Source organism: Rhinatrema bivittatum, chromosome 3 (genome assembly GCF_901001135.1).
Source record: "Rhinatrema bivittatum chromosome 3, aRhiBiv1.1, whole genome shotgun sequence".
NCBI lineage: Eukaryota > Metazoa > Chordata > Amphibia > Gymnophiona > Rhinatrematidae > Rhinatrema > Rhinatrema bivittatum.
In genome coordinates this window covers 574,878,745-575,022,923 of record NC_042617.1, presented here as the reverse complement: position 1 = coordinate 575,022,923, position 144,179 = coordinate 574,878,745, and positions in this window count along the sequence as shown.

The window sequence follows — 144,179 nt, the reverse complement described above, 5'->3', positions numbered from 1 at the left end:
GTCGATTATGGTGTGTTGGTGAATGATTTCTTATATCAAGGTGATGGATTTGTAAATGACTCTGAACTGAATTGGTAACCAGTGGAGGTCTTTTAGGACTGGGGAAATGTGGCCTCCTTTCCTAGTGTTTGTTAGTAGACGGGCTGCTGCGTTTTCAACCATTTGGAGTGGTTTTGTGTATGAGGAAGGGAGTCCAAGTAATGTAGAGTTGCAGTAGTAGAAAATGAGGGCTTGGAGGATGGTTCTGAAGTGTTTGGCGTGGAAGAGTGGTCTTATCCTTTTTTAAACTTGCAGTTTATAGAAGCAGTCTTTGGTGGTTTTATTGATATGGGATTTCAAGTTTAGTTAATTGTCAATTAGCACACCTAGATCCCTCACATGAGTAGTTTGTAGGTTGGTTGGGAGACAAGCTGTGAGATTGTTGTCAGGAGTTATGAGTAATACTTCAGTTTTAGAGGAGTTTAGTACCAGATTTAGGTTTTTGAGGAGGCTTTTGATTTCTAGGTGACAGGAATCCCAGTATTCGAGGGTTTTTGTGTATGATTCTTTGATGGGGATCAGGATCTGGATGTCGTCAGCATAGAGAAAGTGTATTAAATTGAGGTTGGTAAGGAGTCGGCAGAGTGGTAGGAGGTAAATATTAAAGAGTTTAGGGGATAAAGAGGAACCTTGTGGGACTCCGATGGCCGAGTCGTGGCGTGGTGATTCTTTGTTCTGGATTTTTACCTTATAACCTCTGTTGGTTAGCAACAATTTGAACCAGGCGAGCGCCAATCCAGAGATTCCGATTGCTACTAGCTGTTTCATCGGTCTCGTGCCAGTATTCAGCCTTACACGGAGTTTACCACCCGCTTTGGGCTGATTTCCCAAAGAACCCGACTCAGAGAAGACCCGGTCCCGGCGCGCCGGGGGCCACTACCGGCCTAACACCGTCCGCGGGCTGATCCTCCATCAGAAGGACTTGGGCCCCCGAGCGGCGTTGGGGAGGCGGTCTTCCGTATGCCACATTTCCCGCGCCCGCCGGACAGGCGGGGATTCGGCGCTGGGCTCTTCCCTCTTCACTCGCCGTTACTGAGGGAATCCTGGTTAGTTTTTTTTCCTCCTCAGCTTGTGTCCCTAGGTGGTCCCTGCGGGTCGGTACGGCAAGAGCGGTATTCAAACAGCAAGCACTGGGGTATGAAAATACAGACCCCTGTGTACTTACTTGGTAGAGGTTTTGCTAGGAGTAAGAATTTGTTGAGGATAATGTCAGTTTCTTAATAAGATCTCATGCTTTGACTGTTGAGGAGATTAGTGATGGCTTGTAAGCTGTTGTTCCAAAGTGCGATGGCTTTGTTAATAGATTCTGTTATGGGAATAAGAATCTGAACATCGTCTGCATAGATGTAGTGAATGAGGTTAAGACTAGTTAACAGTTGGCAAAGGGGAAGGAGGAAACGGCGGGGGAAACGGCGAAGCTGCTGCCAGGGGGGGCTATAACACGCGCCGCCGGAGCGGCGGGCCACCTGTATATACAATATATACAGCTTCTGAGCAGAGAATTTATTGATGGTGCGTGTTAGGTGGAGTTCGGGAAGGCTTGCCTGAAAAGCCATGTCTTGAGTCTTTCCAGAAAGGTTAGGAGGCGAGGTTCATTTCTGAGATCTCCCCGTGTACAACATTTTGAATTAAACATGCCACTTTATATTGTATGCGATATTGGATGGACATGGACAGCATTCCAGGTCAAACCCTTTTAGAGACGTCAAGCCTCGACAGACAAAGTAAAGAGTAAGAAATTGTTGAACTTGGAGGTGGACCCTTGTCCGGGGGAAACGGCGAAGCTGCTGCCGGGGGGGGGGGGGGGGCAATAACACGCGCCGGAGCCGGTATTTACCCTTAGATGGAGTTTACCACCCACTTTGGCCTGCATTCCCAAACAAACAGACTACGAGAAAACCCGGTCCCGGAGCACCGGGGGCCGCTACCGGCCTAACACTGTCCGCGGGCTGAGGCTTGATGAGAAGGACTTGGGCCCCTGAGCGGCGCCAGAGAGGCGATCTTCCGTACGCCACATTTCCCGCGCCCGCCGGACGAGCGGGGATTCGGCGCTGGGCTCTTCCCTCTTCACTCGCCGTTACGGAGGGAATCCTGGTTAGTTTCTTTTCCTCCGCGGCTTGTGTCCATAGGTGGGATTGACCTCTGTCCTAGAATGATGTGCCTCTTCATCCAGGCCTAGTGTTCCTACTGGTGTTTTAAGTCCATTGCTGTGCCTGCCTGTTCATCCAGACCTTGTGTTCCCACACGTATTATTATTTCTGAGAGATCTTCCAATTCCTTTGTCATTTTCTGAAGTGCATAAGTAGGGTAGCTAAATGAGGAGAATATTGGAGGGGCGAAGTTCCATATTCAAAGCTGAGTAGCTGTACTTACTACTTATCTAGTGAAAGTTTGAAGGATCAGGGAAGGCTTGTAAGAATAGCCAAGTTTGTTAATAGATTCTGTTATGGGAATAAGAATCTGAACATCGTCTGCATAGATGTAGTGAATGAGGTTAAGACAAGTTAACAGTTGCCAAAGGGGAAGGAGGAAACGCCGGGAGGGGGGGCTATAACACGCGCCGCCGGAGCAGCGGGCCACCTGCCCCCCCTGGGCCTTCCCAGCCGACCCGTTGCCGGTCGCGGCGCACCGCCGCGGAGGAAATGCGCCCTGCGGGGGCCGGGGCCGTCCGGGAGGGTTCCCCGCCCCTCCCCCACCCCCCGCGAAAGGGGTGGGGGTGGGGGATCCGCCGAAACCCCGGTCCGACCGAACCCGCCGGGTTGAATCCTGCGGGCGGACTGCACGGACCCCACCCATTTACCTCTTTACAATTTCACGCCCTCTTGAACTCCCTCTTCAAAGTTGTTTTCAACTTTCCCTTGCGGTACTTACTTATTTATTTTATTTATTTAAGGTTTTTTTATACCGGCATTCATGAAATCGTTCACATGATGTCGCTTTACAGAAAACAGGGGTGCAAAGAAAACAACCTATAACATAAATGCACGTGGTGAAGAGATGCAGTTACAATTAACTGGGGCTATGAACTGGGAGTGTAAGAAATAAAGAGGGATAGAGGAGGTTAATTATATACATGTGTAGAATATAAAAATATACAAGAGTACATTACAAATATGGCGTCCAATATATACAGCTTCTGAGCTGAGAATTTATTGATGGTGTGTGTTAGGTGCAGTTCGGGAAGGCTTGCCTGAAAAGCCATGTCTTGAGTCTTTTCCGAAAGGTTAGGAGGCAAGGTTCATTTCTGAGATCTGGGGGGATGGAGTTCCATAACGGTGGACCTGCTGTGGAAAGGGCTCAATCTCTAAAGGTGCTGTGATAAGTGGTTTTGGAGGGTGGAACAAGGAGGCATCCTCTGTAGGCTTCCCTGGTCGGTCTTGTGCATTTGTATAAACGGAGAGGAATTTGTAGGTCGATTATGGTGTGTTGGTGAAAGATTTTGTATATCAAGGTGATGGATTTGTAAATGACTCTGAACTGAATTGGTAACCAGTGGAGGTCTTTTAGGACTGGGGAAATGTGGTCTCTTTTCCTAGTGTTTGTTAGTAGACGGGCTGCTGCGTTTTGAACCATTTGGAGTGGTTTTGGGGTAGATTTTCAGAGCCCTGCTCGCCTAAATCCGCCCAAAACCGGGCGGATTTAGGCGAGCAGGGCCCTGCGCGCCGGGAAGCCTATTTTACATAGGCCTCCCGGCGCGCGCAGAGCCCCGGGACTCGCGTAAGTCCCGGGGTTTTCGGAGTGGGCGTGTCGGGAGGCGTGTCGGGGGCCGGGGCCGGATTGCGCGGCGTTTCGGGGGCGTGCCGGCAGCGTTTTGGGGGCGGGTACGGGGGCGTGGCTACGCCCCGGGGCGGTCCGGGGGCGTGGCCTCGCCCTCCGTACCCGCCCCCAGGTCGCGGCCCGGCGCGCAGGGGTCCCGCTCGCGCGCGGGGATTTACGCCTCCCTCTGGGAGGCGTAAATCCCCCGACAAAGGTAGGATCGGGGTTTAGACAGGGCCGGGCGGGTGGGTTAGGTAGGGGAAGGGAGGGGAAGGTGAGGGGAGGGCAAAGGAAAGTTCCCTTCTAGGCCGCTCCGATTTCGGAGCGGCCTAGGAGGGAACGGGGGTAGGCTGCGCGGCTCGGCGCGCGCAGGCTATACGAAATCGATAGCCTTGCGCGCGCCGATCCAGGATTTTAGCCGATACGCGCGACTATGCGCGTATCTACTAAAATCCAGCGTACTTTTGTTTGCGCCTGGAGCGCAAACAAAAGTAGGCTGTTCGCGCTCGTTTGAAAATCTACCCCTTTGTGTATGAGGAAGGGAGTCCAAGAAATGTAGAGTTGCAGTAGTCTAATTTGGAGAAAATGAGGGCTTGGAGGATCCTGGTTAGTGTCTTTTCCTCCGCGGCTTGTGTCCCTAGCTGTGATTGAACTCTGTCCTCGAATGATGTGCCTCTTCATCCAGGCCTTGTGTCCCTAGCTGGGATCGACCTCTGTGCTCGACTGCTGCGCCTCTTCATCCCGGCCTTGTGTTCCCACAAGTGTTTTAACTCCGTTGCTGTGCCCGTTCCTGCAGGCCTTGTGTTCCTCTGGGGATAGGGAAATACATACAGTAACTGAGTGTAAGCAAGTATGATTTGCATTGAATACAAGAATGTCAGTATATAAAAATGACAAATAAATATAAAAATAAATGAAGTGCTATAAACTTTTTAAAAAAAGAATATAAATCCATAAAAAAAAAATTGTACTATCCGAGTATCAGTGTTCATCCATGTTCCTACTGGTGTTTTAACTCCATTGCTGTGCCTGCCTGTTCATCCAGGCCTTGTGTTCCCGCAGGTGTTTTAACTCAGTGGCGGTGCCTGTTCATCCAGGCCTTGTGTTCCTCTGGGGATAGGGAAATACCTACAGTACCTGAGTGTAATCAAGTATGACGTGCTAGAAACGTTTTCGAATAAGAATATAAATACATTAAAAAAACACATAATTACTATCCGAGTATCCGTGTTCATCCAGGCCTTGTGTTCCCACAGGTGTTTTAACTCAGTTGCTGTGCCCATTCTTCCGGGCCTTGTGTTCCCACAGGTGTTTTAACTCAGTGGCGGTGCCTGTTCATCCAGGCCTTGTGTTCCCACAGGTGTTTTAACTCAGTGGCTGTGCCTGTTCATCCAGGCCTTGTGTTCCCACAAGTGTTTTAACCTGGTTGCTGTGCCTGTTCATGCAGGCCTTGTGTCCCTAGCTGGAATTGACCTCTGTCCTCGAATGATGTACCTGTTCATCCAGGCCTTGTGTTCCCACACGTATTCTTATTTGTGAGAGATCCTAGGCTCCAATTCGTTTGTCATCAGCTGAAGTGCGTAAGTACAGTCTGAATTCACTAGACGCCAACGGAATTCACTAGACGCCAACGATATTCACTGGACGCCAATGTAAACACCGGGTACACACAACTCTAGGGGTGGACCCGTTCCAGGGAGTCCTTCCCTGAACAAGCATGAGGGTGGAGGTGGGCTTTACTGCACACCCACCTGACGGACCATGCCCACACCGCTGCCAATATTCTAGCATGCATCAGAAAGATGCTGGCGAGCTACCAGTGTTTTAACCTAGTTCCTGTGCCTGTTCATGCAGGCCTTGTGTCCCTAGCTGGGATTGACCTCTGTCCTTGAAGGAAGTGCCTGTTCATCCAGGCCTTGTGTTCCTACTGCTGTTTTAACTCCATTGCTGTGCCTGCCTGTTCATCCAGACCTTGTGTTCCCACACGTATTCTTATTTCTGAGAGATCCTCCAATTCCTTTGTCATCTGCTGAAGTGCGTAAGTACCGTCTGAATTCACTAGACGCCAACGGAATTCACTAGACGCCAACGATATTCACTGGACGCCAATGTAAACACCGGGTACACACAACTCTAGGGGTGGACCCTTTCCAGGGAGTACTTCCCTGCACAAAGGAAAGGGAACTCTCTCCTGGGCCAATTGATAAGAAAACCACAATTCTGCAGCCAAAAATAGGCTGGAAATCCTTCCCCCATTGACTTTAATGGGCGACATATGTACATATACCCAACTCATTAGATTTTTTTTATGTCCATATTGGCCGCAAGTGGGACCCCCTTTCGGACATAAGAAATATGAACATAAAATTTTGCTCTGCACATCCCTACTAGAAAGGTCCCTGCCCTGGAGGTGAGGCAGGTAAGGGACTTGGAAGTTGCCGAGACAGCCGCCCTCGGGATTTCAACAATATATGCACATCTGTTATAAAATGGCCGTGTCCTTTAGCACAAGATGGCTAATACGGAATGGGGTGAGTGCACCAAGATTACAGGATTTTTGACATCCTTATTTTTAGGTAAAGGTTGAGTAATTCTCCATGCCAAATAAGGGAAGGAAGGGAATGGTGAATAAATGGAGAACGTAATAATGCCTTTGTCTCACTCAAATGTGAGACTACATCTTGAATACTATGTGCAGTTCTGGTTGCTGGATCTCAGAAAAGATATAGTTGCACTGGAGAAAGTACAGAGAAGGGCAACCAAAATGATAAAGGGAATGGAACAATTTCCCTATGAGGAAAAGCTAAAGAGAATATGGCTGTTCAGCTTGGAGAAGAGACACCTGAAAAAGGGGGGGGGGGGGGGTATGATAGAGGTCTACAAAATTATGAAAGAACTTAAACAGGCTAATGTAAATTGGTTATTTACTCTTTCAGATAATACAAGGACTAGGGGTTATTCCATGAAGTTATCAAGTAGCACATTTAAAACAAATCTGAGAAAACTCTTTTTTACTCAATGCCCAATTAAGTTCTGGAATTCATTGCCAGAGAATGTGGTTAAGGCAGTTAATATAGCCGGGCTTAAAAAAGATTTGAATGCGTTCCTGGAGAAGTCTATAAATTGTTCTTACTCAAATTGACTTAGGGAATAGCCACTGCTTATTTCTGGCCTTAGTAGCATGAGATCTATTTAATGTTTAGGTACTTGCCAGGTACCTGTAGCCTGGATTGGCCACTGTTGGTAACAGGATGCTGGGCTTGATGGACTCTCGGTCTGACCCAGTATGGCAACTTCTTATGTTCTTATGTTCATATGTATGTACGTGTGCCTGTGCACTGTTCAAATGTTATGTTTAAGGTTTTATGGAGTTGAGCTGAAGAGTCATGGTGTATATAGCACATATAGGACCATTATGTGCTTCAAATGATTGTGTACTATTTAAAACCTTATATTACATAACTTCCAGACTATAGGCATTCAGTGCAAATTATATTAAAATCAAGTAACATAAATACAATAATAGTCACATATAATGTTTAACATAAAATCCATAAAAACAAACCGTAAAACATTACAAATAGTAAAAGTATTCCTGTACATAATAGGATTCGTGGGTTTTGTAGACCCTTGTCCCGAGGTGGAGGTTGTTGCTACCTGAGTGGGATGGGCCCCACAGGTCCTCACCGTCCGGAGGTGAGGTCAGCTGCAGCAGGGACACGACTATAGTTCAGTAAACAGAGAATGTCCTGTGTCACTGCCACATGATCGCAGGTACCTGCCCTGAGAGATACTGTGAGGCGCCCCGAGAAGCGGGGTGGAGAGACACAGTCCAAGGGAGTCATAGTACTTAGGTAGGACTGAAGATACGATGTACCAGAGAAGAAAGCTCCAAGGCAGAGGTGTGCTGGGCAGGTCTCGAGGAGTGGGGATCGCAGAGACAGGATCTCTGAAGGAGTAATGCGGAGACTGTCCCGAGGGGAGGGACAGAGCAGTAACAGAGTCTCTGGTGTGATGACTGTTGCAACCGTCCCTTTCCGACGGCTTCACGCCGCCTTCCTCTCTTTGTTTGCTCCTCCTCATGCTGCGGATGGACGCCTGGCTGCCGCGGCATCTGTCTGCCGTCTTCTCCGGTGTCCCTGGACTGGCTTGGGCGCTGCCTCCCGTCATGCTCCGCTTGTACCATAGGGTGCGCCCGCCACGCCGTCCTTCCTCTTATTTCCTACTTGGCGCGAACCTCCGGGGCGTCCCCCCGCAATGACGTCATGATGACCGGATATTTAAAGCCTACAATGTTTGCTAGCCTTTGAGTTAGCAAGGGTTATCCTACGGGAATCCTATGGATGGGATTCGCTCTCCGTACCCAGCTACTCTGTCTTTCCAATCTCTATTGGACTCTCTAACGCTAACGGGGTACCCGCTCCTTGGGGGCCTCACTTGCTTTCCAGGTCACTATCAGGAAACCGGTACTCGCTCCTCAAGGGCCCACGTTCCCTGACTTGCTGCCTGCTCCTACCTTCTCTTCTGCCTGGAAGGATTCGCTAATCTTCATCATCATTCATAAAATCCTAAATGATGATCTTCATGGACTAAAAGGCTTAAACATAACCCCCAAAACCCACAAAGAAACCTACGCTCTAACAACGCAAGATTCTTAAACATCCCCACCTTAAGAGACGCTCATCTTTCAACTACACGAGAAAGAGCATTTTCCATTGCTTCCCCCAAAATTTGGAACACCCTACCCAAAGAACTGAGGACCCAGCACATCTTGAAAACATTTACAAAAGACCTAAAAACATTTTTATTCCGCAAACTCTATTCTAACTATCTGACACCTGATCATCCCAGCCCTCAACAGAACTCACAAGCATAATCCTCCTCTTCATGCTCTCCTGATGTACCCTCCTTTTTCACCCCTCCCTGCTCTCTCACTTGATTCATTAAGTTCATTGAAAATGTTCTCCTCACTATTCTGTTATTCAACTACTAAGAAAAAATGTTTCCTGTTCACAATACTCTACTGTTCCCAACTACCATGTTAACTCCATTTGATTGTATGCTAATTGCATATTTTGTATGCTAATTGCATATTTTGTAAACCGTTATGATGGCTCTACTGAATAACGGTATATAAAACTCTACAAATAAATAAATCAGTGAGTACTACCATCTTCACCTCAGAGCTGTTCCCTGGAACCAGGCACTCGCTCCTCGAGGGCCTGCCTCTCTTCCAGCCCCAGTGCCATCTCCGTGGAACTGCTGCAAGAGTACATCATCTGCAAGCCTCCCAGCTCTCAGGGTCAGATACCCGCTCCTCAAGGGTCTGCTCTCCCTACCCTGGGGATCTCCATACTGGGGTCTTGTATATTCTCCATTGTACTCATTCTCTCAGTTCTTTCCACTACAGCACAGCTACCGGAGGAGTCGCTGTTCCAGCGCCTGAGGGATACCAGTTCTGCCGGGCTACTCCAGCTGCTCACTACTGCCATGTCTGGTGGCTTCCTTACACAGTCTAATAAAAGATCAAACTCTGTGTTTATGTGTCCTGAGCTAAGCCTGACCTGTGGCCCCTCACGGGACATCCCCCCATGGGCATGGTCAGCTGCCACAGTGTCCAAGGGTTCACCCAAACCTCACAGTTTACAACAATGATGTAGGGGCTGCCCCGAGGAGCGGGGAAGTGCAGAATCAAGTCTCTGACGTGGTGACCTAAGCTGCCATGAGGAGCAGGGAGAATAGAGTAAAGCCACTGGTGGAGACTGCCCCAAGGAGCGGGGAAGTGTAGAGTCAAGGTCTGTGATGAAGTGATGTAGAGACTGCACCAAGGAGCAGGGCAGCATAGAGATGGGATCTCTGAAAGGCAGTGCTGAGGCAACCCGGAGGAGCAGAGAAGCGAGTCAGCAGGATTTCTGGTGAGGAGAAGGGAAGCCTGGAGACCAGGTCTCTCAAAAGAAACACAAGCAGGCCCCCTAGGAGCGGGTACCCGAGCCAGAGTCCAGATCAGCAGGTACAGATCCAAGGCAGGAACCACGGGTCCGGAGAGACAGGAACAAGCACCAGTGAGGCGAAGGAACTCGTTTCCAAGTCAGTTTGCATAGGCCAAAGGAGGTGCTTAAATATCCCAAGGTGGTGATGTCATCAGTCGGGGACAGCCCAGAGATTCCCACCAATGGTCCTTTAAATACAGAAGAGATGGCACGCGCGTGCACCTAGGAAGGCCCGGAGTCGGAGCGTGGGCTGGCAATGTCCCAGCCACCATGTGGAGCAAGGAGGACCAGGAACAGTACAGCGACAATGGCTGGCCAGAGCCGCGAGTTCCCCTGGAGTGTGTGTATGGGTAGAGCTATGAACATATCAGATGTACCATCCCATGCACGTGACATAAGGGTTGATAAATCTCTTTGTGTAGGGAAGTTATGCCGTAAAACTCCCCAGACATTATGGCGAAAGTGATTAAAAGGATTACCATCATATTCTGAATTAGCTAGTGGAGGGCCAGGCATGGCAGGATGTAACTTGGGTTGGCTTCGGCCGCCCGCAGCCGATGGGCATAACAGTATATCTATGATATTATATTTGAAATGTCAAGCGTATGGTATAACAAAGCTAAAAAAAATATTTATGTTGTAGAACAAGTTAGTTTTATTTGTCCTATTGCAGATAAATCATAAGCTTCTCACCCAACATTTGCCAACTTTAAACAGCCCAAAATTGCATCAGCAGTCATACTTTTTCTCATTAAAAATAACTCTAGCTTTTTCTCACTTGACCTAAACTGATCTAATCGGGTTGTATTTTTTCTTTATTTTCTCAAATCCATCAAGTTTAAATTGGATGTGCCTACGTTTATATGTTATATATTTTTTTTCTGTAAACTAAGACATCTTACTATGGAGCCAATCAATAACTGCACAAAATTTTCTAGCCAACAAAATCAAACAGTTTTGCCCACTGCATGGGATCCTTATACTAGATGAAATTTGCTTTTCCCAAACTTTTAGTACAACATGAAATCAATATTTTATTAACGTCATGCCAGCAATGCATTACCACCTAAAATGGACCACTCTGCTGGGGTTCTTTACAATGATGAGGACTCTTCTGGCCCATTTTTATTTATTCTTATTTTCTCTTAAAAGAACAAGCTTTTCACATCTTGTAATTCAATGAGATTCAAAGCAGTTGGCAATTTTATATAAAACTGTTGAATTTATGTATTGTTGATTTTATTGTTGCATATTTTATGTTTTTTACATCTCTTTGGAAACTTTTATTGTAAAATTTGGAAAGCGATTCATACATTTTATAAAGAAAGAAAAAAAATAAGAAAGTGATATATTAATGACTACTGACATTTCCAGTTTTGCAAGGAACAGTAAGCTCTAAGGCCCTGGTTTTCAAACTTTTTTCCTAGGGAAAATCGAGAGAGGGAAAATTGTTCACTCTTACTCTTTTCCCCCAGCTCCTTGCTCATTCACACCCCCTTTCCCAGCCTCTCTGGCCATTCTCATTTCCTAGGGGTGTGCATTCGTTTTCGCCGTATTGGCGATCCGCAACGTATATTGCACTATTCGTAGTATTCGTGAGGAAGCGAAACATATTGCGATTCCCCACGAATACACGAATCTTCGCCGAATTATACGGCCACCTAAATAAAAATTTAAACAACCCCCCACCTTTCTGAACCCCCCAAGACTTACCAAAACTCCCTGGTGGTCCAGTGGGGGGTCCGGGAGCCATCCCCTGCACTAGGGGTGTGCATTCGTTTTCGTCGTATTGGCGATCTGCAACGTATGTTGCACTATTCGTTGTATTCGTGGGGAAAGCGAAACGTATCGCGATTCCCAACGAATATTCGCCAAATTGCTCAGCCGCCAATTTAAACAACCCTCCCCCACTCTCCTGACCCCCCCCAAGACTTACCAAAACTCCCTGGTGGTCCAGCGGGGGTCCGGGAACCATACCCTGCACTCACACACCCTCGGTACCAGTATCAAAATGGTGCCGATAGCCTTTGACCTACTATGTCACAGGGGCTACCGGTGCCATTGGTCAGCCCCTGACACATGGCCATCGGCGCCATCTTGTGCTCCTACCATGTGACAGGGGCTGACCAATGGCACCGGTAGCCCCTGTGACATAGTAAGGGCAAGGCTATTGGCGCCATTTTGATTCCTGGCATCCGACGTCACGAGTGCAGGAAATCGCCATTGGTCAGCCCCTGTCACATGGTAGGAGCACAAGATGGCACCGATGACCATGTGACAGGGGCTGACCAATGGCACCGGTAGCCCCTGTGACAAAGGCTATCGGCGCCATGATGAAACCGGCACCGAGGGTGTGAGAGTGCAGGGGATGGCTCCCGGACTCCCCGCTGGACCACCAGGGAGTTTTGGTAAGTCTTGAGGGGGTCAGGAGGGTGGGGGGTTGTAGTTAATTTTAATTTTAGCTGGAACATGAATAGAAATCACCATATTAATTCATCTGGGCGCCATACGGCCGAATGCAACGTATCTGCTCCCCGACGAATCCGAATCACGAATGCAACATATGGCGTCCCTCTGCACATCCCTATCATTTCCCTTGTCTCAGACCCCTTGGTCATTCTCACATCCCAATTTCATAACTCCACTTACGCATTCTCACCCTCAATTCCCCAGCCCCACCTTGCTCCCTCGTACTCCTATCACCACCCCAGTCCCCACTGCTTTCCCTCCCTTCTCCCAACAACTCAGTCTACCATCTGTAATGTACCAGTTGGCTCCTCACTGACCCCATGTAGCTGGCCAGTGTCCATAATTACCAGGAAAAGTCTGCCACATTTGCTCCCTTCTCCCCAAAACAGTCAGAATTTGAAAACTACTGCCCTATAAAAGTTATGTTAACTGCAAGGATTTTATGCCAGTTTTTGTTGAAGTCATTCAGTCAAAAACTTTTTAAAACATATACCTCTTCATTCTGGATGCCAGGTCACCCAGGGGCCTCAGATTCAGTATCTTGTAGCTGGTGCCCAGGACTAGGAGCTACCTTGTCAGTCATGGTCAAAAAGCTTCCTCCAAGTCCAGGGAGCTGCCTCTGCCAGGTCACATTAAGGGAGAGGCTGGAGGGTCAGAAGAGAGGCTGGAAGTAGGGGTTAATGAAATGAAGAAGAAAATCCTGGACAGGAGGGGAAAGAGAGAAAAATATTAAAATTGGAAAAAAAAAACAAGTGAAATTTATCCAGCTAAGATTTATCTAGTTAATTACTTGGTCAAATAAATCAGAGGACTTCAGCAAGTGATTGTTTTTAAATTACAGCTTTTGACTAGCTATGGCCCAAATTTAGCTGGACAAATGCATTGAATATTGTTCCCACTGTTTTATTGACTATGATTGTGTGATATGTGTGATCTTCAGTATGCCTGCTAATGAAGGTCCAGTTAGTTAATACTTGAGATATTTTTTTGTTAATATACTGTAGACATGATATAATGTGGCTTGATATATCACAAAATCGCTTACAACACAGTCAAAGATTGGTTTCCAGTTTTTTCAGTGTTAGAATGCATATCTTATTTCATCATATTTTAATTGATAATAACAGAGTGTGTTCTTAGCATTTTTGATCTGAGCAATAAAATATTTATTTCCATCAAATCTTTATTTCCAGCATCCAAAAGTTTGTACAAGATTTAAGATTTTCAAATCTTTCTTATCGATTACAGCAAAATATATAAACTTGATACAACGTGAGCTCACTTACAGCAAAATATTTAAAGGCGCATGACCCATAATCATGCATATTGGCTTGCTAGCAGAGAAACGCTGTAATTAAGAACATAAGAACATACCATAATGGATCAGACCAAGGGTCCATCAAGCTCAGCATCCTGTTTCCAACAGTGGCCAATTCAGGCCATAAGAACCTGGCAAGTACCCAAAAACTAAGTCTATTTCATGTTACCGTTGCTAGTAATAGCAGTGGCTATTTTCTAAGTCAACTTAATTAATAGCAGGTAATGGACTTCTCCTCCAAGAACTTTTCCAAACATTTTTTGAACCCAGCTACACTAACTGCACTAACCACATCCTCTGGTAACAGTTCCAGAGCTTTATTGAAACATAGAAACATAGAAACATAGATATGACGGCAGAAGAATACAAACGGCCCATCCAGTCTGCCCAGCAAGCTTCACACTTCTTTTTTTTCTCATATTTATATGTTTCTCTTGGCTCTTAGTAACCTTTGGTTCTATTTCCCTTCCACCCCCACCATTAATGTAGAGAGCAGTGATGGAGTTGCATCCAAGAGAACTATCAAGCTTGATTAGTTAGGGGGGTAGTAACCGCTGCAATAAGCAAGCTACACCCATACTTATATGTTTACCCAGACTATGTTATTCAGCCCTTATTGGTTATTTTTCTTCTCCTCTGCCGTTGAAGCAGAGATCTATGCTGGATAAGCGTGAAGTATTAATTTTACTTCTCCCCTGCCGTTGAAGCAGAGAGCTATGCTGGATATGCATTGAAAGTGAAGTATGCATTGAAAGCCACATTAACTATCAACAAATATTGAACAAGCCTAATAATTGGTAATACCTATAGCCTATGAACTCACCGTAAATTTTACATACACTTACCCACTCCTGTTTTTTTTGTTTTGTTTTGTTTTTATAATTTGGAGATGGCAGCCCTCGATCCTTCCGCTCCATGAAGGTGGAACACCAACCACTGGCCACTAGCATCCATCCCCTTTATCATTTTGGTTGCCCTTCTCTGTACCTTCTCCATCACAACAAATTCCAGAGTTTAATTGTGCGTTGAGTGAAAAAGAATTTTCTCCGATTAGTCTTAAATGTGCTACTTGCTAACTTCATGGAATGCCCCCTAGTCCTTCTATTATTCGAAAGTGTAAATAACTGAGTCACATCTACTCGTTCAAGACCTCTCATGATCTTAAAGACCTCAATCATATCCCCCTTCAGCCGTCTCTTCTCTAAGCTGAACAGCCCTAACCTATTCAGCCTTTCCTCATAGGGGAGCTGTTCCATCCCCTTTATCATTTTGGTTGCCCTTCTCTATACCTTCTCCATCGCAACAAATTCCAGAGATTAATTGTGCATTGAGTGAAGAAGAACTTTCTCCGATTAGTTTTAAATGTGTACATGCTAACTTCATGGAGTGCCCCCTAGTCTTTCTATTATTTGAAAGACTAAATAACCAATTCACATCTACCCGTTCTAGACCTCTCATGATTTTAAACACCTCTATCTTATCCCCCCCTCAACCGTCTCTTCTCCAAGCTGAAAAGTCCTAACCTCTTTAGTCTTTCCTCATAGGGGAGCTGTTCCATTCCCCTTATCATTTTGGTCGCCCTTCTCTGTACCTTCTCCATCGCAGTTATATCTTTTTTGAGATGCAGCGACCAGAATTGTACACATTATTCAAGGTGGGATCTCTACATGTAGCGATACAGAGACATTATGACATTTTCCATTTTATTCACAATTCCCTTCCTAATAATTCCCAACATTCTGTTTGCTTTTTTGACTGCCGCGGCACACTGAACCGACGATTTCAATGTGTTATCCACTATGACGCCTAGATCTTTTTCTTGGGTGGTAGCACCTAATATGGAACCTAACATTGTGTAACTAACTCATAGTAGTAACACTAAAAGAGGCATGTGAGTTGGTGAATGACTACCAACACAGATTTCATAGTTTGGCAGCTATCATCGTCTGGCTTGCCAGCCATCCCCTGCGGACCCCATCCTAGCACTCATAATTGGATGAGATAGTGCCACAAGTGCGATGCCAGCCCAGCTGGTCCTCGAGCATGGAGAGCTACAGTTCTAGAAATGCTGTAAATATCAAATAGCTCTGAAGCTTAAAGGCACAGTCTAAAGGTACAGGTAGACAGTTAAAGGTTTCAATGACAGTTCCCATTTTACTGCCTCATTCCATAGCTGACAAACATATGCATGTGAACTTATACACTTGTACTGGGCTGGCTTATTGTCACATGCGCGTGCCAAGACACAGCTAACACCACTGCATCACAAGTTTTAAAGCCACTGCTGACTCAGTTTTCCAACTGGATTCAGATTTTCTCGATATGTTGATCCAGTGCTGGTCTTAATCCCATGCATGCAGGTATTGATAGTCTTGGTTTTCCTTGAAAAAGATATAGGGAAATCGGATGAAATCCCTGCTTGTAATGTGTTCCAAACCAGGACAGGTTTTACCTGTCCTGAAAATTGGAGCCAGATGGCAACCCTTTTGCTGACATCAGAGTGCTCTAGTAGCACGGGTCTTCCCTTACAGCCTTGGGTAAACGACCTGTGCTATGTTGTGCCATTCCCACAATTTACACAGGTCCTTTCAAGCTAGCATACCTCCTGGTGGTTACATGCACTGTACTACACCTACCTATGCAATTTGTAAATGATAATGTGCAGAAGGTGAGGGCCTTGGCCATTGTGATGTCATGGAGGTTTGGTTAGCTTCTCGCAAGCCTTTACCAGGATGCACTTCTGACTCTGTGCAGGCAGGATAGAGAATCAGATGGTGTCCTGCATTCACTTGTATATTCCTATGAGCTCGGAGATGTCACATTCACCATATAGTATCTAATGACTCTAAGAGCACACCCATCTTTTCTTAGCAAAACTTGACATCATAGAAGCCACCGGTTAGGTGTGTTTGAACCTCCTGTCTTCAAATCAACCATCACAGCTAGACTTACAGAGATATTGAGATGTCTAGATGCTGTAAGGCCCTTGACCATTATGGCTCACTGATAGTCATGTGGTGCAGCTGTATGCACGTATGTATGCACCCCGAAAATATGCAGAGTATTTTGCTTTGAGCAGTCGCTAGTATCTCTTACAGTCCTTGGTGCGATCTGTTACCACCCTTAAAGCACATAGGCTGAGCACTCCTTTCGCCAAACAGTTTTCAGATAATTCCGTCACTCCATGCATTTCCATGGTTTAATAGTCGCAGGTCCTTGCTCATCCACATGCCTGTCATAACAAAAGATAAGTGGGTCAGTGTGCGACTCGGTAAGTGATGTACTGTGTTACCCTCCGTCAGTCTCTGTCTCTGGGGGTGCTGATGTAGTATGAGGTCCCTCCCTTATGACAGCAATCCATAGCCCAGAGCAGGCAGTGTGTGTGAATTCATTTTGCTCATCCTGCTTTTGAGCAACGGGGATCGAGTGCTTCCACTCTTGAGAAGGGGGCGCCTCTGAGAGTTACCGTATGGGCTGCATTATGCATGGCCTCAGGCCTTGTACTCTAAACTTTCCCCTCTTCTGCTCATTGTTTGTACCTAGCATTGAGAGAGGGGTGTAGGTGTGAAACTTGACAGCGAAACACATCATATATGCAGTCTTACAGGTGTGGGTATGAATTGACATTTGCCTGTAACATGCACCATGCAACCCCCGCCATGGAGGCTTTTTCCACCTAGTACTTGGAGTGGACCTAATAGTCCAGTTATTTGGGGGTGTGCAGGCTACCCAGAGTTTAAGCTGTCACTGAGGAGGGAGGAAGTGGGTGTTAAGAAGCTGTCCTCTGAAAGTGGGGATGCTGGCATGGCAGGAACGTGGAGTGGCAAGGACCACCTAATGCCATCGATGTAGGGCTGAAGCAGATGAATGGTTTGGATGAGGGTTTAGTGGCAGCATGTAGTGAGATACCCAGTGCAGGGGTTTGTGTGTGTGGGGGGGGGCGGGCGAGGGGGTTTGGTCGGCGGGTGCCTGAGGCCTGGTGGCAGTCCTATTTAAGAGGTCTCTTTTTCTAGCCAGAGGTCTCCTTAGCCTCCTCTCAGTTGATCATATCAAGCCCAGTAGACATAGAAGATGCCACCCTAGGCTGCATCACTGGGCACTCACTCTGTCCTCTGTATACACTGGCAGGACTGGGGGGTCCCAGATATTTTTTGACTTAATAAGGGGGGGGGGGTGCTTGAGAAGAGAAGGAGCTACTTCTGGCTCAATTACAATTTATTATTTTTAGATTTTGGTTGCATAATCCTGTGGTGGGGAGTGGGAGATGGGTGTCTCAATAGATTTTTCACTGATTTTTACACTCCAAAAGAGGGGTGTCTGGGGGCAGTCCTGGGATGTGGGGCCCCCATCGTGTGGTGTTCCCTTATGGCTGCTTCAGCATGGCAATTTTCCCTGTGGTATTTTATTACCAGGAAAATTCTGCAGGATTCACAAACCTGAAGTATTGAGTAAGACAAGTTAATGAATCCCGAGGTATATTGTTCTCTTGTGGGAAAATACCACAGCTTAGTAAATAATAGGGATGTGAATCGTGTTTTGACGATTTAAAATATCGTCCGATATATTTTAAATCGTCAAAAATCGTTAGAGGCGATATATAATAGGAATTCCCCCGATTTATCGTCAAAAATCGTAAATCGGGGGAAGGGGGAAAACTGGCACACTAAAACAACCCTAAAACCCACCCCAACCCTTTAAAATAAATCCCCCACCCTCCCGAACCCCCCCAAAATGTCTTAAATTACCTGGGGTCCAGTGGGGGGGGGGGGTCCCGGTGTGATCTTCCACTCTCGGGCCACGGTTGCGTTGATAGAAATGGTGCCATTTTGGTTCCTGTCCCCCGCCGTCCCCCACCGTCCCCCGCCATCACGAGCATAGGAGATCCTGTCCCCCGACATCACGAGCATAGGAGATCGCTCCTGGACCCCCACTGGACCCCCAGGGACTTTTGGCCAGCTTGGGGGGCCTCCTGACCCCCACAAGACTTGCCAAAAGTTCAGCGGGGGTCCGGGAACGACCTCCTGCACTCGAATCGTGTTGCCGTATTGCAAAATGGCGCCGGCCATACGGCCATACGGCCGGCGCCATTTTGCAATACTCGGGCCGTATTGCAAAATGGCGCCGGCCGTATGGCCATATTGCCATTTTGTCATATGACAGGGCAAAGGTAGCGCCGGCACCATTTCTATCAACGCACCCGTGGCCCGAGAGTGGAAGATCACACCGGGCCCCCCCCCACTGGACCCCAGGTAATTTAAGACATTTTGGGGGGGTTCAGGAGGGTGGGGGATTTATTTTAAAGGGTCGGGTGGGTTTTAGGGTTGTTTTAGTGTGCCGGTTTTCCCGCCCTCCCCCGATTTACGATTTACACGATATTTACAAAAACAAAACCGCGACGATCCGATTCCCTCCCCCCCCCCAGCCAAAATCGATCGTTAAGACAATCGATCACACAATTCACATCTCTAGTAAATAATAGACCCTCTTAAACTGTAAGCCATCTGTGGACAAGGAAATATCTACGGTGTTTGAATGTAATGCACTTTTGAAGTGGCTGACAAGTCATTAAAGACAGAATATAGATCAATAAATTAAGTACCTCTTCCAATCTACCAGCAGGCTCACTCTTATGCACATACGCAGGCTCTCTCTCTTTCATGCACACATGCAGGTGCTCTCTCTCATGCACATACTCAGGCTCTCTCTCTTTCATGCACACATGCAGGTGCTCTCTCTCATGCACATACGCAGGCTCTCTCTCTTTCATGCACACATGCAGGTGCTCTCTCTCATGCACATACTCAGGCTCTCTCTCTTTCATGCACACATGCAGGTGCTCTCTCTCATGCACATACGCAGGCTCTCTCTCTTTCATGCACACATGCAGGTGCTCTCTCTCATGCACATACGCAGGCTCTCTCTCTTTCATGTACACATGCAGGTGCTCTCTCTCATGCACATACGCAGGCTCTCTCTCTTTCATGCACACATGCAGGTGCTCTCTCATGCACATATTCAGGCTCTCTCTCTTTCATGCACACATGCAGGTGCTATCTCTCATGCACCTACGCAGGTTCTCTCTCTTTCATGCACACATGCAGGTGCTATCTCTCATGCACATATTCAGGTTCTCTCTCTTTCATGCACACATGCAGGTGCTATCTCTCATGCACATACGCAGGTTCTTTCTCTTTCATGCACACATGCAGGTGCTCTCTCTCATGCACATATTCAGGCTCTCTCTCTTTCACGCACACATGCAGGTGCTCTCTCTCATGCACATATTCAGGTTCTCTCTCTTTCATGTACACATGCAGGTGCTCTCTCTCATGCACATACGCAGGTTCTCTCTCTTTCATACACACATGCAGGTGTGCTCTCTCAAGCACATACGCAAGTTCTCTCTCTTTCATACACACATGCAGGTGCTCTCTCTCATGCACATATTCAGGTTCTCTCTCTTTCATACACACATGCTGGCACTTTCTCTCATACACACACACCCACGCCTCTCAGGCGTCCTCCTTTGTTCTGGGCCTTGGCCGAGCCCATGCTGTTCATTTACCGCCGGAGGGGCAAGTTGGAGGAAACGGTGCTGCAACTACCAGATGCTTCCTGATGCTGAGCCTGTAGGCCTTTTTTCGGGCCGAGACCTCCCTCGGGCCATGCTGACACCTCCCTCAGGCTGCGCAGCCCTGCTGAGACCTCTCCCGGGCCATGCGGACATTTTCCTCAGCCCACGACAGGTTGGGCTCCTGCGCAGCCCTGCCGATACCTCCCTTGAGCCGCGTGGCTGCTCTGGCACTTCCCTTGGGCCATGACGGGTTGGGCTCCATCGCAACCTCACCGACACCTCCCTCAGGCTGTGTTGAGCTCCACGGCAATCCCTCAGCAGGAGCTGAGATTACAATGTAACCATGGCAACTGGCCCACCAGAAAATGCCTGATCCCCCAGTAGTTCAATCCGCCCCTGGTTATGTGATACAGAAAACATGTGTGTATCCCTCTCTCTCTGTTTCTCTCCTCCCTCACACTGCCGCCAATGTCTCGAACACCAACCATGCAAGCATACTGTGACCGTAATTGTGATTGTTGATAAAAATTAAAATAAACAATTTTTGAAAAAGGGTCACCCCTCCCACTTCCGGCACCCTAGGCCAGTGGTCCCCAACCCTGTCCCGGGGGCCCACCAGCCAGTCTGGTTTTCAGGATATCCACAATGAATATGCATGAGAGAACATTTGCATGCACTGCCTCCATAACATGCACATTTTCTCTCATGCATATTCATTGTGGATATCCTGAAAACCAGACTGGCTGGTGGGCCCCCAGCACAGGGGTGGGGACTACTGCCCTAGGCGATCGCTCAGTAAGCCTATTTCTCCCACTGGCCCCGAGTATGTGTATATATGAGAAAGAAAAATGTTTCCCTCCCCTCCCCCATCCCATATGTTCGTTTTTCAGATTACTATGATGGCATCAACACCTAAAAGGCTTCGCTCCAGGAAGTACCACCTTACCAGAGAGGATATGGACCACCTCACTTTACCCGCCGTTCCCTCAGGTGCAAATTTAGATTGTGAGCCCTCCGGGGACAGAGAAATAACTACAGTACCTGAATGTAACCCGCTTTGAAGTGCGGAAAGTAAATAAATAAATACATATTCCTTGTGGAGGAAAGAAGTTGTTTACTCTTCCAAGCTGCTGACCCAATCTGGAAGAAAAGAATGCCACCTGGAAGAAGCTCCGGGAGGAATTTAAATCCCGCTCACACCCTCTACCCTTGTAAGCTGGAGGACATTAGAAAAATGGCAAGGGACCTCCAGCCCTGGGAGGATGAGTGGCTGCAGAAGGTCAGATACACTCTGCATCCTCCCATCCCCGGTAAGTTGGCTGACTTGTCTCAGTCTTCTATTTTTCATTTGCTAAATGAATGAAAAAAATGAAATTGCATGGATTCTTCTCCCCTTTGCCACAGAATATGTTATCTTATTTTTGTTTCTAAAATGTAATGAATAAAAATGAAATAATTTTACTCCCTCCATGAGCCTGCCTGCACCCCTAAACCGATCTTAACTTTTCCTACCAACATGAGATGATGAACAGTTGGGCCCTTCATATCTGGGGCAGAGCCAGAGAGGAGCCAGGTGAATCTCCAACTTAGGAGGGCAACTGTGAGCTTTTCATGCCAGTTAGCTGGAAGCTATTACCTCACATGAGGATTGTGGAGGGGAAATGGGGAAGACAAGAATTCACAAAGTGTAAGCGAGAGGAAGGAGAGAGAGAGAGAGATGATTGGGCAGGGTGCAGAGGGTGAGGTAGAAATGAGAATCAGTCAGGGCATAGGGAAGGGGTTACAGGGAGAGGATCATAATAATTGGATGTCCCCTGAAGCCCTCAGGCTGCAGCTAATCTTGCAGCCATGGAGTCTATTCCCCTGTTCTCTCTTGTTGCCATGGTCACAGTCCGTCCATCAAATAAGCAGTAGCATATGAGCCCTACAGTTTTATATTGTGCAATGATACCCTAAGGGTGATGCAGCACAGTTATTGAAAAGGACCATGGCCTTTCTGTGCTCGTTTGGCACGACTGAAAATACATCATGGGGTACATTTCCAAAGATTGGGTCAGCTATGGGTCCAGCTATGGGGATCTTTAGTTTCCTAGAAGTCCGCAAACACTTGCGTGATCCAACATACTTTTGGTGGGGTGTGTGCATTTTGGAAGTGGGCTAGGAAACTGTACAAGTACATTGAAGTTCTCAAAAAATACAGCCATTGTAAGCATGCTACTAACACAGCTATCATTTATCAACATATACAAAATAGAATATTGGCCACATCATAAACCGATATTCAAACACAGTCTACACTGGTAATGTGCCTTTGAAAATCAGCTTGTCATATGCCGGCTTAAAGTATACGACGCTGTACCTTTGCAGTTAGGCGCTCCTTTGAAAATGTACCCCAAGGTGCTCATTTCTCACAGTGAACGGCAGCTGATGTAAAAGGGGTAGGGAGTTGCATGGCAGCGGACGCTTCTTTTTGGCTTTGAATGTCAAGGTCTTTCTGAAAGTTTCCGTATGCCATCATCGCCTATGTGCCTTCCTCAAAAACAGGGGGTGGCTAATGACATAGTGACAACACTAATATCATACGAAAGTAATATGGTCTGTCAAAATAAAAGATTATGAGTTGTCTGCCTAACTTTAGCCGGATAACTTTTAAACCTAACAGGTAATATTCGAGTATAGCGAGTTCAGTTTAAAAGTTATTCGGCCGCGTGTGCCCAGATAACTCTTAACTGGTTATGTTCAAAGGAAAATAGCCGATAAAGTGGCAGAGGCTGTTTTTTGTTTTTTTTGTTAAGAAAGAGTACTGCAGGCCTGTGTCCTGGTTTTCTGCCCGCCCCCCCCCCCCCCCCCCCATGTAAGACTTGCAAATCTGCCCTGCGGGCCAAACTTCCCCAACTCCATATCCCTCTGAAATGAGTTAAGAGCTTGGGGATCTGGGATCCGGGATTAGCATTCCCACCTGCACTCGCCTGCTCCCCGGTTCTTCACATGTGCCAAAATCACCCCCCTTCACTGCCTTGCTACTTCACCTCTGCTACCCTATCTCATCTGTACCCCCTCCCACCCTCATTTCAAATTGCTCAAAGCAGGTTATAGCTTCAAAACATGCATAATTATAAAAACAAACAGACAGACATTAAATAAAAAGCGTTATCTGGTATGAGTGGAAGTGAGATCAGAAAAAAAGATGATGCTTTCAGCTGTTCAACAGCCTAAGCTAATTGCAGTCAGGCCCCATGCTGTGAATATCAATGCTGGAAGCCTATTCTCCCAGCTTTGCTGACATAGCAACACAGGATGCGTAGGGCCCGATCTCTGTAAAAGCCTACCATGATACATGCAGAAGATTAGCTTTTGACAAGGTACCAGGAGGATGGGAGGGTGTGGTTTGGGGGAGAGAGAGAGAGGGAGAGAAGCAGAGAAGGGGTGATCTTTGCAGCCAGGGAGGGAAGGGAAACTGACCCCCGACCCCTAGCGCTTAACTTATTTCAGAGGGGTGGAGAAGCTCTGCAGAGTAAGGCCAGTGTCCTGTGTGCGCGATCCAGTAAATAAAAATATGCTAATTAGGGCCTGCGGTAAAAGGAGGCGCTAGGGACACTAGCGCGTCCCTAGCGCCTCCTTTTTGACAGGAGCGGCAGCTGTCAGCGTGTTTGACAGCCGACGCTCAATTTTGCCGGTGTCGGTTCTCGGACCCGCTGACAGCCACGGGTTTGGAAACCGGACGCCCGGCAAAATTGAGCATCCGTCTTCCGACCCGCGAGCCGCGGGCAGAATTTTAATTTTTTAATTTTTAATTATTTTTTACTTTTGGGACCTCCAACTTAATATCGCCATGATATTAAGTCGGAGGGTGTACAGAAAAGCAGTTTTTACTGCTTTTCTGTACACTTTTCTGGTGCCAGGAGAAATTAGCACCTACCTTTGAGTAGGCGCTAATTTCTGAAAGTAAAATGTGCAGCAAAGCTGCACATTTTACTTAGTGAATCACACGGGAATAACTAATAGGGCCAGCAACATGCATTTCGGGGGGGTTGGGCGCGCATTTTCGACGCGCTATTACCCCTTACTGAATAAGGGGTAAAGCAAGCTAGCGCGTCGAAAATGCGTGTTCAACTGCGGGTTAACAGTGCGCTCCTCCGCCGGAGCGCACTGTACTGTATCGGCCTGTTACTTAGGAGGACAGGGATTCAGGCTGCAGTACTCCTTTTTTTTTTTTAACTCTCTGCCAATTAACCATTTATATTCTTTTTGAATATCTGGTCGCATTTTAGACTTGCTCTGAGGCAGCTGGATACAGTTGAAAATTGAATAAGTTAGCTGAGAAACAGGGTCAGCCTGGAATGCTTCTTTTTTTCACCAACTAGATTTTATCCAGATACTGACTTATCTAATTTGTGTGCACATAATTTTGGGGAAAATGCATACTCATGAAGATGAATTTTCAAAGAATTAAATGCGTAAAAATGAGCAGATGTGCACACAAGAAGCACATTTTTGTATAAATAAGAACATAAGAAGTTGCCATACTGGGTCAGATTGAGGGACCATGAAGCCCAGCATCCTGTTTCCAACAGTGAACAATTCAGGTTATATTTAAACAGTAAATACATCTCAGGCTACTAATGCCAATAATAAGTAGTGGCTATTCCCTAAGTTTACTTGGTTAATTAATAACAGTTTATGGGCTTCTTCACCAGGGACTTACCCAAACCTTTTTTAAACCCAGCTAGGCTAACTGACTAAACCAAATCCTCTGGCAATGAATTCCAGAGGCTAACTGTTCATTGTATGAAAAATGTTTTCTCCAATTTGTTTTAAATGTGCTACTTGCTAAATTCATGGAGTGCCCTCTAGCCCTTTTATTATCTGAAAGAGTAAATAACTGATACCCGTTTACCCATTTTAGTCCTTTTGTGATTTTATAGACCTCTATCATATCCCCCCTCAGCCGTCTCTTCTCCAAGCTGAACAGCCCTAACCTCTTCAGCCTTTCCTCATAGAGGAGTTGATCCATCCCCTTTATCATTTTGGTCACCCTTCTCTCTACTTTCCCTAGTGCAATTATATCTTTTTTTGAGATGCGGTGACCAGAATTGTACACAGTATTCAAGGTACGGTCTCACCATGGAGCGATACAGAGAAATTAAGACATTTTCCGTTTTATTAACCATTCCCTTCCTAATAATTCCTTACATTCTGTTTGCTTTTTTGACTGCTGCAGCACACTGAGCAGATGATGTCAATGCATTATCCACTATGATCCTAGATTTTTTTCCTGGGAGATAACTCAGATTATGGAACCTAACATCGTGTAACATCAGCGTGGGTGTATTTACCCTATGTGCATCACCTTGCACTTATGCACATTGAATTTCATCTGCCGTTTGAATGCCCAGTCTTCCAGTCTCGCAAATTCATCCTGCAATTTATTACAATCCACTTGTGATTTAAAAATTCTGAATACTCCACTGTTAAACTTTCTCCACTGGGAAAACTGGCCATTTAATCCCATTCACTATTTCCTATCTTTTAACCAGTTTCCCATCCACAAAAAGACATTGCCTCCTATCCCATGACTTTTTAATTTTTTTAGGAGTCATATGCCTTCTGAAAATACAAATACACAGCTAGCGGCTCACCTTTTATTCACATGTTTATTTACCCCTATAAACATGCCCTGGATGCATGTAGTGCTGCTGGATGGATCTTGCTGAGTTGGAACCTTTACATGGGGTAGATGAGGATCCCTATCCCACAGCCTGTATCTTTGATGTCCTGTGTTGAGAGGCATAGAGTAGTGTTGTAACCTGTCAGACCATTAAAGTATTGCATGAGTTAACTACTGGTTTCCTAATATGTAGACAGATGGGCTCAGGACCAGTGGGTTATGCACCTCTGCCAGCAGATGGAGACAGAGCAAACTGATGTCATAGTATATATACTCCTGCAGTGACATTAGCCTGCCAGTATTCTCTGTCTCCAGAAGATTGTGGATGTGCAACTCCCTACCGGGGATTGCTTCAGATTTTAGAAAGAAAATTTTGTTAAGAAAAGAAAAAAAAAAGCCCCGCTCTCCTGCGGTGATACCAAATGGTCCCTCCCCCAAAGAGAATTCCTGTGGTGATTTCCGTGGTCCCTCAGATGTGTGCCTTGGTCCGGTAGCTGGCGTGGACTTAGCTGATTGTACAGCTTAAAGGCAGCGGGTATAGGAAGCCGAGCGTGGTGGTGTCGGCAGATGCCCTCTCCCCTCATAGCCAGAGTCCGCCTCTGTACACAGCCAGGAAGGGCTGAGGTCAGGTAATTAAAAAAAAAAAATTAAAGAAAGTTAGTGACAGAGTAGAGAGGTTGTGTGGGACTTCTTCCAGTCTCCATGCTAGATGCACAATTCTGATATTCGTTCCCGCTCCTGTTGGGATTAAGAGAACTGGGCAGCCTGGGGAGTTGAACAGCCCGGGTGAGCTAGGCCCCGCTGTTAGGCTTTTTCCTGTGCGCTGTGGGGTAGCCTGCAGTGGCATTTTTGTGCGCTTTTCTGCGTGTTCGGCTGCCCTAAACAGGACCTTCGGTTTGCACAGTGCATTCAGCTGTGTGTCCGAATTGTGCGCCCAGGTTCTTTGGGCATGCTACCTGTGCACACATTCCAAAACGTATCAGTTGTGTACCCAGGTTTGGCGTGATATCAGTGCTTTTAGTTTTGGGGCGCCTAACTTAAATGTGCATACATTTTGTGCACTTAAAATATTTCAGCGCAAATCGGCTGGATGTACATCCTCAGTCGCCTCTTAAGTGTACTGATGAACTAATGGCACCGGTGACCAAGTAACCTAAGCACCTTTCTTTCCGTGTTGCCTGTCATATTCAGACATTTCAGCCTCAAGTATCCTCTAACATGTGTCAGTGCTACTGTTGTGGAGGGAGACTGGTGGTGGACCCTTGGGCCGGCCGATGGAGTGACGGCTCCGAGGATGGTACAGAGGCTGGGAGGCGGAGCACAGCTGGAGCGGAGGAAGTGGAGCTATGCCCTGGAAACCCGAGACCCCCCCAGGTGGAGCCCGTAGGGGTCCGGGTCGCTGGGACTTAGGAGCGTGGCTACGGAGAGACGTATGAGCGATCCGGTGGTCGAGGCTGGCTGAAGACAAGGAGAGTCGAGGAGAGCCGTGGTCAGCAGCCGAAGAGGCTAGCCGAGGGAGCTGGAACTGGAGCGGAGCAGGACCAACAAGAAAAGGAGCGGATCCGGGTCAGCGGGATCAGGAGCGAGGCAGGAACAACTGGATCTGGAGCAAGGCAGGAACATCAGGATCTGGAGCAAGGCAGGAACATCAGGAACAGCAACTAACACTCTCAAGGAGTGACCTCGTTGCAAGGCAAGGCAGAGGAGGCAATTGCCGGCTTAAATACCCTGCCGGCGTCTGACATCAGCCAGAGGGCGGTTCAGCACTTCCGGGTGCTGGACCTACAAAGTCTCGGGCCTCACGCGCGCACGCATTCCCCAGCAGGGGGAGGAGTCAGCTTCGGGCCTCGGCGGCGTCTCCCTCGTGGAGACGCCGCTGCCATGTGGCCAGGCAGGCCTCGGGGTTCGCGGCTCGCGGCACGGCAGAAAGGCCCAGGGAGCAGGTAAGGACCCGGTCGCTAGCTTAGCGACCGGGACCGCAACAGCTGCTTAGAGGCTCAGGAAGAATTATCTTCCTGATTTTGCTTAGCCTGGTCCTTCCAAACCTGATGATGGCCTGGTTACAGACTTGGCCAGAGGGACGCTTGACCTTGGATCTCCCTTGACTGGTTCCTCCGCAGGGGGTGGCAGCTCAGTGGGCCCCACAAAAGTGCCTTCTGGTTTTGGCATGGATCCTTCTGCCTTTTCTTGGGTAGAAGTTTTTCAAGGATCGCAATCCTTTCTTCAGGCGCAGTGCTCGGCCCCGCCCAATCCTGTCAGGTCAGATCCTCTGATGGTGGCCCCGCCCTCTTCCAATCCTATGTTTAAATGTCGAAGCACACCACGGTTAGGTGCGGGTAATCTGGAATCCAGATGGCACTGATGATGAGGCGGATCCTGACTCTCTGTAAGACGGGGAAATTCCTCCGGGACTGGACCCGTATAGGACTAATTTGCAGTTCTTTCACAGAGATGAACTGCAAGCCCTGATTTCCCAGACTTTGAAGATGCTGGGAGGGCCTGAGGCAGATTCCATGTCTGAGCCAAAGAAAACTCCCATTTTGATTTCCTTGGGTAAAGCCTCTTGTTTTTTTTCCCTGTTAGGGAAGCCATTCAAGAATTAATTGATCTTGAGTGGGACGCTCCGGAGGCAAATTTCAAAGGGGGTCGGACATTGGAAGGATTGTACCCCCTGGATCCAGTGGTGAGAGAGCGTCTGCATTTTCCGAAAGTGGATGTTCTTGTCTGTGCCGTCTCTAAGCGGACGACTGGCTGAGCGTCCTTGAAGGATGTGCATGTCATGAGAGGAGAATTGAGGCCATCCTTAAGCAAGCATTTGAAGTAGTCGCAGTGACATTGCACATAGATTCCTGTTGTGCCCTGGTGGCTTGCTCTTATCTGCTTCGCTCTCAGGAGGTTGATGATTCTGGAGTGAATTCCAGAACAGTTATGAAACCCGCCATTGCCTTTTTAGCAGATGCGGGCTGTGATTTGGTCTGTATCTCGGCTAGACAATCCAAGTTAACCAGAAAATTAGTAATCTTGGAATCCTTACTGACCCTGCTCTATCAATGCATGATCATGTTAAAGCTCTGACACAATCTTCTTTTCACAAGCTTAGACTTCTCTGACACTTAAAACCCCCTTCTAAACAAAATTTATTTCTGTTCCATCTTGCAGTCTCTTCTTATATTGAGTATTGATTATTGCAACTCACTCTTAATTGGATTGCCTGCCCATACCATTTGACCATTACAGATTATTCAGAATTCAGCTGTTAGGCTGTTGACAGGAACATCAATTTGTGAACATGTTACACCCGTACTGGAATCTCTGCATTGGCTTCCCATATCATACTGAATTCAATATAAGTTAGCTATAATTATACATTCTGTTACCCACAATATTCACTCTCCCTGGATCACATCCATCCTTAAAATTCAAACTCCTATTACATCATTAAGATCCTCCTCTCAATCACTTCTTGACATTCCCTCTCCTAGAGCTACCACTTAGAAGAAACCCGAGAATGCACATTCTCATCTGCAGGTTACTTTTATGGAATTTCCTCTCAAATGAGTTAAGAAACCTCACTGAAAAATTGTTTTTTAGGAAAGCCTTAAAAACATATTTGTTTAAGAAAGCCTTTCCGAATCAGGCAGACATGATATAATCTCCACAAGCCTTTCCTAAACTATATTTTCAGACAGGTTTTTTTGTTTTTTATGGGGGCAGCCATGGCCCCAGACATAGCAAACATTTTTGTAGCTTCCTTTGAAGCCCAGTACATCCAAGATTGCCAATGGAAGGAGCACATGGTTTGCTGGAAGAGGTACATAGACGATGTTCTCGTGATATGGCAGGGTTCTGAATTGGCTCTGCTGGAATTTTTTGATTGGTTAAACACATTGGATTCATGTTTAAAATTTACCATGAACTATCATACTCAACAAATAGCTTATTTAGACATTCTCATTATTAAGCAGGATACCCGGCTATATACTAGTATCTATCGCAAGAAAAATGAAAGAAAAAATTTATTGAGATTTGATAGCTTCCATCCAATAATTTTCAAAAGAAACCTCCCGGTGGGTCAATTCATAAGACTTCGGCGATTGTGTGCAGATAAACTCGATTTGAAAAACCAAGCCAGAAAAATGGCGGGATACCCAGTCACCGATGTTAAGCATGCATATAAACATGCTTTATATGCTAATAGGGAATATTTATTTCTCAAAGGTACACCAGCAAAATCCACCACCCGGCAGACAATGGTTTTAAGACATACCATGAAATCCACCGGCATCAGTCAGGTTATTCATCAACACTGGAAGATACTTCAACAAATACATCCCATTTTCACGGACCCTATCAGATTTGCTTACAGAAGGGGTCCGAATGTAAAAAATGAAATTGTGCGCACTAGTAATTATCATCTATCTCCTTCATCTAGGCTTCCTGAATGTGTAGGGTTTAGCCTCTGTGCCAAGAAATCTTCTAAAAGTCTAATTACTCTAACCAGCGGACGTCAAGTCACATTGCTGGATAAAGTCTCCTGTCAGGTCAGCTTTGTGGTTTATGTGATTTTTTTGCCCTTGCGATCTGATGTACATCGGAATGACAAAGCGTTTGTTGAAAACTAGACTGACAGAGCATAAAAGTTGTCTAATAACGGGGAAAATGGAAGCACCCTTGGTATCGCACTTTTTGGAATATCAACATCGCTTTGAGGACCTAAGCTGGTCAGTTTTAGAACATATACCTGCACATTGGCATGGTGGGGACCAGATTAAACAACTGAGAATACATGAACAGCAATGGATTTTTCAATTAAATACCGTCCATCCACATGGACTAAATCGGGAATTTGAATGGATTCAGTGTGTGTGAAAGTGGGCTCGCTTGAAGTTTTCTCATCTAGAATCAGTAGGCTTCTTGATTAAGTATTCCAGGTTCCCTTTTGAAGCACAACGCATGCGCATATGAAGTAAAATCAGGGTGATTTGAATCAAGTCACCTTAGTGCAATTGTGAATAATCAGCTGAATCTAAATGACATGCATGCGTTTAAAAGCAGCCTTACAGAGCCGCCTCTTAGTAGGAGATACCTCCCGTATCGCGATGATGCAATGTATACGTTCGTGATGTTGTAAGTATACTCTGAAAACCACGTAAGGCAAGTGCAATCCCAAGCGAAATGGTTGTAATAATACTTTGTCCTTTCAGAAATTAAAGCGTAACCGAAGATATTTTGGCTTGCAAATGCGGAAATAATACACAGTCAGAGGAGTTCCTGAAGTAGCATTGGATGCAAAACGTGCATGTCGAACTGCACTCTGATATCATTGGAAGGGTAGCACCCTCCATGGACTGTGCTCCGTTCATCCCCAAAAGGGAAGTATTCTTGAGCTAATTCACTCAAGGAATATTTTATTTAAATGAAAATTAAGAAAAATCGGTAAAACAAAAAGGGGCGGATTTTCAGAGCCCTGCTCGCCGGTGAGCCTATTTTACATAGGCCTACCGGCACGCGCAGAGCCCCGGGACTCGCGTAAGTCCCGGGGTTCTCCGAGGGGCGCGTGCCGGGGGCGTGTCGGGGGGCGGGCCCGGTCGTTGCGGCGTTTCGGGGGCATGTCGGCAGCGTTTTGGGGGCGGGTATGGGGGCGTGGCTACGGCCCGGGGCGTCCGGGGGCGTGGCCGCGCCCTCCGTACCCACCCCCAGGTCGCGGCCCGGCGCGCAGGAGGCCCGCTGGCGCGCGGGGATTTACTTCTCCCTCCAGGAGGCGTAAATCCCCGGAGAAAGGTAAGGGGGGGGTGTAGACAGGGCCGGGCGGGTGGCTTAGGTAGAGGAAGGGAGGGGAAGGTGAGGGGAGGGCGTTAGAGGATTCCCTCCAAGGCCGCTCCGATTTCGGAGCGGCCTTGGAGGGAATAGGGGTAGGCTGCGCGGCTCGGCGCGCGCCGGCTATACAGAATTCATAGCCTTGCGCGTGCCGATCCAGGATTTTAGTGGATACGTGCGGCTCCGCGCGTATCTACTAAAATCCAGCATACTTTTGCTTGCGCCTGATGCGCCAGCAAAAGTACGCCTATTCGCGTTTTTTGAAAATCTACCCCAAAATGAACAAAAAGTGTCTTACACACAAGTGAATTTATGACCTATGATTAAAGATGATCCCTTATGCGGCTTGACAAAGAGCAGAAATGCCTAAAGAGACCGCAGGCTGTTATGAGGGTCAACAAATCACTTGTATGAATATTACATAGTTTGAATTCGGTACCGACTATCCTGCTACTAGAAGTAATTTGAAGAGAAACTGACGTATAATCTATTATTTGTTGTGATCCTCGTTGGTTTGGAAATAAGCTCGGAGTCTTTCTTACAATAGGTTCCCATACATGCCAGCATACCCTTGACCCATCCTAACTGTGGCTCTTCACGGTCCCTTGTGACATGTAGGTATGCAGTAAGATTCACTCTTCCCTGTCTCCCTCCAGCTTCTCACACCAAATTAAATTTGCTGCTAACAGTTGTAGTCTTGGCTGCCCTTTGCCCAATGTCAACACTCCCCAGAGTTGTCCTTGTGCCATAAGGGCATTGGTTATGTCCTCTAAACTTCCTTCCAAGGCTTTCTTGCTCCCACAGCTATGAATACAGTATTTCTGATGGCCTCAGGGTGTCCATGTAAGGAAGTTCTTTTTTACTTGAACATTTTCCCTGGCTTCTGTGCAAAACTCTAAACTGAGTACAAGAACCTCCATGTACCTGTAGAACATGAAATTCAGCGCATGCACCCAGGCTGCCCTCTTATTATTTTAATCTTTACCACCTGCTTCCTTCTAGGCACTTATCTCCCTAGGGTAAGAGGCTCTGTGATTAAATTCTAAGGGGCGTAGATTTGTGTGCGCAACCCGGAGCGCACAAATCTATGCCCGATTTTATAACATCCGCGCGCAGCCACGCACATGTTATAAAATCCAGGGTCGGCGCGTGCAAGGGGGTGCACACTTATGCACCTTGCGCGCACCGAGCCCTAGGGGAGCCCTGATGGCTTTCCCTCTTCCCTCCGAGGCCGCTCTGAAATCGGAAATCCGAAATTGAAGCAGCCTCAGAGGGAACTTTCCTTCTGCCCCCCACCTTCCCCTACCTTCCCCTACCTAACCCGCCCCCCAGCCCTACCTTTGTTTTTAAAGTTGCGCCTGCCTCTGGGCAGGCATAGGTTGCTTGCACCAGCCAAGTGCCGGCGCGCGATCCCCCGGCCTAGAGGCCCTACGGAGGCCTCTGGTCAGGCCCCCGCCCCGGACCGCCCATTCCCGCCCCTTTTTTCAAGTCCCGGGACATATGCGCGTCCCAGGACTTGCACGTGTTGCTGGGCCTATGTAAAATAGGCCCGGCGCGCATAGGGCTTTTAAAATCTGCCCCTAATTGCAGGACCTGCCAGGCCTGGCTCATCCAGAAGACATTGTACCTTACCCCTAGGATGAAGAAAAGCAGGTCCTCATTTTGCACCACCATCTATGCCAGCCTAGCCACAGCCCTGGCAGAGAAATGTGACTTCCTCATGGGGGCTTCCATTCTTGAATGAATCTGAACCTGCATAGCTGAAATTGTATGCACATGCAAACTTGGGATCCCAGAGTACATCCACATTAGTGCACACAAAACAATGCAGGCATACTTTGGGGATGGAGATATGCATATTTTAATATCTGTGTGGATGATTTTAAAATAAGTGGACAAATCTCCACAAACCCACGCAAATAGGCTCCATGCAGATTTTGGTTCCTTGTGGTTATGTGCACCCAGTTCAGTCCCTGTTCAGACTGAATAACAAATATTTGTATTTGACGGCAATCTTGAATAATTATTTGCCATGAACTTCTTCCCTGCATTGAAATGGGTGAATGAATCCTTTTAGCCTTACGTTTAATGATTGAGTTAAACTGTTCAATGAATCCACTTTGTTTTTCATACATTGCACATTTTGTTGATGCTGCTGTCTCTTGTATCTTATTTCTTCTAGGAAGTCCTTATTAGTGTTAATTATCTCTGTGTCGCCCTCAATTAAGTCCACATGTAGTCTCTCTCTCAGAGGTCATTTAACACAAACATCATTGGTCTCATTGGCATCACCTGAAAGATTTTTATTTTCTTCAGATAAAGCATCATGTCTGATTATCTTTTCCTCATACCTTATTTCCAGTGTAGGACTAATTACCTTACGTTGGGTCAGCAAAAGTGCGCACTTTTTGCTTGCTCAGTGGAGCCATCCGTGAAATTTGTGCCATCTGCACCGTGTGGATAGCGTTCCAAATTAGTCTCAGCAGGGGCTACTCCAAAAAATCCTGAAAGATTTATATTGTTATACAATATTAAAATTTAATAAGTAAAAAATGTTTGTGTACAACTTACTATTTTAACTGGTAAGTATCAGAATAGCAAAGTAGTATAATAGGTTTTTCCAGTGTCTTATGTATTTTAGATGTCTATTATTTTGGTAAATTCTATTTATTGATTTACTATTGAAACTGACTTTTTTTCCTTCTGATAAGCTCTGAAGTTTGTGGCCTTTTTTGCCACAAGGCTGCCTTTCCTTTATTTTGTTCCTTATATTCAAATAACAGTTTAGGTCCTGAGAAGCTGGGATTCCTTACTACATTTCTTTTTACATGAAATCAAACTCAACTGAGATGGCAAGGCAAGTCTACAATTGCACATATGCATCTCTTTTGAAATGCAGAAAGGAGCATAATTTATTAAATTATAGGCCATGTAATTTTTTTCTTCACTGAACAAGTATTATGCGTTACTTCACTGCAAGTATTAGGAGTTACCACCCAGGAAAAAGATCTAGGCGTCATAGAGGCTAATACATTGAATTTGTCAGCTCAATGTGCTGCGGCAGTCAAAAAAAGCAAACAGAACATTAGGAATTATTAGGAAGAGAATGGTGAATAAAACGGAGAATGGTATAATGTCTCTGTATTGCTCCATGCTGAGACCGCACCTTGAATACTGTGTGCAGTTCTGGTCACTGCATATCAAAAAGTATAGAGTTGCACTGGAGAAGGTACAAAGAATTGCTACCAAAATGATAAAGGGGATGGAAATGCTTCCCTAAGAAGAAAAGTTAAAGAGATTAGGACTGTTCAGCTTGGAGAAGAGACAGCTGAGGTTGAATATGATAGAGGTCTATAAAATCATGAAAGGCTTCAATGGGTAAATATGACTCAGTTATTTCCTCTTTCAGATAATAAAAGCCTAGGACTAGGGGGCACTCCATGAAGTTAGAAAGTAGCACATTTAAAACAAATTGGAGAAAGTTCTTTTTCACTCAATACACAATTAAGATCTAGAATTCTTTGCCAGAGGATATGGTTAAGAAAGTCAGTATAACTGGGTTTAAAAAAGGTTTGGTTAAGTTCCTGGGGAAGATGTCAATAAACTGCTATAAATCATGTTGACTTAGGGTATAGCCAATGCTTATTACCAGTATCAGTAGCATGGGATCTATTTAATGTTTGGGTTCTTGCCAGGTACTTGCAACCTGGCTCGGCCACTGTTGGAAATAGGATGCTGGGCTTGATGGACCCTTGGTCTCACCCAGTAAGGACATTATGTGCATCAACTCTTCACAAGAGTGGGAACAGAGAGGAGGCTGGTAACTACAGACCGGTTAGCCTCACTTCAGTGGTGGGAAAAGTAATGGAGTCGCTGTTGAAAGAGAGAATAGTGAACTATCTACAGTCCGGAGAATTGCTGGACCAGAGGCAGCATGGATTCACCAGGGGAAGATCCTGTCAGACAAATCTGATTGACTTTTTTGACTGGGTAACCAAGGAATTGGATCAAGGAAGAGCACTCGATGTCATCTACTTAGATTTCAGCAAAGCTTTTGATACGGTTCCGCACAGGAGACTGGTGAATAAAAAGAGAAGCTTAGGAGTGAATGCCGAGTGGTGACCTGGATTGCAAACTGGTTGACGGACAGAAGACAATGTGTGATGATAAATGGAACTCTCTCTGAAGAGAGAGCGGTTTTAAGCGGTGTACCGCAAGGATCGGTGTTGGGACTGGTCCTGTTCAATATCTTTGTGAGCGACATTGCGGACGGGATAGAAGGTAAGATTTGTCTTTTTGCGGATGACACTAAGATCTGCAACAGAGTGGACACGCCGGAAGGAGTGGAGAGAATGAGATGGGATTTAAGGAAACTGGAAGAGTGGTCGAAGATATGGCAGCTGAGATTCAATGCCAAGAAGTGCAAAGTCATGCATATGGGGAGTGGAAATCCGAATGAACTGTATTCAATGCGGGGGGGGGGGGGGGGAAGGTTGATGTGCACGGAGCAGGAGAGGGTCCTAGGGGTTATAGTGTCTAATGATATGAAGTCTGCAAAACAATGCGACAAGGCGATAGCAAAAGCCAGAAGAATGCTGGGCTGCATAGAGAGAGGAATATCGAGTAAGAAAAGGGAAGTGATTATCCCCTTGTACAGGTCCTTGGTGAGGCCTCACCTGGAGTACTGTGTTCAGTGTGGAGACCGTATCTACAAAGAGACAGAGACAAGATGGAAGCGGTACAGAGAAGAGCGACCAAAAAGGTGGAGGGTCTTCATCGGATGTCATACGAAGAGAGATTGAAGAATCTAAATATGTACACCCTGGAGGAAAGGAGGAGCAGGGGTGATATGATTCAGACCTTCAGATACTTGAAAAACTTTAACGATCCAAAGACAACGACAAACCTTTTCCGTCAGAAAAAAATCAGCAGAACCAGAGGTCACGAGCTGAGGCTCCAGGGAGGAAGACTAAGAACCAATGTCAGGAAATATTTCTTCACGGAGAGAGTGGTGGATACCTGGAATGCCCTTCCGGAGGAAGTGGTGAAGTCCAAAACTGTGAAGGACTTCAAAGGGGCGTGGGATAAACACTGTGGATCCATCAGGTCTAGAGGAAGTGTATAAAGAGGAGGCAGCAAAACACTGCACGGAGCGGCAGTAGCCACAGAGGCATTCACGGAGCAGGATGCCAGTGGTTGGTGTTCCACCTTCACAGAGTGGAAGGATGGAGGCCTGCCATCTCCATATTTAAAAAAAACCAAAAAAAAAAACAGGGGTGGGCAAGAGTATGTAAAATTAACGAAGAGTTCATAAGCTATTGGTATTACCAATTATTAGGCTTATTCAATATTTGTTGATAGATAATGTGGCTTTCAATGCATACTTCACTTTCAATACATATCCAACATAGCTCTCTGCTTCAACAGCAGGGGAGAAGAAAAACTAATACTTCAGGCATATCCAGCATAGCTCTCTGCTTCAATGGCAGGGGAGAAGTAAAACTAATACTTCACGCATATCCAGCATAGCTATCTGTTTCAACGGCAGAGGAGAAGTAAAACTAATAGTTCACGCATATCCAACATAGCTCTCTGCTTCAACAGCAGGGGAGAAGTAAAACTAATACTTCATGCATATCCAGCATAGCTCTCTGCTACAACGGCAGGGAAGAAGTAAAACTAATACTTCACGCATATCCAGCATAGCTCTCTGCTTCAACAGCAGGGGAGAAGAAAAACTGATACTTCACGCATATCCAGCATAGCTCTCTGCTACAACGGCAGGGGAGAAGAAAAACAACCAATAAGGGCTGAATAACATAGTCTGGGTAAACAAATAAGTATGTGTGTAGCTTGCTTATTGTGGCGGTTACTACCCCTAACTAATCAAGCTTGATATTTCACTTGGATGCAACTCCATCACTGCTCTCTACATTAATGGTGGGGGTGAAATGGAAATAGAACCAAAGGTTACTAGGAGCCAAGAGAAACAGATGAGAAAAAAAGAAGTGTGAAGCTTGCTGGGCAGACTGGATGGGCCGATTGGTCTTCTTCTGCCGTCATTTCTATGTTTCTATGTTTCTATATAATTCATCCTCATTTCTGTGAGCAGCTAACAATAATCATATCTTCACTTTATAAAATGCTGTCAAGCGGTCCCATACATCTTGGAAACATTGTCTAAACCTACTTTACATTGTTTTATAAGCTTGTCCCAACTTTCAAATGCATATAGATTAGCACCTACTTTACAATATAAATGCTACTCATTATTCCTTTGCTGACAAGCAACACGGTTCTGCTCACATCATTATGATTCCCCCATCATGGCATTATGAGATTTGATGTTTTTATTTGAAAACAGTATTTGTATTTAGGTGTTGTGGTATATGAGAATGCCTGTTAACATTTGCATAAGTTTATACATACTGAGTCAAGCACCATGACTAGCATAACACATTAACAGCATTTTAAGAGCTGTATTTGTGCTACCTAGGCAAAGCTTGACAGATATTTTTTGCTCTTTGGTAATCATAAATAAAGATCTTTTTAGAAAAACAGGAGGAAAGAGTTGCAATAAGAACATGAGAAGATAAGAAATTGCCATGCTGGGTCAGACCAAGGGTCCATCAAGCCCAGCATCCTGTTTCCAAAGGTGGCCAATCCAGGCCACAAGAACCTGGCAATTACCCAAACACCAAGAAGATCCCATGCTACTGATGCAATTAATATCAGTGGCTATTCCATAATAAACTTGATTAATAGCAGTTAATGGAGTTCTCCTGCAAGAACTTATCCAAACCTTTTTTGAATCCTGCTACACTAACTGCACTAACCACGTTTTCTGGCAACAAATTCAGAGCTTACTTGTGCATTGAGTGAAAAAGAATTTTCTCCGATTAGTCTTAAATGTGCTACTTGCTAATTTCATGGAATGCCCCTTGGTCCTTCTATTATCTGAAAGCTTAAATAACTGATTCACATCTACTTGTTCAAGACCTCTCATGATCAATAAACATTTGATCTCATGGTCAAAACCTCAAGACCTCTCATGATCAATAAACATTTGATCTCATGATCAAAAAACATTAAAAAACCTTGCCACAATGCTCACCCCCTCTCCAAAGCTGTCCAAACTTAAATCCACCAGGGGACGTGCCATCTCCCTAGCCGGACCCACCCTCTGGAACAGAATGCCTCCAAACCTTCGCCTAGAATCTTGTCATAAAAGATTCAAACAGAACCTAAAGACCTGGCTCTTTAAACAGGCTTTCACCTAAGGCCCCCGCACAATCTCCCTATTACCACCTATAATAGCCCGATTTTCCTGTGTCGCCTGTTACATTCATGTTAACTTCCTTAACTCACACGCAACAATATGTTCACTGCAATACTCATTCTGATACCTATTCCAATCAGTCATGATGACCTCATTTTAATGTACACTTTGTAAATAGCTCGTTACAAAACCTGTTGTGTTACCTGTTTGCATTTCTTTGTTACCTTTATTATTAACCTTCACTCTATTCCTTGTTCTTTGTAAAGCTTGTTGCTATTTTTAAGTTATCTGTGAACCGAGATGATGTTCCCAACGTATCACGGTATACAAAAACATTCAAATAAATAAATAAATAAATTAAACAAACAAACAAAAAAAAAGACCTCTCATGATCTTAAAGACCTCTATCATATATCCCCTCAGCCGTCTCTTCTCTAAGCTGAACAGCCCCAACTTCTTCAGCCTTTCGTCATAGGGGAGCTGTTCCATCCCCTTTATAATTTTCGTTGCCCTTCTCTGTACTTTCTCCATCACAACTATATCTTTTTTGAGATGCAGCGACCAGAATTGTACACAGTATTCAAGGAGCGGTCACACCATGGAGTGATACAGAGGCATTATGACATTTTCCGTTTTATTAACCATTCCCTTCCTAATAATTCCTAACATTCTATTTGCTTTTTTGACTGCTGCAGAACACTGAGCCAACAATTTCAAAGTATTATCCACTATGATGCCTAGATCTCTTTCCTGGGTGGTAGCTCCTAATATGGAACCTAATATTGTGTAACTACAGCATGGGTTATTTTTCCCTATATACAACACCTTGCACTTGTCCACATTACATTTCATCTGCCATTTGGATGCCCAATCTTCCAGTCTTGCAAGGTCCTCCTGTAATGTATCCAATCCGCTTGTGATTTAACTACTCTGAATAATTTTATATCATCCACAAATTTGATAACCTCACTCATCGTATTCCTTTCCAGATCATTTATAAATATTAGGGATGTGAATCGTTTTCCATATCGTCTTAACGATAGAAATCGTGTGGCAGGGCAAGAAAATCGTCTTAGGCACGATTTTTTAGTTAAAAAATCGTTAATAAAATCGTTTTTTTCCGATTAGTGCGCACTAACTCGAGTTAGTGCGCACTAACGGGAGTTAGTGCGCACTAACTGGGAGTTAGTGCGCACTAACTGAAAATGATACAATTTGACACTTTTCAGGTCAGTTAAGGTCAGTTTAGGAATGAATATGTATTCCTATTGGCTGCCCTCTTATTTATTCATGTTACCAAGTTTCCTACTGACAGTATATGGGGGATGGGAAATGGAAACAGTTGGTAGCTTGACAAAACAAGTAATGTGATCAGTCAATGTGACTAGAACTTGTGCCCTAACCCTGATACCAGGGGTATTGTGATCTTCCTGCACACAGTGCCCTATCCCTATTAATACCAGGAGTGTTGTGATCTTCCTGCACACAGTGCCCTATCCCTAATACCAGGGGTGTTGTGATCTTCCTGCACACAGTGCCCTATTCCTGATACTGGGGGTGTTGTGATCTTCCTGCACACAGTGCCCTATTCCTGATACCGGGGGTGTTGTGGTCTTCTTGCACACATCCCGATATCAGGGATAGGGCACTGCATGCAGGAAGATCACAACACTCCTGGTATTAATAGGGATAGGGCACTGCATGCAGGAAGATCACAACACTCCTGGTATTAATAGGGATAGGGCACTGCATGCAGGAAGATCACAACACCCCTGGTATCAGGGATAGGGCACTGTGTGCAGGAAGATCACAATACCCCGGAGGAGTGAGGGTCAGGCAGCTCCCCCCTGTCTGTGAAGCCAGCCTCTCACTAGTAATGCAGGGAGGGAGCTGTCTCAGACTTCACCATCCTCCCCCCCCCCCCTCACCCACACACCATTCACTAGCTGGGACATGGGGGAAGTCAGGAGTGAGGGTCAGGCAGCTCCCCCCTGTCTGTGAAGCCAGCCTCTCACTAGTAATGCAGGGAGGGAGCTGTCTCAGACTGGTATCAGGGTTAGGGCACTGTGTGCAGGAAGATCACAACACTCCTGGTATTAATAGGGATAGGGCACTGTAAGAGATGACTGTAGTAGATTGAATAAAGATCTGATGTTTCTGCTCTCCTCACACCAAACAAAAACAACACACAAGCAGAGAAGCCCTTCTTACAAAGCTGAGCTAGTGAGTTAAGTAGGAGGAAAAGTAAACATACTGGTGCCAGTGTGGCTACTTAAAAAATACACTTACCAACAATCAATTACATATATTTGAACTGTGTACAGTTCCAGCCAGGACCACCTTTCTAAAATGCACAGTGATTGGCAAATTCAACATGCACTAGCATTTCAGGTGCCTGCTAACAAAAATAATAAACAAACAAGTTCTAGTCACGTGAGTGCTGATCATTACATTACTTTTTTTGTCAAGCTTCCAACTGTTTCCATTTCACATCCCCCCAACCATATTGGTAACATCAATAGATAAGAGCACAGCCAGCCAATAGGAATACATACATACATATTCATTCCTAAGTGACCTTTACTGACCTGGGAAGTGTGAACACTTTGTTTCATTTTCTGTTGGTGTTCGTTAGTTTCCAGTTCCATTTCCCATCCCCCCAACCATCACCTCAGTGGTAACCTTGGTAACATCAATAGATAAGAGGGCAGCCAGCCAATAGGAACACATATTCATTCCTAACTGACCTTCAGTGACCTGGAAAGTGTTTATTTGTATCATTTTCAGTTAGTGCGCACTAACTCGATTTAGTGCGCACTAACACGATTTAACGATTTTTAACGATAAATCGTTAGAATTTCTATTGTATCGTGTTCTATAACGATTTAAGACGATATAAACATTATCGGACGATAATTTTAATCGTTGAAAAACGATTCACATCCCTAATAAATATATTGAAAATCACCAGTCCAAGTATAGATCCCTGAGGCACTCCACTATTTACCCTTTTCCACTGAGAAGATTGACCATTTAATCCTACTCTCTCTGTTTCCTGTCTTTTAACCAGTTTGTAATCCACAAAAGGACATCACCTCCTATCCCATGATTTTTTAGTTTTCTTAGAAGCCTCTCTTGAGGGATTTTGTCAAATGCCTTCTGAAAATACAAATACACTACATCTACCGGTTCACCTTTATCCACATGTTTATTAACCCCTTCAAAAACATGAAGCAGATTTGTTAGGCAAGACATCCCATGAGTAAATAGATACTCCCCAGGCTATAGATATGTACATTTATTTGTCTATATATAATATAGTTATCCCCACCTTTTTCTTTTTTTTAACTTTATTGAAAAATGAAAGGAGATTACAAAGTACAATCAAAAACTTAAGAGCGGGGCAAACATGCATAACAAGGTCCATGAGCAATAATCCTTCATAGATCTGAATTCAAAAGCCTGACAAGCTTAAATTCTCCCCATTAGGATAATAATTACTCAATACGATACAAGAGACGGATGTCAGTACTTATAAGATGAGCAGTTAGTGCCCACAACAATGACTACCAAAGTCCCATTTAATCTGTAGGATTATAATCTAATTGCCCTCCTTTGTCAAGATCAACAATAGCCCCTTTGTCCTGACCCACAAACTTCAAAAAAGGGTCACCGATTTGTAGAAAATTCTGATAATTGTCTCTCACATAGAAGGTGACAAGTTCCATTATTTACCTATTTATTTACCTCATTTTAATGCCGCCCATGCACTACTCTGAGCAACTCACAATAAAACATTCATAATAAAAGATCATCCGATGAAGGATTATTCAGTTTCTTCCATTGTCCAGCGACATTGTGCTTCACTGCAACTAATAGATGAATCATTGAAGAAATGCCCCTTCCATGTGGGGCAAGACCCAACATAGGCAGTCCCCAACAGTACTACAGAGGGGTCAAATGGAAGATAAATCTCAGTGACATCATGAATCCAGTATATCACTTCTTTCCAATACATCACAATCAGAGGACAAGTTCACCACCTATGGAACATAGAGCTCCAGCACCTATTTGAGTTAACGAGCCCCATTTTAGAGTAGAATTTCAAAGCCCTACACATGTAAATCCCAGGGTTTAACACAACTGCCGGGCCTCTTCAAAGGGGTGGGCTGGGGGGCGGGGTCTGGGCAAAGAGGGGTGGGGCGGAGTCTAGCTGGGACAGTGCCATGGATCGCTGGCCCGAAGACTCGTGCGCCAGCAGCTGGCCGGCACGCGCAGCCTACTTCAGCCTGGGGACCTGAAGTAAGTTTTGCAACAAACCTAAAAACAAATATAGGTAGGGTTTAGGCAGTGGAGAGGAGAGGGGAAGGGGAAAGTGGAAAGGGAGGTTAGGCAGGGGTTAGGGAACTGGGGAAGGCCCGAATGCTTCACCGCGCGGAAATTGTGAAAGTCCTCCCCTTGTGCATGCCGCCTGCACATACGTGCACGGATTATAAAATCTGATCGCATGTGTGCGGCCCTTGGATTTTATAACATGCGTGCACCAGGGCACGCATGTTATAAAATCATCACATGGATGTGTGCACACATTATAAAATCTACCCCTTTGTGCAGCCTTGCAGGAGTGTTACACCAGTGATACACCTTATAACCATTCTCTTTAATTGACATTCAAAGAGTTATCCTGTTTAAATCTTAGTATTATTTGTTCCCATTCCTCTTGCACAATCTCCCTTCAATATCTTTAGCCCATATTTCTTTGTATTTATCTGTCAAGTCAGGTGGTTTGGTCATTAATATCTGATACAGCATAGAAGCTAGCCCTTTGTTACAAAACATCCCTGTAAGCAGATTTTCTAATGGTTTAGTCAGTCTGCTAAAATGAGCTTTATTATTACCCTGCTTAAGACCTCCAGAATACAGGAACCAAATTGCTTTACAGTTTATCCCTGATTTGCTGAAGGGAGAGAAATCAACCTTCCTTAAACAATTGCCCAGCATAATTTCTATTACGCTTAACTAACCCGTGAAAAGCTTTTTGGTTTAGATGATCAGGAAAAAATGAGTTATTCCTCAAGGGAGTTAAAGTGTTGCGCTGGAGGTGGATTCTTGGGCTGAGGTGGGGTTGACGCAACCTGTAGGCAAGGACCAATGGGTCCCCACCGTCAGCAGGTGGAGTGGGCTGAAGCTAGAGGCCACTGGAGTTTCACCTATACTAGCCCACGTTTCCCTTGGGTTGAGCCTTTGGGTGCCAGGGCCGGCAGGAATTAGGCGGGCCTCGAGATAGGTTATTGAAGGTGGATGGTTCAGCCCAGAGATAGCAGCCAGCAGGTGGCGTAAGTCTATACAAGACTGGTTACGGAACTGGAACTCAAGCACTAAGGAACAAGGAGAGACTGAGGGTGCTTGAGCAAAGGAAGGCCGAAGCCTTTTAAGTCCACGTCCAGAGGATAGAGGCAGAGGAGTCACTGTTAGACTCAGATAGAAACTGGCGGCCAGGAGATGGTAGCAAGCAACATGAAACTCTGGACAAGAGAGAGTCTATAGCAAGGTTATCCATAGCAATGGTCAAGCCACGGAGAAGGCAGACGTGGTCAGGCGTAGCAATAGTCAAGACATGGGGAAGGCAGGCTTGGTCAGGTGTACCAGAGGTCAGGCTTGGAGAAGGCAGGCGAGGTCAGATGTACCGGAGGTCAGGCTTGGAGAAGGCGGGCGAGGTCAGACATAGCAGTTGTCAGGCTTGAAGAAGGCAGGCGAGGTCATACATAGCAGTGGTCAGGCTTGGAGAAGGCAGGTAAGGTCAGACGTACCGGAGGTCAGACTTGGAGAAGGCAGGCGAGGTCGGACATAGCAGTGGTCAGGCTTGGAGAAAGCAGGCGAGGTCAGACGTACCAGAGGTTAGGCTTGGAGATAGTCACAAGGCAGAGTCAGGCAAAGCAAGGTCAAAGTCCGTGAAGTCAATCCGAGGCAAGGAGCAGGGTAGGAACGAGGAGCCAGGAACAACGAGGAATCAGGAACACAAGGCTGAGACGAATCTCGAAAGGCAACGAGCACTCGATCAACAGGAAACCAAGGAGACCTGTTGCAAAGGCAACGCTTAGGAGTGCTGCCTGAGCTTAAGTACGCTGAGAGTGGTGATGTCAGCATCCGGGTCCATGGCCAGGTTCCCGCCGTGGGCCCTTTAAAATGATCAAGGATGCGCGTGCGTGCGCCTAGGAGGGGGCGCGGCGCATTCGGCGGCATCTCTCCGTGGAGCGGCCTGTCCAGAGGAGGAATCCTGGCTGGAGGTTCCAGGCAGCACGGCAGGACCAGGGACATTGGCAGGGGCCCGAGGTTGGAGCCAACGGCCGACTGCCGCCAACGACGGAGAAGAGAGCACTGATGTCCGTCTGGGAAGGTGAGAGGGCCGCGCTGCGGGCCTCCCGCGGGTGGCAAGCGTAACACTTTGGAAACCAAAGCATGGCATGTTCTAATGATGCTATCTAATGGAAGATGATCAACAACCAATTTTTTCCTGTACCTTGTACGGCAAGCACAAAAGGATCTGACAGGATATATTTGGGGGGAGGCATAATTTTTCCATTTCAGTTCAGTTCTCACTAACAGGTGCTTTCATCCATAATAACGATGCTTTTCAAATGAACAGCTCTCTAACGCATTCTGAAATCTGACAAGCTTAATCCCCCTGCCTTCCTGAGCCCTGCAAATCCTTCGTGCCAGACTCGTGATCTCTTTTCCTCCATATAAATTGAGACACGCTGGATTGTAGCTCGGTTAACAAATGAAGAGGAAGTTTAATTGGGAGCATTAAAAAACAAACAAACCAGAACCAGAGGAAGTATATTCATTTCAACCATAGATCACAGAGTAAGGCAACCAGTTTTGCAGAGAAAATTTAAGGGCCATTAATAGAGGAGAGGAATGTAAAGAATATAACTTGTCTAACTGACAGAGAATCTTAACCCCCAGTGATTTCAGATGTCCCAAAGCCCACGTGAATGGAAACTTCTCCCGCATTAAAGTTCTCCGCTCGCATGACATTCCGAGATCCAGCAATTCTGCTTTATTTAAATTTACCTTATAACCAAAATCTCACTAAACTCTGATATCAGGCTAATTAGGCATGTCAGAGGTTGGAACGGAGGGCCAAGGAAGAGGAGGACATCGTTTGCAAACAAGGCTACTTCATGCTCTTCCATTCAGTCCTTTTATGATCGGGCGTCCTCTTATTGTGCAAGCCAAGGCTCTAGAAATAATACAAAAAAAAACAAACCCCAAAAAGAGAAAGAGGACACTCCTATCTAATGCTTCTTCCAAGGATTTTTTTCTACCTTTTCTATATGGAATCAATGTCACTTAAGGGGACAGTCTTCATCCAGGTAAAAGTGCAGAACAATACGTGGCTTCAGATTTAGCCCTGTATCTGTGCGTGGCTGATCATGTTGTTACCTGGCTAAAAAGGCTGCTCTGAAAATGCCCTACCCCTTTTCCTACCAGCCACATTTATACAGGTAGCAGTTTTTTCCCTATTTACTAAAAACTTTCCCTCATTTTGCATCTATGGCAAGAATCCATAGTAAATTCTGAAGGGCTCTCAGCCTGGTAAAGAGGGATGATTTTTAAGGGGTAAGATTTACCTGGCTAGAAATGATTTTCGTGGCTTTGCATTGTCTGGAAAGGGATAATTAGGCTCAGGTATATATAGTATAGCAGATCTGATAATGCAATCCATTGATCTGAGGTGGATGGGCCCCAAATGTTTCATGATAATGCTTATTATCTCCCAGTTTGCCACTATTCACCATCCCATTAGGGGTGTGCATTCGTTTTGAACTTATATGTAAAACGCTACTTTTTTTTTTTTTTTAACTTAAAAAAGTGATGAGGCGAAAACGATCGGATTTCCAACTTATTCAACATAGCTATGTTGAATACGTTGGAAATTGCGATCGTTGATCCTAAATAAAAATTTAAACCCCTCACCCTCCTTAATCCCCCCCAAGACTTACCAAAATTCCCTGGTGGTCCAGCGGGGAGTCAGGAAGCCATTCCTCTATTCCTTTGCGAGGACCACGTGACGGCCACGTCATCCCGACGTGACGTGGCCGTCACGTGGTCCACCCCGGTTCCGCTCCCGGACCCCTCGTTGGACACAAACGGAACTTTTGGCCAGCTTGGGGAGGTCAGGAGGCCCCCCCAAGCTGGCCAAAAGTTCCGTTTGTGTCCAACGAGGGGTCCGGGAGCGGAACCACGGTGGACCACGTGACGGCCGCGTCACTCCGACGTGACGCGGACGTCACGTGCTCCTCGCAAAGGAATAGAGGAATGGCTTCCTGACTCCTCGCTGGACCACCAGGGAATTTTGGTAAGTCTTGGGGGGGGGGGGATTAAGGAGGATGAGGGGTTTAAATTTTTATTTAGGGAACCAGTGCACATATGGACATAGACTCAACTTATGGAATTCTCCATAAGTCCATATTGACCGAAATTGACCCCCCCTTTTCGACTTATGGACTTATGAACATAAACTTTTTGTCTACACATCCCTACATCCCATATACTTTCTGCTCAAGTTTGGAATAGCATTTTTTTTTTTTTTTAATTCTAAGACCTTCGTGAATAGCTGTTTGCCACGGCCATGGACTTTGCTCTAGTTCTCCAAGAGGAAGTATGAGCACCCTGCCTAGGGTAAAAGCACCTGCAGAGATTTGCACCTGCCTTGAAAACGGGTACGTTTTCCCTGCAAAATAATGCGTAGAGTTTTGAAAAGCAAATACTTTGCATGCCATTTCCTCCCTCAATCTAAGCAGACATCATAAACCTTTTCAAAATCACCTCCATAGTTTTTTAATTTTAAAAAGTATAAAGTCCATATTCAAAAGCATTTAACTGGATAACGGAGACGTTATCCGACTAAATTCTAGCCGGATAACATTATCCGGGCGTTGAAGGGTCAAAACCGGGAGGGGTTGAGTTGGCTCAATGAGTTATCCAGTTAACTCCGATATTCAGAGATAGCCATCTGACTTATCCAGATAACTTTAAGATAGACAGGTATATTCAGTGGCTAGACTGCACCGCTGAATATACAGTTAGTCAGATAAACTTATCTGACTAACTAACCAAGCCACACAGAAGCTGAATATGGACCTCTAACTGTGTAAGTAAATCCACACAAGTTACACCCTTGATAGAGCATGTGTAAATGTTTGCGGATGAGTTTATGTATGTACTATACCACTCATGCAGGAATTTTCTAAGCAAACTTATGCACATACTTTTATTTTGGAAATTTGGGTTAAAGTCTGTATATAATGAACACGCACAATACTTGCACAGTTATAAAATTGCCCTCAAGGGGGTAGATTTTAAAACGCCATTTGCCGATGTGCCGGGGGATCGCGTGCTGGCAAGGTGCCTGCGAGCGCAGCCTGTGCCTTCCCAAAGGCAGGCGCAAATGGTAAGTTAAAGGAATGGGGGGGGGGGGTTAGAATAGGGCTAGGGGGGGGCGGGAAGGTTAGGGGAAGGAATAGGAAGGATAGAGTAGGGGGGGGGGGAACGGGTGAAGGCTGCGTGCTCCGGCGCGTGCAAGATGCACTAGCGTGCACCCCCTTACATGCGCCGACCCCCGATTTTATAACATGCGTGGACCTGCGCGTGCATGTTATAAATTTGGGTGTCCATGTGTGCGCGGCAGGTAGCGCGCGCACATGGACGCCCACGGGTAGGTTTTTAAAATCTACCCCAATATGTACAGCAATTTACTTGAATCCATAACTTTGCACTTATTGGGTACATGTTATTTCATAAGCAGTGAAGTACTGTATGCAACAGTTTGCACTTATATAGTCCTGGAAGCATAAAGTTTACTTGCCAAATTCTTGTACTGCTCACTGCAACCCCAGTGGCTAGGTTTTCTGATTATAGCTGTTTATCCTACAACTCTGTTGAGGATAAACAGCTGATGGTCGAAATGCATTTTTAAGGATGAACGAGAAGGATAAGATTTCAGACCTTCTTCACATCTGGAGAAGGAGCCTGTGAAATCGTAAAAGTTAATGTAAACATAGCTTTTGTTGGTCCTTTAGGAGTAAATTCTCAAATACTTTAGGAGTAAATTCTCAAATACTTATAACTATTTTGCACATTGAAAGCAAGTATTAACCTGCTTAAATCATCTTTATCTGGCTAAGAGGTTTTATAGCGAAGTGAAAGTAAATGTGAATTTTTACAATCTACATACTTTTGCTGCAAATGAAAGAGGCTTTGGAAGGGTTGGAGAAGGTGGTGTTTTGGAAGTGTAGTTGGAAGCTGCATGCCTACAGATAATATTAAAAAATGTACCCACATAAGCTAATGCACATGCATTGCACCATCATTTTAGTTGCTGTGGCTACTTTTAACACCAAAAGAAGCCAATATCAAGTGTGTGTAGATAATTTGTGTTTGAAAATCGACTGGATTTGTGTGGGCCAAAATGTACAAGCATACGGTACCAGCTAGGCTTCAAGCTGAAAATTGACCTCTTAAGCAGTATCACAACCCACAAAGCTTGCAGTCTTCCTAAGGACCAATTTGTCTAGTAGAACCCTGCTCTTGGATTTTAAAATATGCAATCAGTGGCAAGATAGTAGTATGCGGTGCTATATCGTTATCCACAACATAATATTTATGCAATAATAAAAGCAGAAAAACATATGACAGAAAAAGATTTCATTAAGAGGGAAGGCAGTCAGAGAAAGCATGGAACTGTATTTTACACATGTATTTTTTATATAGCTAATTATGACAGAGGAATGTATTGCTGATTTACTACCTATTATTAATCATGTTGGATTTTCTAATTTATTATATTTAATAACATTTTACAATAAATCACAATCATGTGAGCACACCACTTTTACTTCATCTACCCTAAAATACTTTAAGATTTTTTAGAATAGAGAAATATTTCTGCTTTGCAAAAGTGAATAGTAAATGTTTAATTAGAAAGAAAGGCAGGTGGAGGATGTTGCGGTCTCCACCGCTTCCCTCCGCCTACGGCTCAAACCTGCCTACCTCCGCCTTAGGAATCACCGCATTCTGCCCGCTCTGGACCCCGGGGGCTTCTCTCACTCCACGTGGCGGCCGCCATTACGTGCCTGCTTCTCATCAGTCTCGCTCGCGCGCGCGCGCGTGAGGACGCCCGTCTTGAGCGCTCAACTCCCGGAAGCCTGGCCCCGCCCGTGCGGCTGACGTCACGCCCAAGCCCCGATATAACTGGCGCTCAAACTCTCTCTCATCGCCTTGCAACGAGGTTCACAACTCCATAGTTGTTCTTAGTTACGTTCCTGGTGATCTCCTCGTTTCCTGGTTTTGACTCCGGTCTGCTTCCGACTCCGCTTCAGCCTGCTGCCTGCCTTTGACTCCGGTTTGCCTCTGACTCCGCTTCAGCCTGCTGCCTGCCTCTGACTCCGGTTTGCCTCTGACTCCACTTCTGCCTGCTGCCTGCCTCCGACTCCGGTTTGCCTCAGACTCCGCTTCAGCCTGCAGCCAGCCTCTGATCCCGGCCTGCTTCCGCTTCAGTCTACAGCCTGCTTCAGCCTCTGGTTTGCTACCGACTCCGCTTCAGCCTACAGCCTGCTTCAGCCTCCGGGTTGCCACCGACTCCGCTTCAGTCTACAGCCTGCTTCAGTCTCCGGGTTGCTACAGACTCCGCTGCCACCCGCTGCCCTGTCTTCAGCCGGCCCTTGGCCCTGTACAGCCTGTCCCCTACTTCCCGGGTACCTTTGGACTTCCATTCCCCCTGTTTGCTCTGGTCCCGGTCTAGCCTTTCTCAGTCCCTGGACTTTCTGCCTGTATTCCCAAGTCCCGAGGTCCCAGGGCCCTACAGGCTCCTCCCGGGGGGCTCCTGGTTCCCGGGTGAACACCTCCTGCCTGTGGCTCCGCCTCCCGGCCTACCCTGTCACTCTAGGTAGGCCGGCCCAAGGGTCCACTATCTCGCCAGCAGTGTCCGACTGCAACAGAGGATGGTTGAAATATCATAAGAACATAAGAATATGCCATACTGGCTCAAACCAAGGGTCCAACAAGCCCAGCATCCAACAGTGTCCAATGTTTCTCCGATTAGTCTTGAATGTGCTACTTGCTAACTTCATGGAATGCCCCCTAGTCCTTCTATTATTCGAAAGTGAAAATAACCGAGTCACATCTACTCATTCAAGACCTCTCATGATCGTAAAGGCCTCTATCATATCCCCCCTCAGCCATCTCTTCTCCAAGCTGAACAGCCCTAATCTCTTCAGCCTATCCTCATAGGGAAGCTGTTCTATCCCCTTTATCATTTTGGTTGCCCTTCTCTGTAGCTTCTCCATCGCAACTATATGTTTTTAGGTAAATCCTAAAAGAACCATGCAGGTAGGTGATTTGAGGACCTAGATAAAATGGTTTCAGAGTGCCACACACTTACTAGAAGATTCAGGTCCACTCTCACTCTTTGCTCTCCTCTTTGATTCAAGGGCCAGACATCAATGGTGATAATGGATGGCCCGCACCATTTTTTAAAATGGTGCCAGCTGTCCATTGCTCCTACCTTGTGACAGAGGCCGGCCAATGGCATCGATAGCCCTTGTCACATGGTAAAAGCAAAGGGCCACCGGTGCCATTTTGTTTACTGGCAGCTGACAGCCCAAGAGTGGGAGATCACTCCTGGGACCCCCGCTGGACCACCAGGGACTTTAGACAAGTTTTGGGGGGTGGGGAGATTGTAATTAATTAAATCTGAAGGACTGGGGTGATTGGGGTTTTTTTCGGATCAGGACAGACGAAAAAAAATCGGCCAAAACCGCGGGAAATGAAATTTCCTGTGGTGGGCCAATAACAAAGGCCGAACCAAAAGGTTCGGCCGAAACACATCTCTATTATTTACTCTTTCAGATAATAGAAAAACTAGGGGGCACTCCATGAAGTTAGCATGTGGCACATTTAAAACTAATCGGAGAAAGTTCTTTTTCACTCAACATACAATTAAACTCTGGAATTTGTTGCCAGAGGATGTGGTTAGTGCAGTTAGTGTAGCTGTGTTTAAAAAAGGATTGGATACGTTCTTGGAGGAGAAGTCCATTAATGGCTCTTAAGCAATTTTACTTAGGGAATAGCCACTGCTATTAATTGCATCAGTAGCATGGGATCTTCTTAGTGTTTGGGTAATTGTCAGGTTCTTGTGGCCTGGTTTTGGCCTCTGTTGGAAACAGGATGCTGGGCTTGATGGACCCTTGGTCTGACCCAGCATGGCAATTTCTTATGTTCTTATGTTCTTATGATTATCAAGGCTTCAGTTAAATAACCCACTCATTGATTGGCATTCTGGACATATTGTCTCTTGGTCTCCTTCATATTTCTTTTCTTGTGTTTTAGACCCAGAATCTCTGGATTTCAGTCTTGTGGCTTCTGTTGTGGAAATAACCCTGGACCTTCTAACACTGTACCATGCTTTTGCAGATATTTTTATCAAAAAGCAAGCAGAGATGCTCCCTAGCCGGGAGTGGAGGGTCCTGTTGCACCAATGAATTGCTTCCTGGAGCCATGGCACTATGCACCCAGATATGTCCCTTGCTGGGTCCAGAAACTAAGGCCATCTCCAAATATATTCAAGAAATTATGGCTCGAGACTTCATTCAACCATCAAGTCCCCTGCTGTAAAGGATTTTTTATATGAGATAAGGATAGATCCCTTAGACCCTGCATCATTTACGAGGTCCTCAATAAGATCACAGTTGAGGATTGTTATCTCCTGCTTCTGATCTGGGAATTCTTTGATAGACTTCAGTGTGCCCAGATTTTTACCAAGAAGTATTTGCAGGAGGCCTTTAACCTCATTTGGATCTGATAAGTTGACGAATGGAAGACTGCTTTCAATAGCAGGGACGAGCACTATGAGTATAAGGTTATGCCCTTTGGATTGTGTCATGCTTCTGCTGTATTTTAAGCTTTTATCAATGATGTTTTTTGAGATCTTCTCTCTCAATAGTGGTCTACCTTGATGATCTCCCCAAACCTGGACATCCATAGGTAGCATGTAGTGGAAGTCCTTTTTCATCTTTGTCAGTGTTACGGTTGCTGCTCGCAGGGCCCAACCTGAGAGCAGCCCCTCTCACCTCTGCTGCCTGCTGCGCCGGTTGGGCTGGTGCCTGACCACCTTTCCTCCTCCTTGTGGCAGCACCATGGCTTCCCTCCAAGGCATGCAGCTGATGCCGATGCCACCGTCCGCAGCAGGAAGGGCCACCAGAGTCTTCACTCTTTGTGGCATGGAGCCACTGCCGGGATGCTCCTGTTCACGGCCCTGGTGCCACCGCCACTCTGCACCACTTCATGGCAGGAATGCTGCAATCATTGCTGTTCTGTTCCTGCCTGTCCCAGGCTCTGTGTAGGTGCGTGTGCGCACTTCATCTTAACATTTAAAGGGCCAGTGGCAGGAAAAGCCCCATGGCCCCAACAGCTGTGGTCTTCTTCCTGTGCCATGACCAGCCCTATAAAAAGGCTCTGCTTGTACTCCTTGGAGCCTTCACATTGGATCTTCACAGTTGCCTGTGGTCTGTCTCTGGTCAAGGTCCTCCGTGGTCTCCTCGTGGTTATATGGCTCTTCGTTGGATGTTCCTGATGTTCCTGGTCTTGTTCCTCATCGGAGCTCCTTTGTTGCCTGTTCCATGTACCTGATGTTTCATGTTCCTGCTGTTCCAGTCCTGGTTCTGATGTTTCTGTTTCCGGCTCTTTGTTCCGCTTCCAGATTTCCCTCTCATCCACCTTTCCTGGCATGCCACTGTCATGGTCCATGACCCACCCATGGGGAGCTGTGTAGGGTGCTTCGTGGCACAAGGCCTGTCTTCATGTCTGCAGCACAAGTCTCTGGAAGGCCCTTACTTTCAACACTGAGGTCTGTTTCTGAATCCTGAGTCTTGAATCCTGTTCCCGGTCTTCGGAGTTCCTTGTTCCTACTTCCGTCCATGCCCTAGACTCAAGCCAGAGCCTGCTCTGCTTCAGCATGGTCTGCGACCAGCCACAGGTGGATGTGTAGGGTTCAGCTCGGTGCAGGCCTCTCCTGAATTTTCGTCATGTTTCCAGCTCAAGTCTTCATCTCCTAATCTGGAGTCTGCTTTGCTTCTGGCATAGGCAGTGACCAGCCACGGGCGGCTGTGTAGGGCGCGCTGTGGTGCAGTACTCACCCTGTACTAGTGCCTGAATCCTGAATCCTCATCTGAGTCTTCCAAGTTCCTCAAATCCTTGTCTGAGTCTTCCAAGCTTCTCGAATCCTTGTCCGAGTCTTCCAAGTTCCTCGAGTCTTCTCTGAGTCTTCCAAGCTCCTTAGTTCCATGTCTCATCATGTTACTGCCCTCAGTCTCCGTCTGGCCTCACGCACTCGTCGTTCCCAAGCGGCGGGTCCGGAAGGGCTACCAAGTGGCCGGAGGGCTACTCTTGAGACCAGCATTGCGTTGCTGGGTCTCAGCTGTGCTTGCAGGTCCAGTGGAGGTCTGAGCCTGCCTTGTTCCAGTTCCTCGATGTCCACATCTCGATCCTGGTCCAGCCTTGTTCAAGCTCCTGCCCATGTTTGGACACTCTTACCTTCCATGGTATGTGTCTTGGGGCTCTTCCCTTTGCCGTGCCATGGTCCAAGGGCTCACATCCCTCTAGAGCACGCAACCACACCCATGCATTCACAACAGGATGCGAAGGCGGTCACAACAGTCAGAACCAGCTTTTTGCCAAGTTTGAGAAGAAAGTTTGAACAGAATCAAGTTCACTTCTTGGAATATGTAATCTTGGCTAGAGGGTTTGAGATGGACTCAGATAAAGTAACTGCAGTACTTAATTGACTGGATCTCAAGGTACTCCAACTTTTTCTGGGCTTTGCTATTATTTGTGTTTCATTCTAAACTTCTTTAAAGTAGGGACTCCATTACTGCCTTTACATGTAAAGGCACAACAAAAGGTTCTTAGAATTCCCAGCTCAGCGGGCCTTCAAAGAACTGAAGCAATTCTTTGCATCATCTCCAATCCTGTATCACCCTGATCTAGCCAAGCCTTTTGTCTTAGAAGTAGATGCTTTTGAAGTTGGCACAGGTGCAGTCTTGTCTCAAACACCTAATCCAGTTTCTTGGCTCCAGCTAGCTATGTGATTATCTTTTCTGTAAGTTATCTCCTGCAGAATGCAACTATGATTTGGGAAACCGAGAACTCCTTGCTATTAAGTGGGCCTTGGAAGAGTGCAATACCTTTCTGATTACAATCCTTAAGGATCTAAATATTTAGTTTATATTGAGACTATGAATTGTTTGAACCCCCAGCAAGCTCGGTGAGCCATATTCTCTGCTACTTTACAGTTTGTTACCATCCTGGCTCAAAGAATGTTAAGGCCAATATGTTGTCACAACAGATTTCCTCTAAGAAGACTCTTGTACCATGTAATAAAGGCCCTAATATACTAGTCTCCAGGATTGTCACAAACATAGTCAAGATTGATCTGATGGAGAAAATTCATCTGGAATCTTTGGTTCAGGAGTCTCCTGTAGGAATTCCAATCGGATGTACTTTTCTTCCAGACCCTTGCCACCCATTTGTTTTCAAACTAGGGCATGATTCTAAATTATCTGGACATCTAGGGATTAAGAAAAATTTTGATCTGATTTCCAGGTTTTTTTAGTCATCTTCCCTGCACAAGGAATGTTAAGACTGATGTCTTGGCCTGTCCAATACATGCAAGAACCAAGGAACCTTGTGCTAAACCTTCAAGTGAATTGCACCCACTCCTGATTCCTTCTGTGCTGTGTTCTCGCCTCTCCACAGACATCATCATGGACCTTCCAATTTCTACTGACTGTACTGCCATCTTAGTGATAATGGGACATTTTTACCAAATGGTACACTTCATTCCCAACTCTAAGCTACCTTTGGCCCCTCAACTGGCCATCATTTTCAATGGGGAGGTGGTCCATTTACATGGAATCCCAACCAATATTGTATCAGATTGTGGTCATTTAATTTGTTGCCAGATGCCGAAGGGCCTTTTTTTTAAGATTTGGGTACCAGTTTGCAATTTTCATTAGGATACCATCTTGAGCATTTCTTTAGATGTTTCATCTCTATACTTCAGAACGACTGGACCAGATTGCTCCCTTGGACTGAGTTTGGTCCAATCATGTTAGCAAATTTACAGGGGTTTCCCCATTCTTCACAGTTTATGGCTGACACTAGGTCTGTGTATCTCTTGCTACTCTAGCTACTGAAATTTCTGCAGCCAACAACTTGGTTCAACACTTCCAGAAAACCTGGGTACAAGTTGGAGAATAAGGCAGAGCAGCAACAGTGATACAAGAGCACATCAAGGAGCTGAATCAGGAAAGAAGACGGGTGTGAGCACTCAGTGGAGCAGGCAAAAACACAGCAACATGCGGAGAGAAAAAAAACTGTGGACATTGGTCCACCATACGTCTGCACTCAGTTCTCCTGCCACTTGCATTGAAATTTAGGGAAACTAAGCAGAGGGAAGTTTAATTTAATGAAGGCCAGTAAGAAGAAAGGAGAATCTAGTCTCTAACATTACCATTTAAAAAAATCAAAGTGGAGCGGAAATTATCAAACTTAATTCAGCATGCACACATTTACAAGTTAAAATATTGGCATCAAAGGGAGGATTCCGGCTGTTTATGCTGGGGAAAACAACTTGTCTTCACTCGCCAGTCCTTGAAAAAAAACTTTTTTTTTATATTTTTTTTTTTTTTTGTAATCGCTTCATGCGATTCAAACATTTTTGTAGTTACAAATGTCAATGTCAGTCACATTTAATCCAGCCATATACTGTAACCTTACGAGATTTATCTTAAAAAAAAAAAAAAAGAATACTGCAATATGTAGCTTCATCTCCAAAACTCTGATACAACGGGTCCATCGCCTGGGTATGCAGCACAGCCCATCTCTATCCTGTTGATCTGCCTGCACTAGAGCCTGCTGCCTGTATCTACTTAGTCCAGCTGCAACCAGCGTGCCATCAGGAAGAGGTAAGCATACGTACTGTTCAGGCTGGTCTAGATATCATTGGTGAAATGGATGCTCCCCTATACACACACTCGCACACACACACACAGACTTTTATTTCAGGCCTGTCATGTTTGCACCAGAGTTTCCCACACCATTGTGGAAAGCTCTGGCTCAAGGGGCCATAACCCGTGACGCCCGTGATAGGCTCTGTATCCTTGGGCCTGAAAGTTCCATGCCAGATGAACATCTTATATGCACCACCAATCAAACTACAGGCCTGCCCAGGTCACTTCTGTCAACCAATGGGGGGGACGGACAATGAATCATTTTCCAAACTAGCGCCAGTTCTTAATTCTGTTTGTGGGGGGATTTTTTGCATTCTGGCTTTAACGCCAGTTTTGGCGCACTTGTTGGGATTACTGTGAATTTTTAGCGCCGGTTTGATTTGCGTACCATTAGTTTATCCTATCAAGCAGAGCTGTGTGATTTTCATGTTTGTGCTGTTAAATATCGGTGCAGGTTTTATTACATTGGCCTTTCTATTTGCAATTTTAGCATGAAATGCAGATTGCAAATTTGTTTTCACTACACTAGTAGTAACTTTTTTGTGTGTGGTATTGTTGCCAGCTTTCTGAGGAGAATTAGCTGCAATAGTGGTAACTGTGCCAAAATATGCAATCATACTTGCAAATGAAACCAAATAGGGCTTGACTACCATAAAACCACCGAAATAAACTTCTATTTTATTATAAGAACTACAAATATAAATTAGAGCACTAATCAGATTACAACATATGATTATACAGAAATGTATGTATTTTCTGTTTGCAAGGAATCTTTATAGAAAGCATAGTTAAACAAAGAGCAAGGCTGTGCTACTTATTTTTGCAAGAAACACATTAGAACTTACTGGCAGTTGGCGAAAGGCCTCTTGTAAATCAGAAGGGTGATCAGTCTGCACTCATACTTACTTCACGTTAGTAAAGATGGAACCTCCTCTGACGTTACTCTGTCTTGTTTCGTGCCTTATACTTTTTATGTCCGTATGTCTGTAATTGTCACGTTTGATGTCATGCTTGGCACTCACACTACGTGTCATGTACAATCTGGACAGAGACACTGTAACTTTACATCCAGGAGCTGGGTTGGCTTCCTGAAGAGATTTGACTCCTGTTTTTTCTGATTAAGCAAAAGAACCGAACTGAACACAAAATACTGAATGAGCTATAAAACCCCCCCCCAAAAAAACCTCCTACTCCAAAATGAAAAAAAAAATGAAATGAAATTAAAATGTTGGCCCTGCACATCGCTGCTCCCAAAATTTTAGAAAGACAGCCCAATTATGTGTCTTTCCAATATCATCGTAGGTTAAACCTACATTCTTCAAAATGCAAATCCAGGTGCTAAAGGTCCAACCCAATGACCCATGATGTATTTCCTATCAGTAAATATTTTTAATCAACAGACCGGCATATTGTATTTGTTATGGTATTTGGTTCAAAGCAGAATGCACATTTAAATAGATACTTTGAGATTGCAGCTGGCTTTCTTATTTGTATCTTTCACTATAATTCTCCAAAATCTGGAAATCATTGTGAAGCTCATAAACAGTGAAGGTATGTGATTTTTCCTGTAATACACCTACAGCCTGTCATAAAGTTAGCAATGACAGCTCTAAATGCATTAACTGGATGAAAGTACATCTGGCTGGTGAATAATTTTGAGCTATACTTCCCTCAAGGGAACATTCTCAGTGAGACATTTAATTTCCTTAAAACTGCTCTTAATCAGTTCTTCAGAAAAAATGCCTTTGATCTCCATTTGCTGTTTGAAAAAAAAGGTTCAGACCAGTTCAGAATTCTAATGGACATACATAATTAGGTTGGAGGCATCTTTGTCAAGGCAGAAGAGATAAGTAGGTTAATCAATATTTCTGATTGAAAGGCATTTTTGTACATCATAAATATGGTACAGTAATAGACTCAGCCATACCAATATGCAAACAGGTCACTGTCAGATAGATGAAATTATGTTTTCAATGGCTATGAGTAATTTATTAATTTATTGGTCATGAATAATGGACTGGAGTGGTCAATGAGTTCATTCTGTGCTCATCTCTGGTAGATGGTTCTGTGAAGCTCCAGTAGAAAGTCAGCATTACCCCTAATGAGAAAACAAGCCTGTCATTTTATTTTTTTGTTTTTATACATTTGATGTTTCAGCTTTTTCTTGGGGGAATGCACAAAGTGGATTGCACAGAAGCAAGATATATTGTACACATGGATTTCGCATAAACATAAGTAGATGTTACGTTATCACACACTTCAAAGAGAATTAAGGAGAGAGTTTGGTTGGATTTTTGGTGGAAGAAACAGATTTTGCATGCATGAGAGCAGCTGAACTCTGAATTTTAATTTCTAGATCATTATATTCAGATGATCATGTCAGTTAGTCTAAGACAATTCTAAATAAGTGAACTGAAATGCTGTTTGGGGGTTTTTTGTTTTTTTTTCCAAACCTTCCTCAGTGCTAGTCTTACACATCTCTCATGCCAAATAAAATAATTTATTAAAAAATAATTAATCTTTTCAAGTTCACATTTCTCTGGATTATAAGGGATATTTGTAGCCATACTACAATGAGGTAGCACAATTTATCTTAGTCCCTGAGCTAGACAAGGAAATACAAAACCATAGTTTGTGAGTAAACTAGATGTAATAAAAGCTAATATGGCTTCTATAGGGATTATAATACTCAGTACCCATACTGCCTTGCAGTCAGGGTGAAAGAGACAGAGCAAGGAACAAAGGAGCCACAGTGGTTCATCAGAATGATAGCAACCGGCTGTCGGCTGCTTACAAGAGGAGTGGTTCAGACAGAAGAGGAGGTTGTTGGAGATGGAGGTACAGAAGCAAAACACCTGAGTCCCACCCCCAAGCCAAGGCATGGAAGAAGCCCCTGAAGGAGAGAAGACAGAACCAGCTTTATAACAGCTTCAGCACCAAAGTTAAGACCTCTTCCTTTTGAAAAGCAGTTAAGTGATTTAGAAAATTAATCATGGGTCAGAGACGATTTCAGTAGGCCTAGGTCCCTGTGAGACCTCTGTTTGCAGCTATATGTGTGTGGCTGAAAGGTTGCTGCATTTTGTGTCTGTATTTGTTGTTTTTTCTTTTACCGAGGCATTGCTGTAAGTGTGAGGGCTAGAGTTCAAAGTGATTGTAACGCAGAAAGCTATTGTGTTAGTAGAGCTGGAGCCTAATTCAAGGAATTTGTTTTTTTTTTAGAAAGTCACTAGTGTTTTAATTAAAAGGAGAAGCTGGAGTAGCCAGCTGCTTTGGCTTCTGTGTATTTTTTTCCCAAATATATTCTGCTTCTTAGTTAAAAGGCAATGGTCCTGTTTGATGAGTAACTGAAGTGATAGCGAAAATGGATTAAGGAAATCTAAGAGAGCAAAAGTTATTCAAATAGAAGTTACACATTTTGAAATGTCTGTCTGCCAGAAGGCTAAGAAGTAAGATGGGAGAGTCAGGGGGCCGGATTTTAAAACCTACGTGCCCGGTGTACATTTGCGCACGCTACCCGGCGCGCTCAAATGTACACCCGATTTTATAGCATGCACACGTGCTGAGCCCTCGGGGAGACCAGCTGGCTTTCCCCATTTCCTCCCCCCACCTTCCCCTCCCTTTCCCTACCTGTCCCGCCTCCCAGCCCAATCCCCCCTGTACCTTAGTTGAAGATGTTACGCCTGCCAACTCCCAGCTCGCAATCCCCTGGCCCAGCGGCCTTGCAGAGGCCTCTGGCCACACCCCACCCCACCCCTGGACCGCCCGTTTTTTCAAGCCCCGGGACTTACATGCGTCCCGGGGCTTTATGCGCGCCGCCGGGCCTTTTGAAAATAGGCCCGGCGCACGTAACCCTTTGAAAATCTGCCCCAGTGTGTATAGCAGTGAATGATGAAAGAGACATAATTATCATCTCAGAGACCTAGTGGAAGGAGGATAACCAATGGGGCAATGCAATACCTGGGAACAAATTATATCACAATGACAGAGAGGATTAGCTTGGTTGGGGGAGTAGCACTTTATGTCTGGGATGGCACTGAGCCCAACAGGATAAAGATCCTGCTAATTTTTAAATCCCCTGTGTGCGGAGAAAATGGGGGTGACGCATGCGGCCGGGCCTTGCGTATGCCGCGCGCATCTTCAAAGGGGTCCAGCCATGCGCGTAACTCCCATTATGTGCAGAAGTGCCAGGCCCAAGAAGAGGCGGGGAGAGGGGCAGGGAGGGGAGGGGCTGGAGGCGACTGGTACAGCGGCCATTTGCCACTGTGCCAGGGGATCGCGTGACAGCAGCCTGCTGGCATGCACGACTTACGCCAGCTCAGGAGCTGGCGTACGTTCTACAGCAAGGAAACAAAAATAAGGTAGGGCCTTCTAAGGGGTTGGGGAGGAGAGGGGAAGAGGGAGGGAGGGTAGGTAGGGAGGTAGGAAAGTTCCCTCCCAGTCCGCTCCTTAATTGGAGCAGATTGGGAGGGAACTGGGGGAGGCCCGATCTCATTGCCGCGTGAAACATGCAAATGTCTACCCCCCCTTGTGCGCGCTGCCCCGGATGTTATAACATGTGTGCACTGGTGCACGCATGTTATAAAATCTTGTGTCCATGTGCGCGTGCCGGGTAGCGCGCGCACATGGACACATGCAAGTATTTTTTTTAAATCTACCCTTAAATGCACAGTAGAATCTTTCTAGGTAGAAAATCATGTGTGTTGGGGGAAGAGTATAGGAGTATCCTACTGTCCACCAAGCCAAAATGACAAGATGAATTATGAAATGCTAAGAAAAATTAGGGATGCTAACCAATTTGGCACTGTAGTAAAAATGGGAGATTTCAATTACCCCAGTATTGACTGGGTAAATGTAATATCAGGACATGCGAAAGAGGGGAAGTTCCTGGATGGAATAAATTCATGGATCGATTGGTTCAGGAACCGATGAGAGAGGAAGTTATTTTAGATCTAATTCTTAGTAGAATTTGGAGAGACAGGTAATGACAGTAGGGCTACTTGGCAATAGCACACCTAACATGATCAAATTTGAATTAATGACTGGAAGGAGGACAATAAGTATATCTACAGCTCTAGCACTAAACTTTCAAAAGAGAAGAAAATAGAAAAAAAGCTGAAAGGTACAGCTACAAAGGTTAAAATGTAAACAGGCATGGACATTGTTTAAAAATGTCATCTTAGAAGTGCAATCCAGATGTATTCCATGTATTAAGAAAGATGGAAGGAAGGCTAAACGATTGCCAGCATGGTTAAAAGACAAGGTGACAGAGGCTATTTTATCCATAATAACTTCCTACAAAAACTGGAAGATGGATCCATTTGAAAATTCATTTTTTATTTATTTATTTATTGATTTAGGTTTTTTATATATAGGGAAAAGCAAAAATATTGCCCAGTTAAATATAAACATTGATAAGACAAGCTAAGAAAGAATAGAAAAGAAATTGGCCATAGAGGCAAAAAATCACAAAAACTTTAAAATATATCAGAAGTAGGAAATCTGCAAGGGAATAGGTTGGACTATTGAATGATTGAGGTGTTAAAGATGCACTTAAGGAAGATAAGACCACCCTGGAAAGATTAAATTAATTCTTTGCTTCGGTATTTACTAATGATGATGATGATGGCTCCCCATCTCACACAGATCTCAATACAAAACCCTCACCATATTACACAAACCCATCAACAACCAAAAAACCAAATGGTCTAAAAACCCTCCCCAACTTCATCAAAGCCAGAAATGCTTACGCTCCCAAAACACAGGCCTCCTGGGCATTCCACACACAAAATTTGCTCACCTGTCTTCCACTAGACTACGCTCCTTCTCAGTAGCCGGTCCAACCCTCTGGAACCAGCTACCCTCTCACCTCAGACTGGAACCCTCTCTCCAAACATTCAAAAAACATCTGAAAACATGGCTGTTCCAGAAAGCCTACCAACTAGCGACGTAACTCCTCTTCCCCTCCCACCCTCTCCTCTGTCCTCTCTTATGCCACAAGAAAGCCTCACCGTAAGTAAGACATAAAAATCACCATGTATAAAGTTCACCATGTATAAAGTTCTACTCAGTTGTTACAATGTACAAATTACTGTCCCTGATTTCACTGTGTTTCACTGTTAAACTGTTCCTACGCATGCATTAATGTTACAATGTAAAAATGGAACGACCTCCGTCATGCTATTATCCTGTTATAATGTGAACCGATGTGATGTACCCCAACGAATGTCGGTATATAAAAGCAAATAAATAAAATAAATAAATGATGTTGGGGAGATACCCATTCCAAAGATGGTTTTCAAGGGTGAAGATTCAGATGAACTGAACCAAATCACTGTGAACTTGAAAGATGTAGTAGGCTAGATTGACAAACTGAAGAGTAGGCAAATCACTTAGATCAGATGGTATACACCCCAGAGTTCTGAAATAACTAAAAAAATGAACTTTCAGATTTATTACTAGTTGTTAGAGATGTGAATCGTGTGATCGATCGTCTTAACGATCAATTTCGGCTGGGAGGGGGAGGCAATCGGATCGTCGCTGTTTGGGTTTTTTAAATATCGTGAAAATCGTGAAAATCGAAAACCGGCACACTAAAACATCCCTAAAACCCACCCCGACCCTTTAAAATAAATCCCCCACCCTCCCGAACCCCCCCCAAAATGCCTTAAATTACCTGGGGTCCAGTGGGGGGGAGGGCAGAAAATGGCGCCGGGGTCCAGAGGAAGGGTCCCGCTGTGATCTTCCACTCTCGGACCTCCGGTGCTTGTAGAAATGGCGCCGGCGCTACCTTTGGTTTTTCCGTACGGAAAACGATTCGCCGCAGGAGATCGCTCCCAGACCCCCGCTGGACTCCCAGGGACTTTTGGCCAGCTTGGGGGGCATCCTGACCCCCACAAGACTTGCCAAAAGTCCAGCGGGGGTCCGGAACGACCTCCTGCAGTCGAATCATGTTGTCTACGGCCGGCGCCATTTTGCGCCGCCATTTTGTGCAAAATGGCGCCGGCCGTAGTCAACACGATTCGACTGCACGAGGTCGTTCCGGACCCCCGCTGGACTTTTGGCAAGTCTTGTGGGGGTCAGGAGGCCCCCCCAAGCTGGCCAAAAGTCCCTGGGGGTCCAGCGGGGGTCCGGGAGCGATCTCCTGCCGTGAATCGTTTTTCCGTACGGAAAAACCAAAGGTAGCGCCCGCGCCATTTCTACAAGCACCGGAGGTCCGAGAGTGGAAGATCACAGCGGGACCCTTCCTCTGGACCCCAGGTAATTTAAGGTATTTTGGGGGGGTTCGGGAGGGTGGGGGATTTATTTTAAAGGGTCGGGGTGGGTTTTAGGGTTGTTTTAGTGTGCCGGTTTTCCTGCCCTCCCCTTTCCCCTCCCCCTTCCCCCGATTTACGATTTTTGACGATAAATCGGGGGAATTGTTATTGTATCGCGGCTCTAACGATTTTTGACGATTTAAAATATATCGGACGATATTTTAAATCATCAAAAAACGATTCACATCCCTACTAGTTGTAACCTATCATTAAAATTCTCCATTGTACCTGAAGACTGGAGGGTGGCCAATGTAACCCCAATATTTAAAAGGGCTCCAGGGGTGATCTGGAAACTATAGACTTCCGTGATTTTGTTCTTTAGAATAGTTTCCATGATTTTTCCCGGCACTGAACATATATAGTAGATAGATATGGTTTAATGCGACACAGCCATCATACTCACAGTCTCTTCTATCCTATTCATTAAACTAGATTACTTGGAGACTAGCAAATGAATGAATTTGAGGTGACTGCCTGACAGCCCTTGCAGCCCATTGGAATTTTTGAGCACCATACTATTATCTGATGCTTGTTTATTATAGATTTTACAGGTAAAAGGGTAGTCGCTCTTTTGTGATAAAAATATCACAACATAAATATTACTTTTTTACATGCATTGCTGTATGCCAACCAGAAAACCTTGCAAAAAAATTATACTTAGAATCCATATGGTTGGTTGCTCATATAGTAGGGGAGGGAGGGCATTGGGAGGGGGAGGGCTGGGATAAGGGTAAACTATGGGGAAATACTGTGTATGTCCTGTGCTGTTGTATAAGAACATAAAAACATAAGAACATGCCATACTGGGTCAGACTAAGGGTCCATCAAGCCCCGCAACCTGTTTCCAACAATGGCCAATCCAGACCATAAGAGCCTGGCAAGTACCCAAAAACTAAGTCTATTCCATGTAACCATTGCTAATGGCAGTGGCTATTCTCTAAGTGAACTTGATTAATAGCAGGTAATGGACTTTTCCAAGAAGAAAAGGGGTGGGGCGAGCAGGGTAAGAGGCCCCGGGCACAGCGTCCATTTGCGCTGTGCTGGAGGATAGCGTGCCGGCAGGCTGCCGGCGTGCACAACCTGCACCTGCCCCAAGGCAGGCGCATCAGGTAGAACAAAGGTCGGGGAGGGGGATTCTAGGTTAGGGCTAGGGGGCGAGTACATTAGGGGACGGGGAAGGGAGGTTAGTTTAGGGGGGTTGGGAAGTTCCTTCCCAGGCCGCTCTGAAATCGGAGCAAATGGGAGGGAACGGGGGAAGGCCGCGGGCATCGGCGCGCACAGGTTGCACTAATGTGCACCCCTCTTGCTCGCTGGCATGCACATGTTATAAAATCATGTGTAGGTCTTAAAATCTACCCCAAAATGTTTTAAATATACTTTTAATTTGTTCCTTTAAGAACTAAAGAAATTGCCATACTGGGTCAGACCAAGGATCCATCAAGCCCAGCATCCTGTTTCCAACAGAGGCCAAACCAGGCCACAAGAACCTGGCAAGTACCCAAACACTAAGTAGATCCCATGCTACTGATGCAATTAATAGCAGTGGCTATTTTCTAAGTCAACATGATTAATAGCAGGTAATGGATTTCTCCTCCAAGAACTTATCCAATCCTTTTTTAAACCCAGCTACACTAACTGCACTAACCACATCCACTGGCTACAAATTCCAGAGTTTAATTGTACGTTGAGTAAAAAAGAATTTTCTCTGATTAATTTTAAATGTGCTTCATGCTAGCTTCATGAAGTGTCCCCTAGTCCTTCAATTATCCGAAAGAGTAAAAAACCGATTCATATCTACCCGTTCTAGAGAATTAGAGTATATAGTACTGAAAGAAGAGGTACACATTATTGGTATCTCAAGAGACCTGGTGGAAAAAAAGATAACCAGGATACAAATTATACTGCAGTGATAGGGAGGATCCACTTGATGGGAAAGTGGCACATTTTATTTGGGATGGAACAGAGACCAAAAGGATAAAGATCCGGAAAAAGGCTACATGCACAGTAGAATCTAGGGATGTGCAGCATGGACAGATTCGTCCCATTCAGGATTTGGATTCATAGGAGCCCAAATCCATTGCATCCGTTCTTGGGGACCCCCGCTCCGTTCATAAGTCAAAAATACATTTGTTCACCCCAAAAACCCCCAACCCAACAATTTAAAGTTATTTATCTACAACCCCCACCCTCCTGACCCCTCCCCCCCCCCAAGACTTGCCAAAAGTACCTGGTGGTCCAGCGGGGTTCCTGGAGCAATCTCTCCTGCACTCGGGCTGTCGCATGTCGTTATTCAAAATGGCGCCGATAACCCCTGTGACAAAGTAAGGGCAAAGGCTATCGGTGCCATTTTGAATACTGGCAGTCGATGACCCGCGTGCAGGAGATCGCTCCAGGACGCCTGCTGGACCACCAGGGACTTTTGGCAAGTCTTAGGGGGGATTCGGCTGCCAGTATTCAAAATGGCGCCGATAGCCATTTTATAAGATACGGCTACGAACGTATCTTATAAAATCCAGCGTACTTTTGTTCGTGCGTGGTGCATAAACAAAAGTACGCGCACGCACTGTTTTTGAAAATGTACCCCTAAGTCAACTTAATTAATAGCAGTAATGGACTTCTCCAAGAACTTATCCAATCCTTTTTTAAACACAGCTACACTAACTGCACTAACCACATCCTCTGGCAACAAATTCCAGAGTTTAATTGTGCGTTGAGTGAAAAAGAACTTTCTCTGTTTAGTTTTAAATGTGCCACATGCTAATTTCATGGAGTACCCCCTAGTCTTTCGGTTATCCGAAAGAGTAAATAACCGATTCACATCTACCCGTTCTAGACCTCTCATGATTTTAAACACCTCTAGCATATCCCCCCTCAGCCGTCTCTTCTCCAAGCTGAAAAGTCCTAACCTCTTTAGTCTTTCCTCATAGGGGAGCTGTTCCATTCCCTTTATCATTTTGGTCACCCTTCTCTGTACCTTCTCCATCACAACTATATCTTTTTTGAGATGTAGCGACCAGAATTGTACACAGTATTCAAGGTGCGGTCTCACCATGAAGCGATAACGGCATTATGACATTTTCCGTTTTATTCACCATTACCTTTCTAATAATTCCCAACATTCTGTTTGCTTTTTTGACTGCTGCAGCACACTGAACTGACAATTTCAATGTGTTATCCACTATGATGCCTAGATCTCTTTCTTGGGTGGTAGCTCCTAATATGGAACCTAACATTGTGTAACTATAACATGGCGCCGATGGCCCGATAAAAAAACAACCCACCCGACCCTTTAAAAACGACCCCTTAGCTTCCCGCACCCTCCCGAGCCCCCCAAAACATTTTAAAATTACCTGGTGCTCTAGTGGTGGTCCTGGGAGCAATCTCCTGTTCTCAGGCCGTCGGCTGCCACTCATAAAGATGGCGCCGATGGCCCTTTGCCCTTACCATGTGACAGGGTATCCGTGCCATTGGCCGGCTCCTGTCACATGGTAGGAGCACTGGATGGCGGTGGCCATCTTTATGATGGCGGCGGCCATCTTTAAAGATGGTGCTGGCCAGCCAGTGCTCCTACCATGTGACAGGAGCCAGCCAATGGCACGGATACCCTGTCACATGGTAAGGGCAAAGGGCCATCGGCGCCATCTTTATGAGTGGCAGCCGACGGCCTGAGAACGGGAGATCGCTTCCGGCACCACCACTAGACCACCAGGTAATTTTAAAATGCTTTGGGGGGATCGGGACGGTGGGGGAAGCTAAGGGGTCGTTCTCAAAGGGTCGGGTGGGTTTTTTTTTATCGGGCCATCTGCGCTATTTTTGAGTGGCAGCCAAAATGGTGCCGATGGACCGAGAGCAGGAGATCGGTCCCCGCGCCCCCACTGGACCACCAGGTACTCGTAAAAAGTTTGGGGGGGGGGGGGGTTTGGGAGGGTGGGGGAAGTTAAGGGATTTGTTTTATAGGGTCGGGGTGGGTTTAGGGTTTTTTTTGGTGTGCCGGTTTTCCCCGCCCTTCCCCCTCTCCCGATTTACGATTTTTCACGATAAATCGGGGGAATTTCTATTGTATCGCGACTCTTAACGATTTTTGATGATTTAAAATATATCTGACGATTGTTTTAAATCGTCAAAAAACGATTCACATCCCTAGTGCTCATCTCTGTCATTGCGATATAATTTGTAGCCCGGTATAGCACTGTCCCATTGGTTATCCTCCTTCCACCATGTCTCTGAGATGCCAATTAAGTCTATGTCATCATTCACTACTATACATTCTAATTTTCCCATCTTACTTCTTAGACTTCTGGCATTAGCATACAAACATTTCAAAGTTTGTTTTTGTGTGTATTTTCATTCTGCTTTTTAATTGATAGGGATAAGTTAGAATTTTTGAGCTCAGGTGAGTTTTTTATTACACGCACTTGGACTACTTTTCTTATTTTTTGAACCTCACTGTCAGGATGCCCTAATTCTAATGCATCATTAGAATCCTTTGAAGATACCTCCCTCCGAACCATGTGCTGCTGAGCGTTTATCGGCTTTCCCCTTTGTTCTAGTTTAAAAGCTGCTCTATCTCCTTTTTAAAGGTTAGCGCCAGCAGTCTGGTTCCACTCTGGTTAAGGTGGAGCCCATCTCTTCAGAAGAGACTCCCTCTTCCCCAAAAGGTTCCCCAGTTCCTTACAAAACTGAATCCCTCTTCCTTGCACCATCGTCTCATCCACGCATTGAAACTCCAGAGCTCTGCTTGGCTCTGAGGACCTGCGCATGGAACAGGGAGCATTTCAGAGAATGCTACCTTGGAGGTTCTGGATTTAAGCTTTCTACCTTAGAGCCTAAATTTGGCTTCCAGAACCTCCCTCCCACATTTTCCTATGTCATTGGTGCCCACATGTACCATGACAGCTGGCTCCTCCCCAGCACTGTCTAAAATCCTATCTAGGTGACGCGTGAGGTCTGCCACCTTTGCACCAGGCAGGCTTGTTACCAGGCGATTCTCATGCCCACCAGACATCCAGCTGTCTACATTCCTTGAAATCGAATCTCCAACTATGATGGCCAACCTAACCCTTCCTTACTTGGCAATAGGCCTTGGAGACACATCCTTGGTGCAAAAGGACAATGCACCACCTGGAGAGCATGTCCTTGCTACAGGATCCTTTCCTGCTGTACCCGGTTGATGCTCTTCGATCATGAAACCTTCTTCCTCCAAGGCAGCACCAGGGCTGCCAGTCTGAAGTTGGGACTTGGCTCCTATGTCCCTGAAGGTCTCATCTATATACCTCTCTGTCTGCCTCAGCTCCTCCAGGTCTGCCACTCTAGCTTCCAGAGATCGGACTCATTCTCTGAGAGCCAGGAGCTCTTTGCATCGCATGCACATGTACAACTTCTCACCGGCATGTAAAAAAATCATATATGTGACACTCGATGCAAAAGACTGGGAAGCCCCCCTCTTGCTGCTGGACTGCTGCCATCATCTCAAATTTGTTCAGTTCCTAGTTAAGTTTTAGGTTGCTATGGGAGTAGGAATGTGTCTAATTAGCATCCTTTAAATGTATTCGTGAATTCACTATATGTCTGGTAGTCGCCTACAGGGGAATGATCAAACTCTCAATATAATTTTTTTTTTTTTTTTGTGAAAGTGGCACCTGCCTATAAATTAAAGGATGAGCTAGGGGTGGGTCAACAGCAGTATCCACTGGTTTTGCTTTCTGAATTACTGCCTTCCTCATTTTGGTTGCCATATTGTCTTCTTTTTTCACAACATATTTATTCATGTACCAATGTGCATGAAGCAAAAGATGTGGAAGCCACAAATTATAGGCAAACATGTTTGGACTAAAATTGAATGCTTTAAAGTGGAGTGGGACACAGAGCTCGAGGGAACGTGTCTGCCTTCTCAGCCTCCATCATGTGATCCCAGAACATTATCCAAATCTAATTGGATACCTCCTGGCCCTGTAGATCAGTCATCCCCAACCTAACCAATTGATTTTGTGGATAAGAACATAAGATTATGCCATACTGGGTCAGATCAAGGGTCCATCAAGCCCAGCATCCTGTTTCCAATAGTGGCCAATCCAGGCCATAAGAACCTGGCAAGTACCCAAAAACTAAGTCTATTCCATGTTACCCTTGCTAGTAATAGCAGTGGCTATTTTCTAAGTCAACTTAATTAATAGCAGGTAATGAACTTCTCCTCCAAGAACTTATCCAATCCTTTTTTAAACACAGCTATACTAACTGCACTAACCACATCCTCTGGCAACAAATTCCAGAGTTTAATTGTGCGTTGAGTGAAAAAGAACTTTCTCCGATTAGTTTTAAATGTGCCCCATGCTAACTTCATGGAGTGCCCCCTAGTCTTTCTATTATCTGAAAGAGTAAATAACCGATTCACATCTACCCGTTCTAGACCTCTCATTATTTTAAACACCTCTATCATATCCCCCCTCAGCCGTCTCTTCTCCAAGCTGAAAAGTCCTAACTTCTTTAGTCTTTCCTCATAGGGGGCTGTTCCATTCCCTTTATCATTTCGGTCGCCCTTCTCTGTACCTTCTCCATCACAATTATATCTTTTTTGAGATGTGGCGACCAGAATTGTACACAATATTCAAGTTGTGGATATCCATAATGCATGAAAATCTTATTCATATTCATTGTGGTAATCCTAAAAATCTGACTAGATAGGTCTGCCTGCAGGTGATGGCTGGAATACATTGTTGTAGATCCACATATCATGCTATTTAGAGATCTAGTTTTATATGATTTGGCAAAATTTGAATCGCAATAGAGGCAGTTTTTTTTTTATCTCAGTTGGGTTGAACATCAAATACTGATGGACTTGTCTAATAATAAGGTATTGGTACTAAAACCAGTGGATGATAATGGTTGCAGAATAGTTATCCTGTAAGTCTAAATTTGAAGCGGACTTTTTATATATATCACAGTGGTTCCAATTTATCATTATGTGGGATCGGTACTTAGACAATGTTTTTTTTTTTTAATTTGGACATCTTCTATTACTACTTACATGTGTTTGTGATTTGGCTTAATTCCCTTGATTCTAATCTTAAGTTTACCATACAGGGTCATCTTCTGAAAGACAGAGGACACTAGTATTTGAAAAGGGGATGAGTGTTCCTGAAGCTGCTTCCAAGACTTTGGTTCCTTCTATCAGTTAGGTGGCAGGCTGGCAGCAGCAGGCCTAGCTATATCTAGGAAGGGTCAGCCCACATTGGAGGAAATGGGGTGGTGTTCGGTGGTACTGTCATAGGGAATGAGGCAGGCAGCATAAAAAGTGGTGACAAAGACTATTGGCGAGATGATCGCTTTAGACGATCTGCCCCTGCAGGTCACGGAGAACATGGGTCTCAGGCATTTGCTGCAGCTTCTAGCACCAAACTGTAAAGTGCCCGTCGGGACCAATTTTCAGCCGAAAAGTCATTCCCAGTCTGCACATGCATTGCCTTAGCTGTCTGCAAACACTGCTGGCAATGACATAGGGAGCAGTGTGCATTTTGCAAGTGACATCTGGACATCCACATACACCTCACACTCCTTCCTCTTCCTGACAGCACACTGGTGGGACCAGACAGAGGTAGGAGAAGGCAGCAGCTCCACAGGGGCCAGAGCAACAGGCCTGATGTATCCTATTTAAGCCTGTATTGCTCCAACCACAACCCCTGGGACCTGACACTTCCAGCTTCAGCATATCATCCTCCAACCATATCAAAACAACCATAGCAAGGCTCAGGATCCTTAATTTCCAATAAACTTTGCAGTCCCTAAGAATGCTACATTTTCAACCTGCAAAGGTATTTCTCAAATGCTACATGGACCTGAAACTGATAGCACCACAGCTTTGGGGGTGTTACAGCAACACTCTTCACTGCATTGCTCTGCTCCTACCATTCCAATTTTTTAAAATTATTTACTAGGGATGTGAATCGTTTTTTAACGATTAAAATTATCGTCCGATAATTTTAATATCGTCTTAAATCGTTATAGAACACGATACAATAGAAATTCTAACGATTTATCGTTAAAAATCGTTAAATCGTGTTAGTGCGCACTAACGGGAGTTAGCACACTAACTCCCAGTTAGTGCGCACTAACTGAAAATGATACAAATTGACACTTTCCAGGTCAGTAAAGGTCAGTTAGGAATGAATATGTGTTCCTATTGGCTGGCTGCCCTCTTATCTATTGATGTTAACCAGGTTCCCACTGAGGTGATGGTTGGGGGGATGGGAAATGGAAATGGAAACTCAGGAACACTAACAGAAAATGATACAAATTATTGACACTATCCAGGTCAGTAAAGGTCAGTTAGGAATGAATAAGTATTCCTATTGGCTGGCTGCCCTCTTATCTATTGATGTTACCAAGGTTACAACTGAGGTGATGGTTGGGGGGATGGGAAATGAAAACTGTTGGTAGTTGACAAAAAAAGTAATGTGATCAGTCAATATGACTAGAACCTGTGCCCTATTCCTGATACCAGGGGTGTTGTGATCTTCCTGCACTCAGTGCCCTATCCCTGATACCAGTCTGAGACAGCTCCCTCCCTGCATTACTAGTGAGAGGCTGGCTTCACAGACAGGGGGGAGCTGCCTGACCCTCACTCCTGACTTCCCCCATGTCCCAGCCAGTGAATGGTGTGTGGGGGAGGGGGGGGGGGGGGAGGATGGTGAAGTCTGAGACAGCTCCCTCCCTGCATTACTAGTGAGAGGCTGGCTTCACAGACAGGGGGGAGCTGCCTGACCCTCACTCCTGACTTCCCCCATGTCCCAGCTAGTGAATGGTGTGTGGGTGAGGGGGGGGGGGGGGAGGATGGTGAAGTCTGAGACAGCTCCCTCCCTGCATTACTAGTGAGAGGCTGGCTTCACAGACAGGGGGGAGCTGCCTGACCCTCACTCCTCCGGGGTATTGTGATCTTCCTGCACACAGTGCCCTATCCCTGATACCAGGGGTGTTGTGATCTTCCTGCATGCAGTGCCCTATCCCTATTAATACCAGGAGTGTTGTGATCTTCCTGCATGCAGTGCCCTATCCCTATTAATACCAGGAGTGTTGTGATCTTCCTGCATGCAGTGCCCTATCCCTGATACCGGGATGTGTGCAAGAAGATCACAACACCCCCGGTATCAGGAATAGGGCACTGTGTGCAGGAAGATCACAACACCCCTGGTATTAATAGGGATAGGGCACTGTGTGCAGGAAGATCACAACACCCCTGGTGTCAGGGTTAGGGCACTGTGTGCAGGAAGATCACAACACTCCTGGTATTAATAGGGATAGGGCACTGTGTGCAGGAAGATCACAACACCCCTGGTGCCAGGGTTAGGGCACTGTGTGCAGGAAGATCACAACACTCCTGGTATTAATAGGGATAGGGCACTGTGTGCAGGAAGATCACAACACCCCTGGTGCCAGGGTTAGGGCACTGTGTGCAGGAAGATCACAACACTCCTGGTATTAATAGGGATAGGGCACTGTGTGCAGGAAGATCACAACACCCCTGGTGCCAGGGTTAGGGCACTGTGTGCAGGAAGATCACAACACTCCTGGTATTAATAGGGATAGGGCACTGTGTGCAGGAAGATCACAACACCCCTGGTGCCAGGGTTAGGGCACTGTGTGCAGGAAGATCACAACACTCCTGGTATTAATAGGGATAGGGCACTGTGTGCAGGAAGATCACAACACCCCTGGTGCCAGGGTTAGGGCACTGTGTGCAGGAAGATCACAACACTCCTGGTATTAATAGGGATAGGGCACTGTGTGCAGGAAGATCATAACACCCCTGGTGCCAGGGTTAGGGCACTGTGTGCAGGAAGATCACAACACTCCTGGTATTAATAGGGATAGGGCACTGTGTGCAGGAAGATCACAACACTCCTGGTATTAATAGGGATAGGGCACTGTGTGCAGGAAGATCACAACACCCCTGGTATTAATAGGGATAGGGCACTGTGTGCAGGAAGATCACAACACTCCTGGTATTAATAGGGATAGGGCACTGTGCGCAGGAAGATCACAACACCCCTGGTGCCAGGGTTAGGGCACTGTGTGCAGGAAGATCACAACACCCCTGGTGCCAGGGTTAGGGCACTGTGTGCAGGAAGATCACAACACTCCTGGTATTAATAGGGATAGGGCACTGTGTGCAGGAAGATCACAACACTCCTGGTATTAATAGGGATAGGGCACTGTGTGCAGGAAGATCACAACACCCCTGGTGCCAGGGTTAGGGCACTGTGTGCAGGAAGATCACAACACTCCTGGTATTAATAGGGATAGGGCACTGTGTGCAGGAAGATCACAATACCCCTGGTATCAGGGTTAGGGCACAAGTTCTAGTCACAATGACTGATCACATTACTTGTTTTGTCAAGCTACCAACTGTTTCCATTTCCCATCCCCCATATACTGTCAGTGGGAAGCTTGGTAACATGAATAAATAAGAGGGCAGCCAATAGGAATAGATATTCATTCCTAAACTGACCTTAACTGATCTGAAAAGTGCGCACTAATCGGAAAAAACGATTTTTAACGATTTTTTAACTAAAAAATCGTGCCTAACACGATTTTCTTGCCCTGCCACACGATTTCTATCGTTAAGACGATATGGAAAACGATTCACATCTCTATTATTTACCGACAATATTTCTGCTGCCATTACTCCAAGCCATTCTTGTCATATTATGGTACTCGCTTGCTCTGCTGCTATGTGCACATGCAAGAACTGACAAATGCCTTTGGGGGTATTCTACAGATACCTTTCTTGCTGCATTGCTCTACTCCTGTTATTCAAGTTCTTAAGATACACCAGCACCACTGCTGCTGCTGCCATTCCAAGCTGGTCTTGGTACCTGAGGTGCTTCCTATTACTCCAACTGTGTTCAAGGTTTTTGCCAAATCCCCTTCCCCTCCAGTACTTGCTCAGTTTTCATCATGCTTTAACCACACATTGCTTTGCAAACTTACTGAAATACACCTCAGGATTGTAATACCATTCTTCATCTATGATACTCCCCTTCTTGCCATCTCTTGCTCTTGCCATGGCTATCCATTCTTTTGTACACTTGGGGCACTGGTCCTTGAACCATAAACTGATTTCATGGTCCACTTGCAGTTCAACTGTACTGTGCCCTTGGGTACCTACCTACCTATGACGTGTGTGGCTTACTCCATGACATGAACATATCCTACTGGAATGATGGATCAGTCAGGTTCAACCATAATTTGACAGGAAGAGGCATCTCCCTCTATCGTTGGCTCTATACTTCCATGGAATGACTGGTATCTCCCATGCCACTCTGCCAGTGCTATGTCCCTCATCCTATACCTTCAGATCCTTGTGTCACTTGGACTTGATACCATGTACAGATTTTATACCTTGGGTTTCTTCATTTTTCTGTGTTCCTTCTTGGCATATTCCAGCTCTTGCACTTTGAAGTCTTCTTAACAAACTGGGGTGCTACTGTGCACGTCTCCTATGCTTTTGAAATGTGATTCTACTCAGGTTCTTGGTCCCTTTATCTGTACCCTTGGATTGTTTCTGCCATGTTTTCTAGGGATGTGAATCGGGCTTCGGATGATTGAAAATATCATCAATATTTTCAAAATCGTCAGAAATCAGGGGCTCCCCCAAAACGATAGGAAAACCCCACGATATTGATCGTGGGGGTTCTCTTATCATTTTGGGCACAAAAATAACCCCTAAACCCACCCCAACCCTTTAAAACTAATCCCTTAGCTTCCCCCACCCTCCCGACCCCCCTAAAAACTTTTTACAGGTACCTGGTGGTCCAGTGCCATTTTTAAAGATGGCGCCGCCTGGCCATCCAGTGCTCCTACCATGTGACAGGGGCCGGCCAATGGCACGGTATCCCTGTCACATGGTAAGGGCAAAGGGCCATCGGCGCCATTTTGTTTAGTGGCAGTTGACAGCCCGAGAGCATGAGGATGGCCCGGGAGCAGGAGATCACTCCCGGGACCCCCACTGGACCACCAGGTACCTGTAGAATGTTTTTGGGGGGTCGGGAGGGTGGGGGAAGCTAAGGGGTTAGTTTTAAAGGGTCGGGGTGGCTTTTTTGTTTATCGGCTCGGGCTCAGCCGATAAACAAAACCGCGATCAGGCTGGACGAAAAAAAACCCACAATGTGAATCGGAACTGGAATCCGAGCCGATTCTGGTTCCGATTCACATCTCTAATGTTTTCTGCTTCATTCCTCCTTCATGGTGCCTTAGGGTACTGATGCCACTTTTGGTGCCACTTTGCCTCTCATGATGCCATCAAGGGTTCATTACACTATTGCTGGGCTGGCATCCTCTTTTTAAACCTTGAGGTGTTCTTCCTCCCCTTGCTCCTTCTTTGCTTTACTCATTATTGCATTAGAGAACTCCTTCCAATCCTTTAAGCCTGAAACTACTTTGCGGAGTCTTAGGCTATTAGTTATGCCACTTTTGATGCCACTTTGCCGCACTGTAAGGACCTTGCACTTCTTTCCTCCTTCTCATGGTTTCTTCTCACAAGTTTCATTAGAATGGATAAAATAGTCACTATTCTGGAGTCCATAATAGACTGTAGTACTTCCCCCATAGCTTTTAATGGAAAATTAATGAAATGAATAAGCGATTAAATTTTTTTCCTATTGAAATGAATATGGGTCCCAGCGAACCAAATGAACAAATCAAAACTATTTTTTCCTTCTGCACATCCCTATTGGTTACAAGGCTTTTATGCTACTGTTATCTATTTACTGCAGTGAAGTCAGCATATTGACATGCTTTCTCTGCTCATTTTCTATTACTATTATCCTATCAGCAACCTAGAATTGAACAAGATTTGGTTTACAAGTTAGGATTTTTCAGACACAGCGTCAAAGACAGAATCAATTATTCACCAATGCTGGCAGGTCCTGTCATTGCATCAAGTCTTCCCCTCTCTCTCACTTATTTCCTTTTCTTGAGGTCAAAATCTTAAGCACATTATTGCAAAATCAATATTTTCCCAGAGTGAGACTGATGAAGAGGTTACACCCCTGGGTCACTGGGCATGTGGGCTCTATTCCTTTTATAGTCAGACTCTTGAAGTAGCTGAATGGATATATCCTACTATAGGAATTGCAGTGATATTAAAGAGAAGGATAAATTGCATTCTTGCTGAGTTGTATATTTAATCATGTGCCCATGAAGCAAGATATATATTAGATAAACAAAATGAATTGTCAAAGTGCAATTAACTGAATAATGGAGTTGTATTAGTACATGAAAGTCAGGCACCATTAGTGTCATACTGTCTTGAGTACAATCATTTATTCAGTGACTTGGGGTGGATTGTGTTCTGCTAGAGAGATGTGGCGGCGATTCTCAAGCCAACTTGAATTTTCGTGGAAAATATTGTATCTTTACATTGGATTTGATAAAACCAGGGTGATTATATGAAGAACTTGAGTGGTAAACTTATTTGAATATATATTTATTAGCTTATTGGGCATTGGTAACCTAGGAGCACATTTGATATCCAGTTGGAAAGAGTGTTTGGAACCATGTGATTACCATAGCTTATTTTAAAATCACTTGATGTGTCTCCTCTCTTTAGAATTGGATTGTGAATAGCATAGAGTGGATGCTTTGAGAACCCAAGGAGCTTCAATTCATTAAATGAGCAGTGACACCTTCCCTCCAAAGCAAAGAAAAATCAAAACATGAACCCATGTCAGGGTAAAATTATTGGCTCTTTAGGATTATAGCTAAGTACTAAGTATTTTTTATTTGCAAGTTTATTTATTTATTTATTTATTTTATTTATTTAACATTTTTATATACCGGCATTCGTAGGACACATCATGTCGGTTCACAATTAACTGAGAAAGGAAATTACATTGAACAAGGGTGTTTAACTGGGAGAAATTGGATAATAATTGGATAATAATTGGATAATAAAGAACAAGGTAAATAGTGAAGTACAAGAGAAAGAGTAAGCAAGCATGAATAACTTAATTGGAACGATATGGATTAGATATGTTGCGCATATTTAAAATTACATGTGTAAACTTATTTACAAATTGAGGGGGCAGGTGCCTTATATTCAATTATATGCTAGGGGGGAGAGGGGGGAGGGGAGGGAGGGAGCGGGGGGGGGGGGATATAGATGAGAAAGAGGAGGTAATGTTAAGAGAGGGCTTGATGAGGTAAAAAAGGCGGGGAGGGGGAGGCTGTGCAGGCTAAAGGAGGGGAGAGGGGGGGAGGGGGGGTGTGTGGGGGGAGCATGGGGTGTGCTGGAAAAGATTACCAGGGTGAGAAGGTGAGAAAGGGCTGTATGGAAAATGCAGGTTCCGAAATGCGCGAAGGGCCTAGGGTTGAGAGGAGTTGGGGTAGGCCTGTTTAAACAGCCATGTTTTTATTCCTTTTTTTGAAATGGCTCAGGGATGGTTCTAGTCGGAGTTTGGCCGGGAGGGAGTTCCAGAGGGAGGGGCCCGCGATAGAGAAGAACAAAAAGGAATATCAGATAGAGACTTAAATATGGACTAAAATGGACTGATAATTATTACTCCAGACCCAAGGATTGAGTAAAGTTTACCAGTGGTTCTATAAATGATGGTTTTCTAGTTGAATACTGAGTTGGTTAATCACTCCTGGAAGATGGCGTATATAGATTGTTGCAAGTTCCTTCCTGGCCGTTTGGGATTTTCAGTAAAGGTGTTATTCATTTCATAGTGCTTCATAATAGTCTGAGCATTAAAGAGCATAGGGGTGCAGCTCATATTCCTCAGCACATTCTAAATTGAGCCTGTATTGAAACCTTTAGAATTGCTGTAGTATGCACAATAACAAATTACATGTGGGTATAATTAAAAGCTGTCACATTATCCATATCAAATTGCATGATATTCTATGCATCTGAGCAAGGCAAAATGCCTCTTAGGAGACATTATTTTCTACAACCAGCAATAAATAGAAGCTTAACTACCAAAGGAGCTACAATAAGCTAAAGGCGCACAACTTTGTACCACTTGATCAGCTTCCATAAAATTCAAGTAACAATCTAACTCAAGCCTGACTCTTCAATTATAGGCACACAAAGCTCAGTAAAATCACACATAGGTGAAATGAATGTTTTACACCCATTTTGTAAAATCACATGTAGAAAATCTGTGTCTATTTATTGGAATTATCTGTGTATAATTATGGCTAATTATGCATGAAGACAGTGCATACATAGCTTGTGCACATACTCGCCACCAATATGTGACATAACGGTTGACAGAAAAGGAACACAACCGAGGAGGAAGTTCAATTTCAGAGCAGAGGAGGTGGCCATGCTTGACAAAGAGGTGACCAAACTTGTTGAGAGGCTCTGCTAACATCAATTGCGCACCACCAATAGAAAGTGTGGCAGGGTTGTGGATAACCTCAGAATCGGAGGGTCTTGCAAAAAAAAAAAAAAAATCAAACAGCCTTGTCCTTCGTTTGCCAACCTTCTTCAAAATAAGGCTCACTTTATCACACTGAGCAGCATGTGCTGCGGTCCATAGATGATGTGACAATAGCTGGGGTCAGCCATCTGATCGCCTCCCACCCTGCAGTCACCATTGCTGACAGATGCGTTTCCATATATAATGTTCCTTGGTGATTTCTCTCATAGGCAAGCCTGCAGTGCCTGTACAAAGGAAGACTCTTTGGTCTGTAAGAGCAGAGGCCTCATAGCTGAAAGGGATGAGACCAGCCCACATCTCTCTCCAAGCCAAACCTCTCCTTTACGTGGGTAGTGTGAATATAAAGTGCCAAGTCTGCTGCAACACCACATTTTTTGCAGAGGGGTAATAAAACAACCCATCTATAAATTCTTTCTGTAGCAAAGTGTTCCCCGCAGGTCTCATGGCTGTGCCTATATTAGAGGCAATTTGTCCTCTGAGGGTATCGCACATCCTCTGATGGGCCAGCAACTTCAATGCTTACTTTTCTTTCCCGCCAAACAGGAGGAGAGGGGCTGGATGAGGGAGCAAAGTGAATCTTTTCCATCTCTAATTTATACGCTTCAGCCTCTATCTGTCCCTCTCCCACCATGTTCTCTGTATAATGCCAAGGAGGTTTTAGTGCTGGCCAAGAAACAGAGGCTTGTTCTCTGCTGAGTGAAGTTCCTGCCACAAGCCCTGTGTATTCATGCCTAGGGAGGGAAAGAATGCAGGACTCAGACCTGCAGAAATTGTGTGTGTGTGTGTGTGTGTGTGTGAGTGAGTGTGTGTGGGGGGGGGGGGGGGGGGAGTCTGTGAACATAAGAACATGCCATACTGGGTCAGACCAAGGGTCCATCAAGCCCAACATCCTGTTTCCAACAGTGGCCAATCCAGGCCATAAGAACCTGGCAAGTACCCAAAAACTAAGTCTATCCCATGTTACTGTTGCTAGTAATAGCAGTGGCTGTTTTCTAAGTCAGCTTAACTAATAGCAGGTAATGGACTTCTCCTCCAAGAACTTATCCAATCCTTTTTTAAACACAGCTATACTAACTGCACTAACCACATCCTCTGGCAACAAATTCCAGAGTTTAATTGTGCGTTGAGTGAAGAAGAACTTTCTCCGATTAGTTTTAAATGTGCCGCATGCTAACTTCATGGAGTGCCCCCTAGTCTTTCTACTATCCGAAAGAATAAATAACCGATTCACATTTACCCGTTCTAGACCTCTCATGATCTTAAACACCTCTATCATGGCTCCCCACAGCCGTCTCTTCTCCAAGCTGAAAAGTCCTAACCTCTTTAGTCTTTCCTCATAAGAAGTTTGCCTGGTGAAACTAGGCTTCCTTGCCCTCAGTGCCATCTTAGCATTGAAAATAGTGTGTGTGCAAACTGCATAGAAAATAGAAGAGTCCAAGCCATTTCATGATAATGGCACCTACTGGCCAGAATGAGGGTACACACATGATGTTCAGAAGAGAGATTTAGGGGCAGATTTACGCGTGCGTGTATTTTTGTTCGCGCAACCGGCGCAAACAAAAGTACGCCGGATTTTAAAAGATACGTGCGTAGCCGCCATGTTCCGGTCCGGGGGCTGGTCCGGGGGCTGGTCTGGAGGCCGCGTCCATGGCCCCGGAACACCCCTGGGCCGGAACCATGCCCGTGGCCCCATCCCCGGAATGCCCCCCCGATGACACGAGGCCGCGACACGCCCCCGACATGCCCCCCCAAGAAAGCCCCATGACTTACACGCATCCTGTGGCTTGCGCGCGCCACTGAGCCTATGCAAGGTAGGCTCGTCGCGCGCAGGGGGTGGAAGGGGCAGCTTTTCAGGGGTTACGCGCGTATCTTACGCGCGTAACCCTTTGAAAATCTGCCCCTTAATCTTTTGCTTTTGGCCAATGAATGTCAATATAATGACAGATGAATGAACACTAAAGAAACTGCAGTCCTTAGCAGCAATTTGTTTCTTTTTGAGCTGAAAGCTGCAGAAAAGAAGCAGATTGAAGCTTGCAGGCCAAAATAAATTTAAAAAAAAAAAAGGCCTTTCATGTGATAAGCAAAGATTCTGGAAATTTATTAAAATGAATATTAAGTATGTTTCATTTTTAATAAAACAAGTTAAGAAGGATAAGGATTTCATAGTGTAGAAAGTACACAATACTTGGAAACAAAATTAAATTAACTTTACATAAGACTCAACAATGAATAGTAGGGTAATCAGCTAGAAAAGGTGAAAAAAGGGTCAAGTGAATGAATTAAAATACAATAGATTTCCTTCTATGAATAAAGAAATGTCTTTGGGACTAATTACATTTCCAAGTAACTCTTCTTTGAACTATAATAAATGGGTGAGAAAGAAATTGGCTTATGGATTTTTCAATAGGGATGATAATTATCAGCAAGAAAAATAAAAGAAATATAGAAAGCAGCACCATTGAAAGCAGTAACATATGATTATTCAAACTGCTTTCCTAATAAGAAAAAAAAGGAGATTACAGGAGGGTCTGTGAAATATTTACATATCTCTCCGTTGAAAAAATTACAAGGAAGAGGTTTAGAACAGGAAATAGTTTACTAAGGTTAAGGAAGTCACTAATTATTCAAATGCAAAGCAAGGGCTCTCTTAAATCCTGAAGCACCCTGTCCTTCACCACCCCCCCCCAACAGTCATTCGTTTTTATTTAGCATGCTTTAACTTCATAATCTCAATAAGCAGAACGTTCATGGAAATCATTAGTACTATAGGCCGGATTTTAAACGCCCTGCGCGCGCCGAGCTAATTTTTGAAGGGGCCTGGCCACGTACATAAAGCCCAGATTTTAAGCGCGCACAACTTCCGGGCTTCTTTGAAGGGGCGGGCCTGGTGAGCGGGGAGGGGGGGGGAGGGGAGCAGGCCGGGACAGCACCATTGTTCGCTGTTCTGGAGACTTGCGTGCTAGTACCCGGCTGCCAATGCGCACAACTTATTTCAGTTCGAGAGCTGAAGTAAGTTGCAAAACAAAGAAAAGTAACAAAAAAATGTAGGGTTTAGGGAGTGGGGAGGAGAGGGGAAGAAAGAGGGAATATGGGTAGGGGGGTTAGGGAAGTTTCCTCCCAGTCTGGGAGGGACCTGGGGAAGGCCAGAACGCTTCACCACGCGAAATTGCTAAAGTCACCCCCCCCCCCCCCGAGCATACCACCCACACATACACGCACAGATTATAAAATCTGGCACATGTGCACACGGCCCACATATTTTATAACATGCGCGCACCAGCGCGTCCATGTGTGTGCACCAGGAAGCACGCGCACACTTTATAAAATCTACCCTATGGTTGCATAGAAAGTTCTAACATCCACTACTAATTTTAGTACATACTCTTTGGGGTAGATGTTATAAAGTGTGTGCAGTATCCATGTGTATACAGTATGCACCTACTTTGTGTGGATACTCTTTTCACTAAAAATAACTCATTTACATGTAACCGTGCCTAGGGTCACTAAAGAGTTTTCTGGAGGTTTCCTACTCTCTAAGTGTCACTGGAAGGTCACAGCACCTAGGGAATGGGTTTCGGAGAAGATACATGGTGTTTCCTCAGGCTCTGCAAGATCAGATTTGAGTAGAGAAGATAGAGAGGACGATGCCATACAATGCGCTTTGCCTAGAGCACAGCTTGATGGGCTTTTGGACATGCTACAATAATTCCCGATGCAATAATGGCATCCAAAACATGGGTCCTAACAAGTGTGTAGCTAATAGAGATGTGAATCGTGTGATCGATCGTCTTAACGATCGATTTCGGCTGGGAGGGGGAGGGAATCGGATCGTCGCAGTTTGGGTTTTTTAAATATCGTGTAAATCGTGTAAATCGTGTAAATCGAAAACTGGCACACTAAAACATCCCTAAAACCCACCCCGACCCTTTAAAATAAATACCCCACCCTCCCGAACCCCCCCAAAATGCCTTAAATTACCTGGGGTCCAGTGGGGGGGGAGGGCGGGAAAACCGGCACACTAAAACAACCCTAAAACCCACCCCGACCCTTTAAAATAAATCCCCCACCCTCCCGAACCCCCCCAAAATGCCTTAAATTACCTGGGGTCCAGAGGAAGGGTCCCGTTGTGATCTTTTACTCTCGGACCTCGGACCTCCGGGCGTTGTGGAAACAAAATGGCGCCGGCGATACCTTTGACTTGTCATATGACAGGCCGGCGCCATTTTGTTTTTTTGTCCCCTGTCATCAGGAGCATAGGAGATCGCTCCCGGAACCCCGCTGGGCCCCCAGGGACTTTTGGCCAGCTTGGGGGGGCCTCCTGACCCCCACAAGACTTGCCAAAAGTCCAGCGGGGGTCCGGAACGACCTCCTGCAGTCGAATCGTGTTGCCGAATGGCCGGCGCCATTTTCCGTACGGAAAAACGATTCGACTGCAGGAGGTCGTTCCGGACCCCCGCTGGACTTTTGTCAAGTCTTGTGGGGGTCAGGAGGCCCCCCAAGCTGGCCAAAAGTCCCTGGGGGTCCAGCGGGGGTCCGGGAGTGATCTCCAACGCTCCTGACGTCGGGGGACAAAAAAACAAAATGGCGCCGGCCTGTCATATGACAGGTCAAAGGTAGCGCCGGCGCCATTTTGTTTCCACAACACACGGAGGTCCGAGGTCCGAGAGTAAAAGATCACAACGGGACCCTTCCTCTGGACCCCAGGTAATTTAAGGCATTTTGGGGGGGTTCGGGAGGGTGGGGGATTTATTTTAAAGGGTCGGGGTGGGTTTTAGGGTTGTTTTAGTGTGCCGGTTTTCCCGCCCTCCCCCTTCCCCTCCCCCTTCCCCCGATTTACGATTTTTTGACGATAAATCGGGGGAATTTTTATTGTATCGCGGCTCTAACGATTTTTGACGATTTAAAATATATCGGACGATATTTTAAATCGTCAAAAAATGATTCACATCCCTAGTAGCTAATAGCACTCATCACATGTAAATTCCATATTGATGAGGTTATTAGCTATTACCCTGCGATGCAGGGAGGTGCGCTAATCAGGAGACTGCCTAGGGCATCTCCTACTACTGGCAGAAAATTAATGCCTGCTCAGATGTATGCCTGATTTTATAACATGCACGCTCAGCCGATTTCGGGCGATTTCGGAGAGGCCCTGGAGGAAATGGGGAAAGCCATCGAGGCTCCCCTAAGGCTCGGAATGGCCTCAGAGGGAACTTTCCTTCAGACCCACCCACCCACCTTCCCCTCCCTTCCCCTATCTAACCCATCCCCCATCCCTACCTAAATCCCCCCCTACCTTTATTTTTTAAGCTACGCCTGCCTCTGGAAGGCGTAACTTGCGCGTGTCGGCCAGCTGCCGGCGCGCGATCCCCCGGCACAGCAGAAAATGGCCACTGTACCAGAGGCCTTGGACCCGCCTCCGCCCCGCCCCTTTTTTCAAGCCCCAGGACATATGCGTGTCCCGGGGTTTTATGTGCGCCGTCGGGCATTTTGAAAATAGGCCCGGCACGTGTAATCCCCCTACGGGCTTTGAAAATCTTCCCCTTAGCTTTTCAGTAGGACATTTTTGAAAGGGTTTCTGCATAGAGAAATATCATTGAAAATTGTGCTTTGAAAAGTTATCTCCCGATATCCCAAGGAGAAAAGTACAACACATTAGAAAGGTGTTGCAAGGCAAAAGAATTGATTTGGTTAGTTTTTTCATTATAGGATTTTTTTTTTAATTTTATTTTTATTGCATTTCAATTTTAAAATACAAAAGATTATGGATACTTATTTATTTATTTATTTAAGTTTTTTTATATACCAACATTCAAGACGGTAGTCCCATCATGCTGGTTCACAAGAAACAGGGGTGCAATTATAATAAACTTTACAAACTTTACTTATGTTCATATACATATGCCGTTAACATCCATATTAACTACAGAATATTTTTCATAGCATCCAAAACATAAGAAATTAGAAAAAAAGAAAAAACTGGAGAACCTACAAGATAAGTTAACATGGAGCAAATAACAAGAAAAAATAATTTCAAGACAATTATTTTGGTCTATATCCACATTAAACATCTTTTGTTCCCTCTTAAAACAGTTTCTAAGGGTGAGTATCTAAAAAAGCTTGAAGCTGTTCTGGAGTATTAAAGACATATCTACTATTTCTATGTTTTATAAAGCATCTACCCGGGTACTTTAAGTTAAATTGTGCACCTCTTTCTAAAACTTCCTTTCTTAGGGCTATACGATTTTTACTTCTCAATTGAGTTGCACAGGTAACATCAGGAAATATGGGTTGCCCATAAAAAGCTTGTTTTTGATATTTAAAATGTTGTTTCAACACGGCATCCCTCTCTAATAAAGATATAAATTGAACCAATAATGTCGCCCTTTTATCAACATTTGCCTCATAAGACTTTTCCAGGAAGTCAGTTAAATTCAAATTTCCTTGATTGGTTGATCTTTCTCATCTTGATATTGTTGAAGATAATAAATCTTAGATAATATAGGAATAGAGTTATCTGAATATTTCAAGATGGTCTTCAAATAGCTATTAAATAAATCTACCGGAGAGACTAGGTATATTTTTGGGAAATTTAACAATCTTAAGTTAAATTTCCTATTTTGATTTTCAAAGAATTCAATTTTCCCTTCATTTTCTACCATGGATTTTATCAGATTCATTTGAACTTTTTGAATTTCCTCTATTTTCAAATCAGAAGAATTTACTTTCTTTTCTAGCTTATCTATTTTCCCTCTATATTAATATTATTTTTTAAGGCTTCCTGGACCGTCTTAGTAAGGTTATTTAATGACTTTTGAACATTCACCATCATTAATCCCAATTCTTCAATAGAAAATTTAGTCGGGATTATAATAGGCATATCTTTAATTTCAAACTGTAGTGAATCCCCCTTTTTCTGTTTTAATGTCCCACTCTCTCCTTCAGTTGACATCAAGGGACAGTCCTTTAACTCAACATAAGATTTTTCTTTTTCATCATCAAATACTTTACTTAAGTTCATTCTGAGAATTTAAAGATTCTTTTGATGTGGATTGAGTATCCATAGTCCTTACGGATGGAGGGACAGGTTTTTCTGGGGCACCGGGAGTAAGAGATGTTTCATTGGCCAGATAGCTCTTCTCCTGCTCCTGAGCAGTGCTATCAGTGGCCCCTTCTGGTGTATATATCAGAAATGAGCTCTGCCTCCTAACCTTTAGAAAAAGACTCAAGACTTGGCTGTTTATGCAAGCTTTCCCGGACTTAAATTAATGCGCCTCGCCATCAACATATCCAACACAGCAGCTGTACTTCATCTCCTTGTATATAATTTAGTTCTCTACTAAACTATCTTTATTTCCTCCTCTCCCAGTTCAATAGCCCTTGTTAATTGTAACTGCTCTTCTTCGACACATTATTTATGTTTTTAATGTATTTATTGCACGCCTGTTTAATTGTAAACCAGCATGATGTGATCTCTTCATGAATGCCGGTATATAAAAACCTTAAATAAATAAAATAAATAAATATGTGGGTTACACTTGGAAGCATTCCTTAATGCTGGGTTGAAGCATCTTATTTGGCGTTGATGTTAAAGAAGTTTCCCTCAACTTCGCTTTCCTCTTGGTATGAGGCATAGCAATTTAATAATACAGAAATGTTTAATTACCAATATATTATCCAGCCAGGATTACTTGCAAGTTAGACAAAAATTAAACTTGTACTTAGCTGTGCTTGTTCTCCGTGACCGCAGCCTGAAGAATTCCGTTCCACACCATCCAACCCGGGCTAAGCTGGGCAAAGCCACGTGCCCCTTGGCCGCGTGCGGCTTAGCCGTCACGCCGGCGGCATCACGCCGGTATAGGCAGATTTTTAAACCTATCTGGCTCTTCCTCCAACTCTGACGTCACCAGCACTCCAATCCAGAAACGACCAAAGTTCTTTCGGGTCTCTCACCGGCAAACCCACAAAGAAATTGAAGAAATTTCATGGGCCTCGTACCAGAGAACTCGAAGGTAAGAGTCAGGCTGCGGTGGCGTCGCACCGGTATAGGCAGATTTTTAAACCTATCTGGCTCCTCCTCCAACTCTGATGTCACCAGCATTCCAACCTAGAAACGACCAAAGTTCTTTCGGGTCTCTCGCCGGCAAACCCACAAAGAAATTGAAGAAATTGAAGAAATTTCACGGGCCTTCTACCAGAGAACCCGAAGGTAAGAGTCAGGCTGCGGCCTTCATTATAGGATTTATTGTTTTTTTTGGTTTCTGTAATGTTCATTTTAGCTCAAATCTAAATAAACATCACGAAAAAAATTCCCACATAAAATGTTGCCTTTTGGGGGCCATACAATCCCCATACCACCCCCAAGATATCTGCTGGGCTAGGATGTACCCAACTGGACTGAGCAAAACCCAGATGAGGCCTCCCCAGTTCCCTTTAACCAGTCTCCTAGCTTTCATAAAATTTGGCAAGGCCGGAGCCATTCCCCATCCTCCATTTACCTGTTCCATGGGGTCCATGGGGGTCCTGGAGAAAAAAATGAACAGGAGTGATGCCCACTCATTCTTTCCCCACCATGATCCTTTAAAAATGACACTTGTGACCCTAATGCTGATGCCAAATTGATAGTTTCTTTTTATTATTTCTGCCAAAGTTTTCTTTAAAAAAATATTTCAAAATACCAAAACAATTTGTTAAGGAGAAGGTGAAATGTTTCATACATTTTCTCATAACATTACCGCCATGTAATGTATCAAGTTTTTTAATCATGAACTATCCAGCTCCATCCTTGATGTTATTTTTTGGTTTATGAAATGTGTGCTTGTGTAAATTAAAATGAATCCTTTTTTTGGACATTTTTGTTACTATTTCCTAAATTTTTTAGAACCAGTAGTTACTAATAAATTGCGATTGATCTATTCGCTAAGGGGTGGATTTTAAATGCCCTGCGCACGTAAATCCGGCTGGATTTATGCGTGCAGGGCCCTCGAGCGCCGGCACGCCTATTTTGCATAGGCCGCCGGCGAGCGCAGAGCCCCGGGACGCGCGTAAGTCCCGGGGCTTTGTAAAAGGGGCGGGGAGGGGGCATGTCGGGGCGTGTCCAGAGTGACGTGGCGTTTCGGGGGCGGGCCCGGGGGCGTGGCGCCGGCTTGGGGGTGTGGTCGAGGCCTCCGAACCAGCCCCCGGGTCGGGTGATGGCGTGCCAGCAGCCCGCTGGCGCGCGCAGATTTACGTCTACTTTTAGCAGGCATAAATCAGCCAACAAAGGTAAGGGGGGGGTTAGATAGGGCCAGGGATGTGGGTTAGGTAGGGGAAGGGAGGGGAAGGTGGGGGGAGGGCGAAGGAAAGTTCCCTCTGAGGCCGCTCCGAAATCGGAGCGGCCTCGGAGGGAACAGGCAGCGCGCGCTGGGCTCGGCACGCGCAGGTTGCACAAATGTGCACCCCCTTGCGCGCGCCGACCCCAGATTTTATAAGATACGCGCGGCTACGCGCGTATCTTATAAAATCGTGCGTACTTTTGTTCGCGCCTGGTGCGCGAAGAAAAGTACGCGATTGCGCAAATTTAGAAAATCTACCCTTGAGTGTTAGAAAAAAAATTGGCTTAGCTTGATTTAGTAGCTTACATTATCCTGCCAATCTAGGCTTACAATCCGTATATAAAACATAACAGACTTATCTTAATGAGTGTCCTTGTCCACCCTTCATTATCTACCCGACAAGGCCTTGTTTCAGACCCAACAGAGTCTTTCTTCAGCGGATGTATATATCCTACTGTAAGTGTATAGTCGGAATTACATGTCTTTCAAGCTGTTTCTTCAAAGCTGCGAGGCAGTCACCTCCTTTAGGTCACACTCTTAAATCCAAGCTTTTTTTGACCGTAGTGTTCACCTCATTCAAGCCACTCTGTTGTAAAGTTAAATTCTTTTGAGTAATATACTCCGCCATTTCTTCTCTCTCTCTCTCCCTCACTCCCCACACATTATGGTATTTAAAAAATTACCCTAACCATGCCCTTTTTTTTTTTAATCACAGGTGCTATTCATACAAAATTTATAGCATAATGATACATCTAGATCATAAATTGGAAATAGATTTTCTTAGTATTAATGTTTAAGCATTTAGTTGAGCATATTTCTAAATCAATCAATTCTCTGAAATGTCCTGAATGGATCTGCCTCTAAATTATCAACATCTGCCTCAGCCAGATATCTATAATAGTATTCTATTTGTAGAAGATATGAGCTAGATTAATCACAAGTAATAGAAAAAAAAAACATTTGAAAAAGCATGGCCCAGTAACTGGTATGTGAAGGTCTTCATTTTGAGTTTAATCAAAAGGTCAACATATTTTATAATAAGCAAAATTTTTTTTGCAAACATTCACAATCCTTAATGAAGATTTTTGGGGTATAAACCTTTTACCCAACTATCATTACAAGTTATAGACCTTTATGTAAACTTGTGAACTTCATTAGTGATTTCAGGTATTGTAGAAAGGATATATTGGATAATAATTGGGTCTAATGTACAGTTAAATGAACTTTTTCCCCAAATCACATAGCAGGGTTAGGTCATCCCAAACCAGATATCCAAGCAAGGACATCAACCTGGTCACAGTCAACTCTATCATTATAAAATGTCTTTCAAAGAGTACTTTTCGATGACCTATGTTCTTGTGTTTTTATGGTTCCACCGTCACAGAAACTGATTGTAATTCAGGATGTGATAAATGAATAGGAGCTCATTACCATTAAGCTTTCATAGAGCTTCTTTTTCTCAGAAATGTGCCCTTGATTTTAATTCATAAGGTCATAAAAAGATGCATTAAAAAAAATTCTGAATGGAGTATTTTCTTTTTCAAAAAGAAAACACTACAATTTCTGAAAAACAGGATGCAATTTTTTGGCTGATCACATTGCGACAATGACAAACAGATCTCAACAGAATGAGTCCTCAATTATAATTTAAAAGACTATGATTCACACCTATAATTTCTCCCCCCCCCCATCCTAAAACACATAGGGGTGGATTTTAAAAGGGTTACGAGCGTACATTACGCGTGTAACCCCGAAAACCAGTTTCTGCGCGCGCCAAACCTATTTTGAATAGGCCCGGCGACGTGCGCAAGTCCCGGGACGCGCTTATGCCCCGGGGCTTGAAAAAAGAGGCGGGGCGTGGATGGGGAGTGGGCGGGACCAAGGCCTTCGGCACAGCAGCTCGGAGGCAGGCGCAACTTATGCAATAAAGGTCAGGGGGGATTTAGATAGAGCTGGGGGGCAGGTTAGGTAGGGGAAGGGAGGGGAAGGTGGAGGGGGCAGAAGGAAAGGTCCTTCCGAGGTCGCTCCGATTTTGGAGCGGCCTCAGAGGGAACGGGAAAGGCCATCGGGACCCCCCTAGGGCTCGGCACACGCAAGGTGCACGAGTGTGCACCACCTTGTGCGCGCTGACCCCGTATTTTATAACATGCGCGTGGCTGCGTGCGCATGTTATAAAGTTGGGCATAGATTTTTGTGGGCCAGGTTGCTTGCACAAATCTACGCCCGCGCGTACCTACTAAAATCTGGTCCATATTTAATTTTCTTAAATTGGAATTATACTATCATGGTCCTTTGAAAAAGGTGGTGGGATCTTACTGGCTATTTGACTCACACACGTTCAAGACTTACATTAATTTTTGGCAAAGAGTTATTAATTGCCCTTATAGCAAATGAATATATTCAAATCCTAAGAAATGGCTCAAAGGCTGTGCATATATTGGGAGTACTGCATAAATATTCTTTATGCTATTTTTTAGGATGTCCCTCACTCTGAATCATATGATACCTACTCCCGCAGACGCTACCTGTAGATACACCTGTTCAATATTATATGCTAAAGTTAACATCTGATTGTCTTAGTTAAAGTTATATGTTAAAGTTATCATTTGATTGTTTCTTGTATCTCGTTGTTTAAAATGTAAACCGGAGTGAAGGCCTTCCCCAATACTTCGGTATATAAAAAAACCTATAAATAAATAAATAAATATTCATTAAAATATGAATGAGCTTCATTATTGCTTTCCAGATAGGCAGTTACTCTCCTGACATCATCTGGAACTGGAAATAGGGAAAGATCTAAGCAAATTCCTATTGTGAGGTTTCCATAAGCTTGTCACTGTTTATTTAAAGTTGATCAAACTCACCATTTAAATATGATCCATACCATTTTTGCAGATCAACTCTATAAGAAGAGGTGGGGGGAAATGGATGCAAAAAATAATAGACATGGGGTAGATTTTCAAAGGGTTACGTATGTAATATGCACGCATAACCCCTGAAAACCAACCCCTGCGTGTGCCGAGTCTATTTTGCATAGGCCGTGCCGGAGGTTCGCACGCCGGCAGCTGGCCGGCGCGCTCAAGTTACGCCTGCCAGAGGCCAGGCGTAACTGCCAGAGGCAGGCATAACTCGGCAAAATAAGGTAGGGGGGATTTAGGTAGGGCTGGGGGGTGGGTTAGATAGGGGAGGGGAGCTAAAAAAAAGTTCCCTTCCTTGGAGGGAATGGGGAAAGCCATCATGGCTCCTCTTGGGCTTGGCACGCGCAAGGTGCACAAGTGTGCACCCCCTTGCGCGTGCCAATCCCAGATTTTATAACCTGCGCGCGGTAGGGCGCTCATGTTATAAAATCGGGTGTACATTTGTGCTCGCCGGGTAGCGCGCACAAATGTATCCCACGCGCATAGGATTTAAAATCAGCCCCGTATTTTTTTTTGTCACCAAAAGTACTTTTAGATTTTTATTTATTTATTCATTTGGATTTTTTTATATACCGAAGTATAGCGTTTTGCCTTCACGCCGGTTTACAGGATAACAACATAATACATACAAATAACTTAGAACCATATTTAACATTCAAAACGTAGAACCTTATTTAACATATTAATTGAAAAATGTATATGAAAGAGATAATCCATAAGAAGAGTTAGTATATCAGATGATAAGGGAGTAACAAATATTCACCAGTAAGTGTAAAAGAGTAAAAGAGCTGGCGGCGAGGAGCCCCCCTTGCACGAGAGACGGCTGTAACAGGCCCCCTCCCTCTTTCCGTGAGCTTCCCACCTCACCAGAGCTTCGGAGAGGCTGGACAGCTCAGCTCCCATTCTCCTCTGCTCACCTGTGCATCTAGCTGAAGCACAGGTCAGTCCGACGGAAGAAGGCGGGGGTTATGCTGATTCCCCCTTCCTCTTATGCCTTCTTTGACCTGACATGCAGCGCTTGATCGCATGGCCAGGCTGCCCAGCTCCCATGCCCATTTGCCCCCATATGCAGCTCATGTACCCCAGGGGACTGGTGGCAGCAGGCACTGATGTGGAATGCAGAGTGGGTTGGCCACAAGCTTTAAAAGGGGAAGCAACCTCTCATTCTCCCCTACTCTTCCAGCATTGCTGCCAGAGAAATCCTGTAAGCACTAGGAGTGAGTAAGAGATTAACACGCCTGGCAGGGGATTAGAGCTATGGAGGGGTTAAGCATCCTGGGGTTATGCAGGTAGGGTCCAGGGTATCAGACAAAGGTTCAGGGTTGTGGTGAGGGGAGAAGGAGAGAATCCTCTATTTTATGGCAACAACGGGGAAGGGGGGGTCCATGCTCAAGGCACTTGTCCCCACTGCATTATTTATTTTAAAATTGGGTGGTTTGGGGTAGAAGGGGGTAGGACAATAGAACGCCGATTATGTATGTTTTCAGGGGAGGGAGAGGAAGCAGGATGAGGCCTAAAGGCAGTAGTTTATTTTTTTTACTTTCCATTTGCAGCTATTTAATGGGATATATTTTAAATGTATCAGCTTAAGTGGCAAGTTATCTGGTGACAAATGGCCAGTCAACTTTAGACCTGCTATGAGGCACATTTTATCTGAATAATAGTGTTCTCCATTTATAGTAGAAATATAAAAATGGCCATGACAGGTTTATTTTTAATATAAATTTTAATATGTTTTCTTTGGGCCAGTTCACATTATTGTCTTACCTAAGAACATAAGAACATCCCATACTAGGTCAGACCAAGAGTCCATCAAGCCCAGCATCCTGTTTCCAACAGTGGCCAATCCAAGTCACAATTACCTGGCTATTGGCTAATACCCAAACATTAAATAGATCCCAAGCTACTAATGCTGGTAACAAGCAGTGTCTATTCCATATTGATTAATAGCAGTTTATGGACTTCTCCTCCAGGAACTTATCCAAATCTTTTTTAAATCCAGCTACACTAATTGTCTTAACCACATCCTCTGGCAATGAATTCCAGAGCTTAATTGTGCATTGAATGAAAATAATTTTCTCCAATTTTTTTTTTTAATGTGGTTCTTGCTAACTTCGTGGAATGCCGCCTAGTCCTTGAATTATCTGAGAGTAGATAACCAATTCACATTTACCTATTCAAGTCCTTTCATAATTTTGAAGACTTCTACCATTCCCCCTCCCCCCCCCCCCCAGCCATCTCTTCTCCAAGCTGAACAGCCCTAACCTCTTCAGCCTTTCCTCATAGGGGAGCGTTCCTTGCCCTTTATCATTTTGGTCGCCCTTCTCTTTTTATCTGTATGTTATATTAGTCATAATTAGAGTTGCACTGATATATTTCATTAACGTTTCCCATTTGTTAAATTATATACATTTTTATTATTTTGTTAGGCGAATTAAGTGTAGCAGATGTTTGTTTTTCTTCAACTTTGATTCTTTTGCCACTTTTTCTTTCTCTCTCTCAGTAGTCTCAGAAAGCCTTGCACAGAATGTAAATCAGTTTAGTCGTCGGAATCCCCTCTGTGGCCAGCAGGCCTTCCTTCGGTCAAATGATCTCATTCAAGCAAGTAATGGAAGACTCCGTAGGAAATACACCAGTCTTCCTGAATCTCCCACTTCAATGAACCCCCTCCCTGGAAATAAACTCAGGACAGGTATTTTGGCTAGTAACAATTGGAAATCTTTATTCAGGGCAGTCAAATGCCAAACAGGGTAGATAAGCCACTTAGAAGTCCCATAACATCCACACAGCACAATAGGGTTGTGCATCCATTGGAAGTGAATGGATAAAACATAACACAAATGAGACCATCATTATTTTTTTATTTACACATTTTTCTATACCACATCCCTTACCAATGTCATGTTCGAAGAGGTTTACCACCATCAGATTCATATTCGTGCAATAAATGAAACAGTTCTCATAAAACCACATCACGTAAAAGCAGCAATAAAAAGAAAAGCTTTCAATCTCTTCCTAAAACATTTATAATCTATTTTTATACCTGTCTCTAACGGAATAGTATTCCATAGAACAGGAGCTATTTGTGTGAATGCACAAGAAGAAGTTAATTTTAAACATGTCTCTTTTGTAGCTGGAAAAGTCAATAACTGCTAATTTGCTAAAAGGAGACTGTGTTGTGGGCAATATTCCTGCACAAGAATTTTTTTTTTTTAATAAAGGGGACGCTCGCCATATAAAACCAGCTGCATAAGCATCAGGATTTTAAATTGAATTTGAAATTCAGTTGGGAGCCAATGTAGTTCCTTGAGCACTGGAGTTATGTGGACCAATAATGAACAGCCTGCAATCATCCGAGCTGTAGCATTGATTAGCAACTGCAATGCTCTCAGACAGCACTTAGGGAGGCCTACATAAAGAGCATTGCAGATCCCTCACATGGTAACACAAAGGTCTGCATTACCATTCTAAAATTATTTTTAGTAAGGATGTATTTCAATCGTCAAAGTTTCCTTAATTTAAAACAGCCCTTCCTTACAACTAATTGCAACCGTGAGCGCATATTAAATTCTGAGTCTAAAAACATTACCCAAGTCACGGACAGATTCAACAGCCTTGACAATATCTCCTCCTACCTGTATTTGAGTGTTGTATTGTCTGTGCTTTACGTACAAATGAGATCAATTCAGGTTTTTTTTTACATTTACTAATAAGCTATTCTGGTTCATCCATGAAATAATACTATTTATAGAACTGGTAATATTTTGAATAGCATCATCTAGATCACATGAAATAGCAAAAAAATAGCTGTAAATCATCAGCATATAGATGGAAAACAACATTCATGGTCTGAAGTGGAGTGCACAAAGGAAGTAGGTAGATGTTAAAATGTGTAGCCAATAAACAAGACCCTTAGGGAACACCCCATTGCAATGGTAACCAGTCAGATGAATCCAGGTCTCTCCTCACTTGGAATAAATGACCTTACAAAAAGGAGGCAAAACAATTGCTCACTTTTCCTCCATTCCCAATCTCAGTCAGTCTTGATAATAATATAGAGTGTGAAACAGAGTCAAATGCCACTGATACATCTAAAAATATTGTAATAACTGATGGTTTTTATCTAATTGATGGACAAAATCTGAGGCTGAAATTGAAGCTGTCTATGTACTGTAATTGTGATGAAAGCCACTCTGATACAGATGTAACACATTATTATCATCTAAAAAAGTCACACTTTGCTTTATCACTATCGTCTCAACAATCTTTCCTGTAGAGGATAACACAGAGATGAGACGATAATTAGCAGGATCTGCCCTTGTCAAAACATTTGGCCCTTTTAGTATAGGTCGTTTAATCGCTTTCTAAAAGCAATCTGGGAAGTAGCCTTCATCCAAAGAAAAATTTACCAATTTAGCCAATGGCTCCTTAAAATTATCCTTAACAGCAGACAATATCCAAAAAGGGCAAGGATCCAAAGGACATTGAGATCTCTTTAGACCTGTAATTACCACCTCTACTTCTATAGATGCAACAAAATCAAAAGATGTCCATTTGGCTGATTCAGGCATTGTCACATCTACACTACTAGGGACCAAAGATGTCAAAGCAGTAGTAGAAACAATGAGGTAGATTTTAAAAGGAGCGTATGCCTGATTTAATGACATGTGTGCGCAGGCACGCGCATGTTATAAAATCGGGGGTCGGCGCACTGAAGGAGGTGCACAATTGTGCCTTCCCCCATTCCCTACCCCCCAACCCCACCTTCCCTTCCCCTACCTCCCCCGCCCTTTCCCCCTACCTTTGATGACTTCTTTTTTTTCATCAAAGGTAGGGGGAAAGGGCGGGGGAGGTAGGGGAAGGGAAGGGAAGGTGGGGTTGGTTGGTAGGGGATGGGGGAAGGCAGCGTGGCTCAGCGCGGGCTCGGCGCTTGCAAGGTGCACAACTGTGCACCTCCTTGCGTGCGCCGACCCCCGATTTTATAACATGCACGTGCCTGCGCACACATGTTATTAAATCTAACATCGGGCATACGCTCCTTTTAAAATCTACCTCGTTGTTTCTTTCTACTACTGCTTTGACATCTTTTTAACCCCAAAATAAGCAATTTTTGTACTACTTATTTTTTCTTTTGTGCAGTTTTCTGGAAACTCAGTCAATCTGTTAACAATTGCAAAAAGCTTACATGGATGATTTAAGTAGCTGTGCAGTAAAATAGTCTTTATTATGTTTCATAAATGCAGTCTTATAAGTATCCCTACATTGTTTATAGGCTTCAATGCTCTCAAAAGAGTGATATTTCCTCCACTTATGTTCAGCTGTCCTCAATTGCCTCTTCATGTACACTACAGTAGAAGTGAGTCAAGATACATGATGCCTTACTTTATGATGCCTGACCACTTTTAGGGGAGCCATGTCCTCAATAACATTGTTTAGCACCCTAGCTAAAGAATCTGCCATTTCTTCAACTGAATTTCCAACCATAATACTTTTTCTGCACTGGATAACAAAGAAGCTTCAGCAATAGAAAATGATGTGATGTCTGAAAGGGATGTAGTCACCCAGGGTAGCCAGAAATCCTTAAACATTATTAAATGTCATAAAAAGAAGCTTCTTCTGGGAAACGCAGACTTCTGGTCATCAGAGAAAACAGTCTGGGAAATCATTTTGATGGGGATGCAAGAGTTAAATATCTCCTGGGATCCTCAGCAAATAGAAACACCAACCAGATAGTCCATGCAATTATGGAAGAAAGTAGAGACTCTGATAACAATGTTATCATCCATCTGGTATCCTTGAAGCCAGAAAGATTTCCAAAATCTACTAGGGAAGAAGATGAGACACATGGCAAAGACCATTGCGTTTTCTGAATTATTTCATGGAAAGAGGAAGGAAAGGCTCTATCTTACAGATGTGAGTCGGTTATTTACTCTTTCAGATAGTAGAAAGACTAGGGGGCACTCCATGAAGTTAGCATGGGGCACATTTGAAACTAATCGGAGAAAGTTCTTTTTTACTCAACGCACAATTAAACTCTGGAATTTGTTGCCAGAGGATGTGGTTAGTGCAGTTAGTATAGCTGTGTTTAAAATAGGATTGGATACGTTCTTGGAGGAGAAGTCCATTACCTGCTATTAAGTTAACTTAGAGAATAGCCACTGCCATTAGCAATGGTAACATGGAATAGACTTAGTTTTTGGGTTCTTGCCAGGTTCTTATGGCCTGGATTGGCCACTGTTGGAAACAGGATGCTGGGCTTGATGGACCCTTGGTCTGACCCAGTATGGCATTTTCTTATGTTCTTATGTTCTTATGGTGTAATGGAAGTGGCTTTGGATACATTGGAGGTATGTATGGAGCAATAGAAGATTATATGGTAAGGATTGTTTACATTTATCCTTGGCAGGAAAGACAATGCTAAGAGAGAAATTCAGATCATACATTATCAGGTATTTTAACTACAGGGCGGGGGTTACAGGAGGTGGTCAATGAATTTAGCAAGTCACCCCCCAAGTGATACAGGAAGACGGAGGAGAAAATAACAAAAATCCATCAGCTCAAAACAGGAGAAAAGGTGACTAGGAAGAGTAGTAACTAATGGAGAAAAGTTGGAAAGGTATGACCACAAATGCTCATAGTCTGGGAAATAAAATCCCAGACCTGCAGGCCCTAATGGTGGAGGTGGACTTGGACATAGTTGCTGTTACAGAGACATGGTTCACTGAGTTTTATAATTGGGATATGGCCATCCCTGGCAATAACTTATTAACAAAGGACAGAGAGGACAGGAAAGGGGAAGGAGTAGCTCTCTATGTCAAACACAATATCCAAGGGAAATGCAAGGGAAGTGGGGAAGGGAAAAAGGATTATGGGCTGTCCTAAAAAAAAGATAGTGCTACAGGCCTCCGACTCAGATAGAAGAGCAGGACAGAGATCTGGTTGAAGATATCTAAAAGGTTGGAAAGAAAGGAGAAGTGTTGGAGGAATTAAACGGCAAGATGTAGACTGGAGTTTCCCTTCTGCAGAATCTACAAGAACCAGAGAGATAGCAGATGCCATTCAAGGGGTTCTGCTCAAACAAATGGTAATGGAACCTATGAGGGAGGATGTAATACTTGACCTATTGCTCAAAAATGGGGGATAATATCTTCAATATCCGTGTAGGTGCCCACCTGAGCACCACTGATCATCAGATGGCATGGTTTGAAGTTGCGAATAAGATACAGAGCAGTCACACGAAGACACGTTCGGAATTTCAAATATATGACTGTGAAAATGGGGATGTTCTTGGAGGAAGAATTAGAAGACTGGGAGAAAATGGGGGAGGTAGAACAACAGTGAGCAAACTAAAAGATATTACAAAGGCAACAGATTTATATGTTAGAAAAGGAAAGAAAAGGAAAAGAAAAAGAAACCAATCTGGTTCTCAAAGGAAGTGGCTGAAATAATAAAGGAAAAAAGAACAACACTCAAGTAATGTAAAGGATCCCTAAAAGAGGAACAGAGAGAAGAATACCTGGTGAAACTGAGGGAAATGAAGAAAGAAATCAGGAAAGTAAAAGGTTATATGGAGGAAAGGAATGCCAAAGAGGTAAAGCAAAGTGACAAAACATTTTTCAGATATGTCAGAGAAAGAAGGGAGGCCCAAAGTGGTATAGTGAGACTGAAAGTTGACAAGGAGTCCCCAGGGATTATAATGATATAATGTATTTTTATTCTTTCTATTATCTTCTTTAACTTCTGTTGTTAATTTGATTTTAATTTATTTGATTTTATAATTTTTATTTTATTTCATTTAAATTTAATTTCTGGTTAATTTTTTTCTTTATAATTTGTCTCTTGTAAACCGTCTTGATCAAACTAGTTTGAAAAGACGGTATAGAAATATTTTTAAATAAATAAATAAATAAATAAATAAATGTGTGGAGGGAGATGAGAAAAATGGCAGAAATATTAAATAAATTGTAAAATCACTCTTGCTTATTTCTGAATCGAATTTCACCTCCAAAGCTGCCTCAGGAACTCCTCTGACTATATATCATTTCTGAGTTTGCAGGTCAAGATATCTTCGGTTACACTTTAATTTCTAAAAGAATCTTGACCTGCAAACTCAGAAATGATAAATAGTCAGAGGAGTTCCTGAGGCAGCTTTGGACGCGAAACGTGGACACATCGAACTGTACTCTGTTACCATCGGAAGGGTAGTACCCTCCACGAACTGTGCTCTGCTATCCCTGGAAGAGAAGTACTTTTGAATTCATTCATTCATTCTAAAAATGGCATGCAAAATTATTTAAAGGCATATTTTATTCAAATGAAAAATGTGAGAAAATTGGCAAAAATAAAAAGCAAAAAAACCAAAGAAACAAAAAGTGTCTTGAATACAAGTGAATCTATGACCTATGATTAAAGACAAACAGAGGCAATAACAATCTCACTTTTCCACTATAATCCCCAGCAGTCTTGCTCCCTCTCCCCTCCCAGTCCCCAGCAGTCTTGCTCCCTCTCCCCTCCAAGTTCCCAGCAGTCTTGCTCCCTCTCCCCTCCCAGTCCTCAGCAGTCTTGCTCCCTCTCCCCTCCAAGTCCCCAGCAGTCTTTCTCCCTCTCCCCTCCCAGTCCTCAGCAGTCTTGCTCCCTCTCCCCTCCCAGTCCTCAGCAGTCTTGCTCCCTCTCCTCTCCCAGTCACCAGCAGTCTTGCTCCCTCTCCCCTCCCAGTCCTCAGCAGTCTTGCTCCCTCTCCCCTCCCAGTCCCCAGCAGCCTTGCTCCCTCTCCCCTCCCAGTCCTCAGCAGTCTTGCTCCCTCTCCCCTCCCAGTCCCCATGAGTCTTGCTCCCTCTCTCCTCCCAGTCCTCAGCAGCCTTGCTCCCTCTCCCCTCCCAGTCCTCAGCAGTCTTGCTCCCTCTCCCCTCCCAGTCCTCAGCAGTCTTGCTCCCTCTCCCCTCCCAGTCCCCATGAGTCTTGCTCCCTCTCCCCTCCCAGTCCTCAGCAGTCTTGCTCCCTCTCTCCTCCCAGTCATCAGCAGCCTTGCTCCCTCTCCCCTCCCAGTCCTCAGCAGTCTTGCTTCCTCTCCCCTCCCAGTCCCCATGAGTCTTGCTCCCTCTCCCCTCCCAGTCCCCAGCAGTCTTTCTCCCTCTCCCCTCCCAGTCCCCAGCAGTCTTGCTCTCTCTCCTCCTAGTCCCCAGCAGTCTTGCCCCTCTCCCCACCAGTCCCCAGCAGTCTTGCTCCTCTCCCCTACCAGTCCCCAGCAGTCTTGTTCCTCTCCCCACCAGTCCCCAGCAGTCTTGCTCCCTCTCCCCTACCAGTCCCCAGCGGTCTTGCTCCTCTCCCCTACCAGTCCCCAGCGGTCTTGCTCCCTCTCCCCTCCCAGTCCCCAGCACTCTCTCACCCTCCCAGTCCCCAGCGGTCTTGCTCCTCTCCCATCCAAGTCCCCAGCAGTCTTGCTCCTCTCCCCTCCAAGTCCCCAGCAGTCTTGCTCCCTCTCCCCTCCAAGTCCCCAGCAGTCTCTCTCACCCTCCCAGTCCCCAGCAGCCTTGCTCCCTCTCCCCTCCAAGTCCTCAGCAGTCTTGCCCCTCTCCCCTACCAGTCCCCAGTGGTCTTGTTCCCCAGCTCCCTCTCCCCTTCTCTCCCCAGACTCATATACAGTGCAGTAATGCAAAAACAGAAATATCACCATTGCGTATAAAACAGAATCAAGAAATATATATCAATTCTGATAATAAACCATACTAATAAAAAAGTATTTCAAAGCAGGTAAAAAACAGAGCATCTAATAAGAAGAACAAGGCTAAAAAAAACCCAGTAAACATTTCTAAAAATATCAATAAAATATTTCAATACAATCAAACTAATAAGGATAAACAATTTCCCCTGTCCATACCTGGGAACTATTGATTTTCAGTCACCCTGAGATTGTCGTGGATTGGGGGATCAGGGAACACACCCACATACACATTGATGCACACCTAGATGTTTAGCTGCTCTGGGCAAACAATTACTGTGCTGGCCCCTTCTCATTCTTTTTTTTTTTTTTTTAATGTTTAATTTGTTTTCTTTTTCTAATCATGGCCAGTTCAAGAATATAAGGCACACTAAGTGTATCTTACAGCTTTGTGCCCTGCCTTCCTCCTCACCATGGCCTTCTGAATACATGATTTAAAATTATGCATTTATAATAAATATTTTACATGAAAAAGGGCACTCGAAGTACAGTCTTTTGAAGTAAAATTATCACAGCAGTGTGCATATTGGGGTAGATTTTCTAAAAGTGCGCCCGTGCGTACTTTTGTTCGCACACCAGGCACAAACAAAAGTACGCCGGATTGTATAATATTCGCACCCCGGAACACCCCCGGGCCTGCAGCACGCCCCCCCTCCCCCCGACTCGCCCCTGGAACGCCCCAAAAGTCGCGCCGCCCCCGACATGCCCACCCCAACACGCCCCCTAGCGAAGCCCCGAGACACGCATCTTGGGCTTGCTCGCGCCGCCGAGCCTATGCAAAATAGGTTTGGCGCGCGCAGGGGGGGTTTAAAAGGGTTATGTGCATAACTTATGCGCGTAACTCTTTTAAAATCTACCCCATTATATTTACATGCACTGCTGTGGTGTCAATCAGAAAACCCTGCTTAAAAGCTAAGACAATACTTGGAACACATATGGTATTATGACTATTCCAACGCATGTTAAGTGTTGGCTTGATCATCAGAAAGCCATGAACAAATTAAATTTCAGTTACAATATAATAATCTTCCCATTCTAAAAAAAGCACTAACTGCAAACATTATGCCAGGCTCTAAAACACCAATACACTTTTTTTTTTTTAGGAAAACAACAGCCAAACTGCTATGGATTCCTACATAGAAATGACACATTAGCAGGATACTTAACCTCAGTCACACATGCAGACTCTCACCAAATACAAAATAAATTGACTATAAACTATAAATGGAAAAATGCAAACAAAAACTGAAGTAGAAACCACAACAAGCCAGTCTCTGTATGTAGTGCACCAATGGAAAAACAGAAATAGCACCATTCCTTAGAAAACATCAAACAATAAAATCAAGAAATATAAAGTATAAATCATAATAGTAAAACCATACTAAAAAATAATTACTATTTCAAAACAGCTGATGAACTGAACAACATCAAATAATTAAAAAGTCATATGTTATTTTTATTTACATTTCCCAAAACACCAATAAAATATTTCAAAACATCGTACAGATCAAATAATACCCAATTAATTAAAATCAATATGAATAAAAAAAAATCACGCACTCTCCATGTCTGGGAACTTTTGACTTTCGGTCACTCTGAGATTATCATAGATTAATGGGTGGGGAAGAGAGGTGCACAAACATTCTCCTCTCTCATATACACACATGTTCATCCTCATGTTCACACAGATGTTCACACAGATGTTCACACAGATGTTCTTTCAAAACTCACCATGATCACTGACACACACAGGCACACTATCTCCCTCCCTCTCTCTCAGGCACACACACACACACATTGGATCCCTGTCTCTCAGACATACAAACATGCTGGCTCCCTCTTTCTCAGGCACACCCATACATGGCAACTCCTCTCACTCAGGCACACACTTACACAACACTGGCTCCCTCTCTGTCAAGCACACATATACATGTGCTCCCTCTCTCATAAGCGCATACACAGGCTCCCTCTCTCTCTCAGGCACGCACGCACACACACACACACACACACACACACACATACATGGGTTCCCTCTCTCTCAGGCACGCACGCACACACACACACACACACACACACATACATGGGTTCCCTCTCTCTCAGGCACGCACGCACACACACACACACACACATACATTGGATCCCTGTCTCTCAGACATACAAACATGCTGGCTCCCTCTTTCTCAGGCACACCCATACATGGCAACTCCTCTCACTCAGGCACACGCTTACACAACACTGGCTCCCTCTCTGTCAAGCACACATATACATGTGCTCCCGCTCTCATAAGCGCACACACAGGCTCCCTCTCTCTCAGGCACACACGCACACACACACACATACATGGGCTCCCTCTCTCTCAGGCTCCACATGCTTATACAAACACACTCATTCACATGCTCCCTCTCTCATAAGCGCACACACAGGCTCCCTCTCTCTCAGGCACGCATGCACACACACACACACACATACATGGGCTCCCTCTCTCTCAGGTACACAGGCTTACATGCACACACATACCCCCTCTCTAGTAGGTAGGCAGGGCTGATCCCCTGCCAATGTGGGACCTCCTTTACTTTATCCATTGGGCAGGATGTGTTTCCCTGGCAGCTGAGGTGCCTTCTCCATTTTAACCACAGGGTAAGATATGATCCCCAGTCAGCCACAGACTTTCTCCGTTTGGGCCGGGTGGTATGGGAACCCACGACGGACAGGGCCTCCATCACATTGGCCAATGGGAGGGATGGGATCCCACAGTGGCTATGGAACCTCCTCACTTTGGGCCACTGGGTGGGATGGGATCCCCCATTAATGCGGGCTTCCTCCAGTTGGGTGCTGGGTAAGATGGGATTCTCCAACAGCTGTAGGCTTCTTCTCTGCTTCTCTGCTCCACTGCAGCCCTGCTGGTCTTACTGTGTGGGAGGGAGAGGGAAGCTGTGCCTTGTCATGCATGAGTGCAGCTTAGAGGAGGCATTGCTGGAGGCCATGGGCCTCCTTCAGGTCTTTGCTGGGTGGGATGGACTCACTCAGCGGCTGTGGGTTAGCAATTCTGCTGGCAAATAAAGGTCCCTGGGTGCCCCTTACAGCCTGGTGCCTGGGAGCTTTGACCCTCCCCAATTCCCCTTGGTATGCCACTTTATCGTGGCATATTTTCAAAAGTCATTTACCATCATTAAGTGCACTTAACACAGGTAGATCCTTTGTACAATTCAATGGCATATATTGTAGCAATTTTCAAAAGCCACTTAATGCAGATAAAGTGCATTTACATAGATAAACCTGTTTTAAGCCTGTGAATGCTTTTGAAATTCAAGTCCTAAGGGTTCACTGCTCTTCTTAGTGAGTGCTGACATCACTTATAGGGATAGGCACTTAGGGAGGACCTTAAAATAATGGTTAGTCCCCTGCTTTATATTTTCCCTTCCATAAATGGTTATAGAAAAACCTAAAAAGCAAATGTGTGATAAATCCATAATATCCTCTTCTGTTACACAAGATTCAGTGATAAATATCATTTCTGCCTTATTTTCCAAAACTATGTCCCTATTAACATCCCCATTATTATGGACATATCTATTAGGGATGTGCAATCGTTTTTCCCGAATTAGGCAATATCAATGAAATTGCCTTATTCGAAATGGTTCAGGAGAACTGAAAACCAATTGATTTTTTACAAAATTTCAGGAAAAATTCATTTTTGAGTTAGTGCACGCTAACTCCCAATAGTGCGTACTAACTCTGCCAGGTTAGCGTGCATATTGGGGTTAGCGTGCACTTAACTCCCGATAGTGCGCACTAACCTAAAAATTGGGGCCCCCCCAAAAAAAACCCCAAACCATGGGAAAAATGAAATTCCCGCAGGGGGCCCCGAAACGAAGCCTGACACGAAATTTTTACCCGAAGCACATCTCTAATATCTATAACTACTACGACCTTCAGAGCAGGACTCAAAACTTATCTGTTTAATTTGTCTTATGGCTAATCTGAGTGCTCCTTATAAAAACTTTAGTGCTGGCGGAATGAATACTTTTATTCTTTATTTTATTCGTGTTTTATTTTATGGCAGTTAAGAAATTTTAATAAATGTAAACTGTAAGCTATCAACACTAACTCATTAAGTACTCTCTGAGACTTCCAGGTGGTTAAGGTATCCAGTTCTGTGGGATTGCTAAGGACCCCCTTGTTTTACTCTTTTATTAGACTGAAAAAGTCACAGCCGCACCAAAGTTTCCTGCAGTTAGAACTTCCTCTATTTTATTAATCCTGTTATACAGGAGAATAGCTTGAAAACAAGGAAGCAGTTCTGACATACGCAGTTAACAATTCATCTTCTATAGCTAATAAAACTTCTTTTATGCCATACAAGGTAAACCTCAGAAAACTAGCAAATAACATGTCAGTTTCATAACCTTATTTAAGTTTATTCAACAAACTAATGAATAGCAATAATTGCTTGCTAAAGCCTCATTTGGTGCAATATAATAGGTTTTTTAAGGATAAGCAGTCTCTAGTTATATCTGGTTTTATCTAGTTTATGTTTACAGCTCTTATATGCTTTGCTCTTTAGCCCACTATGTCACATGCCGAGCCTTAATAGTTTCTGCATTACCAAGAGCAACTTAACCTAACTGCACTGTCTTAATATCGCCAGCCATAATGCATCACTATGAAATGGAATTTAACATTCCCTTTGGATTCAACAGGTTTCAATAAAAGAATAATTCTTTCAGGTCCCTAGCAGGTCTCTGATAGTTGTTTCTTATAGTCAGAAACATATTTTCCCTGACTCTGAATCACACTAATTGCCATTCCCCCCGAATTATTCTCAACCTGTAATGCATTATTGTTCCCCAGTCAAACCTATCCTAAAAATATTAAAAAAACAAAACAAAACAAAGCAATTAAACACTCAGTTCCAGACAAGTATCAATTCACATCTCCTTAGCACATAATATTAAAAACAATGTCTGCCATTTACTCTGTAACACCTCTCAGCGATAAAACACCCTCAGGAAAAATACCACAGCTCAACTGGTCCTGTAAATTCTGTATGATGGCGGTCCCGAGCTTTGAGGTTGCTATGAAATAAAGGGGTTGGTTTGCCCCAAGTAATCCCCCCCTAATTGTTGAAAAGAGCCTGGGAAGGTCTCGTAAGATGCCCTGTCCCTTCTATTCCCAACTTCCTGTGGCACCCTACTGGGTTTTGCTACCAGATGTCACCATGCCTGCATTAGAACACACTTTGTAAGAAGCCATCCATACATCTCAGTCCTTCCCAACTGGAGGCTCTGGATTGGATGCTTCACTGCTACTTATCCCAGCCATGTTAATACACCATAGGGATGTGCAGCCAAAAAGTTTTCATTGCATTCGTGATACGTATTCGTGGGGGGTCAATTCTGTTTCATGCAGAAGTATGGAGAATTTCATAAGTTGTCGATCTGTCAATACGTTACTACGGCGAGTTAAATTCCTGCCCCAGCTAAAATTAAAATTAACTACAACCCCCCACCATCCTGACCCCCCCAAGACTTACCAAAACTCCCTGGTGGTCCAGCGGGGGGTCCGGGAACTCACTCACACCCTCGGTGCTGGTTTTTCATTATGGCGCCGATAGCCTTTGTCACAGGGACTACCGGTGCCATTGGTCAGCCCCTGTCACATGGTCACCGGTGCCATCATGTGCTCCTACCATGTGACAGGGGCTGACCAATGGCACCGGCAGCCCCTGTGACATAGTATGGGCAAAGGCTATCGGCGCCATTTTGAGTCCTGGCATCGGACGGCAGGTCGCTCCGGGACCCCCGTTGGACCCACAGGGACTTTTGGCCAGCTTGGGGGGGGGGGCCTCCTGACCCCCACAAGACTTGCCAAAAGTCCAGCGGGGGTCCGGGAGCGACCTCGTGCACGCCGGCCGTCGGATGCCAATACTCAAAATGGCGCCGATCACCTTTGCCCTCACCCCTGTCTAAACCCCCCCCCCCCACCTTTGTCGTTGTGTGTTGGGTAAGAGTATAGTGATAGGAGTATACTACCGTCCACCTGGATAAAATGGTCAGACAGATGATGAAATGCTAAGAGAAATCAGGGAAGCAAACCAATTTGGCAGTGCACTAATAATGGGAGATTTCAATTACCAGCAAAACACAATGAGCAATTACTGCACCTAATGCAATATCGTAGAATAATGATGGTGCAGATGAATATACAGTCCTGACAAGGAACCTTGACAAACATATAAAATGTGAAAGTGTTTTATTTCTTCAATCTGGCAACTCCACAAAGTTATGCAAGCAGCAGTTTAATGGCGTCCCCCGACACGGACCCGTGTTTCGCCGTGGGCTGCATCGGGGGGGATCACCACTTCAGGCATTCAAACTAAGAGCTGTAACATGAAAATAAACAAATGTCAGGAAATAGAGGGACTTACAACCGACCATAATTCGTTAAACAGAGATTAACATACCTGTTTGCAGCGTATAAAGATAACCGGGAGCGCAATGCCCTTACAAAGTGCCAGGTATTTAAAGATCGCAATTGGCGCCAAAACAGCAGGAGAGGTAGCCACGTGAGTCAGGAGACTCCATTCATTGGCTACCGTTCCTGCGAGGCACCCAAACAGCACCAAGACCAACCAATCCTGCTAGACAGTGTTCTTCAAGTAAATAAAAACCATTCAATCTCGCGGTTTAAACCTTTCGGAGATACTGTATCTAGGGTAAAAATCCAGCGTTGTTCAATCCTACCAAGTATCTCAGAATAATTACCTCCCCGAGGAGGGCGTGGAACAACTTCGATGACACAGAAAGAGAGATCTGAAAGTGAGTGTGATTTTGTAAGCCAATGATCAACTAGGGGTTCTTTTACGCGTTGCAAGCGGATATTAGAGCAATGCTCTATAATCCGGGTTTTAACCATCCGTGCAGTCTTGCCAACATACACTAAGGGGCAAGGGCAGGTAAGCATGTAAACAACCCCAGATGTAGTGCAGTCAGAGTGGAAACGGAACTGGAACTGTTTGCCTGTAGTCGGATGCCTCACACTGGTAGTAATACTGGTATACATACACACAGTACAATGGCCGCAAGGGTAATGGCCAGGTTCACTGATAATAGCCGGAGGCACTGGAAGGTCTGCGTGAATCAATTTATCACGAAGGTTTTTTCCCCGCCGGAAAGTAAACCTCAGAGGATCAGAGAACAACATATTCAGAGATAAAGCTTCCCAGTGTCTCCGGATCAAATGAGTGATGGGCCGGCTCAGGGTAGAAAAGGGTAAAATGAAATTAGTTACTGATGAATCACCATGTTGTGAAGGGGTGAATAACAGATCCCTGTTGGTATATAAAGCGCGTTTCATCGCTTTTTTGATCACAGTTCTAGGATATCCTCTAGACACAAAGCGCGCAGACATGTCATGGGCTTTAACTAGAAACTCCTGATGGGTGGTACATAGTCTGCGCAGCCTAAAGAACTGGCCTGTCGGAATGTTTTTACGCAATGCACTCGGATGGCAGCTTTGAAAAGACAATAAAGTATTGCGGTCCGTTGCTTTGCGGTAAATGGTGGTCAAAAAACGGAGGTCCTCAACTGATACCAGCACATCTAGGAACGCAATCTGAGAGCGGTGTAAACAAAAATTAAACTGCAAATTGGGGTTACACGCATTGAGATAGTCAATGAACATGAAAAGTTGAACCTCTGTACCAACCCATAGTAAAAAAATGTCGTCAATATAGCGAAGCCATAATGTGACATTTTGAAAGCTCTCAGCATCGTACACGAAAGAATTTTCAAATTCTGCCACATAAAGGCAGGCCAGACTAGGGGCCATGGTGGCCCCCATGGCAGTCCCTTTAATTTGCTGGTAAAATGAGTCATTGAACCGGAAAAAGTTCTTAGTGAGTGCCAGTGTAGCTAGAGACATCAAAAAAGAGGTTGGAATCCGTTGAGGACCAATCCGGGAATTCAACACCTGTTCAATTACCCGCAAAGCGTCAGGTTGGGGAATGCTGGTGTAGAGGGAGACAATGTCAAGTGTCACCAAAAGAAAGGGCTCTAGGGGAACCGGTGTTTGGTCTAACAAAGTAATAAAGTGCGAGGAATCCCTAACATATGATTTTATGTTTGGTATGAACGGTTTAAGAAACAGGTCTACGAATTGAGACAGGGGCTCTAGGACAGAGCCAATCCCTGCCACAATGGGGCGGCCTGGGGATTCTGCAAACTTTTATGTACTTTGGGGAGAGTATAAAAAACCGGAGTAATACAATGTGCAGGGGTAAGAAATTTTGCCTCCCTAGTTGTTAAAAAATGGCGATCTACTGCCTCTTCGACCACTTGTTTAATCTGCTGATGAAGTTGCAGTGTTGGATCATCTGGTAACGGAAGGTAGAAAGAGGTGTCACTAAGTTGCCTCATTACTTCTGATAGATAACATGATTTGTCCTGCACTACGATCCCACCACCCTTGTCAGCCGGTTTGATAACTATAGATGAGTCATTCTGGAGAGACAGCACCGCCTGGAATTCAGGTTTAGAAAGATTAAATTTGGTATACTGCTGATTTGCCGCCAGCTGAGTAAGATCTTTGTCCACTAGGCGTTCAAATGCTGAAATCAAAGGATCTACAGGTCCCGGTGGAACCCACCGGGATCTGGGCCGAACTACTGAAAAATCATTACCAGGAGCGGTGTCTCCAAAGAACGATTTAATCTTAAGCCACCGGACAAACCGGTGCAAATGTACTTTGAGATCAAACAGATTACATTTAACTGTAGGTACAAAGGATAAACCTTTAGTTAATAGTTCTAATTCAGGGGGAGAGAGCACCCGTGAGGACAAATTAAATATTGCGGATGAGTCTAAATCCATGGATCCGGAACTGCTGGAGTAGCTCTGGTGGTCCGCGGAGGAAATGATTGCTGGTGCTGCTGCTGCTTCTGCTTGGGCCGGCCTCGTGACCGTGTAGAACGAGGGGTCTTGGTTGATGGCCCGGGGTCTGGAGGGTGTTGGCCAGAGTCTAAAAAAGAAGCTGCAATCGAAGCATAGCGAGATGAGGCAGTAGAGGAGGATAATGGTACTGCAGAGGTAGGCTCCTGCCTTGACCGGGGGGGATATACATCTTCGCCGGAGGAATCGCCAGATGAGTCGTGAGCAAACGTGACTCTCGGTGCAGACTGCAGACGGGGCTTGGCCATCCATTTATAAACAAAACCAGACTTATAATCGGTCTCGTCGCGGATAAATTTCTGGTATTTAACAGTTTTCAGTTCAGATCGAAATTTAGAAAGCTGGACCTGGAATTCAGAGTGCTCCTGGTCAAACGACTCAATAGTTACAGAGTTTTTAATAATGTCCAAATGTTTATTTAAGTCTTCCTGAAGAGACACTTGAAGGGTTTTAGTGGTTTCAATAATCAGTACCATTAAATCTAAAGAACATTTGTTCAATATCTGATTCCACCGGGTAATGAAAGTGCTATTGTCCATATGTAAACGCGGTTCTTTTTGGACTCGAAGACCCCGCGGGATCCGACGGACTCTGCAGTACTCTATCAGGGTTGCAGCATGAAGTTCTGCCCGGGTGAGGCGTTTTTGGATGTCTATGGCATCAGCCCAAGACACCTGGGGTGAAACCGCGGGCGGAGGATCATCAAAGAAAGGCTGGTCAGAAAGTACCGCATTCAAGTCTGCTTCTGAATAACTGAAAGTCTGGTCGTCGGCTGCCATTTAAAGCCCAAAGACCAAAGGTAATCCAAGACCAGCAAAACACAATGAGCAATTACTGCACCTAATGCAATATCGTAGAATAATGATGGTGCAGATGAATATACAGTCCTGACAAGGAACCTTGACAAACATATAAAATGTGAAAGTGTTTTATTTCTTCAATCTGGCAACTCCACAAAGTTATGCAAGCAGCAGTTTAATGGCGTCCCCCGACACGGACCCGTGTTTCGCCGTGGGCTGCATCGGGGGGGATCACCACTTCAGGCATTCAAACTAAGAGCTGTAACATGAAAATAAACAAATGTCAGGAAATAGAGGGACTTACAACCGACCATAATTCGTTAAACAGAGATTAACATACCTGTTTGCAGCGTATAAAGATAACCGGGAGCGCAATGCCCTTACAAAGTGCCAGGTATTTAAAGATCGCAATTGGCGCCAAAACAGCAGGAGAGGTAGCCACGTGAGTCAGGAGACTCCATTCATTGGCTACCGTTCCTGCGAGGCACCCAAACAGCACCAAGACCAACCAATCCTGCTAGACAGTGTTCTTCAAGTAAATAAAAACCATTCAATCTCGCGGTTTAAACCTTTCGGAGATACTGTATCTAGGGTAAAAATCCAGCGTTGTTCAATCCTACCAAGTATCTCAGAATAATTACCTCCCCGAGGAGGGCGTGGAACAACTTCGATGACACAGAAAGAGAGATCTGAAAGTGAGTGTGATTTTGTAAGCCAATGATCAACTAGATTTCAATTACCCCAATATTGACTGGGTAAATGTAACATCAGGACGTGCTAGAGACATAAAGTTCCTGGATGTAATAAATGATTGCTTCATGGAGCAATTGGTTCAGGAACCAACAAGAGAGGGAGCTATTTTAGATTTAATTCTTAATGGAACGCAAGATTTGGTGAAAGAAGTAATGGTGGTGGGGCCACTTAGCAACAGTGATCATAACATGATCAAATTTAAATTAATAACTGGAAGGGGGACAATAAGTAAATCTGCAGCTCTAACACTAAATTTTAAAAAGGGAAACTTTGATAAAATGAGGAAAATAGTTAGAAAAAAACTGAAAGGTGCAGCTGCAAAGGTTAAAAGTGTTCAACAGGCTTGGACATTGTTTAAAAATACAATCCTAGAAGCGCAATCCATATGTATTCTGCGCATTAAGAAAGGTGGAAGGAAGGCAAAACGATTACCGTCATGGTTAAAAGGTGAGGTGAAAAAGGCTATTTTAGCCAAAAAAACATCCTTCAAAAATTGGAAGAAGGATCCAGCTGAAGAAAATAGGATAAAACATAAGCATTGTCAAGGTAAGTGTAAAACATTGATAAGACAGGCGAAGAGAGAATTTGAAATGAAGTTGGCCATAGAGGCAAAAACTCATAATAAAAACTTTTTTAAATATATCCAAAGCAAGAAACCTGTGAGGGAGTCGGTTGGACCATTAGATGACAGAGGGGTTAAAGGGGCTCTTAGGGAAGATAAGACCATTGCAGAAAGACTAAATTAATTCTTTGCCTCTGTGTTTACTAATGAGGATGTTGGGGAGATACCAGTTCCAGAGATGGTTTTCAGGGGTGATGACTCAGACGAACTGAACGAAATCACTGTGAACCTGGAAGATGTAGTAGGCCAGATTGACAAACTAAAGAGTAGCAAATCACCTGGACTGGATGGTATGCATCTTAGGGTTCTGAAGGAACTAAAAAATGAAATTTCTGATCAATTAGTTAAAATTTGCAACCTATCATTAAAATCATCCATTGTACCTGAAGAATGGAGGGTGGCCAATGTAACCCCAATATTTAAAAAAGGCTCCAGGGGTGATCCGGGTAACTATAGACCAGTGAGCCTGACTTCAGTGCCGGGAAAAATAGTGGAAACTATTCTCAAGATCAAAATCGTAGAGCATATAGAAAGACATGATTTAATGGGACACAGTCAACATGGATTTACCCAAGGGAAGTCTTGCCTAACAAATCTGCTTCATTTTTTTGAAGGGGTTAATAAACATGTGGATAAAGGTGAACCAGCAGATGTAGTGTATTTGGATTTTCAGAAGGCGTTTGACAAAGTCCCTCATGAGAGGCTTCTACGAAAACTAAAAAGTCATGGGATAGGAGGCGATGTCCTTTCGTGGATTACAAACTGGTTAAAAGACAGGAAACAGAGAGTAGGATTAAATGGTCAATTTTCTTAGTGGAAAAGGGTAAACAGTGGAGTGCCTCAGGGATCTGTACTTGGACCGGTGCTTTTCAATATATATATATAAATTTATTTATTTAAACGTTTTTAAACGTTTAAATGATCTGGAAAGGAATACGACGAGTGAGGTTATCAAATTTGCGGATGATACAAAATTATTCAGAGTTGTTAAATCACAAGCGGATTGTGATACATTACAGGAGGACCTTGCAAGAGTGGAAGATTGGGCATCCAAATGGCAGATGAAATTTAATGTGGACAAGTGCAAGGTGTTGCATATAGGGAAAAATAACCATTGCTGTAGTTACACGATGTTAGTTTCCATATTAGGAGCTACCACCCAGGAAAAAGATCTAGGCATCATAGTGGATAATACTTTAAAATCATCGGCTCAGTGTGCTGCAGCAGTCAAAAAAGCAAATAGAATGTTAGGAATTATTAGGAAGGGAATGGTTAATAGAACAGAAAATGTCATAATGCCTCGGTATCGCTCCATGGTGAGACCACACCTTGAATACTGTGTACAATTCTGGTCGCCGCATCGCAAAAAAGATATAGTTGCGATGGAGAAGGTACAGAGAAGGGCAACCAAAATGATAAAGGGGATGGAACAGCTCCCCTATGAGGAAAGGCTGAAGAGGTTAGGGCTGTTCAGCTTGGAGAAGAGATGGCTGAGGGGATATGATAGAGGTCTTTAAGATCATGAGAGGTCTTGAACGAGTAGATGTGACTCGGTTATTTACACTTTCGAATAATAGAAGGACCAGGGGGAATTCCATGAAGTTAGCAAGTAACACATTTAAGACTAATCAGAGAAAATTCTTTTTCACTCAATGCACAATAAAGCTCTGGAATTTGTTGCCAGAGGAGGTGGTTAGTGCAGTTAGTGTAGCTGGGTTCAAAAAAGGTTTGGATAAGTTCTTGGAGGAGAAGCCCATTAATGGCTATTAATCAATTATACTTAGGGAATAGCCATTCCAATGCTATTAATTGCATCAGTAGCATGGGTTCTTCTTAGTGTTTGGGTAATTGCGAGGTTCTTGTGGCCTGGTTTTGGCCTCTTTTGGAAACAGGATGCTGGGCTGGATGGACCCTTGGTCTGACCCAGCATGGCAATTTCTTATGTTCTTATGTACAGTATGACGTCAGAAGCAAATCTATACTCCTGTAGTGACAGGAAGCATTACAACAAATAGCACTGATCAAATTCAACCATTCGGTAAGTATTATGTATGCACATAGACTTTCACTGTCCTTATGTTCCATATAGTGGGCGCCTTTCCAATGGACGATGGTTACAAACTGACTGTTTTTGTCTCTTGTTTATTTACAACAGCAGAAGCTGCACGTCCTGAGCGGCTTCTGCTGTGTATGTGCCACAATTCTGCTGTGTATGTGCCACAATTGTATGTGGCTTTTAACAAGCCACATACAATTGTGGCTTGTTAAAAGGTTTTTTTTTTTTGCATTCTTAAAGCTTGCTGGCAATTAATCTATATCTTAGAAAAGTAAAGAAAAGCAAGAGAAAAATGACACCTATCTGGTTCTCAAAGGAGGTGGCTGATAAAATAAAAGCTAAAAGAACAGAATTTAAGAAATATAAAGGATCCAAAAGGGAGGTTCACAAGGAAGAATAACTGGTGGAACTGAGGGAGATGAAGAAAGTAATCAAGACAGCAAAAAGTCAAGCAGAAGAAAGGATTGCCAAAGAGGTAAAGTGAGATGACAAAACATTTTTCAGATACATCAGAGAAAGGAGAAAAGTCCAAAGTGGTAGAGTGAACTTGAAAGGTGAAAAGGATCAATGTGTGGAGAGAGATGAAGAAATGGTAGAAATATTAAACAAATTCTTCAGTTCGGTGTTCACTAAAGAGGACCCTAGAGGAGGACCATTGCTAGTTAACAAGGAACTGGAGGCAAGTGGAGTAGATGAAATTTCGTTTACAGAAGAGAATGTATGGGAAGAGCTAGGAAAACTGAAAGTGGACAAAGCCATGGGGCCTGATGAGGTTCATCCCAGGATACTGAGGGAGCTCAGAGATGTGCTGGCGGGTTCGGTGTGCGACCTGTTCAATAGATCCCTAGAAACGGGAGTGGTGCCTTGTAATTGGAGAAGAGCAGTGGTGGTCCCACTTCACAAGAGTGGGAGCAGAGAGGAAGCTGGAAACTACAGACCGGTTAGCCTCACCTCGGTGGTGGGAAAAGTAATAGAGTCACTGCTTAAAGAAAGAATAGTGAACTATCTACAGTCAGAAGAGTTGCTGGACCAGAGGCAGCATGGATTCACCAGGGGATGGTCCTGTCAGACAAATCTGATTGACTTTTTTGATTGGGTGACTAGGGAATTGGAACGAGGAAGAGTGCTCGATGTCATCTTCTTGGATTTCAGCAAAGCTTTTGAAATGGTCCCGCACAGGTGGCTTGCGAGTAAAATGAGAAGCTTAGGAATAAGTGCTGAGGTGGTGGCCTGGATTGCAAACTGGTTGACAGACAGAAGACAATGTGTGATGGTAAATGGAACTTACTCTGAAGAGAGAGCGATGTTAAGTGGAGTGCTGCAAGGATCAGTGTTGGCACCGGTCCTATTCAATATTTTTGTGAGTGACATTGCGGACGGGATAGAAGGTAAGGTTTGCAGGAGGTCGCTCCCGGCCCCCCGCTGGACCACCAGGGACTTTTGGCAAGTCTTGGGGGACCCTCCTGACCCCCACAAGACTTTCCAAAAGTCCCTGGTGGTCCAGCGAGGGTCCGGGAGCGATCTCCTGCACGGGCCATTGGCTGTCAGTAATCAAAATGGCGCCGATAGCCTTTGCCCTTCCTATGTCACAGGGGCTACTGGTGCCATTGGTCAGCCCCTGTCACATGGTAGGAGCACAAGCTGGTGCCAGCCGTCCATTGCTCCTACCATGTGACAGGGGCCGACCAATGGCTCCAGTAGCTCCTGTGACATAGTAAGGTCAAAGGCTATCGGCGCCATTTTGAATACCGCAGCTGACGGCATGAGTGCAGGAGATGGCCCCCGAACCCCCCGCTGGACCACCAGGGAGTTTTGGTAAGTCTTGGGGGGGTCAGGAGGATGGTGGGTTTGTTTAAATTTGCTCCTTTAGATGGCCGAATAATTTGGTGAAGATTTGTTGTATTCGTGGGGAATCGGGATACGTTTCGCTTCCCACGAATACAACGAATATGGCCCTATACATTGCGGATTATCAAATTGTTGCAAACGAATGCACACCCCTACAAAAGTGTGATTAACTTTGGTATGCTGCTTAGGCATGCTTAAGCATATAGGGATAGACTGGAGGAAAGGTGGGATAGAGGCAATAGGATAGAGGTATTTAAATACCTCCAAGATATCAAGATACAGGAGGTGAACCTATTTTAATGGAAAGGAGACTCTGGAACAAGGGGTCATGGGATGAGGATGAAAGGAGGTAGAATCAGGAATAATCTATAGTCATTTTTCTTTACAGAAAGGGTGGTGGATGCATAAAACAACCTCCCAGTGGAGCAGATAAGGACACTATCTGAATTCAATAAAACATGGGACAAGCACAGGGGATCTCTGAGGAGTGGTAGAGATTGTAGATTGCAGGTAACATGGATGGGCAGACAAAATAGGCCATATGATCATTAGGGATGTGCATTCGGATTGACCGCATATGGAAAACGCAACTCAAATTTTTTTTTTTACTTAAAAAAAAGATGGGGCATATACGAGCAGATTTCCGACATAAATGAACATAGATATGTCGGATACGGCGAATCGCCATGCGCGCGCTTTCTCGCCGCCATTACCTGCGACTCGAGCTCGGAGCCCCGGATTACCTGAAAATGGCGGCGCCCCTGCGGTAACCATGCCAACCTGTCTGACCCTGTCCTGTGAGTTTCAGTGACTCACAGGAAAGGGTGGGACAGGTCGGCATGGATACCGGAACGCAGCGAATCTGCGTTCACCTTTTCAGAGAAGCACTGAATGCAGCGAATCGCGCTGTCATTCCGTGCTTCTCTGAGGATTTCCTGACGAGCCAGCAGCACTATAAAAGCAGCAGCAGCACGAGGACTGACGGACATTTTCAGCGATTCAGTGGGGAGGTGGGATCGGGATCGTGCAGGGTGGGCTTAGGCAGGCTGAGGCAGAGAAGATAGCAGAACCCGATTTGATAGACAACACAGAACAGAACCAGATTTGATAGACAACACAGAACAGATTCTTTGTTAGGGAAAAAAAAAAAAGAACATTCTTATTGAGTGAGTCTGTACATTTTATCCTGGGCAGTGCCAGGCAGGGCTGGCAGTACTCTGCCTCATATTTGCTATTTTTAAACAGACTTAAAAGCATTCTCCTTGAGTGGTTCAGTGCTGGCTGGGCAGCAGTTCCAGGGCTGGGAGTACTCTGCCTCATATCTACTTTAGTTCTATGTGCACTGCAGTGCACACAGACAGACACATTCCGTGCATTGCCAGGCAGACAGTGAGGCAGTGGGCATTGTAAACAGAGTGAACATTGCCCTTCAGCAAGTCTGTTACATTTGCTATTTTTAAACAGACTTAAAAGCATTCTCCTTGAGTGGTTCAGTGCTGGGTGGGCACTGGGCAGCAGTTCCAAGGCTGGGAATACCCTGCCTCATATATACTTTAGTTCTATGTGCACTGCAGTGCACACAGACAGACACATTCCGTGCATTGCCAGGCAGACAGTGAGGCAGTGGGCATTGTAAACAGAGTGAACATTGCCCTTCAGCGAGTCTGTTACATTTGCTATTTTTAAACAGACTTAAAAGCATTCTCCTTGAGTGGTTCAGTGCTGGGTGGGCACTGGGCAGCAGTTCCAGGGCTGGGAATACCCTGCCTCATATATACTTTAGTTCTATGTGCACTGCAGTGCACACAGACAGACACATTCCGTGCATTGCCAGGCAGGCAGTGAGGCAGTGGGCATTGTAAACAGAGTGAACATTGCCCTTCAGCGAGTCTGTTACATTTGCTATTTTTAAACAGACTTAAAAGCATTCTCCTTGAGTGGTTCAGTGCTGGCTGGGCAGCAGTTCCAGGGCTGGGAGTACTCTGCCTCATATCTACTGAAAAGGAAGCTTGTTCTCTGTGCACTCACTGCACACACACAGACACATTCCGTGCATTGCCAGGCAGGCAGTGAGGCAGTGGGCATTGTAAACAGAGTGAACACATTCTCCTTCAGTGGTTCAGTGCTGGGTGGGCAGCAGTTCCAGTGCTGGGAGTACCCTGCCTCATATCTACTTTAGTTCTATGTGCACTGCAGTGCACACAGACAGACACATTCCGTGCATTGCCAGGCAGGCAGTGAGGCAGTGGGCATTGTAAACAGAGTGAACATTGCCCTTCAGCGAGTCTGTTACATTTGCTATTTTAAACAGACTTAAAAGCATTCTCCTTGAGTGGTTCAGTGCTGGGTGGGCAGTGCCAGGGCTGGCACTGGCAGTACTCTGCCTCATATCTACTGAAAAGGAAGCTTGTTCTCTGTGCACTCACTGCACACACACAGACACATTCCGTGCATTGCCAGGCAGGCAGTGAGGCAGTGGGCATTGTAAACAGAGTGAACATTGCCCTTCAGCGAGTCTGTTACATTTGCTATTTTTAAACAGACTTAAAAGCATTCTCCTTGAGTGGTTCAGTGCTGGGTGGGCAGCAGTTCCAGGGCTGGGAGTACCCTGCCTCATATCTACTGAAAAGGAAGCTTGTTCTCTGTGCACTCACTGCACACACACAGACAGACACATTCCGTGCATTGCCAGGCAGGCAGTGAGGCAGTGGGCATTGTAAACAGAGTGAACATTGCCCTTCAGCGAGTCTGTTACATTTGCTATTTTTAAACAGACTTAAAAGCATTCTCCTTGAGTGGTTCAGTGCTGGGTGGGCAGCAGTTCCAGGGCTGGGAGTACCCTGCCTCATATCTACTGAAAAGGAAGCTTGTTCTCTGTGCACTCACTGCACACACACAGACAGACACATTCCGTGCATTGCCAGGCAGGCAGTGAGGCAGTGGGCATTGTAAACAGAGTGAACATTGCCCTTCAGCGAGTCTGTTACATTTGCTATTTTTAAACAGACTTAAAAGCATTCTCCTTGAGTGGTTCAGTGCTGGGTGGGCAGCAGTTCCAGGGCTGGGAGTACCCTGCCTCATATCTACTGAAAAGGAAGCTTGTTCTCTGTGCACTCACTGCACACACACAGACAGACACATTCCGTGCATTGCCAGGCAGGCAGTGAGGCAGTGGGCATTGTAAACAGAGTGAACATTGCCCTTCAGCGAGTCTGTTACATTTGCTATTTTTAAACAGACTTAAAAGCATTCTCCTTGAGTGGTTCAGTGCTGGGTGGGCAGCAGTTCCAGGGCTGGGAGTACCCTGCCTCATATCTACTGAAAAGGAAGCTTGTTCTCTGTGCACTCACTGCACACACACAGACAGACACATTCCGTGCATTGCCAGGCAGGCAGTGAGGCAGTGGGCATTGTAAACAGAGTGAACATTGCCCTTCAGCGAGTCTGTTACATTTGCTATTTTTAAACAGACTTAAAAGCATTCTCCTTGAGTGGTTCAGTGCTGGGTGGGCAGCAGTTCCAGGGCTGGGAGTACCCTGCCTCATATCTACTGAAAAGGAAGCTTGTTCTCTGTGCACTCACTGCACACACACAGACAGACACATTCCGTGCATTGCCAGGCAGGCAGTGAGGCAGTGGGCATTGTAAACAGAGTGAACATTGCCCTTCAGCGAGTCTGTTACATTTGCTATTTTTAAACAAACTTAAAAGCATTGTCCTTGAGTGGTTCAGTGCTGGGTGGGCAGCAGTTCCAGGGCTGGGAGTACCCTGCCTCATATCTACTGAAAAGGAAGCTTGTTCTCTGTGCACTCACTGCACACACACAGACAGACACATTCCGTGCATTGCCAGGCAGGCAGTGAGGCAGTGGGCATTGTAAACAGAGTGAAGATTGGCCTTCAGCGAGTCTGTTCAATCTGCTATTTTTAAACAGACTTAACCGCATTGTCCTTGAGTGGTTCAGTGCTGGGTGGGCAGCAGTTCCAGGGCTGGGAGTACCCTGCCTCATATCTACTGAAAAGGAAGCTTGTTCTCTGTGCACTCACTGCACACACACAGACAGACACATTCCGTGCATTGCCAGGCAGGCAGTGAGGCAGTGGGCATTGTAAACAGAGTGAACATTGCCCTTCAGCGAGTCTGTTACATTTGCTATTTTTAAACAGACTTAACCGCATTGTCCTTGAGTGGTTCAGTGCTGGGTGGGCAGCAGTTCCAGGGCTGGGAGTACCCTGCCTCATATCTACTGAAAAGGAAGCTTGTTCTCTGTGCACTCACTGCCCACACACAGACAGACACATTCCGTGCATTGCCAGGCAGGCAGTGAGGCAGTGGGCATTGTAAACAGAGTGAACATTGCCCTTCAGCGAGTCTGTTACATTTGCTATTTTTAAACAGACTTAACCGCATTGTCCTTGAGTGGTTCAGTGCTGGGTGGGCAGCAGTTCCAGGGCTGGGAGTACCCTGCCTCATATCTACTGAAAAGGAAGCTTGTTCTCTGTGCACTCACTGCACACACACAGACAGACACATTCCATGCATTGCCAGGCAGGCAGTGAGGCAGTGGGCATTGTAAACAGAGTGAAGATTGGCCTTCAGCGAGTCTGTTCAATCTGCTATTTTTAAACAGACTTAACCGCATTGTCCTTGAGTGGTTCAGTGCTGGGTGGGCAGCAGTTCCAGGGCTGGGAGTACCCTGCCTCATATCTACTGAAAAGGAAGCTTGTTCTCTGTGCACTCACTGCACACACACAGACAGACACATTCCGTGCATTGCCAGGCAGGCAGTGAGGCAGTGGGCATTGTAAACAGAGTGAAGATTGGCCTTCAGCGAGTCTGTTCAATCTGCTATTTTTAAACAGACTTAACCGCATTGTCCTTGAGTGGTTCAGTGCTGGGTGGGCAGCAGTTCCAGGGCTGGGAGTACCCTGCCTCATATCTACTGAAAAGGAAGCTTGTTCTCTGTGCACTCACTGCACACACACAGACAGACACATTCCGTGCATTGCCAGGCAGGCAGTGAGGCAGTGGGCATTGTAAACAGAGTGAAGATTGGCCTTCAGCGAGTCTGTTCAATCTGCTATTTTTAAACAGACTTAACCGCATTGTCCTTGACTTGGTCCGTTCATTTTGTTATTTTAAACAGACTGAGCATTCTTCTTGAGTGGGTCTGTTAATTTAGTTATTTTAAACTGACCGAACATTATTATTGTGGGACAGTGGGCAGTGTTACCACTAGTACTCATTGACATTAAATCCATAATGTCAGGGAAAGGGAGATGCAAGCGACTTAGTGGGAATGGCAGCGGAGGCACCGCAAAAGACACCAGCGCAACACCACCAGTACAGGTAAAAAGGCAACTGTCGCAATCAAACGTCTTTGTAGGGGATGGCAGTTCCATGGCAAAAAAAAAGAAATCAGACCATGAAACTTTGCAATCGCCAGCACCTGTTTCTGGCACTGTAGTTTTGGAGGAGAGTGAAGAGGAGGCAGAGTCTAGCCAGACAAAAGTTACACACCCAAGAGCAGCCAGGGGACAGAAGTGTCCTGCAAAACTTTGCGGTGACAAGGTAGCGCTGGCACTGTTAGCTTCTGATTCAGAAGAAGAATCTTCTTGGATGGGATTCTCATCAGAAACGGAAGATGTTATACCTGAGCAATCTTCGGTAGAATTGTCAGTTAGTCCTGTTTTAGCCTCCACCTCCAGAAATCTGCGGCAGGGGAGACATTCCACTGATATCGAGGAGGAGGAAGAGCTGTCAGAAGGGAGACAGAGGGTGACTGTTGCCCCCGCTGGCATTGCTTCGCCGGGTGCAGTGGGTGCACCACCCACACCCAGTAGTACCTCAACTCCAGTGCCACCATCCACCCCCAGGGCGGGAAAGAGAGGAGGATCACAAAAGAAATCTGCGATCTGGGCACATTTTAAAGTGACAGAAGACCCGCGTTATGCTCGGTGTAATTACTGTGCCAGGGATATTAGCAGAGGCAAGCAACTGGGACATCTGTCAAATTTTGGCATGGAGTATCATGTTAAGAGGCAACACCCAACAAGATTACTGCCATCTGGGGATGGTAGCATTTTCCGTCAGGGGACCCCTTCCCCTTCCAACCAGGGTGCAGTGGTAGGAAAGCAGCAGAGTCAGCCCACGCCCTCATACCCTTCTAGCAGTCAGGCGGCAGGCCAGAAACCCACTGACATGTGGGAGAAGCGACAATGCACCATGGAGGAAATGGGGTGGAGTGCGGTAACGCTATCCCGGGGTAGGAGGCAGGCAGCCGCAAAAGTAGTAACCAGGAGCATTGGGGAAATGATTGCCCTTGATGACCAGCCCCTGCAGTTAGTTGAGAATGTGGGTTTCAAACGTTTCTTGAAGGTCGTACTTCCAAATTACAAAGTCCCCTCCAGAACCACATTTAGTAGAAAGGTCATCCCCAGCCTGTACAAGCACTGTGTCAGTCGCGTGCAAGCACTGCTAGGTAAGGCAGACGGAAGAGTGCATTTCACCTGCGATATCTGGACCGCCATGAATGCTGCACACTCTTACCTCTCTCTGACAGCACACTGGTGGGACATGGCAGAGGCAGGGGCAGCCAGCAGCTCTATTACTGAACAAGCATCAGGGTGGAGGTGGGCTTTACTGAACACCCACCTGACGGACCATGCCCATACCGCTGCCAATATTCTAGCATGCATCAGAAAGATGCTGGCGAGCTGGAAAGTACACCAGCGAGACAGTAAAACGCGGGCAGGCTTTTTTGTCACAGACAACGGTGCAAACATGGTTAAGGCAATAAGCGATGGGCGGTTTAAGAACATCCGATGTTTTGCACACACTCTGCATCTGGTAGTGAAGTCAGGTTTGGGCTTGGAGTCCAAGGACAAGGAGACTGAATACCTGCGTAGGTTAATACAGAAGTGCAGGAACATAGCAGCACACTTCCACAGAAGTGTCAGGGCGGGGCAGGTTCTCCGAGAAAATCAGACTGCTTTGGATATGCCCGAGAAGCGTCTCATTCAAGACGTTCCCACCCGGTGGAATTCCACCTTTATGATGCTGGAGAGGTTATTGGAGCTGCAGACACCCCTTCATGAACTTTCTGGTACAATAGACATAGGTGTACAGAATCCCCTAGGGCATCACGATTGGTTAGTCATGAGTCAGCTGGTAAAAATCCTGCAGCCCTTCAAGGACGTCACGGAGGAGCTGAGTTCCAGAAGTTCCACCTTGGCTGACATCATCCCTATAGTGAAATTCCTGGATGACCATTTGGAAGGCATTAAACGGCAAGAGGGAATGACTGCTGAGGTGCTGCAGTGTGTGGACGTTTTGCAGCAGCAGGTGAAAGACAGATTAAGGCCTTTAACAGAGGACAGCACATACATGCTCGCCTCTGTCTGTGATCCCCGTGTGAAAGGTAAAATCGCCCTACAGACCAATTGTCTGTCATTTGTGAAGGAGCTGTTGTTAGCACAGGTCCGTGAACAGGAGCACCATAGGCGGAGACAGATTAGGCTTGAAGCACAGGTGGAAACATCAGGCACGTCACAGAGTTGTGCTGCTGCTATCCCTGGCAGGAGAAGGACTGTGTCAGTGACAGATACTATTACTAGTGCCTCTACCTCAACGTCAGAACGCCCAAGGCATGTTGGCCATAAAGATACATCAGTAGTGCAACAGGCGAGAGAGAAAGTAACTGGATTGAGTGACTCTCAGCCCTCCCAAGCACAGGAGGAGACAGCAGCAGAGCTGTCAGTGAAACGGTATCTCTCAGAGCCGATAGAGAATACGCAGACAGATCCGCTGGCATATTGGGCACACAAGTCCACTGTCTGGCCACACCTAGCCAAAGTGGCTGAAGGATATCTGTCATGTCCACCAACAAGTGTGCCCAGTGAACGTGTTTTTTCAATGACAGGGGATATCATGAGCCCTCACCGCTCAAGGCTTTCACCGGTCTTGATGGAAATGCTAGTGTTTTTGAAAGTAAACCTGCCAGTGCTTGGCTTTCCCGATTTTCCTTGTGAATGGCAAGATGAATAAAAGCTATTGAAAGGAGCCTTGCAGCAGTTCCAATTGCCTCCTATGCTCAAGATAATGTAAGCAGTAAGCACTGCAGCACATGTTCTTGACATGAATCGCTGTGTCTGACCGGCATCTACTGTGCAGCCCTAGTGTTCCCACAAGTGTTTTAACTCCGTTGCTGTTCCTGCCTGTACCTCCAGGCCTTGTGTCCCTAGCTGGGCAGTTCCATTTTGTTATTTTAAACAGACTGAGCATTGTCCTTCAGAGTGGGTCTGTTGATATTGCTATTTTAAACAGACTGAGCATTGACCTTCAGAGTGGGTCCGTTAATTTTCTTATTTTAAACAGACTGAGCTTTCTTCTTCAAGGCCGAAGTGGAGAAGGGTTCCATGTGAACAGCAGTTCAACATGGGTCAGCCGGTCCTAACAGATAGGCGAGCGCCGTTCGGAAGGGACGGGCGATGGCCTCCGTCGTCCTCGGCCGATCGAAAGGGAGTCGGGTTCAGATCCACGAACCCGGAGTGGTGGAGAATCGGCGCTGGGCTCTTCCCTCTTCACTCGCCGTTACTGAGGGAATCCTGGTCAGTTTCTTTTCCTATGCGACTTGTGTCCCTAGCTGGGATTGACCTCTGTCCTCCAATGATGTGCCTGTTCCTCCAGGTCTTGTGTTCCCACAAGTGTTTTAACTCCGTTGCTGTTCCTGCCTGTACCTCCAGCCATTGTGTTTCTACTGGTGTTTTAACTCCATTGCTGTGCCTGCCTGTCCCTCCAGGCCTTGTGTCCCTAGCCGGGATTGACCTCTGTCCACCAATGATGTGCCTGTTCCTCCAGGCCTTGTGTTCCCACAAGTGTTTTAACTCCGTTGCTGTTCCTGCCTGTACCTCCAGCCATTGTGTTTCTACTGGTGTTTTAACTCCATTGCTGTGCCTGCCTGTCCCTCCAGGCCTTGTGTCCCTAGCCGGGATTGACCTCTGTCCACCAATGATGTGCCTGTTCCTCCAGGCCTTGTGTCCCTAGCTGGGCAGTTCCATTTTGTTATTTTAAACAGACTGAGCATTGTCCTTCAGAGTGGGTCTGTTGATATTGCTATTTTAAACAGACTGAGCATTGACCTTCAGAGTGGGTCCGTTAATTGTGTTCTTTTAAACAGACTGAGCATAGTCCTTGAGTGGGTCCGTTAATTTTGTTCTTTTAAACAGACTGAGCATTGACCTTCAGAGTGGGTCCGTTAATTTTCTTATTTTAAACAGACTGAGCATATTCCTTGAGTGGGTCCGTTAATTTTGTTCTTTTAAACAGACTGAGCATTCTTCTTCAAGGCCGAAGTGGAGAAGGGTTCCATGTGAACAGCAGTTCAACATGGGTCAGCCGGTCCTAACAGATAGGCGAGCGCCGTTCGGAAGGGACGGGCGATGGCCTCCGTCGTCCTCGGCCGATCGAAAGGGAGTCGGGTTCAGATCCCCGAACCCGGAGTGGCGGAGATTCGGCGCTGGGCTCTTCCCTCTTCACTCGCCGTTACTGAGGGAATCCTGGTTAGTTTCTTTTCCTACGCTGCTTGTGTCCCTAGCTGGGATTGACATCTGTCCTCAAATGATGTGCCTGTTCATCCAGACCTTGTGTTCCCACGCGTATTCTTATTTCTGAGAGATTTTCCGATTCCTTTGTCATCAGCTAAAGTGCATAAGATGCGTTGATGAATAGTTTTGAAGATGACACATATGGCTTTATAGATGATACGGAAGTGGACGGGTAGCCAATGTAACTCTTTCAGAATGGGAGATATGTGGTCTCTCTTTCTTGCGCCTGTTAGTAATCGGGCTGCTGAATTTTGAACCATCTGTAGTGGTTTGGAATAGGATGAGGGCAGACCTAGCAATAGGGAACTGCAGTAGTCTAATTTCGCAAAAATGACTGCTTGGATGATCGTTCTGAAGTCTTGAGCATGGAAAAGAGGTCTTATCCTCTTCCGAACCTGGAGTTTATAGAAGCAGTCTTTGGTTGTTTTGTTGATATGTGCCTTGAAGTTTAGCCGGTTGTCTATTATCACTCCTAAGTCTGTAACTTGTGTGGTAGGTAGGTTGGTGGGAAGAGTAGTGTTGGAGATATTGTTTTCAGGAGAGATGAGTAGGATTTCTGTCTTGGATGAGTTTAAGATGAGGTGTAGGTTGTTTACTACTTGTTTGATTTTCTGGTGGCATGTTTCCCAGTAGTCAAGAGTTTTAGAGTATGTGTCTTTGATATGGATGATGATTTCAATATCATCTGCGTAAAGGAAGTACTTTAGATTGAGGTCGGTAAGAAGTTGGCAGAGAGGAAGAAGATAGATATTAAATAGGGTCGGAGATAATCAAGAACCTTGAGGGACTCCTATGACAGAGTCAAATCTTGAGGATTCCTTGTTTTGGAGTTTAACTTTGTAACCTCTGTTATCGAGAAACGTTTTGAACCAGGATCGGACGGTGCCGCTGATTCCTATGGACGAAAGCTGGTTTAGGAGGATGGCGTGGTTGACCGTGTCGAACGCTGCGGAAAGGTCTAACAAGATCAATAGGAAAGAGTTTCCTTTGTCGAGGCCCATTAAGATATAATATTATATCTTACAGTTGTGGTTTGGATCATATTCTTTAGGTCAAGACGGTTGTCTATAATTACTCCCAGGTCTCTCACATGGTTGTGGGTGAGAAGGTGTTTGTGATGGATCTGAGATGGGAGGTTTTCTTGCTTGTAGGAAATGAAGAGGAGTTTAGTTTTAGAGGCATTGAGGACCAGGTTTAGACTGTTGAGGAGATTAGTGGTGGCTTCGGCTTGTAAGCTGTTGTTCCAAAGTGCGATGGCTTTCTTAATAGATTCTGTTATGGGAATAAGAATCTGAACATCGTCTGCATAGATGTAGTGAATGAGGTTAAGACTACTTAACAGTTGGCAAAGGGGAAGGAGGAAACGGCGGGGGTAACGGCAAAGCTGCTGCCAGGGGGGGCTATAACACGCGCCGCCGGAGCGGCGGGCCACCTGCCCCCCCTGGGCCTTCCCAGCCGACACGGAGCCGGTTGCGGCGCTCCGCCGCGGAGGAAATGCGCCCTGCGGCCGTCCGGGAGGCGTTCCCCGCCCCCCCCGCGAAAGGGGTGGGGGATGCGCCGAAAGCCCCCCCGGTCCCATCGAACCCGCCGCCGGGTTGAATCCTCCAGGCGGACTGCACGCACCCCACCCGTTTACCTCTTAACGGTTTCCCGCCCTTTTGAACTCGCTCTTGAAAGTTGTTTTCAACTTTCCCTTACGTACTTATTGATTTTACTGCTTTACTTTATTTTTTTTATTCCTGGACGGGGCCGGGGCCGTCCGGGAGGCGTTCCCCGCCCCCCCGCGAAAGGGGTGGGGGATGCGCCGAAACCACCCCCGGTCCCACCGAACCCGCCGGGTTGAATCCTCCAGGCGGACTGCACGCACCCCACCCGTTTACCTCTTAACGGTTTCCCGCCCTTTTGAACTCGCTCTTGAAAGTTGTTTTCAACTTTCCCTTACGTACTTATTGATTTTACTGCTTTACTTTATTTTTTTTATTCCTGGACGGGGCCGGGGCCGTCCGGGAGGCGTTCCCCGCCCCCCCGCGAAAGGGGTGGGGGATGCGCCGAAACCACCCCCGGTCCCACCGAACCCGCCGGGTTCAATCCTCCAGGTGGACTGCACGCACCTCACCCGTTTAACTCTTAACGGTTTCCCGCCCTTTTGAACTCGCTCTTGAAAGTTGTTTTCAACTTTCCCTTACGTACTTATTGATTTTACTGCTTTACTTTATTTTTTTTATTCCTGGACGGGGCCGGGGCCGTCCGGGAGGCGTTCCCCGCCCCCCCGCGAAAGGGGTGGGGGATGCGCCGAAACCACCCCCGGTCCCACCGAACCCGCCGGGTTCAATCCTCCAGGTGGACTGCACGCACCTCACCCGTTTAACTCTTAACGGTTTCCCGCCCTTTTGAACTCGCTCTTGAAAGTTGTTTTCAACTTTCCCTTACGTACTTATTGATTTTACTGCTTTACTTTATTTTATTTATTCCTGGACGGGGCCGGGGCCGTCCGGGAGGCGTTCCCCGCCCCCCCGCGAAAGGGGTGGGGGATGCGCCGAAACCACCCCCGGTCCCACCGAACCCGCCGGGGTGAATCCTCCAGGCGGACTGCACGCACCCCACCCGTTTACCTCTTAACGGTTTTCCCGCCCTTTTGAACTCGCTCTTGAAAGTTGTTTTCAACTTTCCCTTACGTACTTATTGATTTTACTGCTTTACTTTATTTTTTTTATTCCTGGACGGGGCCGGGGCCGTCCGGGAGGCGTTCCCCGCCCCCCCGCGAAAGGGGTGGGGGATGCGCCGAAACCACCCCCGGTCCCACCGAACCCGCCGGGTTGAATCCTCCAGGCGGACTGCACGCACCCCACCCGTTTACCTCTTAACGGTTTCCCGCCCTTTTGAACTCGCTCTTGAAAGTTGTTTTCAACTTTCCCTTACGTACTTATTGATTTTACTGCTTTACTTTATTTTTTTTATTCCTGGACGGGGCCGGGGCCGTCTGGGAGGCGTTCCCCGCCCCCCCGCGAAAGGGGTGGGGGATGCGCCGAAACCACCCCCGGTCCCACCGAACCCGCCGCCGGGTTCAATCCTCCAGGTGGACTGCACGCACCTCACCCGTTTAACTCTTAACGGTTTCCCGCCCTTTTGAACTCGCTCTTGAAAGTTGTTTTCAACTTTCCCTTACGTACTTATTGATTTTATTTATTTATTTTATTTATTTATACCGGCATTGCATCCGCTGTAGGCTTCCCTGGTCGGTCTTGTGCATTTGAATAAACGGAGAGGAATTTGTAGGTCGATAATGGTGTGTTGGTGAATGATTTTTTATATCAAGGTGATGGATTTGTAAATGACTCTGAACTGAATTGGTAACCAGTGGAGGTCTTTTAGGACTGGGGAAATGTGGCCTCCTTTCCTAGTGTTTGTTAGTAGACGGGCTGCTGCGTTTTCAACCATTTGGAGTGGTTTCGTGTATGAGGAAGGGAGTCCAAGTAATGTAGAGTTGCAGTAGTAGAAAATGAGGGCTTGGAGGATGGTTCTGAAGTGTTTGGCGTGGAAGAGTGGTCTTATCCTTTTTTAAACTTGCAGTTTATAGAAGCAGTCTTTGGTGGTTTTATTGGGGGGCCACTACCGGCCTAACACCGTCCGCCGGCTGATCCTCCATCAGAAGGACTTGGGCCCCCGAGCGGCGCTGGGGAGCCGGTCTTCCGTATGCCACATTTCCCGTGCCCGCCGGACAGGCGGGGATTCGGCGCTGGGCTCTTCCCTCTTCACTCGCCGTTACTGAGGGAATCCTGGTTAGTTTCTTTTCCTCCACAGCTTGTGTCCCTAGGTGGACCCTGCGGGTCGGTACGGCAAGAGCGGTATTCAAACAGCAAGCAATGGGGTATGAAAATACAGACCCCTGTGTACTTACTTGGTATAGGTTTTGCTAGGAGTAAGAATTTGTTGAGGATAATGTCAGTTTCTTAATAAGATCTCATGCTTTGACTGTTGAGGAGATTAGTGATGGCTTGTAAGCTGTTGTTCCAAAGTGCGATGGCTTTGTTAATAGATTCTGTTATGGGAATAAGAATCTGAACATCGTCTGCATAGATGTAGTGAATGAGGTTGACTACTTAACAGTTGGCAAAGGGGAAGGAGGAAACGGCGGGGGAAACGGCGAAGCTGCTGCCGGGGGGGGGGGGGGGCAATAACACGCGCCGGAAATGGTATTTAACCTTAGATGGAGTTTACCACCCACTTTGGCCTGCATTCCCAAACAAACAGACTACGAGAAAACCCGGTCCCGGAGCGCCGGGGGCCGCTACCGGCCTAACACCGTCCGCGGGCTGAGGCTTGATGAGAAGGACTTGGGGCCCCGAGCGGCGCCAGAGAGGCGATCTTCCGTACGCCACATTTCCCGCGCCCGCCGGACGAGCGGGGATTCGGCGCTGGGCTCTTCCCTCTTCACTCGCCGTTACGGAGGGAATCATGGTTAGTTTCTTTTCCTCCGCGGCTTGTGTCCATAGGTGGGATTGACCTCTGTCCTAGAATGATGTGCCTCTTCATCCAGGCCTAGTGTTCCTACTGGTGTTTTAAGTCCATTGCTGTGCCTGCCTGTTCATCCAGACCTTGTGTTCCCACACGTATTATTATTTCTGAGAGATCTTCCAATTCCTTTGTCATTTTCTGAAGTGCATAAGTAGGGTAGCTAAATGAGGAGAATATTGGAGGGGCGAAGTTCCATATTGAAAGCTGAGTAGCTTTACTTATCTAGTGAAAGTTTGAAGGATCAGGGAAGGCTTGTAAGAATAGCCAAGTTTGTTAATAGATTCTGTTATGGGAATAAGAATCTGAACATCGTCTGCATAGATGTAGTGAATGAGGTTAAGACAAGTTAACAGTTGCCAAAGGGGAAGGAGGAAACGCCGGGAGGGGGGGCTATAACACGCGCCGCTGGAGCAGCGGGCCACCTGCCCCCCCTGGGCCTTCCCAGCCGAACCGTAGCCGGTCGCGGCGCACCGCCGCAGAGGAAATGCGCCCTGCGGGGGCCGGGGCCGTCCGGGAGGCGTTCCCCGCCCCTCCCCCACCCCCCGCGAAAGGGGTGGGGGTGGGGGATCCGCCGAAACCCCGGTCCGACCGAACCCGCCGGGTTGAATCCTGCGGGCGGACTGCACGGACCCCACCCATTTACCTCTTTACAATTTCACGCCCTCTTGAACTCCCTCTTCAAAGTTGTTTTCAACTTTCCCTTGCGGTACTTACTTATTTATTTTATTTATTTAAGGTTTTTTTATACCGGCATTCATGAAATCGTTCACATGATGTCGCTTTACAGAAAACAGGGGTGCAAAGAAAACAACCTATAACATAAATACACGTGGTGAAGAGATGCAGTTACAATTAACTGGGGCTATGAACTGGGAGTGTAAGAAATAAAGAGGGATAGAGGAGGTTAATTATATACATGTGTAGAATATAAAAATATACAAGAGTACATTACAAATATGGCGTCCAATATATACAGCTTCTGAGCTGAGAATTTATTGATGGTGTGTGTTAGGTGCAGTTCGGGAAGGCTTGCCTGAAAAGCCATGTCTTGAGTCTTTTCCGAAAGGTTAGGAGGCAAGGTTCATTTCTGAGATCTGGGGGGATGGAGTTCCATAACGGTGGACCTGCTGTGGAAAGGGCTCAATCTCTAAAGGTGCTGTGATAAGTGGTTTTGGAGGGTGGAACAAGGAGGCATCCTCTGTAGGCTTCCCTGGTCGGTCTTGTGCATTTGTATAAACGGAGAGGAATTTGTAGGTCGATTATGGTGTGTTGGTGAAAGATTTTGTATATCAAGGTGATGGATTTGTAAATGACTCTGAACTGAATTGGTAACCAGTGGAGGTCTTTTAGGACTGGGGAAATGTGGTCTCTTTTCCTAGTGTTTGTTAGTAGACGGGCTGCTGCGTTTTGAACCATTTGGAGTGGTTTTGTGTATGAGGAAGGGAGTCCAAGAAATGTAGAGTTGCAGTAGTCTAATTTGGAGAAAATGAGGGCTTGGAGGATCCTGGTTAGTGTCTTTTCCTCCACGGCTTGTGTACCTAGCTGTGATTGAACTCTGTCCTCGAATGATGTGCCTCTTCATCCAGGCCTTGTGTCCCTAGCTGGGATCGACCTCTGTGCTCGACTGCTGCGCCTCTTCATCCCGGCCTTGTGTTCCCACAGGTGTTTTAACTCAGTTGCTGTACCCATTCTTCCGGGCCTTGTGTTCCCACAGGTGTTTTAACTCAGTGGCGGTGCCTGTTCATCCAGGCCTTGTGTTCCCACAGGTGTTTTAACTCAGTGGCTGTGCCTGTTCATCCAGGCCTTGTGTTCCCACAAGTGTTTTAACCTGGTTGCTGTGCCTGTTCATGCAGGCCTTGTGTCCCTAGCTGGAATTGACCTCTGTCCTCGAATGATGTACCTGTTCATCCAGGCCTTGTGTTCCCACACGTATTCTTATTTGTGAGAGATCCTAGGCTCCAATTCGTTTGTCATCAGCTGAAGTGCGTAAGTACAGTCTGAATTCACTAGACGCCAACGGAATTCACTAGACGCCAACGATATTCACTGGACGCCAATGTAAACACCGGGTACACACAACTCTAGGGGTGGACCCGTTCCAGGGAGTCCTTCCCTGAACAAGCATGAGGGTGGAGGTGGGCTTTACTGCACACCCACCTGACGGACCATGCCCATACCGCTGCCAATATTCTAGCATGCATCAGAAAGATGCTGGCGAGCTACCAGTGTTTTAACCTAGTTCCTGTGCCTGTTCATGCAGGCCTTGTGTCCCTAGCTGGGATTGACCTCTGTCCTCGAATGAAGTGCCTGTTCATCCAGGCCTTGTGTTCCTACTGCTGTTTTAACTCCATTGCTGTGCCTGCCTGTTCATCCAGACCTTGTATTCCCACACGTATTCTTATTTCTGAGAGATCCTCCAATTCCTTTGTCATCTGCTGAAGTGCGTAAGTACCGTCTGAATTCACTAGACGCCAACGGAATTCACTAGACGCCAACGATATTCACTGGACGCCAATGTAAACACCGGGTACACACAACTCTAGGGGTGGACCCTTTCCAGGGAGTACTTCCCTGCACAAAGGAAAGGGAACTCTCTCCTGGGCCAATTGATAAGAAAACCACAATTCTGCAGCCAAAAATAGGCTGGAAATCCTTCCCCCATTGACTTTAATGGGCGACATATGTACATATACCCAACTCATTAGATTTTTTTTATGTCCATATTGGCCGCAAGTGGGACCCACTTTCGGACATAAGAAATATGAACATAAAATTTTGCTCTGCACATCCCTAATGATCATTTTCTACCATCATGTTCCTATGTTTCTATTTTTCTATAGCTAATCGTAGCAACTGCAACCTTCCTATAAATCCATATTGGGAGACAGCAGAGGACATAACCTCTATCCAGAAGCTTCTGAATGATGTTTGGGATGGAGCTAAGCAGCTCCTGGAGCAACTGGAGACTGTCCATAGCTCTTAGCAACAAAACTCAGTGGCTGCTGAATTGAAAGAATGAAATGGTTTCACCTCCTTCTGCTAAACTGCTGGTGTAAGAATATTTTTAAAGAGATGTTTATTATTTCTAAAACCACTGCCTCCTGTGATAGGTGGCTAAAGTGCTTTTTGTGCAGTAGTATGTAAAAAAATATTTTGTTGGTCATAAATTTAAGTGGAAATACATTTTTATTATCACTTATATGTATTCACTCTAGTCAGCAGTTTTACTTATGAAAGCTACAAAGAGAAAAATGAAGAAATTCAAGCATACTCTCAAAATGTGCTTATTAATACAATTAGAGTATGAAAAACCTAATGTTATTATCAAATATGCTGTCTTGTATAAAAATGAGTTTAATAAAAAAAAAATAAAGACTTTGTGAGATAGAAGGCAATCACATTACAAATTTATAAGCAATGATGACACAGTCAAAGGGTTTTAGCTTTAGGCTTTTGGGCTACACTTCCATGCTTCCCATCACTAATGCAATATATTCTACCAGTTTAAAATTGCAGAGGAAGTGAAAGGAAAAATGTTTATAGCAGTTTTATAGAAATGTTTCTAAATGTTATTTTGCATATGAAAATGAAACAGAGCTAGTATAATCCGACTTGTTTTCTGCTCAGTTCACCCAATTTTTAGACCTATTGGAGGCAAATAACAGAATCTTGGTTTTGCCAAATTGCAACCATTGTAAAATCAGATATTCATTAAAATAAATTGCAGTTAGCTCATAAGAACATAAGAAATTGCCATGCTGGGTCAGACCAAGGGTCCATCAAGCCCAGCATCCTGTTTCCAACAGAGGCCAAAACCAGGCCACAAGAACCTGGCAATTACCCAAACACTAAGAAGAACCCATGCTACTGATGCAATTAATAGCAGTGGCTATTCCCTAAGTATTATTGATTAATAGCCATTAATGGACTTCTCCTCCAAGAACTTATCCAAACCTTTTTTGAACCCAGCTACACTAACTGCACTAACCACCTCCTCTGGCAACAAATTCCAGAGCTTTATTGTGCGTTGAGTGAAAAAGAATTTTCTCCGATTAGTCTTAAATGTGTTACTTGCTAACTTCATGGAATGCCCCCTAGTCCTTCTATTATTCGAAAGTGCAAATAACCGAGTCACATCTACTCGTTCAAGACCTCTCATGATCTTAAAGACCTCTATCATGAAGATATTTAAACAAGATAGAAGAGGCCCAACAAAACAACCTACGTAAATATATTCACCAAGAAACAGATACATAGTTTCTGTAGTTCACAGAGGTCTTGTTGCACTCGGGGGTGGACGCTTGTCCTGGAGCAGTGGAGAATGGCTCCCTGGTAGGGACCAGGAAGTACCTGCCCCTAGGGGGCGGAGCACTGGAGGAGACAGAGGCTAGGATGACCTTCACCATTGGAAGCCCGCGGTCCCCCCGGGTAGAGCCCATAGGGACCCGGGCCGCTTGGACTTAGGTGGGCCTCGCAGGGTCTCCTGGAGAGAAGGTAGACAGGCATGCCCACAGACAGGAAAGGAATGTGATCAGGTTCAAGTCTAGAGGTCAGATGGAGCAAGGAAGACCAGAACAGCGTAAGCGATGACAAGGCAAGGGACAGAGCCAGAATCAAGAGACGTAGTCAATCAGGCAGAGGTCAGAATACGAGGATCAGTCCGAGGAGTGGTCAATAATGCAGAGATCAGGTTCCGGAGGTCAGACGAGGTCACAGGCAGGCCGAGGTCAGAAGGCAGATAGCAGGCAGAGTAGTCAAGGAATTTACCAGTTTCACTAATGTACTCTTTTTATTATATATACCAATTTTTAACTTTTTTATCATTTTAAAAGTTTTTTACTTATCTTGCCAAATTCATGACAACCTCTCCGCACCGTTGTGTGAACTTGTCCCGTGAATATCCAAATCAACTGCCTGACAGGCAGTACTGTCAACCAATATGTGTGTGTGACTGCTAAAATTCTACCCTCCCGACATTGCAATGTTTCGGCGGCACAGCTCGCCTGCTTCAGGGGATTCCTCTCGTTTTACTGACCATTACCAGTTCTTTCCCCACAGCACAAAACTTTCAGCGCAAACGCTCATAATAATAAAATAATAATAAAATAAAAAGAGTACATTAGTGAAATTGGTAAATGAAGTTACTATTCTAGTGCCATTGCCATCATGAAAGAGGTTGTAGCCCTGTATAGGGCAAGAGCCTAAGCGATTGAGCACGCAGTCTGATACCAATTTCTGAAGGTGAAAAACAAATGGATGAAATGTTAAGACATAATTAATCCTCACATATTGTGTATGTTTGATTGTATTGAGTGAGGACAGTAGCCCTTCAATTTTGTCATTTGGGCTTTCTAGATATATCTGGAAATATTTGGATTTTTTGATTCAAGAAAACCTCAGATCTATGAGAGAAATATTTCTTAAAAATCTATTCTTTATCAGACTCTAATAAGAAAGTTATTATTAAAGTAGCAGGTGTTGCCATGCTTTCTTCTGTTCACTCCAGTACTGCAGAAATATCCAATTTTGGGGATTCTGTTGGCGTTAAGACATGTATATTATCTTCATCTGATTCTCTCCTCCTCAATGGGGGCATATAATATACTTTCGCCATAATAGGTAAAGCACCTTCTGGAATTTTCAAGATCTCCATTAAATATCTTCTCCAAATATCTTTCAGTGGAATAAATGCCACGTTAGGAAAATTTATACATCTCAAATTTCTCCCTCTCATTTGATTTTCCATATTTTCCAGCTTCATCTGCAATTGTTGATTTTCTTTAATAAGCATTTGTTGAGTATTTACATTGCTTTCTAAATTCACTTTAAGAGAATCCACCTTTCTTTCAATTACAAAACTTCATTTTCCACATCATTCATCCGTTGACATTATCTTTTTGACATTATCTGTGATGGTATGCAGTTGTATTATCATATTCCTTTTAACATTATTTATTGCTTCCCATAACGTTTCTAGAGAATAAAGTTGAGGCCTTATCAGGTTAGCTACTTGAAGCACCGAGGTCTCAGTTGTTACCTCTCCAGTCTCCAGTTCTGCAGCTCCAGCAGGTTTTCTATCATTGGCCTCACAGATCGTATATTGAGGAGAGTCTTCCTGCCCCAACTGCACGGGCTCCAGTAGAGACCACCGGGGGTTAGCCATTCAGGCTTCCCCTGGTCTCCTCGTGTTTGGAGCGTTCTTATCTCGGCGGGGTTAGCGGGCGGCGTCCTTTCTGCCGGAGACAAAGTTGTCAGCAGCTCAATACCGGCTTCGTGCTCTGCTTCCCCCCATCCGCTGGTCAGAGAGCTTCCTTCTCTGGCTATGGATCCACGCCGGACATGAGCATCCATAGGTCCTACCAAAGAAAACGCTGGGAGTGCTTTGGAGGCTAAACGCTCCCTGGCTCTGCTCTTCTGTGCTGAATGCGGCATAAGGCTCTCAAGGTAATCAGCCAAGGCTGGAATGACGCATCAGTCCGTCTTCCTATGCTGTCATCTTGGGCCTTTTTCCTGTCTTTAACGAAAGGACATCACCTCCTATCCCATGACTTTTTAGTTTTCTTAGAAGCCTTTCATGAGGGACTTTGTCCAATGCCTTCTGAAAATCCAAATACACTACATCTACTGGTTCACCTTTATCCACATGTTTATTAAACCCTTCAAAAAACTGAAGCAGATTCCAGGTTCACAGTGATTTGGTTCAGTTCGTCTGACTCATCACCCTTGAAAATCATTTCCGGAACTGGTATCTCCACAACATTATCATTAGTAAACACGGAAGCAAATAATTCATTTAGTCTTTCTGCAATGGCCTTATCTTCCCTAAGAGCCCCTTTAACCACTCAGTCATCTAATGGTTCAACTGACTCCCTCACAGGTTTCTTGCTTCGGATATATTTAAAAACATTTTTATTTTAAGTTTTTGCCTCTATGGCCAACTTCATTTCAAATCCTCTCTTTGCCTGTTTTATCAATGTTTTACACTTAAGTTGTCAATGCTTATATTTTATCCTATTTTTGTCAAATGGATCCTTCTTCCAATTTTTGAAGGATTATTTTCGGCTAAAATAGCCTCTTTCACCTTACCTTTTAACCATGATGGTAATCATTTTGCCTTCCTTACACCTTTCTTAATGTGTGAAATATATCTGGACTGTGTTGTGCTGGAGGTGGACCCTTGGCCTGGTGCAGGATTGGTACGGCCCTCTGGTCGGACCCAGAGAGCACCTGCCATCAGGAGGCGGAGCACACAAGGAGACAGAGCCTAGCTGGAGCTTCACCAATAACAGTCCGGGGTTTCCGCAGGTTGAGCCCTTGGGTACCCAGACCGCCTGGACTTAGGTGGGCCTCCAGTGGTTTACTGGAGAGGTATCGGAGAGGTGTGCCCACTATGAGCAGGTGTGCATGGCTGATGCAGAATGAGTAGACTAGATCAGAACTGGAAGCTCCGGAGACCTCGGGAAGGCAACAGTTCAGAGAGGTCCTCCGGATAACATAGGCAGCACCTGTAGGTCCAGTCACGTGGAATCCGTGGTTGTTATCCAAATGCGTAGGAGTGTCTGAGTGAAGCGCAAGGGTGAAAGCCAGAATATCAGTCCAAGAGAGGTCAGCCAATGTGGGAGTCAATACCAGAGTAAGTCCATGAATAGTCATGGCAAGCGAGGGTCGGTTCCAGGCAGCAAGCAGAAGAATGGTCAGGCAGGCAGTGGTCAGTTCCAGGCAGCAGGCATAAGAATGGTCAGGCAGGCAGTGGTCAGTTCCAGGTGGCAGGCAGGCAGTGGTCAGTATCAAGAAGTCAGTCCGGATAGGTACTACCTGAGAAGGACATGGAAGCAGGAGACACTGGAACAGGAGACACTGTAACACGAATGCAAACTCACTACACCAACGGTGTCGACCCAATTGCCCAGGCAGGGATTAGGGGTTTGAGCCCTGCCTTATATGTGGAAGGCTGATGACGTCATTGGGGCGAGCCTCCCAGGTTTCCCGCGCAGGGCCCTTTAAGTATCGTGAGGTCGGCCGCGCGCATCCTAAGGGCAGGGCCGAGCTGGCCGAGGACGCGGAGCCCCAATGGGAGCTCCGCTGTGAGGCCTGTAAGGATGGAGACGCCAAGGGAGACTGCAGTGAGCGACAGGGACGCCGGGGGCTAGTGGCAGTGGGTAAGCCTTTGCTAGTGGATGGTAATGCCAGGTGAACAGGCCTGGTCACAGCACCCATGCGGCCGGGACACACAACAGACTGCACCTCTAGGATTGTATTTTTAAACAATGACCATGCATGTTGAATACTTTTAACCTTTGCAGCTGCACTGTTCAGTTTTTTCTAATTATTTTCCTCATTTTATCAAAGTTTCCCTTTTGAAAGTTTAGTGTTAGAGCTGTAGATTTACTTATTGTCCCCCTTCCAGTTATTAGTTTAAATTTGATCATATTATGATCACTATGGCCAAGTGGCCCCACCACCGTTACCTCTCTCACCAAATCCTGCGTTCCACTCTCATTTTGGTTCCTGAACAATTGATCCATGAAGCAGTCATTTCTTACATCCAGGAACTTTATGTCTCTAGCAAGTTACATTTACCCAGTCAATATTGGGGTAATTGAAATCTCCCATTATTATTGCACTGCCAAATTGGTTAGCTTCCCTGATTTCTCTTAGCGTTTCATCATCTGTCTGACCATTTTGTCTGGGTGGATGGCATACTCTTATCACTATATTCTTACCCAACATACATGGGATTTCTACCCATATAGATTCTATTGAGCATTTAGTCTCTTGTATGATCTTTATCCTGTTAGACTCTATATCCTCCCGGACATAAAGTGCCACATCCCCACTAAGTTGATCCTCCCTATCATTGCGATATAATTTGTACCCTGAAATAGCACTCTCCCATTGGTTATCCTTCTTCCTCCAAGTCTCTGTGATGCCAATTATGTCAATCTCATCATTTACTGTGATGCACTCTAATTCTCCCATCTTACTTCTTAGACTTCTAGCATTGGCATACAGACATTTCAAAGTGTGTTTTTTATTTGTATTAATAGCCTGCTTGTCAGTTGTTAGGGATAATTCGGAAATCATTAGCTTTGGTGATTTTTTACATATAGGCACATGGACTATGTTTACTTTAAATGGAATCTCTGTTGGGATGCCCTAACTCTCCTGTTTCATTAGTATCCTTCAAGGATACATTGCTCCGAACCATGCAGTGCTGAGTGACTGTCAGTTTTCCTCCTTGTTCTAGTTTGAAAGCTGCTCTATCTCCTTTTTGAAAGTTAGTGCCAGCAGCTTGGTTCCACTCTGGTTAAGGTGGAACCCATCCTTTTGGAAAAGCCTCCCCCTTCCCCAAAAGTTTCCCCAGTTCCTCTCAAAACTGATTCCCTCTTCCCTGCACCATCGTCTAATTCATGCATTGAAACTCTGAAGCTGTGCCTGCCTCTGGGGACCTGCACATGGAACAGGGAGAATTTCAGAGAATGCCACCCTGGAAGTTCTGGATTTCAGATTTCTACCTAAAATCCTAAACGCGTGAGGTCAGCCACCTTCGCACCAGGCAGGCAAGTTACCAGGCGATCCTCACGTCTACCAGCCATCCTGCTATCAGTATCTACATTTCTAATAATTGAATCACCAACTAAGATGGCCGGCCTAACCCTTCATGATGTTCAAATGTTGGACATCCTTAAATAATATTTGGCATTTTCTTGGTATATTCAAACCTCTTACAAAAACACAAAGAGCAAATGTTGCGAACCTGCCAAAACTTAACAGTAGAAACACAAAAGGTATCGCTAAACACAACCATATATAATTGTCACCGTTTGCCAAATCAATTATATTTTTCAAGCTGATATCTTAGCAAAGTCCAACAAACGGATAAAATTTTTGAGAGAAAACAGGACTGCATCAGCAAGCCATTGTCAACGTGCTCAGTGAAACCACACTGAGCCGTCCAGTCTTTTCAATCATTTGCAGCCTGTGTGTTGGAACACCTTCCGGTGTTGCTTGCACACCCTCCGGTGTTGCCTGCATTTGTGTGTAAGTATGTGCAACTTGTGTATTCACATCATACTTTCTCAAAGGAATTCTAATGATATAGTCCAGAAGTGCAATAGCCTCAAGCACTATTCTCTAGCAGGATAGATCATCATTGTCCTTTCAATATCACAAAAAATGGTCCGTTTGACATGAATGATTTAAATACAGATAACTTATGTTCAAGATATGTTAGATGCTGACTCGACAGCGGCCGTGTTTCGCAGCCTTGCGGCTGCTTCTTCAAGAGTCAAATAATCTTAATGCGAAATCTAGGAAGGGAAACAAAAAACATTGATACTAGATGATAAAAAGACCAAGGTTCAGAATATACTTAGCTGCAACGGTGTAGCCACCTATTCATAACAGGACATTTAGTCTCGATGAAATCCTATACGACAACGCCTGGCTAGAGACCACATTCAACCGGTGTAAAAGATTAAATAGCCCACTCTTTTGTGGGCGTGATGACGTCAGAGGACGTTTCCAGTTGCTATAGAAACAGGACGCTTACACAGAACGTAATGTGTGAGCAAAAAAGAGGGGCAAATAACAATCGGAACAATTTTTTACAAATGTAGAAGTGTCGAAATGAGCAGTAGTCTCATCATAAAAAAACATTGTACTCCAAATTACTATTAAGACCTCACGGGTAAACTGTGTCCAATCGTGAATCCATCTTTGTTCTGCTTGAAGTAAACTTCTGTCAAAATCTCCACCCCGCCATGATGGAATCAGCTGTTCAAGCACACAGGCTCTCAAATCATCAAATGTATGTGAAAATTCTAAACAATGGGTGACTAAAGGGGCAGTGATTCTGTGCATGTTAATGCAAGAGCGATGTTCAATCAACCGTGTCTTCAGTGACCTTTTTGTTTTGCCCACATAACATAAATTGCAGGGACATTGTATGATGTATATGACCCCTGATGATAGACAATCTGTATTGCGATACAAAGTCACATTCTTGTTCAATCTGGAGAAGTGTAATACCGAAGTTAAAATCATGACGTGGCAAACAGTGCAAGAGCCACACTTCGTGTGAGATCCTAAATGATGAGTCATATCACGTACTTATGCTCATTTACAGGACCCTGGCTGAGCCGTAATCAAGATCCTTTAGATTAACACCACGTGTGTATGTAAATCTTGGAATATGTTTAAATTCTGTGTGTAGTTGCAGTATATTCCAATTGTTAGAGATAATATACTTCATTTTTGATGCCATTGAAGAATAGGGCAAAATGCAAGTGAGTGTATCATTCTTGTCATCAACTCGGGGCAAAAATAGCCATTCTCGATGACTATACTTGGCCCTCATATATGCCCTCTTAATACATTTGGATGGATATCCTCTCTGTAGAAATCTCGTCCACAAATCTTGCGCTTGATGTTGGAATTCAAACAAAGTGGTACAAAGACGCCTCAGTTTGAAAAACTGGCTAGTAGGTAGACTCTCTTTTAATGACCTGGGGTGGGCACTCGAAAAATGTAGCAGAGTGCTGCTTGCTACTGGTTTCCTAAAAAGAGTGGTTTCAAAACCTGTTGATGTTTTAGAAATATGAATGTCTAAAAAATCAATCTGTGTTCTATGTATATTCGCTGTGAATTTCAAATGTCTAGTGCAATTATTGAGCCATATCATGAAGTCTTGAAAAATCTCCACTGGTCCAGTCCAAAACAAAAGAATATCATCAATGTACCTTCTCCACATTGGAATATACTGAGAAAAAGGATTATTCACATATATCCATTCATCTTCGAAATGGCCCATAAACAAATTGGCTATATCAGGGGCCATCGTGGCCCCCATGGCCATACCACAAATTTGTTGATAGAAAATCCCCTCCCATGCAAAAAAATTTTTTGTTAATGCAATGCGTGTTAGAGCTACCAGGAAAAAGGACGGAATCCTATGGGGTCTCAATCTTTTTTCAAAAAAAGCTTTTGCAATATCAATCGCTTGTTCCTGGGGAATATTCGTATACAATGCTTCCACATCAAGGGTTACCAAATGTATTGATGAAATATCAACATGATCATCATGATAATTGTCAAGAAGTTGTATTAGTTGTTGGGAGTCTCTTATATATGATTTCAATTGTTGGACAAAAGGTGCCAGAAAAAAATCCACGAATTGGGACAAAGGTTCCAACAGTGAACCCTTACTCGAGACTATAGGTCTTCCTGGGGGGTTGACGGTGTCTTTGTGAATCTTGGGTAAGATGTAAAAAACTGGGACTTGGGAGCACTTGCGCAGAAGAAAAGATGCTTCTTGAGATGTCAGAAAACCAACTTCTATGCCTTCTTTTACTAAGGATTCAATTTCACTGAAAATAGATTCCGAGGGATTTTCAGATAGTCTTTTATAAAAGCGTTGATCATGTAATTGTCGCTGTATTTCTGTAGAATATTGTGTGCGATTCATCAGGACTATCTTGCCCCCTTTGTCTGCAGGTTTTATCACAAGCTGTGCATTGGTGCGTAAAGATTTAAGGGCTAGGGCTTCTGCTTTTGTTAAATTTGAATAGGATCATTGATTGGAGAATTCTGATCTTAAATCAGTGAGTTTTCTTTGATAAACTGTATTTATTATCGCATCTGGGGGACCAGGAGGAAACCAGGTGGATTTATTACGAAAAAGAGACAAATCTGGTCCGCTTGGTTGTTGTGCAAAGAAATGTTTAATGAAAAGTTTTCTCACAAATTTGTACAAGGCCACCTCAAGTTGAAAAAGGTCTGCCTTAGGGGTGGGTATAAATGTTAAACCTTTATTTAGTATTTGTGGATGACACAAAAAACAAGACCAGACCCAATAAAGTAACCTTCAATTCAGGGAGTGATGAGTCCTCTGGCGATGAGTTAATCAACAAACCTCAGGACAATACACAAAGACGAGATACTCCAACAGATAATCATTTTTTAGGCAGGGGGAGAGGACGTACACGGTTCCAACGAGGGAGAAGAGGCACGTGGACAGACGAATCGCAACAGTCCCGTCAGACACGTTCACAGACACAACGCAATCTCTTATTCTTAACTTATCAGAGACATCCCTAACGCCCTGTCAAACACAAATACTAAATAAAGGTTTTACATTTATACCCACCCCTAAGGCAGACCTTTTTCAACTTGAGGTGGCCTTGTACAGATTTGTGAGAAAACTTTTCATTAAACATTTCTTTGCACAACAACCAAGCGGACCAGATTTGTCTCTTTTTCGTAATAAATCCACCTGGTTTCCTCCTGGTCCCCCAGATGTGTGGCCCATCCATCTGTTTCCCAGTTTCCCATTATATTTGTCCCC